General features: G+C 45.4%; 1 protein-coding gene across 2 annotated transcripts; it reads left to right on the top strand.

Moving 5' to 3' along the window:
* Positions 1 to 42,529: 42,529 nt before the first annotated feature.
* Positions 42,530 to 137,053, top strand: TNR (tenascin R). Of its 2 annotated transcripts, XM_055583648.1 has the most exons (21): positions 42,530 to 43,028; positions 45,496 to 45,972; positions 52,327 to 52,590; positions 56,370 to 56,485; positions 58,787 to 58,937; positions 64,514 to 64,783; positions 70,955 to 71,140; positions 87,443 to 87,532; positions 88,573 to 88,836; positions 89,688 to 89,957; positions 91,153 to 91,272; positions 92,415 to 92,561; positions 95,585 to 95,704; positions 99,620 to 99,763; positions 100,420 to 100,550; positions 101,428 to 101,560; positions 124,427 to 124,578; positions 126,019 to 126,115; positions 131,357 to 131,518; positions 135,809 to 135,972; positions 136,940 to 137,053. In XM_055583648.1, exons 1-21 carry the CDS (start codon positions 42,530 to 42,532, stop codon positions 137,051 to 137,053), a joined length of 4,071 nt encoding a protein of 1,356 aa, XP_055439623.1. The 2 variants fall into 2 exon arrangements, with proteins under 2 accessions (XP_055439623.1, XP_055439624.1); XM_055583649.1 differs by lacking the exon at positions 42,530 to 43,028 and having other exon boundaries at positions 45,892 to 45,972; positions 52,431 to 52,590.
* The last annotated feature ends 7,126 nt before the right edge of the window (positions 137,054 to 144,179 follow it).

The raw sequence follows: 144,179 nt of genomic DNA, 5'->3' as shown, positions 1-144,179 counted from the left end.
TCAAGTTCTCCAAAGCTTTATGCTAAGAATAAAATCCAAACTTCTTTTCTTTGTCCACTATTTCCTGTAGGTTCACCCCCTGTTCTCTCTTCTCCGAGCTCACCAGGCTCCAGTTGTAAGTCTTCTTTTTAAAAAAAAAACTTTTTGGCCATGCCATATGGCATGTGAGATCTTCCCCACCAGGGATCGAACCTGTGCCCTCTGCATTGGAAGCACGGAGTCCTAACCACTGGACTGCCAGGGAAGTCCTGTACCAGCCTTCTGTTCAGTTCATTTCTGAACCTCAGCAAGCCTGTCTTCATGTGGTCCTTTGCACATGCTTTTCCCCCTACATGGAACGTTTCCCCCAGACTCAAGAGAGGCCAGCTCCTTCTTTTCATTCAGGCCTTCCTCTTCCTCGGGCATGTGAGTTGCAGTAGCCCAGTGCCCATCCAGTCACCAGGCCCTGCTTCTAGCTTCTTTGCTCCCAAACAGTTGCACCCTGATATCACATAACATCCTGCCTTCTCCCCACTCTAGACTGTAGAGCAGGCTGTCTCACTCACTGCTGAACCCCAGAGCCCAGACAGGGCCTGGCACACAGAGAGTACTCTGTGTTTGTGGAATGAATATACCCAAAAGTCAGATCTGACAGTGCTGTGTGGAAGTATAGTGGGACAGAGGAATCACAGGACTCCGAACAGTGTTGACAGAAGGAGGACTCGGGGCACACAATGCTAGTTCCTGTTACATCCCGCCTCTGCTGTGAACTCTTCCTTCAGTGGCTGCTTTGGCTGCCTCCAAGTGGGAGCCCTGGTCAGACGAGCATATGGCATGGCAGGGCACACTTGGCACAGTAAACCCCGGGCACATGTCCACTCCGTGGAGGTGACAGGGGAAACCTGGCTGGGTCCGGCCAGTGCCATTCTTCATAGGTGTGCCCCTAAGTCACCGTACCACCTAATATAGACAAGGAGAGGCCCATTAGTCTGTGTCTCCTCAACGTTAGACTGCTAAGTCATTTTTCAGGCTTGGCTTGCTTTGTCTTCCATCACTAAGAGCTACAGTCCTGCCAAGCCAGGAACAGATAGCTCTACCTGCTGCTGAGATAGGTGGCTCTGTCAAAGGTGCAGAGGCTGCCAGCCACCATCCTGTGCTTGGTGGGTCCCACACAGCTGCTCTTAGGAGCTATCAGAGGCTCCCATCCTTGGGTGGTGGGGGCTACAGCCGGATGGCCTATCCTAGCAGTGCAGGGATAATGTCTGCCACTGGAGAGACGATGTAACCAAGACCTGCTGGAAGGATGTTGCATGGGAACTCAGACACAGGCTGGAAGCTTGGAGGCCTGGCTCCCAGATCCACCTATTTTACTAACCAGGTGGCATTGACAAGTCTTTGAACTAGCCCCTTTGGGCCCCAGTTCCACAAAGTGCAAAAGCAAATAATTGAGCCAGATGGTCTACAGGGCCGTGGACATTGTAAGCCAGGTGCAGCAAGAAGCTGCAGAGAGATGTGACGACATCTCTCTGGGACATCTCTCGATGGGAGGGGGTAACCAAACGCTGCTTGTATCCTCTTCACATTCTGCCTTGCCCCAGCTCGTAGTCTACTTCAGGACTCTAAGCCAAGGGTGAATTTATCTTTGAGGAAAAGAAGAGCAGGAAATGAAGAGCAGGAAAAGAAATTACTCCCCTGCCCCTGAAAATGATCAGCTAAAAATCAACAGAATGCCAGTTGATGAAAACAGCTTTCTCATTATTATGAGGATGCAACTGGCTGTGCTTTCAGATCTCCACACTGCAGATGGTTTCTTGGTACCCCTTGGATTTCCACAGGTCCCTTTGAGGGAGAACCCCTGGCCCTGACTACTCTGTACCATGCAATCTGCCTGGTCAGGGTCCACGTTTCTGTGAAGGGTAGGCTTCATTCATTCATTTATTCATTCATCAAACAAAAGTGTCTTGAGCACTTACTTTGTGCCAGGAACTCTAGATATAGAGATGCAGGATAAGGTCCTTGTTCTCCAGGAGCTCCCCATTCAGAGAGGCAAGTAAACAGCATGAACAGGCCACAGCAGTCAGATGTGATAAGTGCTATGGAGAAGAGAACCACAAGCTGCTATAGGAGCCCAGAGCGGAGAACTTAACCCAGAGTTGGGAGGAGTACTCTGCTATCAGGGAGGTCTCCCTGGAGGAGGGGACACCTGAGCTTATCTTGGAAGATTCTACCTAAATGTCTCTATTTTTGTCTTGCTAAAGGTTAAAAGCAGCTCAAAGTTTCAAGGGACTGTGGAGTGACAGCGGTACCAGGGGGCTTGGGAAGAGGAGTTGAGGGTCTGATGGAGGGACAGAGAGAGGGATGATGAAGACTCGCTTGGTCATAAATCTTTAATGACACCAAATGACAAGGTTGGGAGATAGGTTTTCTCCCAGACAAGGTGAAGGGTTCCATCAATGGAGTGTTTGAGATTATTCTAGGAGTTGCAGTAGATGGAATAGAGAGTAAGAGAGCTGGACTTGCCAATAGAGAGGTCTATGTGACAGGTCAGGAGTCAGATGGAGAGAAGGAAGGGGTACCAGGAGGGGGCAGGCCCAGGAGAAAATGGGGGCATGGGGGACCAGTGAGTCAGCATGGCAGGGCAAACCAGTGTTGCAGAAGCAAAGCACGAGTGTGCTGAAGGTAGGCAATGAGACCGCAGGTGAAGCCGACCTGTGTCGGGCAGAAACATGAAGGCTCTCTGGGCTATAAAAGAAGGAAGCCTTGAGGAGGGAGGCTTCCAAATCTCTGATGAAAAGTGGCAGAGTTTCCATGGGCCCCAGAACTCAAAGGCCCCTTTTCTATGTGTGCAGAAGAGAGAGAATCCCTCCAAATTCAGCCCAGGTCAGTGGAGACCCAGTTTCCTCTGAGACATTAGTAAGTCCTCAGCATTTGCTTAGAGCTCCATCTTTTTTGTCTATTCTTCACCTTAATCTTCACAAATGCCATGTCAGGGCAGATAGCATCCACGAGTATCTGATCTCCAGGGCCTTTCATTTAACAACTGGCCCAGCACAAAATGTAAACGTCTCCTAACTGGCCTGCACGACCACTCAATATTTTCAAGAATCTAGCACTTGCAGAGGAGCAAGGAAGCGGGAAATGGGGAGAAGCGATGGCCCGTAAGACATCCTGCAGGACCAGCCCACTCCCGAGGTACTGGGGATGCGCAAGCGCCCTGGACACTGCTGTGGCCATGTGTGTGTCCGTGTGTGTGCACCCATGCCTTTGTGTGTACGTGCCCATGTGTGTGCACTTCTGTATGTGTGCAGGTGCCTGTGCATGTGTGTGCAGGTGTGTGACTGAATGTGCTCCCATGTGTGAGAAGGCAGTAGCAGGGCTCCCTGGGGAACTGGTGGTTCCACCAGCCAGGTCTGTGGCAGTCTAGAGGTGCCATCCAGTCAGGCTGCCTGGGAGGCAGCAATTGCCACAGTGTTTCCTACTTCAAGTGGTCTCTACTCTTTCAGAAAAAAAAAAAAAACCCACCCAGGGTCCACCCTGGCCTCAGGGGCAGACAAGGTAGTGCAGTGGGCCATTGACACCAGAATGGGAAGCCAGCAAGACCCCCTCAAAGCCCCTTAGAGCAGGATGTGGGAGATAAAGGTAAAGCCTCCGTGCCAGGACTCAGGAGCCTGCCTGGGGTGGGGAAGCCAGGTGTGGCTCACTGGAGCTCCTATGTGGCTCCAAACCACCCCCATTCACACCTTGGGGAAGGCGATGCAGGCATCTGCTGTCTTTTCCCAATGGGAAGTAAGGAGCAGCTGATAGTATCAGCAATGATAATAATAGGTGACATTAATTGAGCCCTTCCTATGCCTTACTACCAGCCAGTGTGTTGAAGGTTCTCATGGATTAGCTTGATAACTCCTCATAACAACCTTAAGAGAGAGGTACATAATTGGTCCCACATTATGTGTGTTGAAATAAAATTTGGTGATGTTAACTCAGAAATTTTCCCTTGTTGAGCACCACATACCTCCCTCCCCACGTGAAGTCAAAGCCTTCATTGCCTCAGAAGCTATGCCTTGCCCACAAATATTGGGGATGAATACAAAAATCAAAAACAAAAAGCAACCAATGAATAGCAACAACAACAACGGGAAAAAAAAAAACACACACAGAGAAAGCACAGAAATTGATTGTGTCTCCAAATAAGCATTGTAAGAGTCACATCAGAGACCACGGTCTTGAAGTCCCAGGGGTTTTGATGGACAAAAGAACTGGGGCTTTTTGATTTGATGTTTCATAGAGAAGATATTTTCTACATTCCAGAACTTTGACTTTGATTATGAAGAGTCAGAGTAGGGAGGGACTGGATACTAAAAGTGTCCGCCAACAACAGGGACTGGGGAGAAGGCAGATGATGAATGGTTTAAGAACTACACCTTCTCCAGACCCAGTCAAAAAAAGAAAAAAAAAAAAGGAGCAAGAATAAAAATAAAAGGAGGGGGAGATATGGAAGAGGGAGGAGGGTGTAGAAGAGGACAATCTACAGAGAAGCAGGGGAAGACCAGAAAGGAGAGGAGCCAGGTTCACTGTTGGTACGGGTCTCCTAGAGAAGCCAGGACTCTCTCTTCCCCACCCTCTCAGCACCTCTCCGGACTCCCTCCATGCCACTACTACCTCCAGAAGATGCAAGAAACTTGAGCCAAGTGTTTCCTGGGTTTACATTGCAGGGAGCAGCAGAGGGAGGCTTTGAGTCTCTGGAACAGGAACACATGCACAGCACGCAGACACACAGCATATGTTGGGGGCACCCACACACCTTGAGTACCTGGGTGGGGGGTGGTCCTGCAGGATGTCTTAGGGGCTGTCATTTCTCTCCTTCCCCTGGCTCACTGTGATGGCCAGGTCTCTTGTTCTGGGCACCAAGACCCAGCTAGTGTTTTTTCTTTCTATACTTTTTTATTGGATAAATAATTCAAGATAATGTAACCTGAATAACCTTTTCATGGCAAAAAAGAAAATACAGATGAGCAAAAGGAAAAAGTTAAAATCCTGCCATCCAGAGATGGCCACTATTAATAACTGGTGTGTATGCACATGTCTATATATAGATCTATACAAATTAGGTATATTTTTATAGCAAAATAGTTTCCAGTTGGTGAAGGGATAGGCTACCCACTCTAATATTCTTGGGCTTCCCTGGGGTTCAGCTGGTAAAGAATCCACTTGGAATGTGGGAGACCTGGGTTCAATCCCTGGGTTGGGAAGATCCCCTGGAGAAGGGAATGGCTACCCACTCTAGTATTCTGGCCTGGAGAATTCCATGAACTATATAGTCCATGGGGTCACAAAGAGTCAGACATGACTGAGCAACTTTCACTTTCTTTTCACTTTACAATTAGACTGAGAAGGACTATAGCCATAAGTTACACTATGTCACAAGTAATTACAAAGCTAACATTAATTCAGGAATTTCTGTATAGTCCCAGAAAAATAAAGGAAAATTCATAGCCACCTTGTGGCTGGAAGAATGTGCCTTGGGGTAAAGAAGGGATGGAGCCCAGCTTCTGACCCAAGGATGTCATGTAGACCAGGCCAGACTGTGAGCTCTGGTTCTGATGCTGCGGTGGGGTGCCAATGTCAGGCCCAGGAGAGCCGAGATGTCATCCTCTCCCTGCTGCTTGCAGACCCAAGACTTTGTTCATTTCCAAGTATTGCAGTGCCTTCTTGCAAAATGCCCTGAGTTAGAAACCCTCCTCTCAGGATCAGAGAGCTCTGCATTGGGTAGCAGGAGGGGCAACTTGATCCCTAAGACAGTGAGAGCCACAACTCTTTAGACCCGCACAAGCTTGAGATCAACAACCCACTACAGTCTTAGAGACCCATGTGAAAAGATTTAGAAAGCCAGACACACAGGAACCATGTGTTCCCCATAATGGTTCAGATGAAATTATATTGTCCAGAACATTTTAAAAGCAGGCAGCTTATTTCAAACAGGGGCACACAGAGGCTACTGATGTACACTGTGAAAACTCAATAAAGGAGAACATCTAATGAAAACAGATAAAATGGAGCACTGCAATCACAGGTCATGCATGAATTATTAACCTTGGGGAGGTTTCAATCAGTCCTGAGAACTATGGATTGTGTCTCTGGTATACAATTTGGAAGATATTGGTTCTCCACTTCATAAGAGAGAGCTTGAAGCAAGAAATGTAGCTATTTCTTCTTTAAATATGTACTGTAATTACTGGTCCACAGTGACTAAATGTTATTATCCATCCGTTGGTTGTTCAGAGACCTGTAATGAGTAAACCTCAGCAGGTTCATGCCACCTTCTATAGCACAGAGGGTCATATCTGCCCCAGTAAAGTATTGAGAATTTGTTTTTGAAAGTGTTTACAGAGACCAAGAAATGAAAACAGCCTTAAATGGGTTTAAAACATCTGCTCAAAATCTTTTGATGAGTTCTCATTGAAATCAGAAGAGAACGTAGACTCTTTTGTTGGGTTTATAAGGCCTCCTGTGGTCTGGTTGAATTGGCTCCCCAACTCTGGGTCATGTCCATCACTTCCTGACTAACCACATCAGGTATCTTCTGCTTCAGGAATCTTTGAAGGTGCTAAGTTCTTTTCTAACTCAGGACCTTTGCACATGCTTCCCCTCCCTCTGAGTCATTTGTCTCCACCCCCACACTCTCTGCCCGACTTTCTCTCATTCTACACGTTCCAGTTTAAATATCACCTCCTTGGGATTGCTGGGTCATAAGACAAATCTATGTTTAAATGTATAAGAAACTGCAAAACTGTTTTTCAAGTTGATTGTACCATCCTCCCTTCCAACCAGCACTGTATCAGAGTTCTGCTGTTCCACTATCATTGTGATCACTGGTTACTGTTGGGTTTTAAATTTTCAGCCTTTGTAATAGGCTCTCTTGCAATATCATTTGTATTTTACTAATGATATTGAACACCTTTTTATATGATTATAAGCTATTTGCATATCTTCTTTTTTTAACTTTTTATTTTATACTGGCACATAGTTGATTAACAATGTTGTGTTGGTTTCAGATCTACAACAAAGCGATTCAGTTATTCATATACATGTGTCTATTCCTTTTCAAATTCTTTTCCCAGTTAGGTTGTTACATAATATTGAGCGGAGTTCCCTGTGCTGTACAGTAGGGGTGACGTGTCTGTTAGAATCTTTTGTCAATTAAAAAAATTAGGTTTTTTTGCTAAAAAAAAGGGGGGGAGGTGGAAATATGTCACCTTTTCAGCGAGGTGTTCCCTAAATGTCTTTTCTCAAGTAGCTTCTGCTTGCCCAACAATATTCATCTCAGCACCCTGTTGATGTCTTCCAGGTCACTGTTCATAATTTAGAATCATTTGGTTGTGGGTTTATGCACCAGGCCTCTGTCTCTCCCAGGGGACAGAGTGGCAGAGATTGTGTCTGTATTATTTACCACTGTAATCCTAGCAACAAGAATACTATCTTCCATGCACTTGATGACTGAATGAACGGATGGGTGGGTTAACCATGCTATTTGTTGCTGTCCATTATTTTTTGGATGTAATGTATAAAAGGGTGTATTTGAGTCAGGACCTATGACACAGTCACAGGGATGAGGGGCTGGGAAGCTCTGCCCACAGACCAACAGGGGAGGCACATGGGGGGACCAGCTGCACTTCCTGTTCCCCCACTGCACCTGTCTATGTGGGCCCCTCTTTTGGCATGCACCCAAATTCTCTTCTGCCCATTGTTAGCTCCTCTAAGCCCCCATTAAGTTCACTTCCTCCTTTAAAAAATCCTAGGTTCCTTGGCCGGAATATCAAGAGATTCCTTAAAAACCTTCTTCATGTTACAGGGCTCCTTCCCCTCCCTCTAACAACCACAGCCCTCTCAATTCACCATTTAACTGTCTTCTGTCTCTATCAGGCACCTTGGCTTTGTATGCTGGTTGTGATTCTCCTATCAGATTGTGAGTATTTCAAGTAGAGTCTGTGATTCTGGTGCCTCTCTGTACTGATTTAGTGGACACAGACCCCATCCCTACCCCTGCCAAGTTCATGGCCAGATGAATCCCAGTTGCTCTCCCATGGGCTTGTCATTTCATGACTCCTTCTGCCTCACGCTGCGATTCAGTTCTCTACTATCCAATGCAGATGCTTTGAAGAGGCCCTTCCCTCAAAACATCAAACCCCAAACAGAACATTTGTCAGGATGGTAAAATCTCCCAAAGGTTTTGGAAGCCACAAAGAAGGAAATCATATTTCAGTTCCTGGAGCAATCAATCTCAGAACCCATCTTCTTGCATTCCCTTCTGCTCGAGTCCTTCCCGACTACTCCAACCAGACTCTGTCCTCCCTTCTTTTAATTCCTATCTCTCGTTCCTCACCAGCCCCCACCCCACTTTCTTGGAGCCAAAACAACTCTCCTTGACTCTGGCAGAGAAATGTGGTGATTGTGCATGGAATCTGAATGTGTATGTATTAGGGGTGTCTCAGCCTCCACTCCAGGCTCAAGGAGGCAAAGCCTTTTTAAAATGTCTTCCCTCAGCTTATGATTTTGCCTCAACATCCTCCATTGTCTCTTTCAAAGTGCTGAGCACTTAGTCAGTGAGAGTAAACACTTGCTGAGCATTGACTGGAGGCCCTAGTTGACCTGGGAATCCTGGGGGTAAGGTATAAATATCATGGACCCTAGACAGTGATAGAACATTCTAAGCTAGCATTCATGACCTCGATGCCCCCAGTGTGTGGAGTAAGAGTTCCCTTCTCCAAAACTAGAAGGGCAGTGTCACCCAGAGACAGGAAACCCATAGTTCAGATTAAAATAAGATGGCAATAACGTGACACACAAATATCCAGTTGTAAATGTGGAAGGGACTTAATCAGGCAAAAGGGCAGAGCTTTTCTACGGCAGCATAATGTTAAGGCATTTTATTACTGTGGCAATTGGCAAAAAAGTCAAATGACTTTATGAGGCTTTTTCTAAATTACCTTTATTAATGCATGTAATATTTTTGAATGATTATGCTACAGAGTAAATGCTGCATTGAGCTACAAGTTGCCGGAAGGAATGTGTTGTAAATATACATGGGTGAATATGTTACTATCTTTACAACTCATTTCCCACTTCCTTCAGCCTTCTGAAACCAAAGGATCACTGAGTACTTGGAAAGGTATGGGTATTTTACAACAAAGTATACAGCGTAAATTTGTTGATCCTGGAATTAAACCAATTGTCAGAGTGTGAGAATGTATTTGGGAGGTTTTTTTTTTTTAGGACTTCTTTTTCCCAGATCCTCTGCATCTTTCTGTTATGTTGACATTTACTTTTGAAAGCTTCTTTGGGCTGATTTGAATAAATGTGGTTTGGGGCAGTTGAGAGGACTTTTCACATTTATTGTAGTTTAACGCTTGAAAACAGAAGAGCTAATGGCTGAGTTATGTCTGGAAGCAGGTGGGTGAAAGCTTTTGTGTCTTCTCTCAGTTCCTTCCGTATGTGTCTCTTTTGATAGGCGACGATACATTGAGTTATGGTCCGGGGATTCCAAATGCAATCTCTCTTCACTTCTGGAGTCATCTCTGAGACCACCCTCTCACTTTGAATGTGCTAATGATCCAGCCAATATAATTTCGGAGTTTGGGATTCAAAATCAATGTTTCAACCCAGCTCTCTCCCATCTGACAGCCTCTCATCAGGCGTGACCCCTGAGCTAGTCTATCTTCATTCACCTTCATCTTGTTTCTGCTTAAGTCTCCTGTCACTTCTGTGGTTCTCAGTCAAGCTGATGCGAGTCCTCCGGTCCTAATTTATGAGGCTAGCTGCTTGCTATTCACAGTGAATTCTGTGAACTGGTTGGAGAAGGGGTGGGGGGGAACAGGAGAAAAATAAGATGCAAAAAAAGGTAGGTCAGTAAGGCAAGCGAAAAGTTACCCCACGGCTTTACCTCATAGATTCCTCCAGAGCTCCCACTCTGGAGAGCAAAGACACGCTACCTCTCTGTCGGCTGAAGTCGCAGCATCCCCGAGGAGCCACCGTCAGCCAACAGATGTCAGGCTGTGCCCCTCTGTTCCCACCTTAGTTAGTTCTGGACTGGGAAGGTTTCCAAATGCAAAGCATGTCACATGTAGACATAACTTTTAAATTCTGTTCTTTTAGTCATTCACACTCCCTTTCCTCACTTATCTAACCCTCACCTTGGTTTTTCAATTCTTTTTAAAAGAGCTTCTTTATATTCTTCTTTGGCAGGATGATAGTGTGTTGGGAGTATCTGGACCAAGTCACTAAGAAGTAGCTGGCTGGCAATCATCAGCTAGGATGGGAGGCCAGGTCCTCCGCCAGCCAGGGTTAGGGCTGGTGGATGAGATGTAGTGATTTCCCTGTGTGTGTGTGTGTGTGTGTGTATGTGTGCATGCTCAGTCATGTCTGACTCTTTGCAACCCCATGGACTGTGGTTTGCCAGGCTCCTCTGTCCATGGAATTTTCCAGGCAAGAATACTGGAGTGGGTTCTCACTTCCTCCTCCAGGGCATCTTTCTGACCCAGGGATCAAATCTGCGTCTCTCGCATCTCCTGAATCAGCAGGTGGATTCTTTACCACTGCGTCACCTGGGAAGCCCTCTAGTGTAGCACAAAGGGCTACCTCAAAGCTCCTTTCTCCCACCATAGCTCCTCTACTAGCCTCCGACAGACTTGCCTTTCCATAATCTTTTGAAAGTCAGTGTATTTCTACAGCTGGCAGAATGTTGCTCATGTCCCTTACAAGGAAGAACAATGATCTAAGATGGGTTTATCTAATACATTGTAATTGATAATATCTGTTTAAATTGGTTTAAGTTTGTATTGTAACATAAATGTAACATATATATATGTTTATATATAGTAGATGAATATGCACACTAATTTTTTTATCACAAAGCATTTTTTTTCTCCCATAGTATTCTATCTTCTCATCTTGTACTAATACAGCAAGAGTTCTGAGCAAACAACACAAATCTAGAGTGATGTTTCATTTCCCAAACAAGCAGAAAATGCCAAGCCACTGGATGAGGTTAATTAATCCACCATGTGGTAATACCAACCATGTGCCAGGCAGCATGTTCATTGCTAGGGACCCAGAAGTGAATAAGACACATGTCCTTACCTTCATTCTCAGCTGATGATCTGGCTTCTCACTTTGAGAAATGGAAGCAATCAGAAGAGAAATTCTATCCACTCCTACTTTCCCATTTACCAACCCACTTGGCTTTTACTCTGCCTTCCCTTCAATGACTAGGCTCTTATTTAAGCTACCCCCCTCCATTTGAATAGTGGCTCAGACCGTAAAGCGTCTGCCTACAATGCGGAGACTGGGCTCAATCCCTGGGTCAGGAAGACCTCCTAGAGAAGGAAATGGCAATCCACTCCAGTATCCTTGCCTGGAAAATCCCATGGATGAACGAGCCTGGTAGGCTACAATCCATGTGGTCGCAAGAGTCGGACATGACTGAGAGACTTCACTTTCACTCTCCATTTGAATACTGGATCCCAACCTCTCTTGACTACTTAAGGACACCTACTCACTGAACATCCTCTCTATTCTGCATCACCTATTTTCCTCTGCTCTGAAGTCACTTATGACTTCCACATTCCCAAATCCAATGGTCAATTCTCAGTCCTCATCTTAGTGGACTGATTCACTACTTCTAATACAATTGAATCCTCTCTTCTCCTTGAAATACTGTCTTCTGTTGGTATTGATGAATCCACTCTCTCTTGATTCTCTTCATGCCTCAGTAGGTGCTCCATTCTCATTCATCTATTCTGGTTCCTCATATAAGTTAATTCTTGGAATCCTTCTGTCCTCCTCCTACACTCACTCCATCCATTTCCATGAAAGTTATTCACCAATAACTTTCAAAAATATATCTCTAGCTCAACATCTTCCTTGAATCATAGATCCTTATGTCCAACTTCCTCCTCAATATGACCTCTTGGAGTTCTAATAGTTACCATAAACTTTATTCATCCCCATTTGAAACCTCTGTGCTCAAAACCCTGGTCCTCCCTGGTCTTTCCCACCTTGTTAATTGCATTACCTTTCTTCTATTTGCTTAGACCAAATATCTTGGTGCTATCTTTCATTCTTTATTTCTCTCACCTACCATAGTCAATCCATCAGCAAACTTCATTATTTCCTCCTTCATAATGTCACATAAGTCACATCATGTCACACTTCTGCTCATAAACCTCCCATGGTTCCCCATCCTACTCAGAAAAATAACTGCAGTCCTAATCAAGGCTTCCAAGGCCCTGCATAATGGACACTGCCTTCAGCGCCTCTGACTTTACCTCATGTCACTCTTCCTCTCACTTGCCTTCGTACTATCCTCGGAAAATCTCAAATAGAATCCAACCTCAGGGCCTTTGCACTTGCTGGTCTCTCTGACTAGAGTGTTTCTCCTCTAGATATCTGCATGGCATGTTCTCCCACTTCCTCCAAGTCTTGGCTTAAATATTTCTCATTAGAGGTGTCCTTAGACCCCCAAGCATCACTTTGCTATCCATGTTTATTCTGTTTGAGCTTTATTTATAGCACTCATCTACTTGCTATATTCTATTTATATGCTTATTATCTCTCTTCTACCACTAAACTGTAAGTTCCTTGGTAGCTATTTTGTTCATTGCAATATCCCTATTACTTAAAATATACTAGATACTCAATAAATATATATTAGTGAACAGAATTAAAAGCTTGGTCCTTGACCTTGCTTCCCAGGTGGCACTAGTGGTAAAGAACCCACCTGCCAAAGCAGGAGACATAAGAGACATGAGTTCAGTCTCTGGATTGGGAAGATCCCCTGGAGGATGAAATGGCAACCCACTCCAGTATTCTTGACTGGAGAATACCATGGACAGAGGAACCTGACAAGCTATAGTCCATAGGGTCGCACAGAGTTGGGCACGACTGAAGTGACTTAGCACACATACACACACCGTGCCCTTAAGGAGCTCATAGTCCAGCAGAACAGACAGAGATATAAAAATTCACTCACAGGCAATGTAGAAAGACAATGACAGAAAACTCTGGAAGCAAAAAAGAGATACAATTACTACTCCAAATTGGGAAAGATTATAGAAAACTTCTTGGAAGAGGTGATAATCAGAATCTTAAAATTAAGGAGGAGTCAGCTAGGTGAGATGCATTGGTAGAGAGAGAGAGAGCAAGGAATAGGGAGAACTGTCAAGAGCTTTTAAGTAGAGGGTCAGTTGGAGCAAATTCAGAGAATTCAGAAAATGTGCTGCAAGCCAGTCTGATGTGTGACTCTTTGCAACCCCATGGACTGTAGCCTACCAGTCTCCTTTGTCCATTGGATCCCCAGGAAAGAATACTGAAGTGGGTAACCATTTCCTTCTCCGGGGTGCATGTCAGTACATGGTAGGAACCAGAATAGTAGAAACACATTCCTAAGCATAAACCAAGAAACCAGGATTGGTTAGAGATGAGGCTGAAGACCTAAAGAGAGTCATATCATGAAGCACTTCAAAGCCAAGTTAATAAGCTTGGGACGTAGATGACAGGGAGATATTTCAAGGTTATATGCAAAGGTATATGGTGCTATTCACTCAGGAACTCAATAAAATTCTTTGGAATTAATATAGGCAATGTGCCAACTGTTGGGCAAATGGTTCTGCGGCCACAGTTATGGTCCAGCAGGGAGGTCAGTGGGCAGCTATAGTGCAGGGAGGAGTGGAGTACAATCCAAGTTGGATTACCTCCCAGGCAGGATGGAGGATGGGTGGGAGGGAGACACACAGGAAGCAGTGAAAGATCAGCTGGAGGACTCATATTCCAATTTAGGCGTGAGATGATAAATTATCGAGCCCAGGGAAGGAACCGTGTTCCCAGAGACGGCCGACACCCATGTGTCGTGATCATAAAAGGTAGAGCTTATCCAGAGTCTTCACTCCTCTCCCAGGGCTTCATGTCACACCTGCTCTCTGGAAATGGATGTGTGCTACCCTCGTAGGCTGCCAGAACCTTCCTGGGAACCCAGCATGTAAATAAATCTTGAAAATTCAATCTGGTTGCATCCTGGGAGTTTCACATGCTGATTCTCTGGGACCACACACTGAGACACTTTGCAAGAAAATTTAACAGAAAACAGATGGCAAATGCCATGGGGCCTCACACAACAGAGAAGGCAAGGGAGTAAACCAGGAAACAAAGCACTAGGACCAGAGTTCCTAGAGCAGACAAGGAAGTGGTCACCTCCCCTCTGCCCCTTGGCTGGGAGGGATGGGAGAGGCACTGGCCTACTGCAGGAGCAACCCCAGCCCCTGTGACCCAGTGGATGGGCTGGTGCTTAGACTGATGGGTGAATTGTCCCACATCTCTTCCTTCTGTTCCTTCACTCTGAATATTCTTTGAGCTCATTACAACAGCTCAGAATGAACACTCTAAATTTAGATCCAAACTATTTCATGTTTCCAAGGGAACTGTAAATTACTTTGTGAATGTATATACAACACAGCCAGCAAAATCTGCTTGATGAAGCCCTCTCTTACATTCAGTGTCTTATGGCGCCTCATAAATTGTTGCCCTGTCCGGGATCTTGGACAGCTGACAGCCTCAGACAGATTGCCTTTGCTTCTCCATGAGACATTTCTCTAGGACACGCTGCCGTGGGTACAAGGGACTCAAGCCTTCAGTTGTTGCAGCTCCACACTCCACGCTCCTTGAAGTTCTACCCTGTGCCCATGAAGGCTTTGTTGGATGGAGTACTGAGCCAGGGATGCTCCATTCCCTGTGATGAGTCATCTAATGTGAGAATGACCAGACTGCTCCTCAAAGCCTCCTGTCCTACCTGATAGTGAAGACAGAGGGTCAATGACCCAGGAAGGGAAAATGGAGTATGGGAATCAGTTTTTTGTGAGGTTAGTGGATCATTTAGGATTGATTTCAGCTGTAGGACAGAGACTGGAAATAACAAGGGCTTAAACAACTTAAAAATGTATTTCTCTCTCACATGTAAAAAGTCCAGAGACATTCAGTCCAAGGCTGGTATAGTAGATGCACAGTGCCATCATGAACCCAGACTCCTTATATCTTTTCTCTACTCTTCTTATTGTGTAGATTCTATCCTCAAGTTCATTGCATGGTCCAAAATGATTTCAGGAGCTCCAGCCATTATGTCCATGCTCCAATCAATGGGAGGAGGAATGTGAAAGGGCAAGAAGGCTGCAGCTCTCAGTGGGTCAGCTTCCTGTGGGCAACTTTCCCAGAATCCCCCACATAACACACTGCTTACGTCTCACTACCCTACCTGCTTACCTGGCCACTCTAGCAGGAAAGACTGGGAAATGTAGTCTTTTGGTTGGATGCAATATGGCCCCATATAATACCATGTTTTTCACTAAAAGAGGGTAATGAAAACTGGGTGGAGTCCAGCAGTCTCGGTGGCAGTTAGGCTGTAATCACATGAGGAAGAGAGGACCCTGCTGCTGCTGCTAAGTCGCGTCAGTCGTGTCCGACTCTGTGCGACCCCAGAGACATCAGCCCACCAGGCTCCCCCATCCCTGGGATCCTCCAGGCAAGAATACTGGAGCGGGTTGCCATTTCCTTCTCCAATGCATGAAAGTGAAAAGTGAAAGTGAAGTCATTCAGTCATGTCCAACTCCCAGCGACCCCATGGACTGTAGCCTTCCAGGCTCCTCCGTCCATGGGGTTTGCCAGGCAAGAGTACTGGAGTGGGGTGCCATTGCCTTCTCTGGAAATGACCCTAGCTCTTTGTATAATACCATGGAACCTAAAATCCCATCAGGGAGTCAGCAGAGAGAACAAATCTTAGAAGAATGGAAGGACCCAGAGAAGAGGAAGGAAAAAATGATCAAGGAGAGAAGGAAAAGAAAGAAAGAATAAAAAAGGAAGGAAGGAAGGAGAGAGAGAAACAGGGAGGGAGAGAAGAAGAAAAAAGAAACCTGAAGATAAGAAAAAGGGAGAAGGAGGGAGGGTTAAAGGAAGGAGAGAAGGCAAATGTAACCCAGTTGTTTCACAGAGCCTCCATTTTCCACTTTTAGGAATGACTTTTACTACCAGGGAAGTTTGGCTTCCTATTTCACAATGCTACAGTCTTCTTCTATGCCCTCCTAGGAACAGGGCTCCCCACTTCTGCTTGTGACCACAGATGTTACAGCTCCTTCTCCGACAATGCCTAGAAAATGGGGGCAGACAGGTTCCTCTATTTCTGGGCTGCCCTTGAGTGTGAAGTTCAAGTGTTAATTACTCAGGCATGTCCAACCGTTTGCGACCCTATGGACTGTAGCCCACCAGGCTTCTCTGTCCATGGGATTCTCCACGCAAAAAATACTGGAGTGAGCAGCCATTCCCTCCTCCAGGGGATCTTCCAGACCCCAGGATGGAATCTTTGGGCACTGGCAGGCAGGTTCTTTACTACTAGTGCCACCTGGGAAGCCCCAGATAGTTGATAATACCTGTTAAATAAATATATGTTGCTGCTGCCAAGTCGCTTCAGTCATGTCCTACTCTGTGCGACCCCAGAGACATCAGCCCACCAGGCTCCCCCATCCCTGGGATTCTCCAGGCAAGAACACTGGAGTGGGTTGCCATTTCCTTCTCCAATGCATGAAAGTGAAAAGTGAAAGTGAAGTCATTCAGTCATGTCCGACTCTTAGCGACCCCATGGACTGCAGCCCACCAGGCTCCTCCATCCATGGGATTTTCCAGGCAAGAGTACTGGAGTGGGGTGCCATTGCCTTCTCCAAATAATTATATGAGAACATGTCTATTTTCTCAGCTCCATGTGCTGAGACACACACTTTAAATTTTTTTCCAAAGAACTAGTTAATATGAAAAACTTCCTTGGAAAGGGTTCAGGTTCCAATTTTTTCTCCCAACTGATTCATTCCTCCCTACACGTCCATTTGGTACAGCCCCCAAGTGAAAAGGCAGTTTTGAGGATGTCCGAGGCTGAATGTCATGCAGATGATTATGCAAAAATGCAGGCTGCTCCCCAGGCTCTGTGGGGAGCTGTGAAAGATTCCATTCCTGGAATAGGTACTCATATGAGGAAAGGCAGATGATGAGGTCAAATATTTCCCCCAGTTCATTCCTACAAATGAACCTGCAAAACAGGATGCCCACATTGGGCCCTAGAGAGACTCCAAAATACTTGGAAAAGCACCAAAGCAAAACTTTCCTTCTCTTCATTGAAAAAAAATGTTTTTTACTCCAAAGTATGAAAGAACTCATTATTGCAGTAAAAATTTTCCTTTAAATAATGAGATTTCACTGGGTCCTCTTCTCTGTTGCTTTTGTTGCTGTTTAGTCACTAAGTTGTGTCCAACCCATTGGGACCCCATAAACTGTAGCCTGCCAGGTTCCTCTGTCCATGGTATTTCATAGTAGATAAACAACTCTCATATAAGAGGCTTCCTTGGTGACTCAGATCGTAAAGAATTTGCCTGCAATGCGGGAGACCCAGGCTCAGTCCTGGGTTGGGAAGATTTCCTAGAGGAGGGCATGGCAACCCATTCCAGTATTCTTGCCTGGAGAATCCCCATGGACAGAGGAGCCTGGAGGGCTCACAGTCCGCGGGGTCGTAGAGTCAGACATGACTGAGTGACTAACACTTTCACTTTCATGACTACCATGACATTGGTTGTTCGTTAACTTCCTCAGCCTCTGTTCAGAGCCAACTTTAAACAAAGTTGGCTGAAAAGCTCGTGTCTCAGTAGAACTAGTTGTTTGACCCACATATCAAGGGTTTTAGCAATGTTTGTGTTGCTGAAGTGTTGAAGCACTGCTACTTTCCTCATCACCAAATGATGACTGACTCAGGGCTAGAAAGCAGGTTTTATCTCACATGCAGTTTCCACCCTTCTTGCAGAGTTGCATGAAGGGCTGAGTTGAGAAGGTTGGCAGGAGAGAGCTTCATGGTCATTAGCAATGTCTCCATGAGGGGAGATGGCAGAAGTAATGACATACATGGCACTTATTTGCTGAGCCTGTGTGCCAGGCTCTTGGATGACCAACCTGTGCCTTCATGAAGATGAAACTACAATGGAGAGGACCCCATTCCTCCAGTGACAACATCTCTCTCAACCAGCAATATCATACAGCAGTCTCATTCCACATTCTACAACATAGCTACATCCTACCAAGTTTCTCCAGTTCCAACCTGTGCTCTAAGTCCTTGAGACGCATTTTACGAAGAGTATCCCTGTATATTAATCCCAGAAGATGCTATTAAAAGAAGGGCTTTTGATCTGACATTTGGGAAATGCTGCATGCTAAATATAGCTAACATTTTCATTGAGGAGTTCTTGAGCATTCATCATGTCAGAAATTTTGCTCTAAGAGCTTTGCATGTATCAGTTAAGTTAATCCTCACAGTGACCTTCTCATGATGCCCATTCTACAGATGAGGAAAACTGAGGCAAGAGAGGTCACACAACAAGAGGAGCCAAATTTTCATCCGGCAATCCAAATCTAGAATACATTCTTTTAACCATTACATCATGCTGCCTCCAATTTCTATATCTATCTTTATAATGTGTATCTTTACACATGTACTGTAAATCTATACCTATCTTCATGACTCACAAATCACATTAGCATATTAAAGGCTCTTAAAATTTCTTCTGTAAAGAAATCTATTTAACTCTGTTTAATTAAGTGATTTCTAAAGTAATCTGACACAAGAAGCCCCCAACAGATACATTTCCCCTCTTTGCTTAGCCTGCCTGAGCCTTGGTTTGCTCATATATCAAATGGAGCTGATGATAATGATTTCAGTTTCCAGGGTGGCTGTGAAAATTAAATCAGATGGTGTAGTTGTGAGCGTTCATCTTAAAGGCTGATATCAACGTCAGCTGGAGATGCTGTCATCACCAACAATAATTAACTTCGTTGGATCTGAAGCCCAGTCCTCCAGCTTACACCAGATCCCTCGGCCAGGTCTCCACCCCAGTCATGCCTGGAGTAGGAGATGCTGGTCAATAGCAGACTTACAGGGAGAAAAAAGCCCCCAGTACAGAAAGAGTTCAAAGAAAGGCCATTAGGGACAAAGCAGGGAAAATCCCTAAGCAAATCACCCTCTGGCTCGGAGGAAAACAGCCCCCCACCAAAATCACTTAGATGTTTAGACCTTGGTTTACAGTTGATACACAGTAACTGTTCAATGACAGTTTGGTGAATTCAGCCAACTTCTACATCTTAAGGTTTACTTAGGAGGTAGAATAATGTTCCCCTTACCATTCTCCTTGAATGTTCCCCCAAAGCTACAGAAAAGATAGGCTTTCTAACAGCAAATCCAGATACCAACTCCAAGTCCATTTTGCTATAACATATCTCTTGGTGCTGGAGCAGAGGTGCCAAGAAAATGCAGCTTCAGAAAGATAAACGTATTGCCAGGATCTCACACACCTGTAGAAACACCAGGATAAGCACTTGATTCTTCCTCCCCGAAGTATCCTCTAAACTTGGCCAAAAGGGGAGTCACCGGCCCCATATGACTCCTTATTGAGCACTTGTTGAGATGTGCCTAGTCCAATCTGAGACGTGCTGTGAGTGTAAAATACCTATAGATTTCAAAAGCTTGGTATAAAAAAGGAAAATAGCTCATTCATCATTTTTAATACTGATTACATGTTGAAATCATAATATTTTAGCTATATAAACATATTATTAAAATTAAATTCACCTGTTTATCTTTGCCTTTTTAGTGTGGCTAACTAGAAAATTTTAAATTACATACAACACTTGCATTAGTGACTTGCCCTATACCATTATTGGATGGTGCTGCTCTAAAGCAATAATTTCAAAATTGTGGGTTGTGATGTACTAATAGAGCATGAAACCAGTTTAGTGGATTACAACCTATTCTTCTTTAATGAAGAAGGATAGAATATATATTCTATAATAGAGTAGATGGAAACATAGTCAAAATAGAAGTATTGTTTTGTGAAATTTGGTTTCAGTTCTATACATATATAGGATTTACATATGATGTATTAAGTTACAAGGTTAGAAATATTTTCTTTTACTGCCAATAGAGTAAAAAAGTGTTTCAACACCCCTTTTCTGAATTGCCCATGATGAGACAGTACTTCCTCGGGTCAGAATGTTCCAGTATAAAAACAAACGCTATACAATTTGTATCCAACCAGGGAGATTCAGAGATGAGTCAGGTCAGCGCTACGGCTTTTAAGTTTTGCACATGGAAACCTGGCAGCCTCTCTTGATGTTGTTGTAAAGCTAGAGAAGGGCACCTGCACTGTTCTTTAACCATCTCTGTGAGTCACGTAAGCATACAGAGCCCTGAGGAGAAAGCAGCCAAGTGCTGCCCGGCGACTCCAAGGGCTCCTGGGGTCCAGGCAGATGAAGGCAGGAGGCAAACAGGGCCCCAAGGAGCAGAAAGTAATGCCCACTCAAAGGCGAATTAGACCTCATGTTACTAATTTATCCAGCGAGGTCTGCTCTTTCCTTCAGCCCATCCCTGCATGACGGGGGAGGTTTCCTCTCCAGGCTAGTCAGGGAATCCAAAACACAAAGACCTCTTTCCTCCAGGTAATTAAATCAGAAAATGCAACCCCCTGCACTTTCCAGAGGCTGGGCCTCAGTCATCTCAGCCAGCTCCCTAGGCAGCACTTTCTGGGGGGTCAAAGACCAGCATCAGGTTGATTGAAGACCCCACAACAGCTCAGTGATGAGCTGTGGTTGGAACAACCTCACTGGTGGCCGACACTGAGGTCCACCCCGAGGCTGTCCTGACCTCACCCCAGTGCTGCAAAGCCACAGAACCCTTGTAAGCTGTAGCTCCTTGCATCATAACAGCTGCTTGACCCCAGCTCCGCTCCAAGAGTCAGAGGGGTCCTGTGTTCCCAGGCCCCAGTCCAAGGGGGTGCTGATGAAAAGCTTATCAGCAAATTCACAGGCAGTGGCTGTGGGCAATGTATAAGCAGAAAGGATGCAGACACATCCAGCTGCCACTATCTGCTCTTTATCCTGCCCAGTGATTGTCACCAAAGGCTATTCTCGCAGCCAATCAGGACCTTGCTTCCAGAACTGACATCACAGGTTTCAGTAAAGCACCTAAAGCTGTCTCTGAGCACACTTCCGTCTTGGCTAGCGGCTTCTGTCTTCCGCTCGAACTTGGCCACTGGCCCTTCCTAGCTCCCTCCAATGGTGGGAGTGGTGCAGGGTGGCATGTGGGAACCCAAGGACTTCATGACTTCATCCCCACCCATCGTGCCTGCTCTGTGCTCCCAGCGTGCCCACCCCTGCTGAAACTTTTCCAGGGCTTCAGGTCCACCTCCCGTGAGCTCTACTGTTCAGATTGGGCAGAAATCAGTGTCGGGAGTGGGCTGACCCTGATCTTTCTCAAGACTCTCAAAGAGACCTGGTTCATCACTCTAATCAGGACCAAAATACAATGTCCCTCACAACAGCCATGCATTCAGACACACACATGTTAATGAGAAGTGTGCAGAGGAAGCTAGTCACCCCATCAACACTTGCCCAGTCTCCCAGTAGACAGAGAAACGTGTTATGTGCCGGGGAGGAGGAAAAAACACAGTAGTTGCCCCCTGGATGAGATCTGCTCAGTCTTCCCCACTGCCTGGCCATGCCTGGCACCTGCCTTACCTGCATGACCCTGCAGCTTGGCAGCTGATATGGACCCTGGTCAGCCTTAGACCTACCTTCTTGGCCTGCCTGAACTGTCTCCAGGGGGTGCATCCCTAAAGATAGCAAGCCCAAGACATATATTGGCTTAAAGTGTCTATTCAAATAGTATGCAATTTCAATTATATAAATACATGCAGAGAAAAAAATTAGGGAAAAATATTCTAAAAATACTAGTGACTTTTACTGGGTGGAGTTATTAAAAATTCAACTTTATTATCTGTTCTGATTAGTTTATAATGAATATGCAATTTTCTTTTAATCAGAAAAAAAATTTTTTAATAGAGACTCGTTGCTTAGCTTTAGGCCATCAGTGTGGGTATTGTAACTCCCAAGGCTTATGGTGTCTAGCTGGCATATACCCCACTTTAGCCCTGTGACACCTAGAATTTGTAACCTAGTTCTGTTGATGCATCTCCTCTCCTTTAGTTTCTGATTCTAGTGGCTTTGATCCAACTCTGTGACTTCAGTTGACCCTGGCTGTGTCCTGGATACACCATCTTGTCTACCCCAGGCTTTTCCATCTCAAGATAGCCCCAACTTGGCCTCGGCCCCCAAAGTTGGCTTCCCAGGCCTTCTGTCTGGTTGCTGTAACCAGGTGAATAGCTTCTGACCTCTGGTGTCCCTCTGGTTTCTTTTTTTTTTTTTTTTTTTTTAATTTTATTTTATTTTTAAACTTAACATAACTGTATTAGATTTGCCAAATATTTTAAAGTCCAGTTTCAGGGATGAAATTTAGCCCAGGAATAGCCATGGAATCATCCAGGAATCCTTATAATTCCTAGGCAATTGAGTTCTCTTTTTACAGCCTAATTAAGCCCACTCTGGAGAGCAGACCGTTCCCTGGAGGTTGTTGATCATCTTCATGAAGTGATGGTCCTTCTCTATACTTGTGGGTCAAGAAGATGCACCATGCATGCTGCCAGGGGATTTATCACTCGCTGCCACCTGAGCGTCCTCAGCTCCACTCAATCCAACAATGACTAATTGAGCACCTGGGGAGGACCCACCATCCTGCTGGTGCCCCTTCTAAATGCTGGGGCTGAGGGACAACTGAGGACGAAACACAATTCCATGGCTGTAGGTCAATAATGAACCTCTGGTCCATGCAGAAATGGAGACCGTGTGCTTTTTTATTTGTTGTATGTTATTGATGCTAACAGCTTCCCACTGTTTACTTCAGAGTTGATACAATACCCCCTCCAACCCAGGACACAATTTTTTTTAAATTGAAGTATAGTTGAGTTACAATGTTGTATTAATTTCTGCTGTATAGCAAAGTGAGTCAGATATATTCTTTGGTGATTCACATACATTCTTTTTCATATTCTTTCCATTATGGTTTATCACAGGATATTGAATATAATTTCCTGTGCTATATAGTAGGACCTGGTTATTTATCCCTTATATATATAATAGTTTGCATCTGCTAATGCCAAACTCCCAATCCATCCCTCCCTTGCTTCTCTTCCCCCTTGGCAGCCACAGGTGTGTTCTCTATGTAGCACACAATTCTTACGTGTGTGCTAAGTCACTTCAGTTGTGTCCAACTCTTTGCAACCCTATGAACTGTAGCCCACCAGACTCCTCTGTCCATGGGGTTTTCCAGGCAAGAATCCTGGAGTGGGTTGCCATTCCCTTCTCCAGGGGATCTTCCTGACCCAGGGATTAAACCCACATCTCCTGTGGCTCCTGCATTGCAGGTGGATTCTTTACCGCTGAGCCACCAGGGAGGCCAGCACACAATTCTTAAACCTTTCTAAAAAGTTGAGAGCTCTACCTAGAAGATTCGTTTGGACATAGCAGTATTTCCACATAGACTTGATTCTTACTATAAATAATTCCCACTTAACAGATAATAACACTGAGACTGAGAGCAGTCACATGGCTTGCTTAAGCTCAGAAAGCCAGTAAATGAAAATGCAGGGAAGTCAGAAAGATGTTGTCTTCAAGGCAGCTTCCCCCCAACTTAGGCCATGACCCCTCTCTAAAAGCTCCCTAAGGTGGCCCTCTGGAGAGGACCATCTATGAACTGACTCACAGCCGACAACCTTCATCAAGCCCAATGGCAAAGAAGGCCACACAGCACTCCTTCACTTCTGAGAAGAATCAAGTAACTCCATGAGAAGCTGTTAGGGCCTGAGTAATCAGAGAAACCAGCCTTTCAGTGAAGACGGACAAGTGGCAGGTAAAGACAATTAGGGGGTGTGAATGGTCTGACAGGCACCAAGGTCAATAATAAGAAACAATGTGACAGGCAGCAGTAATCAAAATAAGTGTGAGGGGAAGCCCTACAATCCTGGAGCTATCAGTGAGAGAGCCTGGAAGGGGAGGGCAGCACATTTATTACCTGAACAATAAACGCTGATGGCCAGCAGCACAACGTGTCCTTGGCCCCCTCGGGGTCACCTCACACACTCCCAGTAGCAGTTCTTCTGGCTGACACTGCAGAGAGGAACATGTTAGAAACTTTGGCAGCAGGAAAAACCAGATTGTAGGGACACGCAGACATCTGAGTGGGTAAGGATGGCTGGAACCACATCACGTGTTTGTGTATATAGGTATTTAGAGAGAGAGAGAGAGAATCTACTAGACTCCAGGAATCACGCTATATGCTGGGACCAAAGAGAACTAGTTTATAGACCTGCCCTCCAACCCTCTGTTGGCTGGGGGCAAGGAGTGGAGGGGAGGGAGGGGAACAACTTTGCAGGTAACTATTGTGATAGGTATAACAATAAGTTCTGCTTGAGCTCAGAAAGGGAGATTAATTGTCACAAATTCCCTCTCATGCAAAGGCTTCCAGACCCACTGGATACATCCCTCGACAAAAGAAAAAAAAAAAATTTGAATCTTGGTGCCCTTTTTTAAATGCTTTGTGGTTGTCAACAAGTCACTTGAAACTCTCTCTGACTCAGTTTCCTCATCTGTAAAATGGGGACAATCATGGTAGTTTGTATGGTTGTTGTGAGGGTTAAGGGAGTTAATATGTAATGCCCTTGGATGAATACCTAGCATATGTCTGAAATATGTAGGTGCCAGTTAGAGAAAGCCATCCCTTTCTTTTCATAACAGTCCTGCCCATGCATCACAGTGCAGTTGAAGGCACACATCCTGGGTTGATGTTGTGCATTTATATGTGAAAGTGAGGGTAGTGAGGATTTTCCCTTCCTAACCAAAAGCAGCTGGTTTGGACAAACCCAGCCACCAATCCCACATCCTCAGTCTTCAAAGAAAAGTCCAGAAAGGCAATAAATATCCATCATTGATTTAAATACTGTGGACCCATCGTGCTGATCAAAAGTTTCGAAAAGTCCAGAAAGACAATACCTATCAATGATTTAAATACTGTGGACTCATCGTGTTGATCAAAAGTTTGGATCATTCTAGACACATTTATGAGTCTAGACTAATGAAAATATAATATTACAGAATGGTAGAAAGGCATGCCAATGCCTACTTCATCATTATCTTCACACAGGAATGAAGCATGGAAAATCCTCAGAGCTGGCTTAGGAAACAGTGCACCAATGCTGGGCTTCCCATTGAATCAGACTGGCGTTTAGCTCAGAAGGGGGATCTCTTTCACAATGATTTCCCTGCGGGAAGCCTGTGTGATAATACAAAGTAGGATCAAAGGGATAGATTTTTCCCATCACAAACTCCACAGAATGGATCCACTTTTGAGTTGTCACTAGGGAATCTAAGAGCCTCTCATGGTATAGTCCTCCAGCCCTCAAGTAGGAGAGTTGTTGAGTAAATCCAGAGAGAAACAGGTTTCCTCTGCCCCAACCATTATGGGCTCCTCCACTCACTCTCTTCTCACCCTTGGCTGCCAGGCCCTCCCCACCACCCCAGCCATGCAGCCAAAAATCAATGACAACCCACCTCCCACCCCAAGACCCCTACTCAAGGCAACTGCTCATTAAAGCACCTATAAATGGACAAAGAGTTGAAAAGGTATAAGGCTGGAACTACTTTTTAACTTAGAGAATATATTCTCTCTGAGGAATAAATAAACCCATGACTTTATTATTATTATTCTTAATCAGCCTGCCAAAGCAGGAGATGCAGGAGACATGGGTCCTATCCCTGGGTCGGAAAGATCCCCTGGAGGAGGGCATGGCAACCCACTCCAGTGTTCTTGCCTGGAAAATCCCCATGGACAGAGGAGCCTGGCAGGCCACGGTGTCGCAAAGAGTCGGACACGACTGAGTGACTGAGCATGCATGCACGCAACATCACTATACTTTTCCAGTTTCCCCATCAGGAAAACAAACCCAAGAAGATGGGAGTCAAATTTCTTTTCACACTGTAAAGTTGTCAGAGGTAAATTTGTCAAGTTTTCCTCAGAAAACGTAATTTCTTAATATCAGCCTTATGGCATGTTATTCATAGGAATAAGCATTAGTTTTCTCATCTGTAACATGGGACAGCATAGCCACCTTACATACTTATAAAATTCATAGAGCGATCAACTGAAAGCATCTTGAAAACTGTAATGAGCTCCACAGATGCCAGGTGTTCCATTCTGACTCATTTTAGTGCTTTTCAACAGAGGAAAGGTAGAAAGATCAGCGTGAGAAAAAAAATGTTGAAACCTTTTACAGGCAATGAATCTTATTCTCTGCTACAGTATGAAACCACACTGAACCATGTCCACTGTTAGGTTAGTTGATGGCTGTTGTTAAAATGAAAATGTCACTGTTATTTATGGTTTAAGGCCTACGTGTTTCCAAATAGGTTTCTAGAAGGTATTAATTTATTGCCAACACTGTATCTTGTATTACTTTGGCATTTGACTACTGAGGGAATGAGGCGCAGAGGACAGGTAAGTTTTAAGCAGGTTTGGAATCAGGATGAAATGCCTGGGGTAAATAGCCCTTCCCAGGAAGGCAGGACTCAGTGGGGACCTGGAGAGACGGGCACCAGATAACCACAGGTCACTCAGTGAGGACACTATACCCAGACCATCTGGGATTAGTAGAAGCTGAACTCTTAGCCTCCTTAAGTCCCCAAAGAGGTGAGTGAACTTGGCAAAGAGGTTACCAGGACCTGGAAAGAGAGTCAGTCCCACAGAGAAGGTCACCTTGAGAGACCCAATGCCCTTCAGCTGAGGGACATGGTCAGCGGGTGACTTCCTGAAATGGCAATCCACTCCTGTATTCTTGCCTGGAGAACCCCATGGACAGAGGAGCCTGGCGGGCTACAGTCCATAGGGTCACAAAGAATCAGACACGACTGAAGCGACCTAGGAAGCATGCACGCACGCCCTCCCAGGGAGGAGGTCAGGCCCACACTTCCTGCACCCTGGCTTTAGTGGCGGCTCCCTACTGGGGAGCCCCTTTAGCTGAATGGGAAGCTCTATAGGAAGAAAGATCAGATCCAGGAAGAGAACAGTGGAGAGATGGTCTGGAGTGGCAAACGAGAGAACACCAGAATTATGTGTGCAGAAGAGGAAGGCAGGCCCAGGCATGTGCACAGAGGCTGGGGGGGAAGGGGAGTTGCTCTGGGGAAGGAGAACTCCCATTAAAGAGAAAAGGACAACATGCACAAATTATTTCTGTCATCAACCCCAGCCCACCAGGGACATTCTGCATCTTCTTATGAGCTTTTTCTGTACCTTAAGTGGATCATACATGGACTTTGTTGCCGTTTTTTAGTCGATAAGTCCTGTCTGACTCTTTTGTGACCTTATGGATGGTAGCCTGCCAGGCTCCTCTGTCCATGGGATTTCCCCGGCAAGAATACTAGAGTGGGTTGCCATTTCCTTCTGCAGGGGATCTTCCAGACCCAGAGATTGAATCAGTGTCTCCTGCATTGGTAAGTGGATTCTTTACCACTGAGCCACCATGGAAGTCCATACACGGACTTTGGGAACCCACAAAACTGTGTTTTGCTTACCAAAGCCTGGCTACACTCAGAGCCAACTCCATGCCATCTGCATTCTTAAATTGTCAGAAAGGCAGCTGCTTGGAGCTAAATGCTCAATTCTTATCTTTATTCAAATTGAAAACATTTTAAAAGTCCAATATCTTGCAATGCATATCCTGGATTTAGCAGTTAATAAAACAATGTGTGAATTCCATTGGAGCCCCCTTTTAACTGTAATGAACAAAGATGATGCAGTCTAACTTAATGGAGAGCAAAATGCATTTTGTCAAGACAGAGAATGAGAGAAAAGGAATTTAAGAAATTATGTACCCTGAAAAACCACTCTGTAAAGTAATGAGCAAGGCTAATCCGGGCCTTACCAACTAAATAGCTGCAAAATAAGATAAATGACAAGCCAAAAAAAAAAATCTTTTTTGAGTTTTTCAGATTAGAATTCATCTCTGGAGCCAATTGCAATAGAAGAGGTGAAAGGATTTCTTTAATCATGTCATGCACTGCTTAAAAAACACTGAGGCTCAACCAACCCACAGAATACAGAGGAAATATCCTAAGATGCCAATCCAGGCTCTGTGACATCTTCTTAGTCCCCTCAACTCTGAACATGCACAAACACTCCCTGTACCACCACCCTAGGAACTATGCCCTCTTCTGTCCTTCCCCCTGGCTTATGCTTTCAAAATCTTTCTAATTCTTCAAGACCCAGCTAAAAGGATGCCTTTTCCATTGAGATTTCTCTAGAGTCTTTCAGTTGAAATGGTTCCTTCTGCTGGGCTCCCAGAAGTATTTCTTCATATCTCAGATATGGTGCTTGTCATGGTTTGCTATTTATTCTTGTTATATAAATACCTTCATCCTAGTTACACAGGGAATTACCTGAAGTTTCTCTAACTCACCCCCGACGTCTTGGATGAAACCTAGCCCAGTTTCTGGCATGCAATCAGTGTGCAACTGAATTTAATTAAGTAGGTTGCGCTCCATATACTAGTACCCTCAGAGTTTCCTCGAATTTCAGTTAGAAAATGTTATTTCATGCACTAAAAGAGAGAATTCACCTGTGTGTAGTCTTTGGGTCAGAATGGTGCTATTTCATGGTCGAAAATATATAATTTGTACGCTAAAAGTAAGTAACTCCTTCAGACCTCTAGAGCTAAACTTTAATAAGTTGCCACCTTCAACACACATGTCATCTGGATAAATGAATGGATATCTAATCTTTAAGCAATATTCAGTTCCTGATAGAAGGATCAGTTCCAGTGTAGTTATGTCATATAATTGGAAACAGCATGATTTGATATTTGAATCTGTCATTAGGTATTTTTTGAGGAGATGAATTATCTGGTCTTTTTGGATGTGGGTGAGTATAACTTCTCCAGGTAACTACTCCTAAGATCTGCTTGTTTCTAAGTGGTTTCAACGTCCAAGCAATCAAACAAACAACTCTTACATTTATAATTATAATTCTTACAGACAGCTCATGACACTTCACTTCAGTCGCTCAGTTGTGTCCACCTCTTTGCAACCCTATGGACTGCAGCACACCGGGGTCCCTGTCCATCACCAACTCTCAGAGCTTGCTCAAACTCATGTCCATCGAGTCAGTGATGCCATCCAACCATCTCATCTTCTGTCGTACCCTTCTCCTCCTGCCCTCAATCTTTTCCAGCATCAGGGTCTTTTCCAATGAGTCAGCTCTTCGCATCAGGTGGCAAGTATTGCAGTTTCAGCTTCAGCATCAGCCCTTCCAATGAATATTCAGGACTGATTTCCTTTAGGATTTACTGGTTAGATCTCCTTGAAGTGCAAGGGACTCTCAAGAGTCTTCTCCAATACCACATTCAAAAACATCAATTCGTTGGCACTCAGCTTTCTTTATAGTCCAACTCTCACATCCATACATGACTACTGGAAAAATCATAGCTTTGACTAGATGGACCTTTGCTGGCAAAGTAATGTCTCTGCTTTTGAATATGCCGTCTAGGTTGGTCATAGCTTTTCTTCCAAGGAGCAAGCATCTTTTAATTTCATGCCTGAAGTCACCATTTGCAGTGATTTTGGAGCCCCCAAAAATAAAGTCTGTCATTGTTTCCACTGTTTTGCTATCTATTTGCCATGAAGTGATAGGACTGGATGTCATGATCTTAGTTTTCTGAATGTTGAATTTTAAGCCAACTTTTTCACTCTCCTCTTTCACTTTCATTAAGATGTTCTTTAGTTCTTCTTCGTTTTCCGCCATAAGGATGGTGTCATCTGTGTATCTGAGGTTATTGATATTTCTCCCAGCATTTGTGACACTCAACAGCATCTAAACAAACAACCCAATCAACAAATGGGCAGAAGACCTAAACAGACATTTCTCCAAAGAAGACATACAAATGGCCAAGAGGCACACGGATATTCAACATGACTAATTATTGAAGAAATGCAAATCAAAACTACAGTGAGATATCACTTCACATCAGCCAGAATGGCTAGTGTCAAGAAATTCACAAACAATAAATGCCGGAGAAGGTGTGAAAGGAAGGGAACCCTCCTACACTGTTGGTGGGAATGTAAATTGGTACAGCTACTATGGAGAACAGTATGGAGGTTCCTTAAAAAACTAAATATAGAGTTACCATGTGATCCAGCAATTCCACTCCTGGGCATATATCCAGAGAAAAACATGATCTGAAAGGAAACAGGCACCCCAGTGTTCATTGCAGCACTGTTTACAATAGCCAAGACATGGAAGCTACTTAAATGTCCATCAACAGAGGAATGGATAAAGAAGATGTGGTACATATATACAATGGAATATTACTCAGCCATTAAAAAGGAAGAAATAATACCATTTGCAGCAACATGGTTGGACCTAGAGAGTGTCATATTGAGTGAAGTAAGTCAGACAGAGAAGAAAAATATTGCATGACATCCCTTATATGTGGAATCTAAAAAGAAATGATACAAATGAACTGAGAAAAGAGTAAAAGAGACTCACAGACTTAGAGGACGAACTTATGGTTGCGGGGGAGGAAGGTTGGGAAGAAGGGGTAGTGAGAGAGTTTTGGATGGACGTGCACACACTGCTATATTTAAAATGGATAACCAATAAGGATCCACAGTATAGCACATGGAACTCTGCTCAATGTTATATGGCAGCCTGGATGGGAGAGGAGTTCAGGGGAGAAAGGATACACGTATATGTGTGGCTGAATCCCCTCACTGTTCACCTGTGAAACTATCACAACGTTGTTAATTGGCTATACCCTAATACAAAATAAAACGTTTAATAGGGGAAAAAAAAAAGATGTTCTGAGCACACGTTCATAAATTAGCCTGGCCCTGAATTGACCACCTGAATATCCAGCCCTGCAAGCACTACTGAGACATGGGACATGTGCACTGCCTTATTCTCAGGCACACACAGAACATGGAGGGATTATTGTCATACATTTTCAAAATATAGTTTTAATTGATTTTAAACCTTCATGCAGACTGAAGATAGTCCCTTCAGAGGTAGAACTTCCTTGCATTTAGCCTTGAGACTTCAATCAACTCTGCTTGTGCTGTGCACTTTGCCCCCTTCCCCACTCACTCCCCACAACTCATCCACCTTTCCAACACCACCCTTCTATGCAGCCTGGGACACTACCTCTCCCACACTGTGAGGAGCATATATTAAACTGTAAGTGACCAATAGTACCAGTGACCAGCCTTGCCTTGTTCTTCAGTTTCACATGTATAAGCCTAGTCTTCTCAACTAGATTATAAACCCCATGAGGCCAGAGACTAATTTTTATATTCTAAACCAATTTCTCCATCTGTTTTAAGGGGTATTTTGGGCAAGAAAAAAAAAGCATCGGTTTGGGCTGCAGTCTGAGTGGTCATCTTTCTTAGACGAGACTTTGCTTTGCAGTTTTATTAAATGGAAAGAAGAGAAAGATGAAAAGCAGGATGATGACTGTTCAAGAAGAATAATTGATCAGCAAATGGTGACATGCTGTTCTCCCAGCTCGAGAAACACAGATGAAAAATAGATATTAATGATAGCAAAAGGTCAGGCTCTTGGAAGAATTTCCAAACCAAAATGGTGGAGATTAATTGGGAATTCATTATTTATATCCTACCTATTTCCAAAGGACAAAGGTGGCTGGCGGAGGGAGGCTGTGGCATCTGTGACTGAACTGAGAGTCTGGAAATGTGACTCAGCATTTAACTCGGCTCTAACTCACTGTGTGTAACTGGGCAAATCACTCCCATACTTTGAGCTGGTCTATAAAACTGGAATAATCCTATTGCTTGTTTTGAGGATTAAATGGGACACTATTTTACATATATAAATATATATATATACACACAAACACACACATACACACACATGCTCAGTTGTGTCTGATTCTTTGCTAGCCCATGGACTGTAGCCCACCAGGCTCCTCTGTCCATGGGATTTTCCAGGTAAGAATACTGGAGTGGGTTGCCATTTCCTTCTCCAGGGAATCTTCCCGACCCAGGGATCAAACCCTCGACCCCTGCATCTCCTGCATTGGCAGGTGGATTCTTTACCACTGAGCCACATGGGAAGCCATATATATATAGATGTGTGTGTGTGTGTATACACATGTACATGCATGCTAAGTCACTTCAGTCATGTCTGACTCCTTGTGATCCTATGGATTGTGGCCCATCAGGCTCCTCTGTCTGTGGAATTTTCCAGGCAAGAATACTGGAGTGGGTTGCCTTGCCCTTCTCCATATATGTGTGTGTGTGTGTGTGTGTGTGTGTGAATATATATATGTATGTATGTATGTAGTTGAATGTTCTACAGATACTTAGAATTCTCTGAGATCTATAAAAATTGAATAAATTTTCACCTAAATGGGATCTCTATTTACCAAAAATCATGGGAAAACCTGGAAGGCATACCATCAGCCTTGCTGCTGCTAAGTCGCTTCAGTCGTGTCCAACTCTGTGCAACCCCATAGACGGCAGCCCACCAGGCTCCCCCGTCCCTGGGATTCTCCAGGCAAGAACACTGGAGTGGGTTGCCATTTCCTTCTCCAACGCATGAAAGTGAAAAGTGAAAGTGAAGTCGCTCAGTCGTTTCCGACTCTTAGCGACCCCATGGTCTGCAGCCCACCAGTCTCCTCCACCCATGGGATTTTCCAGGCAAGAGTACTGGAGTGGGGTGCCATTGCCTTCTCCACCATCAGCGAGTGTGAGGCCATCCTGGTTTGAATCCCTGCTTTACAATGCAAGGGGCAAGGCTGGGCAAGTTTTACCACTGGGGGAGCCCCTGTTTCCTTTTGGGAGCAGCTGACCAGGGGCTCCCCCAGGGGTAAAACTTGCCCAGCCTTGCCCCTTGCATTGTAAAGCAGGGATTCAAACCAGGATGGCCTCACATTCGCTTCCGGTCGGTGGACTTTGTCACTGTCTTCCTGGATATTCAGGACCCCATTTTCCAGATGAAGCAGGAACCACTCTGAGAGGCCAGGTCACTTGGAATGATCACAGATGGTTAAAGACAGAGCTGAGGACAAGACCTGAAACCAGATTTCTCGATCCAGCAGTGCAGTTTCTCTATCCCCCAGGGACGCACACACACAAATGTGCTAGACTGACCACTTGTGCCAGAAAACGAATGTGGCTATATCACATTCTGAACCAAGGACCCATCCTGCAGACCCCTCAAGGGGGTCCATCAGGGAACGTGGTTCAGGAGCTGGGGTGGGGTGGCCAGTCCTGGTGGGAGACGACACCCAAGCCTGGCCTTGCATCTGTCCTTCCTGACAGCTCTGGGCCAGCCACAGAGTCCTGTCTGCGGGGAGTTTTCTGCCCTCAGGTTCTTTTCAGAAACCTGACAAGCCCAATAAAGGCCCGGTGCTGATGGAGATGAGCGGGGCCCCGGTCCTCCCAGCAGCCCTGACGTTTCCTCCACTGACACAATGGGGCCGGCTGTAATCACATTACACCCTCGTCTTTCATAATTACCCTCTTTCTCCAAGTGACAGAGCATCCCAAAGGCAGGCAGGGGAGTATTTTTAAACTAATTCTAACTAACTAAAAAAAAAAAAAAAAAAAAAAAGAGCACAAAAAAGACTGTCATTTTTTCACAGATATGGTTCTGGTTTATAAATCACTCCCAGGGACAGCATGGAGACTAACGTTGGAGGAAGCTAGAAAATCTAAACAGAGCACTGGCCGCCAATCCCCAGAAGATCACTTCTCCTTACCTGCCCAACAACCTACACACTCCTATTTTTTCTGAAGTTTCTCAACCTGAGTTTGCCCCTTTCACTTCCTCTGTGGTTCTAGGAGGAAATAAAAATGAAAAAACTCAAAGGCATAGCTTCCACATGAGTGACTTGTGGCTTTTTCTCTCCCTCGTCATCACTTCCTCCACCTTCCTCCCACCCTACATCCCACCTTCTTGAGACCAGTTTTCTTCTCCTCTGAGCCTGAGTAAAGGTGATGGCTCCTGGAATATTTTTCTGTAACAGTAGCAAAGATCTTCAATGTGAAGAAGTAAAGCCGGGAGAAGGCATTGGAGGTGGCCAAGGGAAAGAAAAGCTACTTAAGAAAAATTTTAGCTAGGGTAAGAGTTAGCCAAGCCCGGGTGACCCAAGCTCTCCCTACATGCCACCCAGAGAGGAGGGCATACCCCAGTAACATGGTATCCCCTGGGCCTAGAGGACCATCCAGGACCATGTCACCTCTTACACATGACCCAGAAACACCTCTGGTGCTCCATGATAATTATACTGATAAGGAGGCTGGAGTGGAGGAAATAAATCAATGACCTCACATGGATTTCTTGGGTGTGGAGCTATTAAATAGCTGCAATACTCGCTTGCACTCTCATTTGGAGAGTCCTTAGCTACCTGTCTTGCTCACAAGTGTTAGTGCCTCTTCGAACCCCAAATGTATTATCTTGTCCCTCAGGTTGACGTTTTCTCCCGCTACCTGTAGAACTCTCTCTGCTTCTCTCTCCAGCCTGGCACTCTGCTATTTCATCTTCCCCATTTTCTCTGCTTTCCCCCTCTTCCCCTTTCCCCCACTCCCACCACTTCATCCTCTGACTGACCGGTTTTGCTTGTATCCTGGAGTCTTACAGCTGTAATGGGATGATTCACCTGAGAGATAGGAAGAGAGTGAGGGAGCCCCTGAGGGGCTCTGCTGGTCACCTCCAGTCTCCTCAGCTGCTTGTGGTGACAGAGATTCTGCATCTAGCTTAGAGGTACAGCCACCACCTCACACCAAAGCCAGACCACAGGTCTCAGAGCAGGCAGAACCCCTCTAAATGAGACCAACACATGGAACGTGGCATTCTTGGATACACCACAGGATTAGACCAGGCCTTCCTCGTAGGAAGTTAGTTGCAAAAATCTGCCCAGCAGCATCGATAAGGAGTGCTATGGAAAGAGACCACGTGCAGAACGGTCAACATTTCTTGTGCTCCAGAGGAAACAGAGATGAAGGTAGAGAAGGAAGCCAGAAAGGGAAGCTTTCAGGGACACAAGAAAGGTAAGCCACTTTGAAATAATTATTAAGTGAAATGAGCTTAGCAAAACTTAGGGCACATTTATTAAGTAGGCATTATATAAGCATAAGATTCATTCCCCTCCCACCTCCAGCAAGCTTCAGAAGAAATGAGAAAAAGTGAAGCCTCCCATTCCATCCATCCCACCCCCTCTCTCTGCCTGCCCTCAGAAAGCATTCTCAGTCAAATGCAAATGGAGACACAAGAGGAAGCAGAGAGGTCCTCAGGGTAGTTAACAATAGCTTGTGACTGAGTGGGCTGGGGACCAGCCAGAGAGAGCTCAGAGAAGTGAGTAAAGCCAGAGGGGGCCAGGGCAAGCCCTGGGTTTCTGTAACTGACGGCTGGTGGGAACTGTCCTGGGAAAGGGTGAGTGTAAAAAATATCTCCCGACCCCTCTAGGATCAAGGTTTACTGGCTTAGCTAGCACTGAGACAGTATGGAGGCTGGGCCCTTTTAAATAAAGAGCCAGCAGACAAGCTTTCCCTCCAGGGGGAGAAGCTAAGGCAATTTCTGGGGGTAGTAGCCTGGACTGGGTGGAGAAAACATTAAGCGAAAAGTCATCGCTGTCAGTAAGTCCTAAATCTGATCCTGGGAGAAGAAAGTGTTGATTTGTAAGAGCTCTCAGTCTTTTCATGAGAGTGCTATGTGGCTGCTAATTAAAGCTGCCTGAAAGAAACAGCAGCTAAGAGTACAAATCGTGGTCAGCAAGATCCGGGTTCAGCCTTGGCTCCTGTGCTCATTAGCTGTGAAATCTTGGTCACATTCTTTGGCCTTTCCTGAAGCTCATTTTCCTCGTCTCCAATAATGGAACTTGAAAGAAGACCTACCACCATGCTGAAATCAACACAGAGCCCTGCTCTGCAACCCGTTTAGAGCAGGTCTGATGATGGATGCCCCCTTTGGATTGGTTGTTGCCTGAGCCATGGGCTCTGCGCTCAGTTGTGTCTGACTCTCTGCCACCCCTTGCACTGTAGCCTGCCAGGCTCCTCTGCCCATGGAATTTTCCAGGCAAGATTACTGGAGTGTGTTGCTATTTCCTACTCTAGGGGATCTTCCTGACCCAGGGATCAAACCCTCATCTTTTGCATCTCCTGAATTGGCAGGTGGATTCTTTACCACTAGCACCACCTGGGAAGCCTGAGCCATGCCAGTTGCTAAATAACTCCTAAATGTCATTCCTCTTAGCATATAGGGTTGTTGTAAGGAATGAATGACGTAATATAAGGAAAATGATTAAGTTGGTGCCTGGTAAATGCTCAGTTCATTACTAGTATGTATTATGGGTTGAAATATGTCCCACAAATAAGATAATGTTGCAGTTCTGATCCTGGTACCTCAGAATGTGACCTTAGCTGGAAATAGGGTCATTGGGGATATAATTAGTTAGGATGAGGTTATACTGGAGTGATGAGTCCCTAATCCAAGATGACTGATGTCCTTGAAAGAAGATGGCCCCATGACGACACAGAGATGCAGGCAGACAGCAAAGTGAGGATGGAGGCAGAGACTGGAGTCATGTATCTACTTGCTGAGGAATGCCAAGCACTGCCCGCCATCACCAGAAGCTAGGAGAGAGGCATGAAATAGACTTTCCCTCGGAGCCTCAGAGGGGACTAACCCTGATTACATCTTCATTCTGGCCTTCTAGTCTCCAGAACTGTGAGAGAACGAAGTTCTATGGCTTCAGGCTACCAAGTTTGTGGTGATTTGTTATGACAGCCCTAAGAAACTCATACAGTATTATCATGGGTAGACTCCTCAAAGGATGATAAGACCATGAGTTCATAAAACATCAGGAAACAGAAGTCTTTAACATTCATTTTAGTCCAATCTCTCATGTGATGGTTGAAAGCTCATCTTCAGCATTCTCACTGAACAGTCTTGGGGCTTGTATTAGAACACCTCAAGTGACCAGGGACTCACTCCCTCTCCTGACAACCCAATAGCTCCAAGTATTAGAAAAATTGTTCTTTACATGGAGCCCAAATCTGTTTCCTTGTAGATTCTCCCATCTGGGGGAAGTTTGGACCTCCCTTGGACCTTTTGCTTTGTAAAAGCCCAATGCTGAAGCATTTAACAGCCCTTTGAATATTTGCATTTCTTGAATAAGTCATATTTGTGCACTTATCAGTTTCGGCAAATGCAATTTCTTTTGTCTATAATGAATTTCTGTCTTCCCCACCTAAAGAGTCAGCTATTAAATTCCAGTTCCATATTATCATCTGATATACCAAGTTATGCTGTAAGGAAAAGTCATACCAAAATCTGTGCTTCAAAAACCAAAGGTTTATTTCTCTCTTATGCACTGAACATCCACTGCGCCCAGCCAGGACACCCTTTATCATAGTCATTCAGATTGAGAAAGCAGTCACCATCTTGAACATTGCCAGGCACCATCAATGCAAAGAAGAAAGCTCTAGAGGGTAGTGGTCAGTCGCTTAGTCATGTCCAACTCTTTGCCATGATCCCATGGACTATAGCTGACCAGGCTCCTCTGTTCATGTGATTTCCCAGGCAAGAATACTGGAGTGGGTTGTCATTTCCTTCTCCAGGGGATCTTCAGGACCCAGAGATTGAACCCAAGTCTCTTGTGTCTCCTACACTCACAGGTGGATTCTTCACCACAGAGCCACCTGGGAAGCCACCGGCCAGCAATTAATGACCCCCTGCCAAAGAAGTGATCCCCGTGAGATCCTCTCACAACCATTGGCCAGTACTAGTGACATGGCCTCACCTTACCAACAGGAGGCGGGAAAACACAGGCCTGGAAGGAGTAGTCCTACCATGTGTCTGGAAAGGCAGGCCAGAAGTACTTGGCAACTGTCGCTGCCTGTCACCCACCACCCTCTGCTCAGCTTCCCCCTGCGCCCCAGGCAGAGTTGCTGTGTCACCTCCAGCCTTCTCAGGGGCATTTTGTGTGTTTGTTGGTCATGATAATGATCACACTGCCTTGGCATTATATTTTCTTGTCTTTCCATCTCTTTCACGAGGCCAGTTGTTTCTCAAAGATAGGGACTAGGTCATCAGAACACCGATATGTGAATGCATTTGAGAACAACGACCATATATATCCCCACAGTAAGAGCCCAGGTCCTTGCGATGGTTCACAAGGCCTTCTCTGATCTGGCCCCGACTCCTTCTCTGACCCCACCCCCCAGTTGCTGGCTTATTCACTGGCCTCCAGGTTCACTGTCACTCAAACTCACCAGGCCAGCTCCTGCATCAGAGCCCTCATCCTTGATATTCCCTTTGCCTGGAACGCTCTTCCTCAGCCGTCTGCTAAGCTCATTACTCGCTTCCTTCAGGTCTCTGCTGAGCAGTCACCTCCTGGGACCAGCCTTCCCTGGCCAGGCGCTATAAGATATCCATGTGGCTCTACTGCCCTGGTGCCTCCTCTGCCTTCTTCTCTCTTCTTTTCCTCCACTGCAGTTACCACTTGCTGACATAGCACAGTGTCATGATGAATGTTACATCATCATGTATTAAAGTATCATATAATATGCACTGTATCATATATTACATATGATACACAATATAACTGTGGGTATTTATGTGTTGTTTGCCCTCCTCCTGCCACTCCTTCCCCCTACACACACACTTAAATATAACTTCTGTGAATAAAGAACAAGTGCAATAGTAGGTCCTCAATAAATATCTGTCAAAGGAATGAATGATAAAAGAACAATATCTCCGGAGCTATCACTTCCCTGGACAAGAATGCTAAACTCCTCCCTCTCCTATGACAGGAATTTGAGTACCTTCAGCAACCTCACCTCATGTGAAGAGTTGACTCATTGGAAAAGACTCTGATGCTGGGAGGGATTGGGGGCAGGAGGAGAAGGGGACGACAGAGGATGAGATGGCTGGATGGCATCACTGACTCGATGGACGTGAGTCTGGGTGAACTCCGGGAGTTGGTGATGGACAGGGAGGCCTGGCGTGCTGCAATTCATGGGGTCGCAAAGAGTCGGACACGACTGAGTGACTGAACTAAACTGAACTGAGCAACCTCACCACCCAGAAGTCATCAACAGTGAGTGCAGGACAGAACAAAACAGCCCCCTGTTCAGCCTAGTCTGGGCTTCCCAGGAGGCTAAGTGGTAAAGAATCTACCTGCCAAGCAGGAGATGCAAGTTTGATCCCTGGGTTGGGAAGATCCCCTGGGGAAGGAAATGGCAACCCACTCCAGTATTCTTACCTGGAAAATCCCATGAACAAAGGAGCCTGGCGGGCTATCGTCCATAGAGTGGCAAAAGAGTCAGACACAACTTAATGACTAAACAACAACAGCCTAGTTTATCTGTGCTTAGTCACTGGACTCTTTGCAACCCTTTGGACTGCAGCCTGCCAGGCTCCTCTGTCCTTGGGATTTTTCAGGCAAGAATACCAGAGTGGGTTGCCATTTTCCTCCTCCAGGGGATCTTCCCGACCCAGGGATAGAACCTGGTTCTTGTGTCTCCTGTGTCTCCTGCACTGCAAGCAAATTCTTTACCCACTTAGGCATCAAGAAAGTCCCATAGTCTGTATTGCAATTAATGAAGCCTGACTCTATAAATCAACTATACCTCAATAAGTAAGTAAATAAATATATACACAAATAAATAAATAAAGCCTGAGTCTAAATAAGGTTTTGGAAGTAACAAAAAATCACACTGTTGACTAATTCATAGTTGGTTTGGTTATTGACGAAAGTCTTGTGTTTTTCACAGTTAAAGCTATACTTTTCTCTCCACATATAATTTTGTAGTTGTTGCTTTAGACTTAGGTGTGGCACCTAACGTTTTTCCCTTTTAATTTTCCTGTCACTGATCTTCCTTTTCATTTCTTTCACTTACTTATTGAGTGTCTGCTCTGTGCAAAAAGCTATGTTAAGTGCTATGGGTGTTACATGATAATTACAATTCTTAGGGAAAAAAAGCTGTTCAGCTATATCAACATGGATCAGACAGTCCAACTCTAGTTCAGCAAATGAGGTAGCTAAGACTCTTAGCCTTAAGTGTAAATGTAAGTTAAATTACTTTTATCAGAAGCTTTCAATGATATAAGGGCAGATGCCACTCCAAGGATGCAATGCCTAGAGCATCTGAAAATGGGAAGCCTAGTAATGCCTCAGATAGAAGGGCTTGGAAAGAGCTTTGAGTCATGAGGGCAGTTTGGTTCAGACATGTCACTCCATTTATCCTTAAGGTTAACTCACCTCATCTGATGTAACCAGGGGATAGCCACCTCTCCCATCATTCCAGGAACCTCACACTTCTTTGAACCAGGGCATGATTAGGTTGAACTTTTTGCTGTCAAATGATGGAGGGGATTTCTCACATGTTCCAGTGATTTCAAGGGAGTCCTTGGATAGGGGAAGAACCGGGCAGTCTGGCTCTAGAGTCTGGAATGGTAATAGCTCCACTCTGCTCTGCTTCCTCTTCATATTGGAAATGAAGATTTTAGTCTAATACGTAACATAGAAAATGTAATATTGGAAATGGTTTTCATAATCGTCACTAATACAGATTACTCTTAATAAAATCAACCCTCAGAAATTGTCCAGTTGAACCGAAATTGAAGAGAATAGTGAATAACTTGAGGATAATGCAAAGATATCAAGTGACTTGGAGAATGATTCAGCCTTTTCTCACCGGGCATTTACTCACTAATTCACCTGTTTATCCATCCATCCATGTATCCACCCACTTATTCATTCAACAACCATGGCATTAAGCACTTTTGCTGTCTTACACACATATTAAATACTGTGGATAAAATGTGCGCTGCGTGCTCACTCAGTCATGTGACCCCATGGACTGCAGCCTGCCAGGCTCCTCTCTCCATGGGATTCTCCAGGCAAGAGTACTGGAGTGGATTACCATTTCCTTCTCCAGAAGATCTTCCTGACCCAGGGATCAAACCACGTCTCCTGTGTCTCCTGCATTGGCAGATGGATTGTTTATCCACTGAGTCACCTGGGAAGCCTATGGATAAGATGTGGTCTGACCTAAATTGACTTAGCAGTTTGGGTCCAGTGGGAGGAGGTAGGAGGTGGGGCTGGCAGGGGCAGAAGCAAAGGAAACTCATGGTCTAGTGTGGTAAATGCTCTCAGAGAGGGTTTCTAAGGAGTTGGGGATGAACTTAGCCGGTGCTGGGGATGCTCCTTAGCCTCCTAATGGAACAGGAATAAAAAGGTGAGAGCAGAATGCTTCGTGGAGGAAGAAACTGGCTCTAGTCCTAGCAAAACTTTCTAATCTCAATGTTCTCGGGAAGATCCCAGAACTAACACAATTTCCATCAGAGACTAGAGAAAACTGAACATTCTTTTCAGGAAAAGCACTGGAGCATAGCCATTAAGAACACAGGTTTTGGAGTCAGATCTGCATTCAAATCTTAAGCTTTCTAGGCAGAATTCACTCCATTACAAGATGGAGACAATCATAACATTCAATCATAAGGTTGTTTTGAGGGTCCAGTAAGATCCCACGTGAGGTGCACAGCGCAGTCTGTATGCAGTACACATTCAGTTGATGTTAGCTGTCATTCATTGCCTTCTTCCCAAACTCATATATATACTTTCACTCTGCTCCTTTGTCCTTAATCTTCTTAGCTCTAATATTACCTTTAGAACCGAAGTCTGTAAGCCTCTTTTCTCTGTTACACAGGGAGTACAAAAGAAATATAATTTCTGTAAAACTGATTTGCATTATAGTAAATTTATCATGCTTCCTGGTTCTTGGTGACTAGGTAACCAGCAGAGGAGCTAATTCATTATTTTAGCAATTCAAACAGGACCTCGGAAGAAAGGCACCCTGCGGTCACACAGCACTGGGACTGTACTAATGAGAAGATTAAAAGAAAGTTCAGCTTACACAGTTCCAGATAATCACAAATGTACCCAAGGATTATTAACAACCACAATTACCTGGAACAAGATTATCTGCCTGCTTGGTTATTCTAAAGTCAACTTGTATTTGAGTTTATAAGTTATTTTGAAGTGGCTGGCGGGGCCCCATCCTAATACACATCTGGGGAAACATGAGGGTATGCCTAAATCTTCATGGTACCCAGCATCCTAATTCTCACCCAGAAGTGAAATGAAGCTCTGAGTTCTCCTAACCACAGAGCCCCTGTCCCGAGTCCTTGCAGGTCCTCTTTGTTGGAACCACCCGCCCAATGAGGGGCCAGACTCATACGTTCTAGATAAACCTTTTGGAAAATCAAAATGCCTTACTGCAGAAGCAGTGTCCATTCTCAGGGATTTCTCTAGAAGACAAAAGGCCCTGGGCTTTCATGAGCCTGGTAGTCACTTCCCAAACACCCCCTTAAAAAGCTTCACTGCTACCCTTTAGTTTTGTGGGACCAGTCACTGCACCGTGCCCAACTGCAGGTCTCAGAGGCCATCTCGTTCATCCCCTGGTTTCTCTTGCATATTCCATGCTTTCTGCTGCAGGCTAGTCTTGAACCCGGAGCTCTACTGAGAGGATGGGGGCAGACAGGGAGACAGTGGTCTTGAAGAACGTGCTCATTGGCATCAACCTGATCCTTCTGGGCTCCTTGCTCAAGCCCTCGGAGTGTCAGCTGGAGGTCACCATGGAAAGGGTCCAGAGACCAGCGGTGGAAGAGGAAGGAGGCGCTGCCAGCTACAATGCATCAGGCAAGGAGCAGCCGGTGGTCTTCAACCACGTGTACAACATCAACGTGCCCCTGGATAGCCTCTGCTCCTCAGGGCTGGAGGCCTCGGCCGAGCATGAGGTGAACACCGAAGACGAGGTGCTGACGGAGTACACGGGCCAGACCTCAGACCACGAGAGCCAGGTCACCTTCACGCACAGGATCAACCTCCCCAAGAAGGCCTGCCCGTGTGCCAGCTCGGCCCAGGTGCTACAGGAGCTGCTGAGCCGAATTGAGATGCTGGAGAGGGAAGTGTCTGTGCTGCGGGACCAATGTACCAGCAACTGCTGCCCAGAGAGTGCGGCCACAGGTAGAGTTCTGAAGCTTACAGCCAGTCTCCACAGGGGAGGGAGGGCGCTGAGCAGACGGGGAGTGGGAATCTGGGTGATTACACCAGTGCCTGAGAAATCTGGCACCTCTTCACACAGAGGGGGAAAAAAAAAAGTGCCCTGGTCTGCAGCTGTCTGTTAATATGCCTCTAAGATCTCAGTGTGGTCCTTCCCCAGGGGATTCGGCATAGGGACTCTCTACAGCGCTTAGCCAGTGTGAAATACATTAACCTAATTTGGGGGGGATGAGTCAGGGAATGGTACATCGGTTCAGCACAGCAACTGCTGTGGCAAGCAGGGAATTTGATGTCTGTCTTCATTCATATTTGGTTTTCACAGGCTGTTGAATTGATATCTATCCATGTTAACCGGAGGGACTAGAGAATGCAGGCGCTCTGTTCACTCCATCTCAGCCTTTCTCCCGTCTGAGAAAATTACAGTCATTAAAACCTCAGAGGACCTGGCCCCATCTTCTCTGGCAAGCTGGAAGTTTCAGCCCCTGCCCCCTCCACCAAAACATGTGGCTGTGCATGTGTGTGCATGCACACCCACTCACAGAGCTTCTTACAAGCCTCTCCCCAATCCAATCCGGAACTTGGATATCTAGCCTCACCCACATCCTAACTACTAACACTTATGAATGACTCTTTTGACCTCTCTGGGAGAAGTCAGCTCATCTTCAGGGCCAGACTTCCTGACTTCATGTCCTATCTCTGCTATTTGCTAGCCTGTGACTTGAACAAGTTGCTTAACCCATGCGTTCCTTTCCCCCTCAACAGACTAGAACAACAAGGAGCTATTAAATATAAAAACCTCCACTCAGATGAAAGCCCGGCCTCTGGTAGGCACTTCATATTCAGTAGCTATTATCAGCAGATCCCCGTGAGCAGAAAGTGTGTTCCCTTTTGTGCCCAGCTTCTCTCACCCAAAACAGTACCTTCTACCCAGTCGATTCAGTCTGTAATGAGAAAAGGACTGTGTCTTACTATCTTGGGTTCAAGCTCTTACCTCTCTAGGGTCTAATATCTCAAGCCTTGCCCAAGGATGAAAGAGGTGTCAGGAATGGCATTTTAATAGGGAGAAATGGCCCCCATGTCCAGAGAGATGTCCAACACATTCATTCTGAGACACCAAGACTGGGGGTAGTCTTTGAGAAGAGAAATATTTCTTGGGTTTTCTCACCTCTTCCTCCTTATAACCAAAACTATAAACAATCTGAAACTGAGGACAAAGTCCAGGTGTTCAAACTCTCCTTCCTCAGTGAGTTTACCTTTTCAGTGGAGTTGGGGAATACAGGAAAGACACAGGTGTCCATGGACATGGGTCTTCAATGCCTGGGAAGCTGGTGGCTTCTGTAAGTGGGCTTTTTTTATTAACCAGCTTCCCACCAGGTTCCCTGGGAAGACGTGAAAAGATCTATAAGGAAGATCTATGTTAATCAATGTCAGTATAGTGTCCTTTCAGGCCATGGGGGGAGGGGGTGCATGAAGTGGCAAAATTAAACAAGGACATAACTTACTTGACTTCCTATCCCCAAGGCCAAGTGCCGAGAAGGATGCCAAGCAAGTACTGCTATGGTGTTCGTTTAATAAGTTTGTTTGATTCATGCTGGACAGATAAATTAACCACTCTAGTTATTGCATGATAAAGCCTAGGGCCAGAGATACGTGTAGAATCCTAAAAAGATTACAGCAAACAGTCACCAAATGAGACAAGTTCTGGGAAACCTTTGAAGTGACCCTGGAGCTGAGCTGTGAAGGATGAGCAGTTAGTTAGATGGTGGGAAGGAGAGAAATAGGATGCATCTGCAGCACATGTGATCTTGACCGCCTCACAGGCCTGATTCTCAGCCTCCATCCCCTCGGTCCCCTTCAGTCTCCAGTGCCAGCACCTGGGCGTGTTGGTCAGGGACTGCTTCCAGGCTCTGAGAACCTCCTTGACCTGCTCAGGGTAGAGAACGGACGAGCCTGAGGATCGACACACTCCAGGGACAGCCCTTCATCCCAGTTGAGGTGTGGCTTGCCCTGTGGCCAGAAGACCCTGCAGGCCTGAACCCAAGTCACCCTCCCTGGGACTTTGCCTGATAATATGCTTGGCTTGGGCTCCTCCCTCCCTGGTCTCCCCTTCTCCCCAACCAGTTTTTTCCTGGCAGCACCTCCCAATTAGCCACTAGGGAATCCAAGCCAAGACACACTGCAGGTGAGCTCCTAAAGGACAAGGGACCCAATCTCACTCGTCCTTACCCTCAACACTATGCCAGACACACACAACCCACATTAGGTAAAAAGATTCATGAAGCTGTTGACATGCCAAGCTAGCTTGAGCTTCTCCCTCAGCAACACAAATTTGGTCAGTGAGCAAGCCGAGGTCTTGGCCTGCCCCCCTCCCCATACCCCACTGCCAGGAGGTTCCACAGCTGCCCTTTGACCTTCTCCTTGGCCATTCCAGGACAACTGGACTATATCCCTCACTGCAGTGGCCATGGCAACTTTAGCCTGGAGTCCTGTGGCTGCATCTGCGATCAAGGCTGGTTTGGCAAGAACTGCTCAGAGCCCTACTGCCCCCTGGGCTGCTCCAGTCGGGGTGTGTGTGTGGACGGCCAGTGCGTCTGTGACAGCGAGTACAGCGGGGACGACTGCTCGGAGCTCCGGTGCCCAACCGACTGCAGCTCCCGAGGGCTGTGCGTGGACGGGGAGTGCGTCTGCGAAGAGGCCTACACGGGCGAGGACTGCAGCGAGCTGAGGTGCCCTGGGGACTGTTCGGGGAAGGGGATCTGTGCCAACGGTACCTGCCTGTGCCAGGAAGGCTACGTCGGTGAGGACTGCGGCCAGCGGCGGTGTCCAAATGCCTGCAGCGGCCGAGGACACTGCCAGGAGGGGCTGTGCCTCTGTGAAGAGGGCTTCCAGGGCCCTGACTGCTCAGCAGGTAGGGAGGGGGGCTCCGCGGGGCCTTTGGCAAGGGCGGTCCAGCCAGCTAGCCGGAGGCGGGAAGAGAGATAGGAGGGAAAATTAATTTAGGCCAAAGAATTGCCAAATGGGTCGTGCTCCTCTGCTTTCCGAGAGAGGTGATGTCTTGAGTCGATCACAATTGACAACATGGGTTTAAGGGGAGAAGAGTGGAAACCAGAAAAGGTCAAGTTTGGGATGAAAGCTGAATCTTACCCTGAGGTTGGAACAAAGTCAATGGTAATAATGGAGACAGCATTTCATTGTCCTTGAGATGGAAGAAAGCGAAGAGTCAAGGGACCCCTTAGGCAAGGGACCCCTCTCTAACTCAGCGGACTTCCCAGAGCTCCATCCACTCTGAAATATTCCCCTTGCCTGTTGCCATATTCTGAGGACACTGCTTTCACAATGCTAGTGCATGAGATGGGGCATAGTCTGCGATAATCAGACTCACTGGGCACTCTGGTTATTTTGGAAGCTTCCATATGGCAAAGTTATTAATTTATGAAATGATCCAGAATCCACATGGATGAAAGTATTTACAGGCAAGGAATTACATGTAAACAGGAATAAATTACTAAAGACCTCCATTAAGCAAGAACTCACAGTCTAACTAAAACACTATGATTCAGTTTGTTCCAAAGGACATATAACAAACTGGAATCAACCCCACATGTGTCTACATCATGAAAACTAACACAAGGGTGAAGTCCCGAAAGGAGGCCCCAAGTCCATCAGTGAGAACATACCAATATTTTATTGGAGATCATTTTCTTTTGCCTAAAATCAGATTATTTTTCATTATCTCACTGTGACTGCTCGTCATCTTCTAAATCAGTGACTGTTACTGATAAATTTGTATTTTAAACAATACAGATTGAGTGATTGATCTTCATCCTTCTCATTCATAGTACAATCTGTAAGTGTCGGCTCAGAGGGCTCATTGGGAAGATTTAAAATAAAAAATAACAAGAAACAAATATTATTAAATCTTCTGATGAGTTGATTCTAGGAATTTTTCTGATCAGATTTCTGACCTCAGTTTAAGGGGGAGATTCTGGGAGGCCAGGTCTTTTATTCTTGAGCATCAGCAGTGATTCCCACCTACGTACCAGAGCAGTCAGACAAGTCTTCTGCACCTGCAACTTGAATTTCTTTTGAAAGATGAATGCAACAAGGTAAAGGAAAAAAAACAATTCACTGCTTAGGAAAAAAATGTTTCTCCATTTTTCCCATAGTCAATGGTTTCATGCAGCCTCATACTTTTGTTTACTGAATATCTTTCTGAAAATATAGTCATTATACCAATTGTTCAGAAGGAAAATTCAAGCAGAAATTAAGCTGCATCATTTACAAACCCAAGGTCACTAGTAATTGCTGGAAAGGGGACGCTGAAGCATGATCCCAGCTCTCACTCACAGGACAAGGCTCTATGAGGCCCCACAGAGGACGCTAAGGGTTCTTCTGGGCCCTTCTTTATGTGTGGCTGCTGTATAGTTCACATTCTTCTTAATAAAATTGATCTGTGTTGGGCTGTACATACCTGTCATGTTCTTCCTGACCCTCCTTTTCCACCGGGATGGGTTCATTTGCAAATGGAACCTTAATCGGATCCAGAGTACAAACTGAGCTGGAGATGACCCTTCTGGTCACGTGGGGAAGACTCAGCAGCTGCTAGCGTAACTACAACTAGGCTGAACTCAATCCATGAGCCACATGTTACCTCCAACACATTACCTCTGTGCTGTTTGATTGAGGAAGACTTTTGGACAACCAGATAAATTACTTTATAGGTTCCCAAAGCATGTGAGGAGGGACAGTTGCATAATTTCCATCTGTTTCTATAGCAACCATGGAGCCACCACTCATTGCTGGAGGTGCTGCTCTCAATGCTTGTCTTTTAAACCAAATGCCATGGGTCTCTTCCAGAGAAGTATCTAGGTCATTATATAAAGTGCTACTTCGCCTGCTCTTGGTGAGAAGGCTCCAGGAGAGGGGCTGTTTACCCGCTGTTTGACATTTCTGACCAGATGCACACACGCCAGTATTACTATTCGTCTCACCAACAGCAGGAAGGAGAGGAGAGAGGAGAGTGGGGAAGGTGAAACCGAGGAGAACCACAACACACTTCCTGACTTTCCTTTCTCTCTAGCAAGGGCATGGAGAATGGAGGCCCATTGTGTGGACTTCATTCTGAGGTCCATTAGGCTGCTAGAGCTTGAATGCAATTGAATAGAGTTGACAAGACCACTCTACTTGACTCCCAGCCTTGATCTTTCTCACAGTGGGCCATGAGACCAGATCTCAACCTTTCTGCCTCTACTCTCTGGCCGGGTAAAGATAATAGAACAACAACAAAAAGAATATGAACACTTAAACCAGGCCTTAGAAAGAAGCTACTCAGGGCTTCTCATTTTACAAACTGAAAAAGCAGCAGCCCTGGGAGACAGGAAGATTTTTCCAGAGCCAGACAGCTAATTAATGGCAGAACAAGAATAAGAACTCTGGTCTCCTACCAACTTCTAGCACTCTTTAATCCTCCCTAGAATGCTAAGTAGAGTGGAATTGGAAAATAAAAATGGTAAAAGCCACATGCATAAAGAAATAGTCTTTTGATATGAAAGCTGAGCTCTGTCAGGTGATAAAAAAAATATTAAGTGTTGGAGACAGGATAGGGGTGCTTGTTCAACCATTTGTCCACATGTGCCCCCAGTGAAGGAGGTTAGTGTGGGAGGTGGCCAGTGAACTGGTCACAAGTCCCTGTGAAGAAGCAGGGTGAAAGAACCACCAGAGTTGGGGCTTGAAACAATCCAGAAAGCCATTCTTTGGACTTTGGTCAGACATGCAGAGATTCATCACCATCAGCCTCTGTGTTGCCCAGCACTGCAGCCAGTCCGAACTTGGGCACCTGACCTCATTCACTCCTCTGAGCAAGACACTTCATGGAACTAATTCCAACTGCTCTCACCGCATATATGCAAAATTGATGCCAGATCTAAAAAGTAAACAGCATGGCATCTTTGCAGATAAGCAACTCCAGTTCCTCAAGCTACAGTTAATTCTTTTTAACTGCCTGCTCATCCATAAGTTTCCAAGTTGGAGCCCCAAATAAAGCAAGACTAAAAATACTTTGTGTGGTTTTCCTGGTGGTCCAGTGGTTAAGAATCTGCCTGCCAATGCAGGGGATACAGGTGAGATCCCTGCTCTGGGAAGATTCCATATGCCATGGGGCAACTAAGCCAGTGTGCCACAACTACTGAAGCCCATGTGCCCAGAGCCCATGCTCTGCAACAAGGGAAGCCACCGCAATGAGAAGCCTGCCCACTGCAACAAAGAGAAGCCCCCGTCCACAGCAACTAGAGAAAGCCTTCATGCAGCAAAGAAGACCCAGCGCAGCCAAAAATAAATAAATAAAAGAATACTTTACATCAGCCCCACTAAATTCCTTGAATCAAGGCATACGGCTCTTTTATAGTTTGCTTTCTAGTTCAATATCATTTAATTTTATAAGAATTATTGACACCCAGTGTATACAGCATCTGCTAAATTATAGGGTGAGTGTTGATGCTGAGCCACTGCTCTCAAGAATGCTTCTTCCACCATGGACATTATTGCTTCTTTCTCATCAGACGTGAAGGTTGTTTTTCCCACCACCCAGGCTCAGGTCTCAAGATTAAAAATTTGCCAAGCTAAGTTGTCAAGATGAGAAAATCCTTCTGCAGTCTTTTTAACTTTAAAATCCTCAAATGTGCTGTTTGGATCATTCTCTATTGTCATGATTAGCTTTATTTTCTGGAGAAAGGAACAAAAAATGAATTCACCAACTTGTTCTGAATGCCTAAGAATTGTTGGTGACGAAATTTGGAATGGCCATTTCTGTCACCATGACAGGAGGAGTCCCACATTGGAAACTTGGAATTAATGTGTTGAATCACAAAAGGCAGGCACTAGAGAATCCTTCTTAAAAGAGGTTTCTGACCTCTAGGATAAGCACCAGTCTGGAATTTCCATCCTAAAAGACAGTCTGAATTGTTTGCTGATATAGTTTATTTTTGAGGCTCTGTACAAATGAAAGAAAGCATCTGACACAATCCATAACCCATCCTACAAATTGTAGGAGGAAGAACATCTAGGGTAGAAGAGTGTAGACCGAGTGTAGAAGACCTCCGCTTGATGATCAGTTCAGCTATGACTCAACTCCCTTACTTTTGACAAGTCCTTTTGCCCGGGTCTGTTTCTCCATTTGTAAAGTTGGAATAATTATATCTTCCCAATCTACCTCATAGAGCTGCTTTTAAATGATTTTTTTTTTAATTCTAGTTAGATGGTGCTTCATAGACTGAGATGCTATGCAAATGTAAGTTGTATTGCACACTTAGAGTTCCTAAAATCATTGCACCTGGGTTCAAATCCTAGCTTCTGTATTCACTGATTGTGTGACCCAGTTTTCTTCTCTGTAAAACAGGGGTAAAAATAATACTGATCCCATAGTGTTGGTGAGAGGATGAGATGAGAAAATCCACGTTAGAATGTTTAGCCTAGTGCTTGGTGCATAATAAATAATTAATATAATCATGCAAAATACTGTTGGTTCTATATATCAACTGTTCCTTCTTTGGTCCAAGAGTCATTCGGTATGCATTATACAGGCTAACCCAAAGATCTTAGTGGAATTCAAAGCTCAATCATGTCAGAGTTAGAAACAATACAAGCTTACAAGTTATTTGAAACTTTATTTAAATTTCATTTACATACATCTAGCTATATAAATTGTTAAAAATAACGTTAATTTTGTTTGTTTGTTTTGGTCAACATATGACTTCTTAAATCACAAGAAGTTCTGCTAACTAGACTGTTTCAAACCATGAATAGTTCCTGAAGCAAATGCCCAGTACTGCAAATATATGTTCCTAATGCCCATCATATGAGTCTTCATTTCTGCCTCTGATGAGGATTTGAGGTTGAGCAGCATAGAGAGAGCAGGCACTTCCCACTCACATGGCCCCGTGACTAGCAGTCCTCAGTCCTCTGCTTGTGTAAAGGGGAAAGAGTGAGAATTCTCAGAAAATTCAACACCAATGACAACACTTAAGCTAAACGAAGCCTCCACTACACATAAATTTATAAGTTAATTATGACTACTTAAATACTGGCCTGATCTTTGATTTCATCTACAGACAGGTCCAATTACAGGTACACTGGTATTAACTTCCTAATTGGTCTTAAAGTTTCATTATTTAATACCCCCACTACCACTGAATCTTCACTTCCCCAGGGAACCATACATGAAAGGCTATTGAATAGTCTTTGAGAAGTAGAACAGGAATGCTCCTTTGTCATCATCCCCTATGTCAAGGTTAATAAAAATTTGTGTAACACAAGTTACATTTCCAGAGTAATCTGATAACAATTATTTATTAAACTACCAAAAATATTAGCCAACATATGCTGTTAAATATCTAACAACTAGCTCTCTGAGGGAAAAAATAACAAGCTCCACTTTGTAGCATTTGCCAGCTCCCATGGTATAAATACTCCCTCCATAGCCAGTTTCAAAGTACCAGCGTGAAGTCACTAAACGTTGAGCTGGGAACAGCTGTGCACTAGAACACAATCAAATAGTACTGGGTTGGTGAAAAAATTCATTTGGGTTATCCACCCAGTTCACAGAAAACCCGAATGAAATTTTTGGCCAAATATTTCTTCTCCAGTGGCTCAGTGGTAAAGAACCCGCCTGTAATGCAGGAGACATGGGTTCGATCCCTGGGTTAGGAAGATCTCCTGGAGGAGGAAACAGCAACCTGTTCCAGTATTGTTGCCTAGAAGTCCCATGGGCAGAGGAGCCTGGTTGGTTACAGTCTATGGGATCGCAAAGAGTCGAACACGACTTAGCAACTGAGCACGCATGCACTATTTCTACCAAAGAGATACAACACAGGTGAATTGCCTTAAGGGCACAGATAATAGTAAAATGCAGTGAATTCGTTTGCCAGTGATGAGTCTGGAGTATTTATTACTTTTGTTCTTAAGGTAATTATCCAATTCTAAGTTTAGACAATTTCATGTTTCACAATGACTATTTAAAAATGTCTTGCAAAATTTGACAACTAACTTTTACAAGTCAGTAGGAGCAGGCTCCAGCCCACTGCTAACTCAGGGCCCTATAGAGATGAGAGAAAGACAAGAACCTGCCCGCCAAGGGACTTCCCGATCACTCCAAGTCAGCGGGCTGAGAGCACAGACAGGGCATGTGGGGCGAGAGTGAGGAAGTTGAGTCCAGCGTGGAGAAGGCAGACCTCTGAGCTCATGCTATCTGTGTATTGCCTCTTGGTAGTTGCCCCTCCAGAGGACTTGCGAGTGGCTGGTATCAGCGACAGGTCCATTGAGCTGGAATGGGACGGGCCGATGGCAGTGACGGAATATGTGATCTCTTACCAGCCGACGGCCCTGGGGGGCCTCCAGCTCCAGCAGCGGGTGCCTGGAGATTGGAGTGGCGTCACCATCTCAGAGCTGGAGCCAGGTCTCACCTACAACATCAGCGTCTACGCTGTCATTAGCAACATCCTCAGCCTTCCCATCACTGCCAAGGTGGCCACCCGTACGTACCATTTCCCCCTCCTGCTTCATTTTTCTTTTCTCCTACATGAGATCATGGGCATTCATGATGGTAGTGTCTTTTCTTAATTCTTCAGGGATGCCTGCAGTTATCATTGCTCTCAAGGGGAAGGGCTTCCGATGTGACCCACTTAGGAAAGGGCACATCATTAAAAAGACACTTCCAAAAGAGCAGAGTTTCCACATCCCAGACAGCCCCTATCTATTATAGAGCCAAAAGGACAAAAAGTACTGTAATTGTTGAGTTTTGACTTGTTATAAGCTTAAGTCTGATTAGAAGTCAAGGAAAGTATGAGACTTACACAGACTTTGAATCTAGTTAGAGATTCAAAACCAGCAGATATGAAATAGGACATATAATAAGCAAGTGCTAAATGGTATATCACAGATGGCGAGTGTATAGCACAGTGGGAAAAAAATCTTATTTAAAACCACAACTGAAAACACCCACTTCTCCTCAGAGAGAGGTGGTATTATGTCTTTGTAATCTTTTGTTTAGTAAAATACCCTGATGGTCCATTTCGATTATAAACATTGAATCTCTAAAGCATCATTTAGGAAGAGTCAATGGGCAAAAGAGAGACAGAGAGCATGCTAAACCCTTTTCTATGAGAAATGGAAGTTTCTCTTTTTTATTTATAACAGAGAAACTGCTATAGGTATGTATCTATATTTTGCATGCTTATTTAAGAACAGAAACGTTTTAAAAGATTGCATATCAACTATTAACATTAGTTACATCAAAGAGCAGAATAAGAAAGAGATGGGAAGGGGCTGTTATTTAGTTTTCTTTATATACTTCGGAATTCTTCAATTGTCTTTCCAACCCCACTTCTCCAGCTCTCAAATGCCAGCTGGGTGTTGTACAATTCAATTCAACTCAATATCTATCCACCTGGAGTTAGCATCAGATCCGACAAACTAAAAATCTCAGTCTCTCAGGGCTGCTTCCACGTCGGTTTTCAGCCACGAGTCAGAGGTTGTCTTGGGTCTTCTGAATAGCCAGCTTTACATTTAAGGGGTTCCCACAACCCCTCCTTAATTTTGGTAATTCCTTAGAACTCACAGAGCTCAAGAAAGCACTTTGCTCTCTATAACCAATTTCTTAGAAAGGATGCAAGTCAAGAACAGCCAAATGGAAAATATACATAGGGCAAAGTATGGTGTGTAGGGTTTCCATGTTCTCTCTGCACAGTAACTCTCAGTAACTCCATGTGTTCACAAACCCAGGAGCTCTCAGAACCCCATTGCTTAGGGCCTTTATGGAAGTTTCATTATGCAGGCATGATTGGTAAAACCCCTAGCCATTGGTGATTAACTCAAGTCAGCCCCTTTCCCCTCACTGGAGGTTGGGGGCAGAAGTTCCAAACCTCTCCCTAAATCACTCTTGGGTTTTTCTTCAAACCAGCTATCTAGGAGACCCGGGCTACCAGGTATCTCATAATCATACAAAAGATACTCTTTTCCCTCTGGGGATTCCTAGGGTTTTAGGAGCTGTTGTGTTAGGACAAAGACCAAATACTTTTTTTTATTACATCACACAGAGATTTTAGTAGTGGCAGGAGACCAGAACAAGATGTGACCATGAAATATCAGCCCCTGGGTTGGTAAATGAGACTGATCACCAAATATGGGATGAGTGATCCAAGCCCATTTGGTGTAGGTCTCAAATGACAAGATGGTATTTGGGTAACAAATGCCAAGAAAGTTCAGAATAAGAAGAGGTTGAAGTAGGAAGGTGGTGCTGATGGTTGGAGAAGGCAATGCAACCCATTCCAGTACTCTAGCCTGGAAAATCCCATGGACGGAGGAGCCTGGTAGGCTGCAGTCCATGGGGTCGCTAAGAGTCGGGCATGACTGAACGACTTCACTTTCACTTTTCACTTTCATGCGTTGGAAAAGGAAATGGCAACCCACTCCAGTGTTCTTGCCTGGAGAATCCCAGGGATAGGGGAGCCTGGTGGGCTGCCATCTCTGGGGTCGCACAGAGTCGGACACAACTGACGTGACTTAGCAGCAGCAGCAGCAGCTGATGGTTAAGAACCTGCCTGTCAATGCAGGAGACATAAGAGATGCGGGCTGGGTCCCTGGGTCAGGAAGATCCCCTGGAGGAGCTCATGGCAACCCACTCCAGTATTCTTGCCTGGGAAACCCCATGAGTGGAGAATCCTGGAGGGCTACAGTCCATAGGGTCGAAAAGAGTCAGACACGACTGAAGCGACTGAGCACACATGCACCAAGGAGAAAGAGTTGGCTTGGAAGGCTTCGTGGAGGCCAGGGTCTTGAGTTGTGCTGCAAGCATAGGGCAGGCAGAGGGGAAAGGATTTAAGAAGTCATTTTGTCCCCTTGCTTCTCAGGTGACAAAGATCCTGTTGGAATATTGGACTCCGCCCCTCTGAATGCTGAGTTTTTTTTAATATGCCTATAATTATCTCTGTTTATATCTGACCTTTTTTTTTTCTTCTTCTTCTTCTTCAATTCCTCTGGTGCCTGAGAACCAGTTTAAAATATCTGCAGTGATCGCGTAGAGAGGCAGGTCACCATCTGCTGCTTTCCCCACCTTGCTCTGGGATGAGTCACCACAGCGAGAGCCTGGCCCGACTCCCAGGCCTCTCTGCTCTGATCCACGTGCACCACGCGTGGCATTTATTCTGCCAATTCAGGGCATCCCCTCAGGCAAGCTCCCAGGTGACAAGGACAGAATCATGTAAACTCACCTGACGCACCTTCAAGTGGGTTCAGGAGCCGCCCTGCCTTTCACCAAGAAGCCTGAGGAAGCTTCCAAACAGGAAGGAGGAGAATCTGTCCGTCTTCCAATGGGAGGGTCCCAGGAGAGGCGCAGCTAAAAATGGGATCAGGCTCCCTGGAGAAGTGAGAAAAGTCGTGCCGTCGTATTTCAGGGCTGGTAATTGGAACTCCATTAGGACCAGTCTACTTCCACCTGTGTGCGCATGTGTGTGTTTGGGGGTGGGAGGGGTGGGAGGGTGTGAGGAGTGGAAAGCCAGGGAATCAGGAGAGGAACTAAAAACAAGATTGAGGTGAAGGTGAGTGAGGGAGAGGGGGAAGAGAGAAGCAAGCAACAGCTGGAGAAAGAAAAGCATGAACTCGTGGAGCGAAAGCAGAAACTCCAGTATCTGTTACTGTCCCTTATTTACACCCTTGCTTGGCTTGGCTGCACATTTTGCTATACAAAATGGAAATTTCAGGCCATCCTAGAGGTGGCAATTTGAGCTAAACAAGATATTCTTAGTGTACAACATGTGATGGAGAAAAGCGTTCCAGTCTCTGTTCTGAAGCTGGCTTGCTCCACGCCTTTCACTAATTCTCTCTGTGCCCCCTTCTCCCAGGTGTGAGAAGGAACAGTGACATTAACCTTCACACCGCCTCTCAGAAAACCTTAAAGCCTCCAAAGACGGCGTTTGGTTTTTCTGAAAAAGGCATTATGTTAAATGCCAAGACTCAACACCTTAGTAAGGAAAGGGAAGTGTGACTTTTGGATTTTAACATCAACCTATTATGGAATAGAAAGCATAAAAAGTACTTATTAGGTGTTCGTTAGGGTTACTCCTCTATTCGCTCACACTGAGCGCCGACACCACAGTGCCTGGGCCCACCCCTTGCCTGGAACCCAGCGTGTCTGTAATGAGGTTGGGATAGCCCATCACATGCCACGGCATCCATGGCATGGAGGGAGCCCAGGTACTGCTCTCTGCCCCTGCCAGGGCTAGCCATGACACCGTCACCCACATTGCTGTGTTCCAGATCTCTCCACGCCTCAAGGGCTCCGATTCAAGACGATCACAGAGACCACCGTGGAGGTGCAGTGGGAGCCCTTCTCATTCTCCTTCGATGGGTGGGAGATCAGCTTCATTCCAAAGGTAACCCCCACCTGTCAGATGGCCAAACAGCCTGATGTGGCATACCCACACCCTCGACTTAGGATTGGGGCAGCAAAAAAGCCACCCCCTACACACACACACAATCTCTGTCTCTCTCTCCATGCCATTAAGGACACAAAGGGGCACTTGGCGGGCTACAGAACATTTCTTTCACAAAGGCGTGGTAATGACTGATTAACAAGAATGGCCCCAAGCCTGGTACCCAGGCCTTGGATGACAGGAGAATGAGGGAGCAGCCACAGCCCAGCTCTCTGCTCAAAAAGCTTTAGGTTTTTAGCAAGCTGCAACTTCAGTGAGTCTGAAAACCTAGATTTTCACAAAGTTGAGGCTTCTCTTTAGGACACAAGAAAAGCTAAAGCCAATCGGTCTCATAGTCAACCCACAACTTCATTCTGTGCAGGCAGAGGCCCCAGAAGTCGGCCTACATGGTTTCAGGCTCTGAAAGTCAGAGATGTAACACAAAAACACCATGCATAACCTAGGCATTGAGAAAAATGTTCCTTAAACATTTTGAGCTGAAAAGGGTCTTAAGATTTCTTTCCATTCATCAAAGTGGTATTTTATTTTATTAACCTGAAAATTAACTTTTCTAAGTTGCCAGAGGTGCCTGACTAGTTCTAATTTTCTAGGAGTTATTAATGTGACTGATGTTTTCCCTAACTATATCACTCATGAGGGCATATATATATATATATACATACATATACATAAAATGTTTAATCACATTCCTTTCCTTTGTCTTCATCTTTCAATATTAAAGAGCATTTTTTCAAATCATTCATCAGACTTAATGACAGATGACACATTTTTGGCTAATAAGACTACGATTTTACCATTCCTTTTACTTCAAAATTCTTAGAGGCATGGATTGTTGAAACTACAAAAGACTTTCAGATTCACAGAGAATGACCCTTCATTTTACATCTAGTTTGTTTAGTTTATAGAGAATAAGACTCAGTGAACTTAAACGATATCAGACAGCTGGTTGGTGGCAGGCTTAAAACAAGAACCTGATCTCTACTTCTTATTCCAGGGCTCTGTCCCCTGAACTGGACAGGATACCTCCTTCTCTTGTGGGGATATAGTCATGACATGCCAAGCTAACTACATTTAAGCAGATATTCTATATATGTAGTTTCTTATATGTTTTATCTGCATTAAAATGGTCAAAGAAGTATGGTGGGCGATTGGATTCATAACAGAGCAGAGAGAATCATGCCGCTCTGCTGCTCAGGCAAGACAAAACAATGCCAGGATTGCCTGTTTTACATCCAATATGTAAATTCCAAATGAGAGTGGGGCTAGCCGGGGCTTACCTAGGTCAAATATACAGCCACATACAATAACTGTATGCTCTGTAGGTTGAGGCTAGTGGGAGGCACTTGTCACATTGATTTATAAGAGTATGGATATAAAATACATATAGGGCACTCCAGGTGACATGAACAGAGACCAAAGATTATAAGAAAAGGACTGTGCCACAAAAAATAGCCCTCTTGTCACCTCCACTTCCAGAGACACAAAGAGAAAACGTATAAGAACAGGCCAACAGACAGACAGGTGGGCAGAGAGATGCTAAACCCTGGACTCAACGTCATGTTGATCTTTTTCGCTTCCTCTTTCACCAGTGTGTCTCTTTCTTCTCTCCTTTGTATTATTCTTTGTTCTCCCCTTTTCCTCTTCTTTGTACTCCATGGTTGTGTCACTGGTTCCTAACTCATCTGGGTAAAAGGGAAACAAGACAATGACAGATGTGCAGCTGGTGTAACACTATGAGAAACTCCAGACACAGCAAAATAATAGCTCCAGCTCATTAAAAAACTCAGAACATCTCAGTTTGAAATATGTTGTCATGTACATAAAGATGTTTACACACATACACACACAACTAGACTCTTCTAAATAGCCAAAGGCATGCTCACCATGATAAATGCCAAAAAAAAAAAAAAAATCTGATAGGTGGTAAGTATCAAACATTTCATTTTTGGCAAAAATGTCTACATCACCTCATGACTAATTTTTATTGGCAAACTCAGGAGAAGCAGGGGAAGCCAAAGAAATGTTCTTGAAAATTGGTTCTCCCTTTGCCAAATCCTCATAGAGTGGTGGCATTCTTCTTGAGCCTGCTGGGAGCCATTCCTGGCCCCAGACACTCAGCTGTCAGCCTAGAGGGCAGAGAAGCATTTCTCATCTTTAACTCACAATCAGGGTCCCATCCTTTCCCCTCCTATTGATTTCCTCTTCTGGTTTCTCTACTTCTCCCTTCCTTCCACCCACCAGAACAATGAAGGAGGGGTGATTGCCCAGCTCCCCAGTGACGTCACATCCTTCAACCAGACGGGACTAAAGCCTGGGGAGGAATACATTGTCAATGTGGTGGCTTTGAAAGAGCAAGCCCGGAGCCCCCCTACCTCGGCCAGCGTCTCTACTGGTGAGTGCCTCCAGCCTTTCTCCCTCTGACAACCCAAGGTTCACTCAGGAAGAACTGCAGACTCAATCAAGAGAGACAAAGGGATGCTAGGACTTCTCCCACAGCTGAAATTAATTTTGGTGCCTGGAGATGGAGCTTACTCCATTAGATGCTTAGGTGAACATCTTCCTTATTCTTGCAAACCCAGAAACCCAGGAGAGTATTCTGAGAAATTCTTTGTTCAGATCTCCAGTGTGTCTGTATTCTGATCTTACTCATTAAGAGACTTCATTTGTCAGCCCCTAATATCTTGAGCTTTGGAACCAGCAAGAGCTAATACACTCTTGCTTATTGTGAGGCATGCAGAAAGTCCTAAGATGCTTCCCAAACCTCGATCCATTTGACAATGATGAACGATAATACCTTCTTCAAAGAAATGACATGAGGATTAAATCAGATAAAGCACACAAAGTGATTAGCACTGAGTTGATGACAGTGTGTATACATACACTCAGAGAACACCTTTCGAAGTGACAGAGCAGGAGGAAACACATCATTCCAAACCAGTAAGTGTGGGTTGGGTCACTGTTCAAGGTGACAACTTAAGTAGATTATTATTTCATCTCCACAGTTCCTCTCATGCAAGATCATTATATTTCTACGTTTGAGTCATTAACTGTATCACATTTTGCTTTATTGTTTCCTTAGCTAAAAAAGGATATTCAACCTCAAAGCTGTAAATTAACAAATATAATGCTTGTGTGCACCCTCAACCAAGGATTTCTCAAAAGTTATAAATAGCTTCTGGTATCACTTTTGGTTCTCATTTTATTGATGGAGGAGCTGAGACTCAAAGGTTAAGCAACACTCCCTGTAACAGAGACTGAGTTAGGCGAATATTGGGAGAGCTTTATTTTTTTTATAAACAGAAACTGACACCTAAGAAAACCAGTCATGAGTCCAGGGCGAAGGCCAGGTTGGCCAGAAAAGGGAACCACAACACTATATAATGAGCCCATGTTTATGGATTAGTGATTCATACTTTGTTAACTGGATCCAAACTAAACAGCCTCAGGTGCTGAGGTTTGTGCTCAGTCAAGAAAACATTGGTTTAAAACTATTGTGGCACCAGATTATGCTTCATTAGAGCCCCAGGGTTCCGTGACAGCTCCTCAAGGCAAGGAGGAAGTGGAGATCCCAGCCCCTTATTACTCCCACTCCCATGTCCCTCCCACCTTCCCACCAAGGCAGTTAGTTCCACTTTCATCTCTTTTATATTTTGTACAATCATTTAAGATTTTCTTCTTTTAAAAAAAGAACATGACCCCCCTCCTCCCCAAAAGGCTTTAAAACCACTGTACTAATCCAAATATGTTTTAGAAGAAACTATAGCCATAAAACTAAACGTGCTCTGTAGGACTCTTTCCAGTGGCCAGAGTTTTCCCCCAGTTTTGCTTCACAAGGTTATGCTGGACCCTGAAGAGTTGGTTAGGTAATTATTCATTCTCCTCTTCTGATTTGGAATGTTTCAGGTCCCTAAATCATTTCTGAGATTTGATACCAAGAAAGGATTAGCAGAAAACAAAAAGCTAGAAGAAGATGGTACATAAGAGCGCAGAGAAGAACATTACAGACGTAGGATGCTTTTCTTCCAAAACACTGACACACTTAGAAAAGACAGACTCTGCTTTAGGCTTCTACTTACACCACATTTTGACAAAATTGGCAGTCTTTTTTTTTTAATTTGGAATTTTCTTAAGATTAAAATGAAAAGCTCCTGATCTTGTCATCTGTGGTAAAGCCAGGCCAATTTTTTTTTTTTTCAATTAGGAAAAAAATGTCCTAGTTCATATTTTGAGATTGTGTACAGAATCACAAAGAAATGGAAAGAAAAATATTTATTCCAGTTTACCTTTTGAGGAGGATGTGTGTTTGTTTAAAAATTAGGGCCTAAATTGAAAGCAAACTGATACCTCCTTGACCGGAATCGGACACGGCTACCCAGTGGCCAACTGAAGGGCCAAATCCAAGGGTGGCTGCAGAAAAGATGATTGGCTCCCAGCCCCATCTGCTGTTTTTAAGAAACCATTGTTTAATTAATTCCTTCTGCTAAGGTCTGATCCACACCAACCCTCTCCTGCAAAGCTCTGAGTCCTTGTCGGGCACGCAAGCTGGCTTCTTCTAGTTGGGCCATTTTGGGAATTCAAATTACAAGACCTCCTGCAGCCAGAGGCCTTGGCGCTTCACAATGACACTCTAATACGAGCAAGCATTATGACTAGGATTGGGGGATTTAAAGAGCTGATGGAAAAAGCCTGACGTGGTCATTAGAGTTTTTGTGACATTTTTTTTTTTCCCAAGAAGCTCCAGTTCATTGAAATGCTTCCTTTTCTTTCTTATGACTGTTGAGAATCATCTCTTTATTTCATTTACTCAGCACCCATGTACTGAGTGTCTACTATGTTTCAAGTATTATGCTTATTCAGCTGCTCGGAGAACATCTCCCCCATCTCATTATTAAATTAAATGAAATAAAAAAGCCCAAATTATCTAAAACCATGAAATACAGCATGAAAGAAAGAAAACATCTGGATGTATTCTGTTAGATTTCATTATTACTCCAAATATGAAAACCAGAACATTTTAACTCCAAACCAGGTGGCACCAAAACCAAATGATCTGGTGATTTTTATTTTGGCTGGTGCCAGACCCCAAATCCCAAGCTGTTTAATAGAGAACAGGACTAGGCTAGACTCACAAAAAGGGTGGGGTACCCAGGGAAAGGCCCAACTCAGAAAGACTGAGAGGCTCAAAGTCAGGCTGAGACAGTCCTGAGGGGGACACCATCCTGGAGACAATCGAGACTGTGATCCGGTGCGGATTGTTTAAAAAAAACACAATCTTAGTCAAGACACTCTGGTAATAAGGAAGAAAAATGGTCATAAAGTAGCTGAAGCAAAAAAAGAGAATTTACTGGAAGGACACAGAGTATCTCATGGAACCCCAGGGCCTGAAATGCATCTGAGTCTCACAGAAGACTTGAACCAGGAAATGGAAGGTCAAGAATCAAGTTATTCTCTGTATCTTTCTAGAAGTGCCACACGGCCACTCATTTCTGCTTCTCTCTCTTCATTTGCTCCTAAAATTCTGCACCCAGTTCTAGTGTGTGTGTGTTTGGGGGAGGGATCTCCCACACCAAGCAATTCTCTGTTTCCCAGCTACGTATCCTACCATTCAACTCAGTTCTGACACCATCTACCATCTGAGAGCATCAGGCTCCACAGGTTGAAGGCTCCTTTAAGACCATCCTCCACTTCAGAGGCCAAAACAAACCCAGGTGTTGTCACCTGTCCTTCTGACTGACCGGCTACAGATTACAGGTTCTACGACTCCCTCTCTGGGTTTCATCAATTTGCTAGAGCAGCTCACTGAACTCGGGAAACCCATGTTCTCACCAAATTACTGGTTTATCACAAAGGATATTTAAGGACACAAATCAACAGCCATATGAAGAGATACACAGGAGAGGTCCTGAACAAAGGAGCCTCTGCCCCCATGGAACTGGGGTCCTGTCATAGCGGCACATGGAAGCATTCTGGTTCCCTAAACTGGGAACTCTCCGAACCCAATCCTTTTGGGGTTTTATGGAAGTTTCATTACTTGAGCACGAGAGATGGACTGATCAGATGTCAGGAGTGAGACTGAAAGTTCGAACCCTCTAATCACCTAGTTGGGTCCCTTGACAACAGGCTTCCAAACTCGATTCATTAACATAACAAGAGACAGACAACTTTTTTACAGAGAGGAAAAGCAAATCGGTGTTTTGTTTTTTTTTTTAAATGGGGAAAGCTTGATCATGTTTCTTTCTTTTTTTTTTTTAATTGGAGGATAATTGCTTTATAATGTAGTGCCGGTTTCTGCCATACAAAAATGGGAATCAGTCCTAACTATGTATATATCCCTCTTGCACTTCCCTCCTAGCTCCTCTAAGTCATCACAGAGCACCAGCCTGGGCTCCCTGTGTGATACAGCAGCTTCCCAGTGGCTATCTGTTTTACACATGGTAGTGTATATATGTCAATGCTAGCCTCTCAATTTGTCCCACCCTCTCATCCCCCACTTTGTCCACAAGTCCATTCAACAAGAGACAACTTTACCACTTTGATCACTTAGAAAATATCAAGAGTTTTAGGAGCTCTGTGCCAAGAAGGGAAGACCAAATAGGTATTTACTATAAATCACATTTTCCCCTTTGCCCTCTTCCCTCCCCCTTCCTCTCTGTCTCTCCCTCCCTCCTTTTCCCCTTTATCTCTCTCTCTCTTTCCCTCTCTCTCCCTCTCTGCTCCATCCAGATCAGATGTTTTCTATTTATGTGTGAGGATGGTAGAGAATGCCCACACTAGTCCTGGCTCACCAACTAACCAGAGAGCCAGAGCCTGTGGTTCCAGTTCCTAATCCTTGAAGAACATTAATATTAACATTAATCAGCCCCAGCTAGAAGGGTGTCATCCGTAATAAATAAAAACATGGAAGCCGAGTCAGCTCTTTCTAGAAGATAATGAGTAATTAAAAGAGGGCATGTTAGCCATGTAGACATGCCATGAGGAATTGAGAACATCATTTTCTACTCTACTCACTAAGGCCTTTCTAGTTCCCTTCTACATTCTCTCACCTTGCCCCACCTCCACCATCATTTAATTCAATATGATCAGGACCCTAAGTGGCTATCAGAACCATGGATGGTGGGCCCCCTAGGAAATCAACCAGTTTTTTCCAGATAAGGCCATCGCACAGTGGTTTCCCCTGGCTGCTCGTGGCTGCTCGGTGCCGGGGCCAGGACTCGTGAGGGACATGTGCTGAATATCTGGAAGCCCGGAAGGACTGGGTGTGATGCAATGCCCTCTGGCTCAGGAATATGCAAGAATCAGTGGGGAAAAAATAGCCCACAAGAGGCTGTTCCAAGATTGATATCTTTTTTGTTGTTTTTTTTTTTTTCAACAGAACAGCAAGTTTCCCCAGAAGGCATATTTCATGTACACATATACAAATGTCTGTTGGGTTTTTGAGCATCTTAGCAACTGGTTGACTGAGCTGTTGGTATGGCTGAGCAGGGACATCTTTTGGATATTCATGATGCCCTCACTGGCAACCAAGTTGGAAGTCTCAGATGTTTAGACAGGATGCTAATTCATAGATCTTTCCTTGGGGCTCAGAGAAGGTGAAGGCTGGACAGCTGGGCACACACAAGAAGCACGGTTCTCTGTCCTTTGTCTCATAAGCTCCTGACAGAGCAGGGCTGGCCCTCTCAAGCCATTAACTGCCCGTTCTCCACCCAAACTGGGAAGTGCCAGCCCTGAAAAAAATCACAGCCTCGGGGGACCTGAGATCCAGTGTCCATTCACCCATTGCCAAACCATGTGTCCTCAGGAAAGAGAGTCCATCTCACTGTCTCATTATCCCCATCTGTAAAATGGGATAACAATACCCATCCTCTAACAGACCAGGCTAATGTAAGGAGGAAAGGAAAGGAAAGTGCTTACTAAAGTCCAAGGCTCACTTCTCAAACTTTATTTTTCTATCGGCTCTTCTTCATTTAGTCATTGATGGGCCCACGCATATCCTAGTTCGAGATGTCTCCGACACCGTGGCCTTCGTGGAGTGGACCCCACCTCGAGCCAAAGTCGATTTCATTCTCTTGAAGTACGGCCTGGTGGGTGGGGAAGGTGGGAAGACCACCTTCCGGCTGCAGCCTCCCCTGAGCCAGTACTCGGTACAGGCCCTGCGGCCAGGCTCCCTGTACGAGGTGTGGGTCAGCGCGGTCCGCGGAACCAACGAGAGCGAGGCCACTGCCACCCAGTTCACAACAGGTGAGGCTGCGAGCGGGGGGCAGGCCTGGGGAGGGGAGAGGTCGCGGCGCCAGCGGGTATCGTCGGGGCAGGGGCCATCCAGGGCGAGAGATGGTGTGTGCGCCTGCATCCACAAATATCACATGCAATGCCAGAGGGAAGCAAAAGGTTTCCGGGGGACCCGGTGAGGTTGCATCACAGGATGGAGGAGCGCCGGCCACCTGTGGAGGGGAGAGCTGGGTTCCTATCTTGCTTCTGCTGCCAGCCAGGTCTGTGACCTGACACAACTCTTCCCCTCGGGTCTCACATCTCTCCTTTATAAAATGAAACGTTTGTCCTGAAGTCACTGACACATCCCCATTGCTAACCCAAAGGGCAATTTTGTGAGAGTTCAGTGACCCTTCCTGGCGACACTTGATTGCTATTTGCTGGAAACAGTGGTAACGATTCCATAGAGCCACAGTGACCACACCAGCGCCATGGCGCACCTTGGAGTTGGGCAAAGCCCATCCGTGTCGAAGCAGGCCTTCTGCCTGAGAATGTTCTGCTCATTCTTGTGAGCACTTGCAAGAAGGCAAACATAGACCTGGCTCCCACAGAGGGCAGGCTGAATGAAGCCCATGTCAATGCCTCCTCCCCACCTGGGATGACCGGCCACCCGCTTCCCAAGGCTGTCAGGACTTTTAAAGAGCCTTGGGAAAAGCCAGACCTCATGACCTGCTCCCTGGCTCTCTTAGAGCCCATCCGGCCAGCCAACTAGTGGACAAGTAGGTCAGTCATAGCAGATGCAGGCTCGCCAGTGCTCTTCCTGGGTCAGCGGGGGCTGAGATCCAAGAGTGAGTCTCCATTTAATCCAGACTCTGTGTCTCAGCCTATCTACCCTCTGGAGGTCACAGGTCAAGGAATGTCTCTGCCAGCTCCCAAGGTGGCACAGAGATCAAAGGGAACTGCAGGCATCTGTAAGATCTAAGAACCAGCATCTTCCATCAGAATGAAGTAGGAGAATCACTAATCAAAGCATCCCACATTAAGTGGTGGCCTACGAGCCTGTTACAGGATGGGGCAAGTCAGCCAAGGGGCTTCAGGGAGGCTCCATGACCCTCTGCTTGTGTTTAAAATCAGCTGATAAATACAGCAAAGAGTAAGACAGATGGAGGCCAAAATATCCCCTAGATTAGAACAAGTAGTTTAGTGTTAGAGTCGAATGGGCTTGCCAACTGATGGCCCCTGTGAGTCTGGGCAAGACCCCCATGTCGTAGAAGTTGGGGGCTACTGAGGTTAGGGCTTATAGCACAGAGGAACAAGCAGAGGCTGATCCCCATGGGCAGAGGGCTCCCTTGAGATGGGAACCAGAACGGTCGTGCCCAGTCTCACTACAAAACTCACCATTGAGGCGAGTCCACCTTCCCCATGGAAGAAAAAGGCTGAGAATCTTGTAACAGCTTTCCCTCCACCCCAAAGGAAACATTGGGTTAGGGAGAAGATTTCCCTATTGAAGAGACCAAGTGTGAACGCTGAGGAAACGGAGAAGACAGTTGATTCTGAAAGAGACCCTCTCAGGCTTTCTCTCCTGCCCCTGTGCTGGACTCCACCCCAGCCAGGGGTCCCTGGTCTGATTTTCTACTGAACACATGTTGGGTTCCCCGGTGACTGTGTATCTTTAGAACAAAGGAACTACATTCTGCCCATTTCTCTTGCCTTCTTTTTCCTCACTCAGTCAAAGCTGCCAGGAGTCTCACACAAGGTCCCTTCCTGGTGAATTCAAGGTCAGTCCTACCCACCCCCAACCTTAGCACCCACAGCAAGGCCTGCTCAGGTGGTGGGACCTCCTGAGAGCCACAAGGCCTGCATTCTTTTTCAATTTCAAGATAGTTTTGTGTGAAAAGTGGTTTCTTTGTGGCTGTGCTCAGATAAGCAGTTTGAAGAGGCTGAAAAGGAGACGAGAGCTTTCAGGCGGAAGCACGAAAAGGGAATTCTTGATGTTTAGGTTGACGAGATGGAAGCAGGACTGGCTGGTGGCCCAGGAAAATTTCAATCAAGACAATTGCATTCTGCCTCCTAGAAGCCCCCACTCCCCACCATGAGTTTCCGTTCTTGGCGTGATTCTCTGTTTCTGGTTGCTTGGTGCATGGGCAGCTGTTAGGGGCCTGCTTTCTGCACGCAGCAGCAGCCTGTACCTGCAACCTGCCCTGCTCTGCTCGAGGGGGTGGGGGGTGAGGGGGCCATGGGGGCGGGGAGCTGTGGACAGACTTGCTCACCAGCTCTCAAGGCCCGGAGTTGACAGGTGCTGTGCTGAATGATGAGAAGGTGCCTGGACCCTCACAGCAGGGCCCTCAGTCATTTTAGAACTCCGCTTAAATTCAAATTAGCCAAAGTGCTTTTCCAGGTGATGGCTTCGACACTAGGAGCGCGCTAATTGCACAGGCAATTAAAACAGAGATTTGCTTCCCGAGTGGTGAGCAGGGTATCTGCCTGGGTCTTATTGCCGCTCGGAAAAAGGAGGGCATTGATGGAAGCCCACCAAAGCCAGTGGTTAGAGAGAAAGGGTCCAGGAAGACCTAGAGGCCAGTCTCATGAACTTCCCCACTCTCTGTAGTAACTCTGGTTGCAGTTGCCCTTGTAGGGGAATTCCTAGGACTCTCCTGGTGAATTTTTTTTTTTTTGATGTGAACCATTTTAAAATTTTTATTGAATTCCCAGATGGCTCAGCAGATAAAGGATCTGCCTGCAACACAAGAGACACAGATTTGATCCCTGGGTCGGGAAGATCCTCTGGAGAAGGAAATAGCAACCCACTCCAGTATTCTTGCCTGGGAAACCCCGTGGACAGAGGAGGCTGGCAGGCTACAGCCCAAAGGGTCTCAAAGAGTCAGACATGACTAAGTGAGAAGGCGCATTACAATATTGCTTCTGTTTTATGTTTTGGTGTTTTGGCCACAAGACATGTACTTAGCTTCCAGATCAGGGATTGAACCCTGTATTGGAAGGGGAAGTCTTAACCCCTGGACCACCAGGGAAGCTCCTCTTCTGGCGGATTCTCCCTCACAGCCCTCAGAAGGGAGCCAACACCTTGATCTCAGACTTCCAGTTTGTGAGACAATATGTTTCTGTTGTGTAAGCCCAACCAGTCTGTGGCCCTTGGCTGCAGCAGTCCTGGAAACTCATTCAAAGGCCCCACAACAGTTGGAGCTCCCACCTGCTGGGCAGGGAGTATGCTCTGGGATTCCCCAGGAAATGCCTCCGCAAGTTCAACCCTGATGGTGCTTGTCAGTCAGCCAGGACCAGCTGCCCTCAGTCAAAGCTGTTGTTCTTCCTGCACCCCCTCGCCCTGAGCATCCTCACAGTCCCCAGCCAGAATATCTAACAAGACTTTCTCGATGGTTTTGAAGGAGCAGACAAGACAGAGAATGGACAGTATTTGTTTCACCTGTGTTTAAAGAACACCTAGAGATGCCAAGCACTGTCCTAGGCAGTAAGGCTGCAGATTAAACAAGATAGACAAGATCCCAGTTCATGTGAGTTGTATTCCAGTGAGGGGAACTGGACAAGGAAAAAAGAAAGGAACATATGACTATATGGGACCGTCTCAATTACGAGGACCATGCTAAAAAATGAAATTAATGATACAGAGGGAGTAGTCAGAAAGGTCTCTCTGAGGGGCTGAGGTTTGAATCAAGACCTAAGTGACCTCATGGGGGCTTCCCAGGTGGCTCGGTGGTAAAGAATCTGCCTGACAGACTCGGCTTCAATCCCCTGGAGGAAGAAATGGCAACCCACTCCGGTATTCTTGCCTGGGAAATCCCATAGACAGAGGAGTCTGGTGGGTTACAGTCCATGGGGTTGCCAAAGAGTCAGACACGACTTAGTGACTAAACACCAACAGCAAAGTGACCTCAGCCATGTGAGGGTCTGGGAAGAGCATTCTCGGCAAAAGAAGCAGTCAGTGCAGAGCCCAGAAGTGAGAATAAGCTTGAATGAGTCAGGAGTAGGAAAAAGGCAGTGCAGCTGGAGCACAATGAATAAGGGAAGAATGCTCCCAGGTGCCACCTGAGAAGCAGGCAGGGCCAGACCATGCCGAGCCCTGTGGGCCACCTTGAAGTTCAGTTCAGTCACTCAGTCGTGTCCAGCTTTTTGCAACCCCGTGGACTGCAGCATGCCAGGCTTCCCTGTCCATCACCAGCTAATGATGGGCTACCATTAGGAGCTTGTAATAGGAAGCAATGGAAAATTTTCAGGCAAAGTGCTTGATCTAATTTATGTTTCAAGTTGAGAGTCCACAGTCCCAGCCCCTCCCCAGGGCCTCCATTGGGCATCTGATTTTGCCTTGCCCCTGGCTTGCTGGTGTGTTGCAGAGACCAGCCCAGCTCCCACTTGCCAGGGGGCCCTTCAGCTGGCCCTCCTGGAGGTCAGACTCCAAGACCTAGGGGGAGCAAATCATTTCACTCCAGCCTGGTCCTAAGACACCCACCTTATCCAGTTCTCATTCCCAGGATTGATCTCTTTGGGGATCACTGACATTGGAAATGTCCAGTCCCTTCAGAAGAAACACTGCTGCCTGTCCACAGGGCATAGACCCTAAAGCCCCAAAATGCAGAAAAGAAAACCATAGTTTACCATTTCCAAAAAAACTACAGTCTACTATTTCCAAGGTCTTTAGTTGTGAAGAGCAGTAGGTAAATAGGAGACTCAACCTGGACCCTAAGTGATTTTTTTTTTTTGCTCCAGTTCTATTCAGAACACACCCCCAAGCCCCACCCAGTTGTTTGCCAGCCTCTCTTCCCCCACACCCCTTCCCATTGCCAGAAAGATTGAGGGATGTGAGATTTAGGGACCTGCAGTCCAGAGCATTCCTCCCACATGCCCCTCTACTCAAGCTTCTCTCACCATACAATTGCTGGAGAAATTACACACACAGCTCGTGCAGAATGCACGGTTTCCCGCATGCTAAACCCACACTGAGTAAGGAAACATTTCTCAGAAAAATAAGCTGCAGAGGCATAAATCTGCTAAGAGATTCACCCAATTTACATCCCTAAACAGAACACTTCTCACTCTGCAGCAGCTGCGCTCAGACTGATTCACAACATCCCATCTTCCGAAAGAACAATCGGTGGAGACTTGCCTGGCATTTACAAAGTAAAACAGTCCACTTGAGGTTTTCCCAGAACAAATGGCTGGTCCACTCCAAAGTTAAATTCAAGTCTCAAAGTCAAGACCTATTTAGAACTTTTTAAGTGGCAGTTTGTCAAGACAGCACCTTTTTACCCTGTAAGTTGTTTTATGTTGTTTCTGCCCAAATAAGCCTGCCAGAATGACCAGTCCTGGGAGAGAGAACCAGCCCCCCACAGTTGAGGGAGAGACCCCAGTGCCAGAGGTCTTTTCATTACTGTGGAGTTCTTGGGACTCCAGGGAGCAGGCATGGGGGTGCCAGGTTGTTAGAACTCAGGGAGAATTGTGGAAACACCAGTAAGTCAACCCAGGGTTTAGACACCTAATTTTGTACCAGTCCCCAAACTGTATACTTCCACATGCATTGTCTCATCTTTACAACTAGAAAAGCAGTATTGTTAGCCCATCTTACAGATGTGACCATCAAGGCCCAGCCAGATGAAGACTTGCCTATGGTCCCATTACATTTAGAATTAGAAGTGGGGATCAAACTGAGACCTGACTCCAGAGCTGACTGAATTCTACTATATCACATCCCCTCTCTCTGTACAAACCTTTCAGCATGTCTATGCAAGTAAATCCAAGGGAAGACATCTTATACTTCAAAATCTTGCAACCAATCCTCTGTTTTGCTGCTTGGTGATCAAATTTGAAATTACACTCTTTCATCTCAATTGAGTGCCATCTCTGATTGCCTCCTTCCGGGAATTCCCTTAGTCTTAGGCTTAAGATACTAACTAGTTCATTTTTCAATTTCTAGAACGCCACTAGAACTCCTGAATGGGAATGGGGAATGTGTAAAGTGTTTTGATGTCTAACTACCAAATAAAACTCTCCAGCCTGCCCATGGAATCTGTCATGGCCAACCTGGCAGACCAAAAGCTAAGGGGCAACCCCTGGGGTTCACTCAAACAAAAGGCAGAGGGTGAGATATGGGCTCTCACTGCAGAGCCTATTCAAGTTCAAGATGCATGGCAAGTGCACATTATCCTGTGTGATGGTGGTGATGTCTTTTTTTTTAAGAGATTGATGCCCCCAAGAACCTGCGGGTTGGTTCCCGCACAGCAACCAGCATTGAGCTTGAGTGGGACAACAGCGAAGCAGAGGTTCAGGAGTACAAGGTTGAGTACAGCAGCTTGGCGGGCGAGCAGTACCATGAGCTGCTGGTCCCCAAAAGCATCGGACCAACCAGCAGAGCCACACTCACCGGTGAGTAAGCCTTGGCTCCTGGGGGCACAGCAGTTCCTGAGCTCCTCCCAGCCCTCTCCCCAGCCCTGCAAGCCCACATCCAACCATTGCCAAATCCCTCTGATATAATCCACCAAGTACCTATGGCATGTATCTACTGTTCTCCATCACACTGCCATCCCCTGGTCTAAGCTACTATCACTTCTTGTCTCCACCACTGCAATAACCCCCCATTCTCTCCTGGCCCCTCCACTGTCCTCTTCACTCCATCGGTGATCTTTTCAAAGTACATTTCTAACTATGCCATCCTAATGTGCATCCATTTCAAGGACTCCATTGCTTTTGTGATAAACTCCAAACCCTCCCATGGCCTTGGTTTCCCTACCATCTTCTCCAGTCTCCTCCATCTCCCATATCTCCTGGTGCTCCCAGTGTTCCAGGCCCACAGGCCTACTTTTTTAGTTCCTCAAACACCCTCCTGCCCCAGGGCTTGGCACATGCCATTCCCTCTGCTTATCAGGCTCTCTCCCCGCACAACTCGCTTCACCTCATGATGGCAGCTTCCCTTCCAGTTCTCAGTTCACCTGCCACTTCTCTGGAACCCTGGCTGGTTCCCAGGTGAGGTCAGGTCATCCTGCCTGGCAGTGTCATCTTGCTGATGACCCCTCACCTCACAGCACTTCTCAAGTTATCCTTGTGTGCTTGTGGGTATGATTATCGGGTTGTTAATCTCCAGCTTAGACTGCAGCTCTGTGGAAGGGGGCTCATGTCTGGTTGTGATCACCATGATTCCCCAGCATGTAGCATAACATCTAGCACTTCCTAGGTCCTGGATAAGTGGTGAATGAATGGATAAATGCATGCATGAATGAATGAGAGCAACTGCACACAGGCTACAAGAAGCCAGTGATAAGCTGATAAATTAAGAGCCTGGTCATGCCTTCTGCACCCTGTAAAGAGTGTGAGTGAGGAGTTGTTGAAAGGTCTTAAATGGGTGATGCAATGCAGATCTGTACAGCTACAGTGGAGATCAGACAGGAGGCGGGCAAGGTCAGAGGCAGACAGTGGTCAGGAGGCTGTTTGGAGTCAGAGGGAGAGATAATGGTGGAGTGAACTAACACGATGCCCCAGGTCACTGCGATGCTTGGCTGGGGAGCATTCCATGTCCCCATGTGGATGTGGAGCCCAACTAGCGCTCTTCCTGGGCCTTAGACACATCCATCCAGGAAAACCTACCTGCTAGGCTTTGCTGAAAGGTAGATGGCTGGAAATGGGGGTACAGTTTTTAGATGGAGACTGTGCAAAACAGCCATGGACCAGAGGCTGGTGGTGTGCTGACAGAGACTTTGTTTATCCTGTGTCTTGGCTTCTCGCAAAAGCATTTGTCATCTCAGTAGACCAGGGATCCACAGCAAAGAGTGCGTAGAGTAAACAAGGGCAGGATAATCAAAGCTGTTTTCCTCCTGAACTGAAATCCCAGACCGCCTTGCCAAATGAGGTTAGTTAAAGTAAATATAATAAATGTTTTTTCCAGACAGACGCACTCCTGAAAACACAGAAAAGAGATGGAAAGATATGCTGACCAAGCAGGTTAATGGGGGTGAATTAAACATAGCAGGAACAGACCAGCTGGCATAGGGCCTTTCCAGAGAGCTGGAGACATTCACAAAAATTAAGCTAAACAAAAAAACCTGCAATGATACAAGAGGGAACTGGTTCTAGGCACAGCGTATCCCTGCCCAGAGCCGCAGGCTGCTTTGGCAATTAGCAGCTTTACAAAGATGATGGCTTGATGTTCGGATGGAGGATACGCTATAAAATCACGGGATATAGAGAAGAATTCACTCACCTCCTAGTTATTATTTCCCATTAGTGGAAAAAAAGAAGATTCTACATTGATTGGTCATCTCTTATCCCAGGGACCTTCACATAGTTTTAGCTTATTTCATCTTCACAACAACAAGACTCACGAGCGACATGAGAATGAAAATATTGCCTGCCGTATCAGTCAACTAAGGTGCCACAGCCATCAGCCATCACATTACAGCCACCCCAGTCATCATCCCCATTTTACAGATAAGGAAACTGAGGCTCAGAGAGTTTGGAAACTTGCCCGTGTCCCCAAAACTACCAAGGGAGCCATGAAAGGCAGTTGTGAAGCCTAGTCACAAGCACCCATCCATTTTCACAGCTGCTCTTACTAAAGAAGCAACAGCAAAGGAAGGGTCAAAATTTAAATGTTGCAGACTTCCAAGGAAAGGGAAGATTATTATTGAGGAGTGAACTCAGAGATGTTGTTTTTTTTTATTTGAGTTGGGCTTATGAAATAAAACTATAAATATATATTACATATAATTATCCCAGGGAGCTCACTGCTGGGAAGATTTATAAAGGCAAATAGCCTTATGTGATTTAAAAAGGGATTATAGCATGTAAGGAAATCAAGTATGTCTGTACTTGCTGAGATGCCGATTACAAGGATCACTGGCGCTCTTACTGTGGTGTCTAGGGAAAGAGAAGGAAGGACCCTGCTGGAGGCAAGGCAAAAAAAGGGAGAAGTTTGATCCCAGCTCTTAATAGTTGTGTTTTCTCCCTCACTGTCCTACCTGGATGCTAAAAAGGAGAGTTTTTCAGCTCCCAAGACTTGTTTTGGGATTTTTTTGTTGTTGTTCTTGTTCAATTTGTTTGTTTTGGGTTCCCAGCAAGTTATTTGCTTGTATATACAAAACAGGACTCTGGGCACAGTGGGAAGGACAATTCCAGGCTCATCTGAAGCAATTCCTCCCTGGCCAGAAAGCGCAGGAAGGACTAGAAACTTCAGCTCTGCCTATCCCCACCCTCCCTATCCCTTAGTCAAAAACAACTGCAACCATAACAGAAGGTACCATCTCTCCTGCCCCATTTTATTTGAATGCTCAGTCCCGTGGGACACGTTAAGAGCCGAGACTCTAAACTCTGTGTGTGTGTTAGTTGCACAGTCATATCCAACTCTTCGCAACCCCATGGACTGCAGCCCACCAGGCTCCTCTGTCCATGGGATTCTCCAGCCAAGAATATTGGAGTGGGTAGCCATTCCCTTCTCCAGTGGGCCTTCCCAACCCAGGGATTGAACCCAGGTCTCCTACATTGCAGGCAAATTCTTTCCCATCTAAGCCACCAGGGAAGTCCTAAGACTCTATATCTAGGCTCAACTATATCCTGTGTGGTTTGGAGCCATTGACGTGACCTTTCTAAGCTTCTGTTTCATCATATGTAAAAGGGGACTGTTGCCACCTGCCTCATAGCATTTGATGGGGCTTTAGTGAGATCATGAACTTAATGAATTTAAGGCCATTCTTCTAACATAGCAAAGTACTCAATACTCAGATGATGACAATGATGATGATGAATAAGGACGCAGAGGAGGAGGTCTATGAGCTAAGAGATGGCTTGGAATGACACCCTGTATAAGTACAGCACAGAGCAGATTCCCAGCTTCTCAAAGTGGGGTGTGTGGGGGGACCTGTGGCAACGGGCAGAGCCCTCTCCACCTAGATCTATAGAATCAGAGTCTGCATTTTAAAAGCTCCTTGGGGATCTGTGTGCACATTAATGGGCAAGAGGAACCAAGTTTGAGCATGGCTTCTTTTTTTTTTTTTTAGATTAACAAATTTTCATCACTGCCTTTTTATGTTTTATTAATTTTTATTGGAGTATAGTTGCTTTACAATGTTGTGTTACTTTCTACTGTACAGCAAAGTGAACCAGCTTTTTGTAAAGGAATGGATAAAGAATATGTGGTGCATATAACAATGGACTATTACTCAGCCATAAAAAGGAATACCTAGAGCATGGCTTTTGAAATCGCCCACTTAGGCTTGAGACCAACTTCACTGATATGTGTCTTTGGCAAATTGCTTCAATTTCTGTGTTTCTGCTTCCTGGCCCGAAGGACATCAGGTCTACCTCACAGGTTGTTTTGAGGATTCAATGAAATCATATTTATTTATGTATCTGAGCACTGGCACATAACAAACATTCAGTAGCCATTTAACCTTTTATCATTTTTAATCCCTACAAAGCTCAGCCGGGGTCCCTTGCAACCTGGCCTCTCCCAGGCACAAGTTCACATGCCCTTTATTCTCAGAGTTAGGTGGCTCCAGGTCCCTCAAGTTCTATGGCACCTGTACTGGATATTCTTTGCAGAAGCCCTGGTCTCTGCAGCCACCTCTTACCCCTTTACTGTGGAACACAGGCCCTTCCTGACCCCAGGGCTCAAAGTCACACAGAGAGCTCACAGCACCTCCCCACCCCACCTCCCCCATCATATAACCGCCTCCCCGCACCCCCACTTTGCAATGCAGAGGCCAGGCTGGGGCACAGAATACCAAACATTTCTTCTCCATTGGTCTCTCTAGGCGATGCCCAGGAGTATGGATTTGTTTCTCAACAACAGACTCCATGACTACAATGATTTTTCTCTCTGCTCTGGTAGCTTCTATGTCTTTAACGATGTCTTTTTTTGTAGGCTCAGCCTCTCAGCCTGGGGGGCTTCCCAGGTGGCACAAGTGATAAAGAACTCGCCTGCTAATGCGGGAGACATAAGAAATGGGGGCTCGATCCCTGGGTTGGGAAGACCCCCTGGAGGAGGGCATAGCAACCCACTCTAGTATTCTTGCCTAGAGAATCCCATGGACAGAGGAGCCTGGCAGGCTACAGTCCATGGGGTCGCAAAGAGTCAAACACACCTGAGGCTACTTAGCACTCAGGCACTCAGCCTGGACCATGTCTGCTTGGCCTGTGTTCCATACCTGGAGTCCCAATGGGGTCCCCGAGTATTATATAGGCTCACCACTCACTGACTTCCCTCTAGGTTAGAACTGGCAGCAGGTACCAGGGACTGGCACCACCACTGTTTTCTGAAAAGCAGTGACAAACCATAAACCATACAGAAAACTCCTAGTGGAGGGAGAGTGGGAGGAAGTGAGGAAGTGGGGGTGGGGAAGGAAGGAGGTCCTCATTGTTTGAATGGACTTTGTTTAAAAAAACAAAACAACAACAATAAAACCCTGCCTGAGATCGATGCAATTATATGCAAACACTGCTCTGGCCTGTGTCTGAGGGGACTCTATACCCTGCGCTCTGAAGAGCCTGTGGCTGCAGTGTTCTGTGGACAGGAGAAGGGGTGTCTTCAGCCATGAAGAGTCTTGCCTGGTCCCCCTCAGGAACAGGAGCCCACATATGAGGACCCCTGTGGTCAGGAGAAGGGCGAAAGGAGCTGGCCCGTAGGGCCAAGTGAGCCCTAGGCTGTCACCCAGCTCCGGGGACCTGGCTGTCACCTCGTCTCCATGGGGCAGCCCCTGAACACCTCTTGATGGCACCTCCTCACCAGCTGCCTCTGCATGGCAACCACCTGGATCTCCAGTCCACAAGCTGCTAATCAGAAAAATCATCCACAGGGTTAGGAAATCCAGGGGCTTAGAGATTCCTACAGACCTCATGGTGTAACACCGGACCGCAAGAAAACAAAGACCTGCAGCCAGCCACACACGACATCCACACACACTCACACATACACAAACACACCAGTACAAGGCTGATGTCTACAAGCATGCCCCAGTCAGCCCTACGAGTTGCCGCCCTCCAGGCTTCTGGTGGCTGGGGAAAGAAAAGCGAGGCCTCGACCAGAGCCCGCTTTGTTTCCTTGGGGCCCCAATGGAGGTCTCGTGGTGAGAAGGGCTCCTAGAGGTGCTTGTCCATAGGAGGACTTTCCACGGAGAAACCCGAGACCCCCTTAAAGGAGTCCAGCTGGCAAATCGGAGCCGATGGAGGCACTTGATGTTCACTTCATCCTGTCTGCACTCCGTGACATGCCAGGGCACAAGCCCCAGACCCAGTGCCAGACCTTCAACACCCTGCAGGCTCTTCTGGGGAGGAGGAGCCGGGCAATGGGCCTGGGGCCGGGGCCAGATGGTGCTCAACCTGCTTTGGGCGAAGTCACAGTGACCCCAAGTGGTCACTTTGGTAAGGCACCCTCTGAGCATGGCACCACCTCCCAGGGGCTGCAGAGACCCAAACAGAAGAAAGGACAGAAAGAGCGGAGGCTTCCACGCGGTCTTCACAGCTGGCGCCTACGGGCCTCTGCTCCCTATTTGCACTAAGGGGCTGATACGAGGGGACCAGGAGTCAAGCCAGGTGGGAATTTTTCTGTTTCTGCTTTGACTTCTTCAGCAGGGAATGCTTGTTTACAATAAAGACCCACAGGTGGGATGTTCCTGTAGGACAGAGGGTGATGACCCATGTTCCTCATTAATCCCACTGGCAACAAAAATGCTGTATATGAGAACAGACCTTGGTGATGATTTTCTGTTTCAAACATAAGTTTGTAGGACCAGTCCCTTCCTTAAAGTCAGCATGGAGTCTTCTCTTGATGCTTGAACATCATCCACACCCTCAATTCAGGGAGTTGTCCTCCAAAGCCTTTCTCATTCAGGGAACCCTGGAGAAGCATCTACCATTCCCCTCAACAAGATCAGAAGGGGGAAGCCTGAGAGGTTAGACCCAGAACAGCAAAAAGTAGATTGTTGCCTACCTGGCATGATTTCAGGGGTTCCCAGAAGATCCTCTGTCTCCAAATATCCCCCCATCCATGAAACCATCTATGAAATCCCCTGCTGGAGATTTCCCTGTGAGAAGCCCTATATTGGGTCCCTGGTTTTCATGAATTCTTTTACCAGATACACATTTGCCTGTGTTATTCCCTCAGCCTGCAATGCCCTTTCCCCGACCAAATATCACCTGATCATTCAAACTCAGCTCAGATATTCTCTCATAGAAGTCTTCCCAGCATCACTGTCGCACCTCCCATGCTGCTTCTATGCATTATACATTTTTTCACTATACTACATACTGAATTAAAATATTAAAAAAAAATCAAGTCGCTTGACCCAAAGACCTAAGAGTATAGTGAGGAGACTAGCAAGAAAACTAACAATAACAACATAATAGCATGGTTGTTAGGAAAACTAAGAGAGTAACTGCAAACTCCCTGGGGACAGGGTCCCTGGTTTGCCCCTCCCTTTAAAGGCAGATGTCTTTCTTTTCCTTTAAAGTTTTTGATTTTTAACATTTATTTACTTTTTACTGTACTGAGTCTTTGTTGCTGTGTGCAGGCTTTCTCTCATTGCAGTGAGCGGGGCTACTCTCTAGCGGCAGCACGCAGGCTTCCCACTGTGGTGGCTTCTCTTGGTGCGCAGTACTGGCTGTAGGTGCGTGGGCTTCACTACTTGAGGTACACGGGCTGGGTTGTGCTATTTCAGTAGTTGTGGTACCCAGGGCATGTTGGATCTTCTTGGGTCAGGGATCAAACCCACATCCCCTGTATTGGCAGGCGGATTCCTAACCACTGGACCACCAGGGAAGTCCAAAGGCAGACATCTTTTAATGCACTCAGTTCAGTTCAGTCCCTCAGTCATGTCAGACTCTTTGCGACCTCATGGAATGCAGCACACCAGGCTACCCTGTCCATCACCAACTCCCAGAGCTTACTCAGACTCATGTCTGTCCATAGAGTCGGTGATGCCATCCAACCATCTCATCCTTTGTCGTCCCCTTCTCCTCCTGCCTTCAATCTTTCCCAGCATCCGGGTCTTTTCAAATGAGTCAGTTCTTCGCATCAGGTGGCCAAAGTATTGCAGTTTCAACTTCAGCATCAGTCCTTGCAATGAATATTCAGGACTGATTTCCTTTAGGATGGACTGGTTGGATCTCCTTGCAGTGCAAAGGCTCTCAAGAGTGTTCTCCAACACCACAGTTCAGAAGCATCAATTCTTAGGCACTCAGCTTTCTTTATAGTCCAACTCTCACATCCATACATGACTATTGGAAAAACCATAGCTTTGACTAGACAGACCTTTGTTGGCAAAGTAATGTTTCTGCTTTTTAATATGCTGTCTAGGTTGGTGATAGCTTTTCCTCCAAGAAGCAAGCATCTTTTAATTTCATGGTTGCAGTCACCATCTGCAGTGACTTTGGAGCCCAAAAAAATAGTCTCTCACTGTTTCCATTGTTTCCCCATCTATTTGCCATGAAGTGATGGGACCAGATGCCATGATCTTAGTTTTCTGAATGTTGAGCTTTAAGCCAACTTTTTCACTCTCCTCTTTCACTTTCATCAAGAGGCTCTTTAGTTCTTCTTCACTTTCTGCCATAAGGGTGGTGTCATCTGCATATCTGAGGTTATTGATATTTCTCCCGGCAATCTTGATTCCAGCTTGTGCTTCATCCAGCCCAGCATTTCTCATGATGTACTCTGCATATAAATTAAATAAGCAGAGTGACGATATACAGCCTTGACATACTCCTTTCCCAATTTGGAACCAGTCTGTTGCACCATGTCCAGTTCTAACTGTTGCTCCTTGACCTACATACAGATTTCTCAGGAGGCAGGTCAGGTGGTCTAGTATTCCCATCTCTTTAAGAATTTTCCATAGTTTGTTGTGACCCACATAGTCAAAGGCTTTGGCATAGTCACTAAAGCAGAAATAGATGTTTTTCTGGTATTCTCTTGCTTTTTTGATGATCTAACTGATGTTGGCAATTTGATCTCTGGTTCCTCTGCCTTTTCTAAATCCAATTTAAACATCTGGAAGTTCACAGTTCACATACTGTTGAAGCCTGGCTTGGAGAATTTTGAGCATTACTTTGCTAGCGTGTGAGATGAGTGCAATTGTGCGGTAGTTTGAGCATTCTTTGGCATTGCCTTTCTTTGAGATTGGAATGAAAATTGACATTTTCCTGTGGCCACTGCTGAGTTTTCCAAATTTGCTGGCATATTGAGTGCGGCACTTTCATAGCATCATCTTTTAGGATTTGAAATAGCTCAACTGGAATTCCATCACCTCCATTAGCTTTGTTCATAGTGATGCTTCAGCAAACTAAATCCCCAACCCCAGTTTGGTAGGCTTGAACTTCACAGATATTCTGGAGATGAATCCAGGGATTTAGAGATGGAAAGGTCCCATATTTCTGAATGCCCATGTGAACTTAACCAAGCCTGCAGACCCCAGGTGTCTTATTCATGCTTTTGCTGGCAAGACACAGCAATCTCAGTTTCTTGGGCCTCCTTCTCCCACTACTTTGCTGCCAGCAGCAGGAAGCATGAAGAACAGGCCTCCTAGACAGAGGGAAGTGAGTCATCCTGCCTTTATCACCCACCCACGGTCCTTGCAGTGCAGGTGAGAATCTGCTCATTGAGCTAGTTGGGCTCATTGAGCTCACAATTAGAGCTAGTTGCTCTCTGGCTCTAATTAACCTCTTCCTGTTCACCATGTCCCATCCTGCCCACTGGAGAATTCCATATCTCCGCCCCTCAACCTTTCCTAATCTTGGCTAGCTTTCAAGATTCAATTCAAGTCCCTTCTCTAGAAAAGTCTTCTCTGGCTACTCCAGCCCAGCCCATGCTGATTTCATCCCCACTCTGAAATTGTTTTCTTAGTTAGCTTCCCATGGAGTGGTACCAAATCACTTTCAAATTCCAATTCGCCTACTCCATTTTCCTATCCCAGCCTGTAAGACTCTTAGGGACCATGCAGTGATGTATCAGAAAGAACAATAAACCTGGATTCCAAACCCTGTTTCATTGCGTATTAGCATTGTGACCTTGGTTTGAGAAATGGACTTCTCCAGTCCTCTGTTTACCCATAAGTAATGCCCTCCCGGCAGAGTGGAAAACAAGATATTGTGTATGAATCTCTAAGAAACTAGTCATTCAATAATGGACCTCTTGGCTACCAGGCACTCAAAGTTCTCTTTTGATTTTTATCCCTCCTTTATTCCCTCTCTTTATTTTTTATTATTCTTATAGATTACCCAGTGCCTGCAGCTCAGTACTTGGTATATTCTTGTTATTCAGTCACTAAGTCATATCCGACTCTTTGAGACCCCATGGATTGCAGTGCACCAGGCTTCTCTGTCCTTTACTATCTCCTGGAGTTTGCTTAAACTCATTGAGTTAAACTCTGTTGAGTCCATGATGCCATCCAACCATTTCATCCTCTATCCTCCCCTTCTTCTCTCCTTCAATCTTTCCCAGCATCAGGGTCTTTTCCAATGAGTCAGCTCTTTGCATCAGGTGACCAAAGTATTGGAGCTTCAGGTTCAGCATCAGTCCTTCCAGTGATATATTCAAGGTATATATGGGTGCTCAATAAGTAATGAATATCCTTTTCAGTACAGATTTCTTTGTATCTCTTTAAGGACAAGGGTGATTCCATTCAGCTCACCCTTGTATCAAGTACACAACCCTGTGCCCAGCACAAAGGAGACCATCAGTCATGTTTGCTGAGTGCATGAACTGTGTGCTTTGAGTGTTCAAAGAAGAATGGATATGCAGGGAAAGAGTTGAGGGAAGTGTCATCCCCTGAGTTGAACCAATGAAGTTCTATAAGAGATGGAGAGTGGTGGTTTCCCATGGGATGAATTTTCTGAGCTAGTGTTAAAAAGAGAGCAGAGCCATTCATATGCTACTACTTGCAGGAGTTGGACAGAAAGATAAAGGGAGCATTGATAGAGAGCAATGGGGTCTTTAAAAAGTGAGAAATCCCTAGGAGTCTTCCAAGTGCTGATATATAAGTGTACCCGCTATGCCTTGGGTATGCATTTCCTTTTCCAGCAGAAAGTGTATTTTACCTGCTGGCAAAGAGCAACAATTCACTTGTAGCACAGGAAGAAAGCTGCTGAAAATCAAAGAAAAGCAGCAGGCAGGAACCTATAAGCGAGTCCCACTTCCCCATCCCCTAGACAGAAAGCTTGGAAAAAGAGCACTTTAAATTCTACTCTACACTTTTCTGGGAGAAGATGATTCCATTGTAAATTATTGAACATTTCATTTAAGCTTCATAAATAAGAAACTCAGATGAAAACGGTACATGTTGGCTCCGTTTGGCAACATATAATTTCTGTCTTCCTTCCTCAATCTGTCACCCTTCATCTACGTTGGAAAATTTCTACTTCATTATAGGCAATTGAAGGTCTCAATCAGTTGTCTGAGAGTAGTTTATGTCCCAAAGGTAATCTAATTTCTCCAGCCAAGTATGTACCTGGGACTTGCGAACATACTGGTGGAGATAAATATGTGCTTTGAACAGATCTGGGGGCGTTGCAATAGCCCAACTCAATCCAGTGACGGGTAGCAGCCCAGCCAGGGGCCAGCTCCTTGCTGACACCTGGACTCCCTAAATCCCTGGTTTCATCAGAGTCAGTGGGCTAAGCTTCAGCAAACTGAGAACAGGTGTGCCGAGGACCAACCTGTATCTGTCTGGGGCACACCAAAAAATGACTCAAAATTCTGGAGTAGTTCTCTGAGCCAGGTAATAATGCTATGGGCTACTCTTACGATACACCAGGTACTGTACTTTCTCTACATTGGCTCATTTAATCCCCAGGACCCTCTGAGATAGTCACTATTACTCTTACCATTCTACAGAGAATAAAGCTCAAAGATATGAAGGAATCAGAGTTACACACGTATGTTTGGTCGGTGCAAAAGTATTGAGGTTTTGCATTGCTGGACTTTGCCATTCAATATTGGAATACATTCTTAAATAAATGTGGTTATGTTATACATCATTTTAATGCATATTTCTCACTTTAGGTTTTTTGCTAATGACATTACTTGCTGTGTATTTTATATGTATTTTAGACTATGGAAGTGATATTAGACAAAAATCAAATTTGAGTGATTTTCTCATTTGAGTTCAAAACGGGTTGTAAAGCAGCAGAGATAACTTCCAAATCAACAACCCATTTGGCTCAGGAACTGCTAATGAATGTACAGTGCAGTGGTGGTTCAAGAAGTTTTGCAAAAAAGATGAGAGCCTTGAAGATGAGGAGCATAGTGGCTGGCCATCAGAAGTTGACAACAATTGAGAGCAATCATCAAAGCTGACCCTCTTACAACTATGTGAGAAGTTGCTGGAGAACTCAACATCGACCATTTTATGGTTGTTCAGCATTTGAAACAAATTGAAAAGGTGAAAAAGTTCAATAAGTGGATGCCTTGTGAGCTGACCAAAAGTTAAAAAAAAAAAAAAGATGTCATTTGGAAGTGTCATCTTCTCTTATTCTGTGCAACAAGGAACCATTACTTGATCGGATTGTGATGTGTGATGAAAAGTGGATTTTATATGACAACTGACAATGACCAGCTCAGTGGTTGGACTAAGCAGTTCTAAAGCACTTCCCAGAGCAAAACTTGAAAGCACCAATGAAAGGTCATGGCCACTGTTGGGTAGTCTACTGCCCGTCTGATCCACTACAGTGGGATTCAATTCTGAATCCCAGGGAAACCATTACATCTGAGAAGTATGCTCAGCAAATCAATGAGATGCACCAAAAACTGCAACGCCTGCAGCTGGCACTGGTCAACAGAAAGTGCCCAGTTCTTCTCCACAACAATGCCCAACCACAGGCCACACAACCGACGCTTCAAAAGTTGAACGAATTGGGCTATAAAGTTTTGCCTCATCCACCATATTCATGTCATCACTCACCAACCATCTACCACTTCTTCAAGCATCTGGACAACTTTTTTCAGGGAAAACACTTCCACAACCACCAGGAGACAGAAAATGCCTTCCAAGAGTTTGTTAAATCCTGAAGCATGGATTTTTACACTATAGGAATAAGCAAGCTTATTTCTCATTGGCAAAATTGTGTTAATTGTAATGGCTCCTATTTTGATTAATCAAGATGTGTTTGAAATGAGTTACAATGATTTAAAATTCACAGTCCAAAACCACCACAATTACATTTGAACCAACCTAATAGAAAGTGGCAGAACCTAAATATTAATGTCCAGCAGACCTCAAAATTCACCTCCACCAGTGTTGACACTTTATTTTTTTTAATATTTGTTTTTTATGTTTGACTGAGCCAGGTCTTAGTTGTAGCATGCTGGATCTCTGCTGCTTCACGTGGGATCTTCTGTTGGCGGTGTGCAGGCTTCTGTCTAGCTGTGGTGTGCAGGCTCTGGAGTGCGTGGGCTCAGTAGCTGTGACTCGCAGGCTTAGTTCCCCATTGGCATGTGGAATCTTAGTTCCCCAACCAGGGATCGAACTCACATCTCCTACACTGGAAGGCAATTCTTAACCCATGGACCACTAAGGAAGTCCCAATGTTGACACTTTAGAGAAAGAAAGAACTAAAGGTAAGGAACTGACTGGAGCCGGTTTGAGAAGAGGAAGAAAGGGGCTGATTCTAACTCTGACCTGAGAGCCTGGTCAGTAAGGCCTGGTGGGTTCTGCCTTACCCGGGCATGGAGGGGCTCACTGCACAGGCTGTACTAAAACGATGCTGAGGAGGGAGTGCAGAACCCTCTGGCTCCCACGCATCATTCACCTTCCTGAAACCAAGCCCTTGTTAAGGAAGGGTTGCTCGATGCATTTCCTGTCAAAATCGTCCCTCTTCCTTCAAGGCTCCTGGGAGGTCACAACTGCTCTGGGGAGGGGAGGAACTGAAGGGAAGAGTAAGGCATTCTGTCCTAAAAGCCCTGACCCCTGAGGCCAGAAGCCAAGGGTCATCTCCAGCTGGTCACAGACTTACTCTTTGCCTTGTGTGTGTGCTTAGTCGCTCAGTCATGTCCGACTCTTTTGTGACCCTTTGGACTGTAGCCCGCCAGGCTCCTCTGACCATGGGGATTCTCCAGGCAAGAAGACTGGAGTGGGTTGCCATGGCCTCCTCCAGAGGATCTTCCCAACCCAGGGACTGAACCCAGGTCTCCCACATTGCAGACAGATTCTTTACCACCTGAGCCACCAGGGAAGTCTGAAATGTTTGTGTCCCCACCACAATTCGTTTATTGTAATCCTCATTCCAGTGTGATGGTATTAGAAGAAGGAGTCTTTGAGAGATGACTAGATCATGAGGGTAGAGTCCTCATGAATGGGACTAGTGATCTCGTAAAAGAGACCTCAGAGAGTTTTCTTGCTTTTTTGCTGTATGAGAACACAGTGAGAAGATGGTCTATGAACCAGGAAGCAGGAGCTCACCAGACATCAAATCTGCTGGTGCCTTGATCTTGAACTTCTTAGCTTCCATAACTGTGAGAAACACATGTTTATTGTTTGAATCACCAGCCCATTGCAGCCTAAGCAGACGAAGACACCATGGGCCAACAGAGGTGGAGACTGGAGTGATGCAGCTGGAAGCCAAGGCATACCACCAAGCATTCCCAGCAGCTACTGGAAGTTAGGAAGAGCCAAGAATACTCCCTGTTTAAAGCCTTTGGAAGGAGCATGGGTCTACCCATACCTTGATTTTGGCCCTCTAGACACCAGAACTGGAAGAGAATACATTTCTGTTGTTTTAAGCCACCAAGTTTGTGATCCTTTGTCATGGCAGCCATCCAGGTGGATTCTTTACTGAGTGAGCCACCAGGGAAGCCCAAAATGTTTGTGTCCCCCCAAAATTCATCTATTGTAATCCTCATTCCAGCATGATATTAGGAGATGGAGCCTTTGGGAGATGATTAGGTCATGAGGGAAACTAATGCAGACGGGGGAAGGACTCCCCATTTCACATTCCTCATAAGGTTGTGGTAATAGTCAAAACACAGTCAGATCACCAGAGCACTGAGGAACCTAAATGGGAAGGAAATCCAAAAAAGATGGAATGTATGTATATGTATACATATAGCTGATTTACTTTGCTGTACACAGAAACTAACACAACACTGTAAAGCAACTGTATTCCTATAAAAAAATTTTTTTCCAAAAAACAGTTAGTTTGAAAAGAACAAGTGTTATTATATAAATGCAGAACAGCATGATCATCAATCTTGGTTCTAGTTGAGCCTTCACAAAGAGATACCCAAAAGGATTCAGACTGACAACAAGGGACCCACAGATAATGATTTGATCTTGTTGTATTTTTTTTACAATTTCAATCTTAATAAATGAGGGTGAGTTTGATGCTAGTTTGGTGCTAGAATAAAGGCCCCCAAAGATGTCCGCATTGTAATCCCTGGAATGTGTGACTATGTCATTTTACACTCACAAAAGGAAGTTATAGATGTAATTAGGTTAAGGATCTTAGGATGGGAAGACTATCCCGTGCTAATCAAGACCAGTGTAATCTCAAGGATCCTTTTTAAAAGGATTCAGAGAGATCAGAGTAGAAGATGGAATCATGGAAGAAGAGCTCAGAGAAAAAAACAGATTTGAAAAAATGTTATACCTCTGACTTTCAAGATGGATTATGAGACCACAAGCCAAGGGATGCCGGCAACCTGTAGAAGCTAGAAATGGTAAAGAAATAAATTCTTTCCTAGAGTCTCCAGAAAGAATACTGCCCTGCCAAACTCCTGAACTGTAAAATAATAGATGTATTGTTTTGAACCACTAGACTGTGGTAATTTGCTGCTACATAAATAGGAAATTAATATATCCGTCAAACTGGTTGAACTGAAAATGAATGTGGGTAAGAGGATAAGGAGACACCCCAGATAATTCTAGATATTCTGGGAGATCCCCAGTGATCCTTTGTATTGAACCCTAAAGAATTTCCCTCGATAGTTGGGAAGTTTTTTCCATTTTCTCCAGCTCCCTAAGGTCCCCCAGAAGTCATCCTCACATTGAAGTGCCCTTGGTAGCTACTACAGGGCACTACATCCCCTTACGTTAAAGACCCTACAGCCTTGAGCTCAGTGAGACAGTGCATCTACCGTTGCTCCCCAGAAAGGATGCAGACATATGGCATCCATATGGCCTCAGTCCCTGTCTATAATGGGTGCAGCTTGTTCTTCATCCACAACGTTCAACAAATGCTTTACAAGCTTATGTCCATACGGTCCTCAATTACACACTCCCCCAATTCAGTGTAAGCAAGAAATCTCCTCACCAGTTGTAGCCAACCTGAGACTCTAAGTGCCTCAAGAAGACTTCCACAGCAGAGCACAGTTCTGAAGGTCACTGACCAGGACAGCCCCACTGCCCTCCCAAGGAGACCGGCAGCAAAAAGGAAGCTCTGCACTGACCAGTTCATCCTCTTGACTTGGTGTGGATTTCCTATGTGGTGAAATTAGGATTTCCTAATAGGTAAAATGAGGAAATGGTAACCCACTCCAGTATCCTTGCCTGGAAAATTGCATGGACAGAGGATCCTGGCAAGCTAAGTCCATGGGGTCACAAGGAGTCAGACATGACTGTGCAAATGGATAAAATTAGGAGGGAATTAAACACAAGATCTGAACAGGATCTTAAGGTCATTTGCTCCACCCCATCCCAATTCAGCCCTCCCCATCCCTGACATACGTGGGATAACATTTGTTTCTGCATCTACCAACAGATCTGGTGCCTGGCACTGAGTATGGGATTGGAATATCCGCCATCATGAACTCACAGCAAAGCGTACCAGCCACCATGAATGCCAGGACTGGTGAGTAGGAAGATTGGTGTGGAAAGAGACCAGGACACTCTGACCTGAGGGCCATTGAGGACTGGTCAGATGGCAATTCCCCCTAATGAACAGGTCCCTGGGTGAGGATTATTGGCCTAGGAACACTGTCTACCTGTAGCTCTTTGATTCCCTGTGCCTACCCTCTGACATCTGACATGCAGGATGGAGTCCCACCCTCTCCTCACACTTGGCACCCAATGGTCTGAAGGGCTGCCCACGGCTGTGCAGAGCAGAGGTGTAAAACCCCCTAAAAGCCAGTGTTGTAGCAAGTCATATTTCCTTCTAAATCATCTCAGAGCAGGCAGAATGTGATACTTCTCACCCCATAGGACAGAACCTTCAGAAAGGCCACAGGCTGAAGGTCTAGACTTGGAAACAATCCATTTGAGCTTGGAGAAAGGAGAAGTCCACTGAGATTCTTGCTATTCTGGATCCAACAATTTTGGTTTCAAATCCCAGGCAAATTCCAAAGTCACTTTAGTAACTGGTAGCAGCCTGGGCTGGGCTGGTCTGAACCAATCCCTGTCCCAAGGTTGTCGAGCATAGACAACCTCTCTAGAGAATCTCAAGACATGGGTCCCCAGGAGTCCTCAGATCTTATTGCCTACACACCTGTGGCCAGGTCATTCGGAATGGCACCAGGAACAGAGGTAGTTATGGTTGTCAGGAGCAGCATATCTGTACTTGCTTGTGGCACCTGTTTTGCCCTGGTTGGCTTACTGAGAAAGGCTTGGAGAAAATGGAGAGCTTAAAAATCAGCAGCCAGCTTTGTCCCACAGGTGAGTGTCTTGAGTTACTTATGCCTTCCTGCAGATTATTCATCTATATGCCAAACCCCTGGACATCTTTCAAAGGGAAGGTGCTTAACAAAGTGTGAGATTAGTGTCAGCAATGACAAGCCAATCTTCATGGTCAGCAGACCCGCTGATAGCTTAGAAATCCACCGGGGGCCTAATTCCAATAAATACTGGCCCTCGTGTGGAACTTACGTAAAATAGGCTGGTTATTTTGATCCACAGAACTCGACAGTCCTCGAGACCTCATGGTGACAGCCTCCTCGGAAACCTCCATCTCCCTCATCTGGACCAAGGCCAGTGGCCCCATTGACCACTACCGAATTACTTTTACCCCATCCTCTGGGATCGCCTCTGAAGTCACTGTGCCCAAGGACAGGACCTCGTATACATTGACAGATCTAGAGCCCGGGGCAGAGTACATCATTTCAATCACAGCTGAGAGGGGCCGGCAGCAGAGCCTGGAGTCCACTGTGGATGCCTTCACAGGTACCCGGGTAGCAGAAATCTCAGCTGGGTTCAGGGATCAGTGGATCTTAGGATGAGAAGATCATCTAGACAACCCACTCTTCCAACACCCCATTGCCTCTAGAGAAAAGAAGAATTCTAGAGAAAGGTAGAGAAAGAAGAGACAGAGACGAAATTAATAAATACCTCAAGAAAGAATGTGTATGTGTGTGCTTAGTCACTCAGTTGTGTCTGACTCTTTACAAATCCATGAATTGTAGCCCAACAGGCTCCTCTGTTCATGAAATTTTACAGGCAAGAATACTGGAGTTGGTTGCCATTTCCTACCCTAGGGGATCTTTCCAACCCAAGGACTGAACCTGTATCTCCTGTGTGTCTCCTGCATTGGCAGGCAGACTCTTTACCATTGAGTCATCTGGGAAGCCTAAGAGAGAATGGCTGGAGGCGAAGGGGAGAGATGAACAAGGCTACCTGCATGCCTGAAATTATGTCTGGTTTCCTATAGGCTGGTCAGAGTAGTTAATTCTGTTCATTTTCTGCCTGCACTAAGTCAGTGGGCATTCAGAGGATCCATGGGATCATGTTCAATTCCTTCCAGGATAGAAGTTTTAAATCCTCCATCAGTATTATGAATAATTCACAGAGGTGATGCTGTTTTTATGCTGCTGAGGGCATTCATTTTTCAGTATCTGGCTTGGAGAAAGGAGAGTGGATGAGATAGCAGAGTGAGGATGTCGACGCTCTGGTTAACAGTGCAGGTGTAAGTCCTTACTAGCAGGGAAAGCAGACCTCTTTGGTCAGATATCTCCTCTACCCCAGTGGTCCCACCACTTTATGTGGATTTCAGAACCATTCATTTCCTCTGTTTTCAGGCTTCCGCCCCATCTCGCATTTGCACTTTTCTCACGTGACCTCCTCCAGCGTGAACATCACCTGGAGTGACCCATCCCCTCCAGCAGACAGACTCATTCTCAACTACAGCCCGCGGGATGAAGAGGAAGAAATGATGGAGGTCTCCCTGGATGCCACCAAGAGGCATGCTGTCCTGATGGGCCTGCAGCCAGCTACTGAGTACATTGTGAATCTGGTGGCAGTCCATGGCACAGTGACCTCTGAGCCCATCGTGGGCTCCATCACCACAGGTGGGGCTGGAGGACTTGGCAGCAGGTGATAATGGGGATTCCCACGGTAACCTTTATGAAATTTACAAAGAGAAACACCCAAGGAGTAGGGGACCACCTTGTTTATCCAGAGAGGGTCTATGAGTTGTTCTTAAACAGTCACCTCTTCCAGGGCTGCACAAAATGTATAAGATAGGAAGCTTCCACTTAGAAGATAGGATGGACCTGATGTCTTAAGGAGGCCAGGGCTTTAATGCATTGATCCAGAGGTCCTCCTTCTATCAACTTAGAAGAAAACTCTGGAGAGAGCTAGTCTCCAAGAGGAGACCCTTCTACAGTGAGGAGACATCTGTTCCTCTTCTGGAGAGCCATCTCTTGACTGCCCAGTCAGTTCAATTTGTGAATGATGTTTCCCCAGAATCGTATGAGACTGGCATGCAACCATATAGGGACCTGGTACTCTGAGAATGGGGCTGATCTGCATGTTGTCTGAAAAAACACAGCTACTCTGAGATGCACTGAATCACTTGCAACTCATCCTTCTTACATACAGTCACAAATATGAGTGTGATGTGGGTGAGGACGTCTGTTTGGGTGATTTCTTATATACTTTCAAGAATTGAACAAGTGGATTAAACACTCAGCTGGTTTTGGCCCTGTAACCTGCCAGTAGTGGAAAAAAAAAAAAAATAGAGCATACAGTATAAATTAAAAAAACAGTTTAGGAAAGTGGATTTGTTCTGAACTTGTACTCTGAAATCCCTGTACAGTCAATAGCAATTTTTCCAAATTGACCAAAGGTGGTTGATACAAAAAAAGAGAGAGGTGGGGGAGAGAGAGAGAGTTGGGTTTGTTCAAAAGAAGCTGCCCCAAAGAAAATGACCATTACTCCTAGTTCAAAACAAAACAACAAACTTGAAGGATATTTTCCCGTTGGCCTTCAGATAGTTAAGAGTCGCTACAGAGGCATAGACCTTGACAGCTTGATTTCATGTTGTTAAAATACTCTCTAGGTGCATGGCTCTGGCCATATCTATGAGGTTTCAAGTGAGACTTCAGCCTGATCATGGTTTTAAGGTTTCCTTAGTATAAAGTGTAAGGTCTTGATTGCCTCTGGGACACCAATAGCTCTTGGTCCACATAAAACCAAAAATAGGAAATTGTTTCTCATATTATGCTTTCTGTCTTTTCCCCACGACCACCTGGATCCTTGTAGGAATTGATCCTCCCAAAGACATCACAATTAGCAATGTGACCAAGGACTCAGTTATGGTCTCCTGGAGCCCTCCTGTTGCATCTTTTGATTACTACCGAGTATCCTATCGGCCAACACAAGGTAATAAAGTTACTTGATTTCTCAAAGATGAATAGAATTTGGAACTGGATGAAAACTATTATGGCAGAACTAGCATATCCCAGGGGATATCACCCCCCGGCCTGTAATTTCCTCCTCTCTGTAGCACTCTGCATCAGAATGAGAGTGGGTAATGAGGAGTAGCCAAGGAACCCAGAACATACCAGCTCCTCCCACAAAAGGCTTGATTATATTCACACAGGAAGCAGGCCCTTTACAGGTAGAGTGAGCCATGGTAATCAGTCACCGCTATCCAGACAGCATAGTGAGAAACAAAGAACTCTAAAAGAATCTGCCAAGAGCTGGGGTCACATGCACTTTTATGAGAGAATTAAAGTGAAAGTGAAGTAGCTCAGTCGTGTCTTACTCTTTGCGACCCCTGTGGACTGTAGCCTACCAGGCTCCTCCGTCCATGGGATTCTCCAGGCAAGGATACTGGAGTGGGTTGCCATTTCCTTCTCCAGGGATCTTCCCGACCCAGGGATCAAACCCACGTCTCCCGCATTGCAGGCAGACACTTTACCATCTTAGCCACCAGGGAAGTTGCAAAGAGTTGGACACAACTGAGAGAATTAAAGTCCAAGACTAAAAGCCCTGGGGGATGCCTGAAGACACCACAGAGTCATATGGAGGGAACTACAGAGATAGTGGTCAGGTTACTGCTGCACCATCCAAGTTATGAGTCAGAAGAAACAGGGCCAGACCTCACTTGCATCCTGCCAGCTCTTGCTGCTGCATGTGGAATTATTAAGGAAGTAGAGGATACACTTACTTCCAGTGAGCTGGGGGCATGATTTTCCAGACTGCCAGATCTCTGGGCTGCATGGGCCAGTCTGCAGCCATGCTTTCTATACTACTTGAAGACCAGCTTGTTAGAAAACCACCTAATAAATAGTTTCCGCCCCCTCTTTGTTCTTGGGATCCTATACAATATGGGGGTGGGATCAGCATGCAAGGTATCTTCAAAGTCCAACATTCCCAGCCCCCTCTCTCCCAACTGGGTGCTGACCCTTGTGCTCATCTGTCGGTGCTGAATGACAAAGTGCCCCTGGGAGATCCTGTATCATGAGCTGCATTGATGTGAGATCCATAGAACTTGACCTGTGGCTTCTGCTCTTCCTTAGTGGGACGACTGGACAGCTCAGTGGTGCCCAACACGGTGACAGAATTCACCATCACCAAGCTGTACCCAGCTACGGAATATGAAATTAGCCTCAACAGTGTGCGGGGCAGGGAGGAGAGTGAGCGGATCTGCACTCTTGTGCACACAGGTGGGCACGCCTCCCCGTGGGGGGACAAGGTGGGACCCCAGCTGAGGACCTGGACCAACAGAAATTATCCTGGCTAACTCAGAGGACACTGGTTCTGGGTTGGGGATGGGAGGTTGCCCTCCAGGTTGTTCCTTGGACTCACAATTTGAAGCAATTTGCAAAGTTCCTCCCTTGGAGCTCCTCTGTAACACTAGGAGTTTAGAGAGTCACCCTCTAAGAGTCTTACTGGTTTAGGTCAGACATTTTCATGGCATTTCCAATATGAAAAGTAACCCTCCAAAGACTCATGACGGAAGTGAATTCCAGAACAGACACGTGATTCATCCCATCTAATTTTTTAAAAGACTCTGACAGGGAAACTTTACCTTAGAGAAAAAACAAAAGGGGTCTGTTATTCCAGTAATGACCCTTAGAATCATGAAACCCCTCATTCTACATGACCAGAACCACCAAGTAACTGCATTTGCTTTTGCTTTATCATCCAGGGAGGAGGAAGGAGGTGCTTTTCTCTGGAAAAAATGATGAGCTTGAGAACAGGGCTCTGACAGCCCCTACCCTGCTCTTCTTTTCTGACTCCTCAGCCAGCTCATAATGCAGAACTAGGACAGGTTTTCCACAGAAAACATGAGAGGGAACAGTGAAAGCTTTCGGTTCCAACCCCAGACGCAACTATCAGTGACAATATAGTTCCTGTATATTGAAGCATATATTCAGGAGTGCACTGACCCAGCACATAAGAAGACATCCAGCTTGCCTCATTAAGAGAACACCTGGATTTTCTGAGGCTGTTTACTTCCCTCAGGGAATGAACGGTACTTCATGAATGACAGCAACTTGGAATTCCTCACTGCTCTTGTAGATACACTCACCAGCCCAGAAGGAGCATCTCTAAGGCCATGGCCAAAGAAATATTCCTTCAGAAACTCAAAAAATTATTCACCTGAAAACATCACAGGATGTTCCTATCTTCCCTACTGTCCTTCCATGCCTGTGACTACATATAGCACGGCCATGTTTTTGGTTCAATCTTACCCTTCCTATCAAGATGTCTATGACCATTAAAGTATCAATACATGTTGACCTGAAGGGATGCCCAGTGAGTATAAAGAAGCCCTCCTCATCCATTCCTCTAAGTCTTAGAAATTCACATTAAAGAAATTAGGGTTTTTCTCAGTGAGGACAATAAAATGAACTTCACGAGCCTCCAAACCCAAAAGTATAAGAGAACAACTTAGGTCAAAAACTCACTCCTTGGGTTCTTGGTCATAAGCTGCTGCTGCTAAGTCGCTTCAGTCGTGTCCAACTCTGTGCGACCCCTTTTAGACGGCAGCCCACCAGGCTCCCCCGTCCCTGGGATTCTCCAGGCAGGAGTGGTTTGCCATTTCCTTCTCCAATGCATGAAAGTGAAAAGTGAAAGTGAAGTCACTCAGTTTTGTCCGACTCCTTGCGACCCCATGGACTGCAGCCTACCAGGCTCCTTCGTCCATGGGATTCTCCAGGCAAGAGTACTGGAGTGGGGTGCCATTTCCTTCTCCATTGGTCATAAGCAAGTATCTCTAAAGCATATATTCAATAATGCACCGACCCAGCTTCCCTCCTTCAAGTTCAGGCAGAGCTATTTCGGCAACTCCCAACAAATAGATTACTCACAGAAATGTTTTATTTTGTTCTTTTGCTGTTGCTGTTGCTTTAGTGTGAGGTCTATGATTTTATAACTTTTGACAATGATTAGTCCTCAAGGTCTCCTGGTAGGTCTCAAAGAGGTCAAGCTAAATGTAGTCTCTTAAGGTTTTTCTTCTTTGTTTCTTTTTGGAAGGTTGCATTTGAAGACCTTGTTCAAGGCATAGATTATGGACACAATTCAGATGTTAAAATTGTAAATGGTTGTTTCTTTGAAATAAAGGACATAGACAAGCAATAAGAGCCTTCAGTTAGAGAAGAGAGAGAGATCAATAGTATATCTGGGTCCCCAAAATTAAATTACATGACACATAGGTTGAGCTGATACCTAAACTACTGTAATAACCTGCATTTCTAAGATAAATCCCAACTTTATGAAAGAGAGATACAGTAAGGAAATGAGGCAGGGAACAGGAGCAGTAAAGAATCCACCTGCAATTTAAGAGATGAGGGTTCGATCCCTGGGTCGGAAAGGTCCACTCCAGTATTCTTGCCTGGAGAATCCCATGGACAGAGGAGTCTGGTGGGCTACAGTCCATAGTGTCGCAAAGAGTCAGACATGACTGAAGCAACTAAATCACATGTGCGAGAGAGAATAAGAATATGGTGCTATGATGAACAAACTCTGTTCCTCAACAGGCACTCCTGGCTTTAAGCCTGGACCAAGTCCCTTGACTCTCTATGCCAAAAAAGAGCCCAGGACTCAGTACAGAGTCAGCCTTGTGAGTAGCAAAGCAAGTATTCAATGAGCAGATATGACTTTAAAGGCAACCTGAGTCCCATTTCTCATTCCACAAGTATTTACTGAGCAACGTCTAAGTTCTAGGTGCTGGGGTTACTCCCTGACTTCAGGGAACTCCCACCACACTTCCTGCAGTTCATCAACAGAGACTGTTTCACATGGCATGCCCCTTCTATCAACATTTATGCAAGTAAAAAGAGCCTGGGAAGCATATTAGCTCATCAGCTACAAAAATATAACAGTTTTGATATGTTCTTAGTTTCTCTATCTAGGTTTAAATGTCTAAAGCACAAGAGTCATACCTTGGACTCCCTGTTAACACCCGACTGCTCTGCACAGAAGAAGTTAATGAATCAATTTTAAAAAAGATCTGAGAGTAATTAAGGGAGTGCTGGGTGCTTGAGAGGAAGGAGAAATGGGAGAAGGGGAAGGGGCTGATGGAATCAAAAGGGGAGAAAGAAAAGAGGTCTTCACTCACTTCATTATTTTTGTCACACAGCAGCAGACAAGCATTCTAGGTGAAACCACAGGAGACAGTTCTCTCCTCCTCCATCCTGCAGTCCCTCTTACCTCTCCCTGGTATTTTCCCATGTTGTTTCAGCCATGGACAATCCTGCGGACCTGACTGCTACCAACATCACCCCAACCGAAGCCCTGCTGCAGTGGAAGGCGCCCATGAGCGGAGTAGAGAACTACGTCATTGTTCTCACCCACTTTGCAGGTGGGTGTCTGTGGATCACTGCATTAGGCAGGTGGGAACGGTGGGGATTGGGGCTGAAGACCAGTATGAAAATTTTTTAAAAATCTTTTTAATCTGAAAGAAAATTAGAAATTTCCCTGCTTTAATTTCACCATAAAGCCCTCAAGATAGCCCCCAAACTCTGTGAACTCTATCAACTATGGGAGTTGAGAAAGTTAAATCTAAGAAGGGCATGTAACCAATACAGAAACAGAAGTAGCACTTGAAAGACAAAACTCAGAACTTGCCCCAGAATGCTATAGGCAAGAAAGTTGACTTTTCTAGATATTTTACGAAGTGAGGAAAACACTGAAGGACCATCCATGATAACAGGTGACAGAGGATTCAGAACTAGTAAATTCTTCTGTCGCTTTGATCTTCTCTACCCATATCCAACCCCAAAGGTTGCGCCAACATGAGGTCTTGAATTTTAAGGTCTTCTTTGCCATATTTACTCACCTTAATGCTATTTGAAGTTGAATAGAGAAGCCCAAAGCAGAATGCTATTGAGTAGTTCAAGTGTCTAGGCCTAGGAAATTATTTATCTGCCTAAATTATACATGTGCTCACAGAACATTGTGGGTTATAGGCAGGAATCCAGAGAACAAAGATACCAGAAGACAGAAGGCAGGCAGATGTCTTGATTTTCAAAAATGACAGATTAAGTCAATTCTGTAAGCTGCAAAGTAAACTGATTGTCAAAGCTTGGGAAAGAAATCAAAACAGACTATTAAATAAGTTGGAAAGGAATTAATGATTACTACATACCAGCACAGGTTCGTAAAGTATGAGTTTTGCCCAAACCACTTTTTGCCCCCCTTTTTTTCACTGGCAAATCTGCTAGCGCATCAGTATCTCAGCAAGGCATTAGAAGGCCCACCTCCCATTTAGGTGGAAAACTGCATGGTGGATCACATTTGGAGTTACATAGCTGACTGAATGACTGACCCTCCCCAGAGAATGAACATCATTACTGTGGATACATCCTAACCCTGCTGTGTGCATGCGCAAGCCACGTCAACCCTACCACCCCTCCCTACACATTATGACCCTGCATTTCTAAATTCTCACCTGCCTTCTCAAGCCAACATGCATTTGCACATGTTCTTTCCTGTACCAGGAAACTCTTTCCCCACTTATCTACCTACTAAACTCATCCTTTAAGTCTCAGTTCCAACACAATCTCCTAGATCAAAGCTCTCATTATTCCCTTAAGGCAGTCAGATGCACCTGCTCACGGATATGAAGCACAGAGTTCCACCATAGCAATTTCCATTCATTCAACAGCTACTTTTGCTTTTCCTCCAAAGTGCCATGCACTCTCCGAGACTACAATGATTCAAAGCAAAACACGAGTTCTTATCTTCGAAGAATTCACTTCTAGTAAAGATGCAGACAAGTAAAGAGTTACAACCCAATGTGGGCAGTGTCATGATGTGGGCAAATACAAAACACCAGTCTGCCACACTTGATGGGCCACTATGATTTGGAGTGAGGGTGTGGAGGGGAAGAAAGAAGGAAGATCTTAGATCTGAGAAAAAGAGAAAAAGAATAGGAGAAAGACGTGAATTCCAAGAAAAAGAGCAGCCTGTGGTGCATTTAGAGAGAAAGCTTGGAGAGTCTCAGGAACTGCCATAGATGTGGCTGGAGCACTAACTGTTGGCACCATGTTGTAAAGGAGGGTATTAAAAAGATAGAGCCGTTATATGAGCTCTTTCAAAGGGCTAGTTTAGATTTTAACTTGTTTGCATGCTTTTCTATGTCATTAGACCACAAAAAATTCAAACTTTAGCCCTGCCATTGTTTGGAGAAGTGCCCAATAAACTCTATTAAATGCTGAATGACTCAGAAGTATTCTCAAGACACAATAAGAGGCTTGGCCTTGATCTAATGAACAGTTTTATCAACAGCTTGAATGAATATAGAAAAGATATGAATACGAAATTTATGTTTCAAACAAAACTGTGATCATTAGAATCCAAATTCAGATATATTTTAGTAAACTGAAATGGTAGCCCCACACTCAGTCAACAAGGAAAAATGCAGTAGAAATGAATGCAAATCCCTTCCCATGGGTGCAAAAAATCAACTACACAAGGTAAGGTTGGGAGGGGGTTATAAACATGATCTTTGATGATTTTTAATCTCAGCCTATGATAACAATATCCTCAGATCAGATCAATTGCTCAGTCGTGTCTGACTCTTTGCGACCCCATGAATCGCAGCACGCCAGGCCTCCCTGTCCATCACCAACTCCCAGAGGTCACTCAGACTCACATCCATCGAGTCAGTGATGCCATCCAGCCATCTCATCCTCTGGCGTCCCCTTCTCCTCCTGCCCCCAATCCCTCCCAGCATCAGAGTCTTTTCCAATGAGTCAATTCTTCGCATGAGGTGGCCAAAGTACTGGAGTTTCAGCTTTAGCATCATTCCTTCCAAAGAAATCCCAGGGCTGATCTCCTTCAGAATGGACTGGTTGGATCTCCTTGCAGTCCAGGGGACTCTCAAGAGTCTTCTCCAACACCACAGTTCAAAGGCATCAATTCTTCAGGGCTCAGCCTTCTTCACAGTCCAACTCTCACATCCATACATGACCACAGGAAAAACCATAGCCTTGACTAGACGAACCTTTGTTGGCAAAGTAATGTCTCTGCTTTTGAATATGCTATCTAGGTTGGTCATAACTTCCCTTCCAAGGAGTAAGCATCTTTTAATTTCATGGCTGCAGTCACCATCTGTAGTGATTTTGGAGCCCAGAAAAATAAAGCCTGACACCGTTTCCACTGTTTCCCCATCTATTTCCCATGAAGTGGTGGGACCGGATGCCATGGTCTTCGTTTTCTGAATGTTGAGCTTTAAGCCAACTTTTTCACTCTCCACTTTCACTTTCATCAAGAGGCTTTTGAGTTCCTCTTCACTTTCTGCCATAAGGGTGGTGTCATCTGCATATCTGAGGTTATTGATATTTCTCCCAGCAATCTTGATTCCAGTTTGTGTTTCTTCCAGTCCAGCGTTTCTCATGATGTACTCTGCATATAAGTTAAGTAAACAGGGTAACAATATACAGCCTTGACGAACTCCTTTTCCTATTTGGAACCAGTCTGTTGTTCCATGTCCAGTTCTAGCTGTTGCTTCCTGACCTGCATACAAATTTCTCAAGAGGCAGATCAGGTGGTCTGGTATTCCCATGTCTTTCAGAATTTTCCACCCTAGGACCAGGATTAATATACATACTTGGCACAAATAAAAGCAGAGTCTTAACCTGTTTCTTTCGTTGTCAGCTCATCTCAATTATCATTCTGGATCCTCTTCTGAGTTTTGCATTTCAGCAGGGACACTGATAAACCGTTCCTTGTTTAGAGAAAGGTGGCCAGGAATGTGACAGTTTTAGAATCATCTCATAAGATCCTCTGGAGAAGGCAATGGCAACGCACTCCAGTATTCTTGCCTGGAAAATCCCACGGACGGAGGAGCCTGGCAGGCTACAGTCCATGGAGTCGCAAAGAGTTAGACATGACTAAGAGACTTCACTTTCATACATGTAATGGGGCTTGGGCTGAATGCTCTTAGTCTAGAGGAGAGAAAACCTGATTAGGAAGAGTGAAGGGCAGGAAGGGGTCATGAAACAACAGATTTGGTTTATTCTAACTCCAGAGACCCAAGTAGATGTTATATGAAAGACTATTTGGCCTCCAAATAATCTCTCAATTATGATGAAAAATAAGATGAGAGGGGAGCTTTGTATGGAATATAATGCCAAGTTAAATAACCTCTAGAGGACTTTTTCCAAAATACTCTAACAGTGCATTTTTTTTTAAGGAGTATCGTTGGACTGGATAAGTCTTTCCTAAGTTGAATAGTCTTGTTCAATCCTTATCCATATCCATCTGACTTTAGTTGCTGGAGAGACCATCCTGGTTGATGGAGACAGTGAGGAATTCCAGCTTGTTGACCTGCTTCCTAGGACCCACTACACGGTCACCATATATGCCACCAGCGGGCCTCTCACCAGTGGTACCGTCAGTACCAACTTCTCTACCCGTGAGTACTCGAGTGGTCAACTCCATGTCAATATCCCAGGAGGCCTTTATGGATCCTGAAAATGATCAGTTTCCAAGGGCTAGACTAGATTAGAGTCTATAGGCTTTGGACAATGCAGTTACGAGGTGTTACTTTAGTTAACTGCAGCCCAAACGCCAGTGAAAGTGGGCTGCAACTCTCTTCCTGAGTCTGGCTGAGATCAGTAGAACCAGGTCAAGAGAGGCCGGTATTGGGAATGCATCTGGCCCATTAAAGTCTGATGGATACTAAAGGGCTTAATATCTGGGAGAGAATTGCCAGGTGCAGTCATGGCCAGGAGAACAGTAGACAAAAGTATACTTGTGGGAATGATGTAAATTCAAGAGTGAACTCACAGACGTGCAAGATTAACAAGGTCATGATTTAAGACTGGACGATGCCACATCCAGGCTCAGAGGACCAGGTGAGGGAAGAGGGAATAGCGTCAGGAATGATCGTGACTTTGAATGATTACCTTCTGCCCAGGAGTGTCCTTTATGCTCCTGTCCAACCAAGAACTGGGGTCACCATGTGAGCAGCCCAGAGATCCCATAGGTGGACAAATTGGTCCACATGCCTGGCATCAAAGACAGAGGAGCTGGAGGGGTGCCCACTCCTCACATTTTCTTTCTTTGCAGTCCTGGATGCCCCTGCAAATCTGACAGCTAGCGAAGTCACCAGACAAAGTGCCCTGATCTCCTGGCAGCCTCCCAGAGCAGAGATTGAAAACTACGTCTTGACCTACAAATCCACTGATGGAAGCCGCAAGGTGAGATTTTTCTGGAAGCAACCCACAGGGAGTAAGCTAGGTTTGCCATCACGGATACATAGCAGGCTGTTGAGGAAAGAGCACTCATCTGCAAGCCAGACATTTGTGTTAGTCTTGCCTCTACTCTTACTCTCTGTGCAAGTTGAGGCAAAACACTCAACCTCTCTGAGCCTCAGTTTCTGCTCTAGGTAATAGGGGCATCTACCCTGCAGCTTCACTCAGTTGTGGTTGATGCTGCCAATACCAGCTTCCAAGCCAATTAATAAGTACATGGTATTGGAATGAATTTTCGGTAACAGGGCCATGCAAACATGAGCTGGATACCAAAGTCGACAGTCTCATGTTCCTCTCGATAAGCACAATAAAGGCTCCATCTATACAGCCCACAGTAAAGAGATCACAAATTTCTGTTTTAGGTGGTCAGTTGAAACAGGCCACCTATAGCACTGGTTGTCAAATGTTTGTTAACAGTGGAATCCTTTTTTTTTTTTTTTGCAAAGTGAAATCTTATACAGAAACCAAATATACAGAATAGGTTTCAGTAGAGCTAGTCTGTGGGTGTGGAAGAGGGAGGCCTAGGTTCCTCTTTCGTCACACCTCCAGGAGACCCCATGTGATCTGAAAACCACAGAGTTCAATAACCCACGGCTAAGCTTGTCCAATGTGCATCCATGGGAGGGGAGCTGGCCTCAGTCCCACATAGGACATATTCTCTCTGCTTATTGGAATATCTTCTCTTTACGTGATGTGGGACAAGAGAATAAAAATGGTCACTGTAATACTGACCACGGGTTCTGGACTTCCCCTTCCCTGCTCCCCTCCATGGTGAGCCCTCTGCTCACCAACCTCCACCTCCCTCCCCCGGTTCATCCTGCAGGAGCTGATTGTGGATGCGGAGGACACATGGATCCGACTGGAGGGCCTGTCGGAGAGCACAGACTACACGGTGCTCCTGCAGGCGGCCCAGGACACGGAGCGGAGCAGCATCACCTCCACTGCCTTCGCCACAGGTGAGAGAGGCACCTCCACCCTGCCGTCTCTTCCTTCCCTGCAGGGCATTTGGCTCCTCAGCAGCCTCTGCTGAGACTTGGCCAGGAAGGAGCCCATCAGAGAAACTCAATTGCCTCTTCTTGCAAAGGAAAAAAATTATTTTCCCCTACTCCCACCTTCCCCCACTGCCATGGCCCTGCCAGGAACCTCTCACTACCAAGGCAACCATAGGAACCAACAACACAAATTCCTGGTCCTCCTGCACCAACTAAGTGCACCAAGTAAGAGAGCAGGCTCCTGTGCAGATTTTCTGCAAGTGTTTTTCCAGCACAGTTTGTCCTTCCCTCCTTCCTGCCTCTGCTGCCTGTAAAAGTCACACAAATAAAGCCCCAGTATGAAGTCTACAGTTCTCCATCCACAAAGCACTTCTGCATTTCTATGGTCTCAACCCATTCTTTTACAACAATTGGTGAGAAGGGTGTTATTATCCCCATTCACCTCAGATGATGAAACTTAGGTGCCTGGAAATCAAATGACTTACATGGTAGTAAGTTCTGGGTCAGAACTTGAATCAAGGTCTTCCACTTCTAAATCCAGCATTCCTTCTGCCTTCCTTCCTCTAAGTATTGGGTTGGTCATAAAGTTTCTTCAGGTTTTTCCATCTCATTGTACAGAAAAACCCAAATGAACTTTTTGGCTAACCCAATATCAGAAGAAGATACTGGAAATACCCTTAAAGGGTGAAAAGTGAAGTGAAATTGTTACTCAGTCATGTCTGACTCTTTGCGACCCCATGGACTGCAGTCTACACACTTCTCTGTCCATGGAATTCTCCAGGCAGGAAGACTGGAGTGGGTTGCCATTCCCTTCTCCAGGGGGTCTTGCTGATCCAGGGATAGAACCTGAGTCTCCTGCATCGCAGGCAGAATCGTTACTGTCTGAGTCACCAGGGAACCCCACCTTAAGGGGTAAGGTTGGTCTAATGTGTACAACAGGAAATAAACTAACACCTGATATTTGAGGGCTGTTTGACAGGCACTGCTACAACAGTATTATGTATTCTAACTTAATCCCCATGGCAGTCTATGAGGTATGTTCTAGTATCCTTATTTACAGATATGGAAACGGGGCCAAAAAGAGATGAGATAACTCACCCAAGATCCCATAGCTCTCAGGTAGGACAGCTGGGATTGACCCCAGGTGTGCTAGCTCTGCGGTCTGTGTTGTTAACAACCCTTCCCGCCACTTTCCATGGTGCCTCTCTGCAGTCTGTTACGCAGTGCTGCCCTGTCCAGACTGTATCCTCTCCCCACCCCATATTTAGAGGAGGCTGGCTGTACACCATGTGGGGCAAGTGTACTGTTAGTTGCTCAGTCGTGTCCAGCTCTTTGCAAACCCATGGATGGTAGCCCACCAGGCTCCTCTGTCCATGGGATTCTCCAGGCAGGAATACAGGAGTGGGTTGCCATTTCCTTCTCCAGGGGAATCTTGCTGACCCAGGGATCAAAACCATAGCTCTTGCAGCTCCTGCATTGGAAGACTGATTCTTTATCATCTGAGCCAGCAGGGGCAAGTGAAGCCATGTTCATTATCTGTAGACACACTTCTGTTGTCATCTCAGAGCACCAGGGTGACTGGATTCCTGTCCACCCCCAGAGCCCATCCTCCCATCACTGGAGAGAGGTGACAGAAAGTCACCCATCTACCCAGGTGCCTCCCCCACTGCTGCTGCTGCTGCTAAGTCGCTTCAGTCGTGTCTGACTCTGTGCGACCCTATAGACGGCAGCCCACCAGGCTCCCCCGTCTCTGGGATTCTCCAGGCAAGAACACTGGAGTGGGTTGCCATTTCCTTCTCCAATGCATGAAAGTGAAAAGTGAAAGTGAAGCCGCTCAGTCGTGTCCGACCCTCAGCGACCCCATGGACTGCAGCCTACCAGGCTCCTCCCATGGGATTTTCCAGGCACATGTACTGGAGTGGGGTGCCATTGCCTTCTCCGCCTCCCCCACTGCTGCTGCTGCTGCTGCTGCTAAGTCGCTTCAGTCGTGTCCGACTCTGTGCAACCCCATAGACAAAGCAGGGCACTGGCTCAAATACACCCAAATGTCACTAGTGATTCCGTAGGGTAGTGAAATTATGACTGAGTCTCCCTTTTCCTTCCTTTTTATACTTTTCAATATCTTTAAAGTGTTGACAATGAGCATGATAATCAGAAAAATGATTTTTAATTAAAACATAAAAATAAACTTTTGGTCACTCAATGAAGACATGTATCCAAGACGGGTCTTTGACAAGCAGAATTTGGAGGACACTTGATCTCTTTTATGGGGCTGAAGTCAAGTAAGCTCAAGCTCCATGACTTTCTAGAGGTGTCTTACCTCAGAACCAAAGCGTCACCATCTTTCTCAAGCCCTTCCCTGCACATTCACAGGTTAATTAAAGGGTCCTCCAGGGTTTCCCTTCTCAAGCTACCACCCAAGACCCAGGGATTGGAGCTTTTCACTGAATTAAAATTTTCCTTCTCCTAAAAAGGACACAGATGACAGAAACATAAACAAAGCCCCTGATCTGCATATTTATTAGGTCTAAACTACTCATTTCATTCCCCAAATGCATGGGTTTCACTACTTGCTCAGTGTGGTACGAGCTTTCAATTCCCATCCTAGTAACACAGCAGCTAGTGGTGGTGGGCAGGATGACAATATGCCTGGGGCTTCTGCAGTATCTTGCAGCTGTGCCTTGCTCCATATCCACCTGGATTGTAACAGCATGCCAGATTCCGAGCCCTCCGCTGGCCTCTGTTAGATGAAGTCATCCTCAAAGGGTGTGCAATAGTTTGAGTCTAGAATCCCAAATCCAGCTGGGGGCCCAGTAAGGTCCAGTAAACAGAGGGTTGACAATTTGTGGAAATCTGGGATGGAGCCCAAGGTAGTGGCTTTGTTCCGTGGACAGCACAGGGGGACCATCAAGATGTATTTAGGTGTTTGTTCTTTTTATGAGACTTCAGTTGACACTGAGCCCCCGCAGCATGACCAGTAACCCCTCTGAAAAGGAGAGCACTGAAGAGCCCACTTGCCTGTAACATCAGTGTAATTAATACCCAAGTTGTTCCATGCAGTTTGGGGAACCAGAGACGGACTTACCACTATAACTACAGTGCTAAGGGCAAAGAGGGTCTATGCCTAGAAGTTTTCACAGAGTTTCCCTGGAAAGCTCAAATTTAAATCTCAATCACTGATGCATCCCAAACCCACTGAAATGACCAGTGGCATAGTGACAACCCAGGGACAGAAGCAATGCACAAGACATCACCTCGCACAAAGCTGGGCACATCGCAGACATAATAAATGGTGGTTGAGAGGAACAGTTAAACCCCAGGTGCAGAGCCCAGGAAGAGGGATTTCTGATGAAAAAGCTGTAGGAGGAGAAGATTTTCAGTACCCCTTACAGGGACAGCCCATGCAAAGAGGGACTGCATACAGAGTACGATGCACGTGTCTGTCTGATTGCAGGCTCTTTCTGCCACCTCACATGCAGATTTCCTCAAATGAATTACACAGAGCTTACAGAGTCATTTGCATGTCAATACTTTTTTTAAGATTCAAAGCAACTGACACAGTAAATTTTATTGTTTACATAACAACAGGCTCTGAACAAAATGCAGACACAGTGACCATAAAGTTTTGATAATATTTTTAATTAATTTTTATTGCAGTGCAATTGATTTACAATGTTGTGTTAGTTTCGGCTGTACAGCAAAGCAAATCATTTATACATATACATATATCTACTCTTAGATTCTTTTCCCGTAGAGGTCATTACAGAATATTGAGTACAGTTCCCTGTGCTATTATTGTTAGTTCTTATTAGTTATCAAATGGCAACCCACTCCAGTATTCTAACCCACTCCACTGTTCTTGCCTGGGAAACCCCATGGACAGAGGAGCCTGGTGGGCTACAGTCCATAGGATTACAAAGAGTCAGACACAACTGAGTGACTAACACACGTAGTGTGTATATGTCAATCCCAATCTCCAAATTCATCCCTCCCCTTCTCTCCCCCTTGTTAACCATAAGTTCATTTTCTATATCTGTGACTCTATTTCTGTTTTGTAAATATGTTCATTGGTACCATTTTTTTGGATTCCACATATAAGCGATATCATATGATATTTGTCTTTGTCTGACTTACTTCACTCAACATGACAATCTCTAGCCCATCCATGTCACTGCAAATGGCATTATTTTGTTCTTTTTTATGGCTTAATAATATTCCATTTGAGGTAGATATATGTCTCCCACACCTTCTTTCTCCATTCCTCCATTGATGGACATTTAGGGTGCTTCCATGCCTGGCTATTGTAAACAGTGCTGCAATAGACATTGGGGTACATGAAATGGGACCTAATTAAACTTAAAGGTTTTTGCACAGAAAAAGAAACCATAAATAAAATGAAAAGACAACCCACAGAATGGGAGAAAATATTTGCAAATGAAGCAACCAAAAAGGGATTAATCTCCAAAATATACAAACAGCTCATGCAGCTTATTATAATAAAAAAAAAATCCAATCAAGAAATGGGCAGAAGATCTAAATAGACATTTCTCCAAAGAAGATATACACATGGCCAAAAAGCACATAAAAAGATGCTCAACATCACTACTTATCAGAGAAATGCAAATCAAATCAAAACTATAATGAGGTACCACCTCACATGGTCAGAATGGCAATCATCAAAAAATACAAGCAATAAATGCTGAAGAGGGTGTCAGGGAAAAGGAACCTTTCCTCCTGGAGAAAACTATAATTTGAAAATATGCATGTCAGTATTAATGAGTCCTCATTGCCTGTGCCATGCCCTCCCCCTTCTCCTAAATCCCTCACCAAAAAAGCAAATTTTCTTAGAGATGAAGAGAATACAAGTGTATGACCTTCCTGAGTGTAGGGGTGCAGATGTTATCAAGAAGAGAAGGACTGGAGTTTGCTTGACAGGTGACATGAGCTAGACTCCTTGAGGAAGAGTCTGGGGGAGAAAAAGAGGCCTCCAAAGATCCCCTGGAGAAGGGAACAGCTAACAACTCCAGTATTCTGGCCTGGAGAATTCCATGGACTGTATAGTCCATGGGGTCACAAAGAGTCAGACATGACTAAGTGACTTTCACTTTCACTGGGAACCTGGGCATCCAGGTGTTTCTCATCCCAGAAGTTCCCTGTCTGCCCTGGATATCTCCTGACATCCCTTCAGAGTGGGCTTCCTTAGGGAAAAGTGGTTGGAGCAGCAGTGCCTCGGGCCTGATTCTGCAATTCTCTGAGTTCCCCACCCTCTGCTGACACTCAGCACATTCTAACCCATCCTTTCCCTGCCCCTCCCTCAGGACCAGAGCATACTCCCCTCACACCGTTGAAGCCACATGCAGCACCCTGCAAGCTCCATCTGCTGCTGCTGCTGCTAAGTCGCTTCAGTCGTGTCCGACTCTGTGCGACCCCAGAGACAGCAGCCCACCAGGCTCCCCCGTCCCTGGGATTCTCCAAGCAAGAACACTGGAGTGGGTTACCATTTCCTTCTCCGATGCATGAAAATGAAAAAGTGAAAGTGAAGTCGCTCAGTCGTGTCCGACTCTTAGTGACCCCATGGACTGCAGCCTACCAGGCTTGTCCACCCATGGGATTTTCCATCTGCAGCATCCTTTAAAAAGAGAGAGAGAAAGAGAGAGTAGAGAAGGAAACAAAAACAAAGAGCAGAGTTATCTTCACTTAAAAGATTGAAGGGCTGCCCTCCTGAACCCCATGAATCACTCCTGCTGAGCAAGAGATCTGAGGAACACCAGGGATGATGGACTTAGAAGCTAATTTCATTCTAGTAACCGACACCCTTTCTGACTTCACTAACAGTACCTGAACTTCCACTTAGCAGTATCCTATTCTTAGACTGATCTCAGCTGATTGTTCTAAGTGTTTTTTATGTCGTGTCTTTGGAGAAGGCGATGGCACCCCACTCCAGTACTCTTGCCTAGAGAATCCCATGGATGGAGGAGCCTGGTGGACTGCAGTCCATGGGGTCGCTACGAGTCGGACACGACTGAGTGACTTTATTTTCACTTTTCACTTTCATGCATTGGAGAAGGAAATGGCAACCCACTCCAGTGTTCTTGCCTGGAGAATCCCAGGGATGGGGGAGCCTGGTGGGCTGCTGTCTCTGGGGTCGCACAGAGCTGGACACAACTTAAGCGACTTAGCAGCAGCAGCAGCACGTCGTGTCTTAAGGAACAAAAGAGTCTAAGGCTGGACCCCAAAGTGGCCTCCATCCACTGACAAACCTTCATCTTATCCTGGGTGGGCCAAGCAAAGAGAACTCATTACATGCAGATGCCAATTTAATGGTTTAGGAAAAAGTTGAGATGTTAAAAAAATAATACAAGAGAGGAAAAAAGAAAAGAACTGGCTCCCACAAAACCTCAAAAAATTCCTTTGATCAAGATGTCTCTTCTCATTGCATTCCTGCCATATAATATAAGCCCATTTCATTGTTTCCATCATGTTAATAGCTTCCTGTCCTCTTGTCTCTGGTGTTTGCACAAGACTCTGGGGGGAATTAAATACAAGTAGTATGGAAGAGAAAAAAAAATATGGATACATTATTTATAATTTACTGTCGCCTGAAATTTCATCCAAGGTCTACTTGTCTTTTAGAGACATGAATATAAATGAGGAAACAAATATTCCCCACAGAGCAACAGGGACTTGGTGAAATGATCTTCTGAGAAGCAGATTTCATTGTCTATTTTAATACTATAAGAAGCAAACAAGGTGCTCACTAAAGCTTGTCCTCGGAGACAGTGAACACTATAAAATAGGTTGTCTTGACCTTGAGGTTAAGCAAAGACAATCATTTTTGGAGGCATCCAGAGATGGGTAATGAGAAGTTTTCTTTATTGCCTTCGCTCCATCCCTGCTCTCCCAGCAGCCAGATTGAGCTGTTCTCTGGGGCTTTTCAAGAAAACTCCTAGAGTGTGATCTAACATGAGCTTCATTTTCTGAAAATTAATGAAGGTGGGCAAACCCTGGGTTCTGGGACAACAGACCGTGGGTCATGCAAGTCCACATCATTATCAGTGGGCAAGGAGAGCATGGCCACTATTCATTGCAGTCTATTCCTATCTATGCCATATTTCCCCACACCTAAGTAGGGCACTGAAGGGGCTTCTCTCCTCTCCACTACTTAGAAACAGCTCGAATTCTTGCTGCTGAAACGAGCAGACCCCTAAAAGGAGAGGCCCACCTTCTCCTTTCTTTGGGACCTGGATTTGAGGAAGGTGGTAGGGCTCTAAACATCCCATCTGAACAAACCATTCCCATGCCTGCCTACCATGGGTAGACGGATGGGTGTCAGATGAGAGGTCTGAATTAATCATACCACTCAGTTTATCACATATGATCAGTGTCAGTCTCCAACAAGGTCCCTCTCTGTTTATTCATTTATTTCTGTTTACCTCCCATCTTTTCTTCCACCTTCCATAGGCAGCCATTTTGATGTGCTAAATTTGTAAACTTTTGTTGTGTTTTTTAAAATGTATTTTTGAAAAGTTGCCTTAAGTATATTTTAAATGTATGTAAATGTTATTAGATTGCATAACTCATTCCCTGTTCTATTTTTTGCTCAGCACCATTTTTAAGATCCATCTATGTTGTTATAATGGCTTCCCTGGTGGCTCAGACATCTGGTAAAGACTCTGCTTGCAATGCAGGAGACCCTGGTTCAATCCCTGGGTCGGGAAGATCCCCTGGAGAAGGAAATGGCAACCCACTCCAGTAGTCTTGCCTGGAGAATTCTATGGACAGAGGAGCCTGCCGGGCTACAGTCCATGGGGTCACAGAGAGTTGGACGTGACCAACCCTGGTCTTGCACACACTGTTATACATGTATAAAGTCATTTGCTTCCAACCATTGTAAAATATTGCACGGTGTGCACACATCACATTTTATGTCTTCATTTTCCTAAAGATGAACATCACTTTGTCTCCAGTCTCCCTCCACCATAAATGATACTATAGAAAATACCTCATCAGTTCAGTTCAGTTCAGTCGCTCAGTCATGTCCGACTCTTTGTGACCCCATGAACGGCAGCACGCCAGGCCTCCTTGTCCATCACCAACTCCTGGAGTTTACCCAAACTCACGTCTGTTGAGTCGGTGATGCCATCCAACCATCTCATCCTCTGTCGTCCCCTTCTCCTCCTGCCCTCGATCTTTCCCAGCATCAGGGTCTTTTCCAATGAGTCAGCTCTTCGCATGAGGTGGCCAAAGTATTACAGTTTCAGCTTCAACATCAGTCCTTCCAATGAACACCCAGGACTGATCTCCTTTAGGATGGACTGGTTAGGTCTCCTTGCAGTCCAAAGGATTCTCAAGAGTCTCCTCCAACACCACAGTTCAAAAACATTAATTCTTCGGTGCTCAGCTTTCTTTATAGTCCAACTCTTACATCCATACATGACTACTGGAAAAACCATAGCCTTGACTAGACAGACCTTTGTTGACAAAGTAATGTCTCTGCTTTTTAATATGCTGTCTAGGTTGGTCATAACTTTCCTTCCAAGGAGCAAAGGTCTAATTTCATGGCTCAGTAACCATTTGCAGTGATTTTGGAGCCCAAAAATATAAAGTCAGCCACTGTTTCCACTGTTTCCCCATCAAATTGCCATGAAGTGATGGGACCAGATGCCATGATCTTAGTTTTCTTTTTTTGTTGTTGTTTTGGTTTTTTTTAATTTTTTAATATAAATTTATTTATTTTAATTGGAGGTTAGTTACTTTACAATATTGTATTGGTTTTGCCATACATCAACATGAATCCACCACAGGTGTACATGTGTTCCCCATCCCAAACCCCCCTCCCACCTCCCTCCCCGTACCATCCCTCTGGGTCATCCCAGTGCACCAGCCCAAAGCATCCAGTATCCTGCATCGAACCTGGACTGGCGATTCGTTTCATATATGATATTATACATGTTTCAATGCCATTCTCCCTAATCATCCCACCCTCTCCCTCTCCCACAGAGTCCAAAAGACTGTTCTATACATCGGTGTCTCTTTTGCTGTCTCGCTTACAGGGTTATCGTTACCATCTTTGTAAATTCTTAGTTTTCTGAATGTTGAGATTTAAGCCAACTTTTTCACTCTCCTCTTTCACTTTCATCAAGAGGTTCTTTAGTTCTTCTTCACTTTCTGCCATAAGGGTGGTGTCATCTGCATATCTGAGGTTATTGAGATTTCTCCCTGCAATCTTGATTCCAGCTTGTGCTTCTTCCAGCCCGGTGTTTCTCATGATGTACTCTGCATATAAGTTAAATAAGCAGGGTGACAATATACAGCCTTGATGTACTCCTTTTCCTATTTGGAACCAGTCAGTTATTCCATGTTCAGTTCTAAATGTTGCTTCCTGACCTGCATACGTTTCTCAAGAGGCAGGTCAGGTGGTTTGGGATTCCCATCTCTTTCAGAATTTTCCACAGTTTATTATGATCCACGCAGTCAAAGGCTTTGGCATAGTCAATAAAGCAGAAATAGATGTTTCACATGTCCACATATAAATCACTGAGGCAATACCTTTGGGATATATGTATCCAGAAGAGAATTGTTGGGTCTTAGGGTATGTGTTTATATGGTTTAACTAAGTACTGCTCTCCTGAATGGTTGTACTGGTCTACATAGCCTCCAACAGTGCACAAAGGATCCTACTTCCTAATGATATACATCATTCCTAATTACTTGACATGATCCAGCTTTGTAGTTCTTGACAGTCTAATAGGAGTGATTGATATCTCACTGTTCTAGTTGAATTTCATTAAATAATGTTTGTTTTTTTTAACATCTATTCAAATGCTTGTTAGACTTTGGAGTTTCCTTTTTTTGTAAATTACCTGTTCATATAGTTTGTCCATCTTTCCATTGGGTTCCTGTGCTAGTTAAGTATTAGCTATAATTATCTGAACTTTGGAAGTCTTTCTTTAAAAAATCTAACCCTGCCTGTAGAACACAAATATATTTTTCTACATGTTCTTCTATTAACTTTCTGGATGTATTGTTATCAGATCAGATCAGATCGGATCAGTCACTCAGTTGTGTCCAACTCTTTGCGACCCCATGAATCGCAGCACCCAGGCCTCCCTGTCCATCACCAACTCCCGGAGTTCACTCAGACTCACGTCCAGCGAGTCAGTGATGCCATCCAGCCATCTCATCCTCTGGCATCCCCTTCTCCTCCTGCCCCCAATCCCTCCCAGCATCAGAGTCTTTTCCAATGAGTCAACTCTTCGCATGAGGTGGCCAAAGTACTGGAGTTTCAGCTTTAGCATCATTCCTTCCAAAGAAATCCCAGGGCTGATCTCCTTCAGAATGGACTGGTTGGATCTCCTTGCAGTCCAAGGGACTCTCAAGAGTCTTCTCCAACACCACAGTTCAAAAGCATCAATTCTTCAGCGATCAGCCTTCTTCACAGTCCAACTCTCACATCCATACATGACCACAGGAAAAACCATAGCCTTGACTAGACGAACCTTTGTTGGCAAAGTAATGTCTCTGCTTTTGAATATGCTCTCTAGGTTGGTCATAACTTTCCTTCCAAGGAGTAAGCGTCTTTTAATTTCATGGCTGCAGTCACCATCTGCAGTGATTTTGGAGCCCAGAAAAATAAAGTCTGACACTGTTTCCACTGTTTCCCCATCTATTTCCCATGAAGTGATGGGACCGGATGCCATGATCTTCGTTTTCTGAATGTTGAACTTTAAGACAACTTTTGCACTCTCCACTTTCACTTTCATCAAGAGGCTTTTTAGTTCCTCTTCACTTTCTGCCATAAGGGTGGTGTCATCTGCATATCTGAGGTTATTGAGATTTCTCCCAGCAATCTTGATTCCAGCTTGTGTTTCTTCCAGTCCAGTGTTTCTCATGATGTACTCTGCATATAAGTTAAATAAACAGGATGACAATATACAGCCTTGACGTACTCCTTTTCCTATTTGGAACCAGTCTATTGTTCCATGTCCACTTCTAACTGTTGCTTCCTGACCTGGATACAAATTTCTCAAGAGGCAGGTCTGGTGGTCTGGTATTCCCATCTCATTCAGGATTTCCCACAGTTTATTGTGATCCACACAGTCAAAGGCTTTGGCATAGTCAATAAAGCAGAAATAGATGTTTTTCTGGAACTTCTTGCTTTTTCCATGATCCAGCGGATGTTGGCAATTTGATCTCTGGTTCCTCTGCCTTTTCTAAAACCAGCTTGAACATCAGGAAGTTCACGGTTCACATATTGCTGAAGCCTGGCTTGGAGAGTTTTGAGCACTACTTTACTAGCATGTGAGATGAGTGCAATTGTGCAGTAGTTTGCGCGTTCTTTGGCATTGCCTTTCTTTGGGATTGGAATGAACACTGACCTTTTCCAGTCCTGTGGCCACTGCTGAGTTTTCCAAATTTGCTGGCATATTCAGTGCAGCACTTTCACAGCATCATCTTTCAGGATTTGGAATAGCTCAACTGGAATTCTATCACCTCCACTAGCTTTGTTCATAGTGATGCTTTCTAAGGCCCACTTGACTTCACATTCCAGGATGTCTGGCTCTAGGTCAGTGATCACACCATCATGATTATCTGGGTCGCGAAGATCTTTTTTGTACAGTTCTTCTGTGTATTCTTGCCATCTCTTCTTAATATCTTCTGCTTCTGTTAGGTCCATACCATTTCTGTCCTTTATCGAGCCCATCTTTGCATGAAATGTTCCTTTGGTATCTCTGATTTTCTTGAAGAGATCCCTAGTCTTTCCCATTCTGTTGTTTTCCTCTATTTCTTTGCATTGATCGCTGAAGAAGGCTTTCTTATCTCTTCTTGCTATTCTTTGGAACTCTGCATTCAGATGCTTATATCGTTCCTTTTCTCCTTTGCTTTTCGCTTCTCTTCTTTTCACAGCTATTTGTAAGGCCTCCCCAGACAGCCATTTTGCTTTTTTGCATTTCTTTTCCATGGGGATGGTCTTGATCCCTGTGTCCTGTACTATGTCACAAACCTCATTCCATAGTTCATCAGGCATTCTATCTATCAGATCTAGGCCCTTAAATCTATTTCTCACTTCCACTGTATAATCATAAGGGATTTGATTTAGGTCATACCTGAATGGTCTAGTGGTTTTCCCTACTTTCTTCAATTTAAGTCTGAATTTGGTGATAAGGGGTTCATGACTGAGCCACAGTCAGCTCCTGGTCTTGTTTTTGCTGACTGTATAGAGCTTCTCCATCTTTGGCTGCAAAGAATATAATCAATCTGATTTCGGTGTTGACCATCTGGTGATGTCCATGTATAGAGTCTTCTCTTGTTTTGTTGGAAGAAGGTGTTTGTTATGACCAGTGCATTTTCTTGGCAAAACTCTATTAGTCTTTGCCCTGCTTCATTCCGTGTTCCAAGGCCAAATTTGCCTGTTACTCCAGGTGTTTCTTGACTTCCTACTTTTGCATTCCAGTCCCCTATAATGAAAAGGACATCTTTTTTGGGTGTTAGTTCTAAAAGGTCTTGTAGGTCTTCATAGAACCATTCAACTTCAGCTTAGTCTTAATTTTATTTACGGTATAAGGTAGGGATTGGTTTCCCAGGTGGCTCAGTGGTAAAGAATCTACCTGCCAATGCAGAAGATGCAGGTTCAATTCCTGTGTTGGGAAGATTTCCTGGAGAAGGAAATGGCAACCCACTCCTCTAGCCCGGGAAATCCTATGGACAGAGGAGCCTGTGGGGCTACAGTCCATATGGTTGCAAAAAAAGTCGACACAACTGAGCAACTAAACAATAACAACAAATTAGGTAGGCACACAGTGAGCCAATTTCCCCAGCATCTTTTACTGAATAATCCATCTTTTACTGAGTAACCAATTGATTCATGGTGTTATATTGTATATTAAGTCCCATATATACATGGATTTGAATCTGAACTCCCTATTCTATTCCATGCTCTATTGATCTGTTCTTTTGCAAACACTACATCTTGTTTTTTTAACCACCCCTGCCACCATATTTAATGTTTTTGACATCATATTTTACATCTTTCTGCTTTGTGTATTCCTTTTCTACTTATTGTGGATATAGGTGATTTTGCTGCTGTTGGCTTTTAAACTCCCTACCAGCTTTATAATCGGTTGATCTATTATCTTTACTGCACATTTGCCTTTGCCAATGAGAGTGTTCCTTTTGTAATTTTCATGTTTCTAATAATAGTCTTTTCTCTTCTGCTTGAAGAAGTCGCTTTACCATTTCCTCTAATGCCAGTTTAGTGGTGCTGAACTCTTTTAGCTTTTCTTGTCTGTAAAATTCTTTATCTCTTCTTCAAATTGGAAAGGTAGGCTTGCTGGGTAGAGTATGGTTGTAGGTTCTTTCCTTTTATCACTTTGAATATATCATGCTATTTCCTCTGGCCTGCAAAGCTTCTGCTGAAAAGTCAGTGAAAAGTCTTATGGGAGTCCCCTTGTATGAAACTAGTTGCTTTTTTCTTGCTGCTTTTAAGGTTCTTTTTTAATTAATTTATTTATTTAATTTTGGCCGTGCTGGGTCTTTGTTGCTGTGTGCAAGCTTTCTCTAGTTGCAGGGGGCAGGGGCTACTTTATGTTACACTGTGAGGGGCTTCTCATAGCAGTGACTTCTCTTGTTATGGAGCTTGGGTTCTAGGCACTCAGACTTCAGCATGGGCTTAGTTGCCCCTCAGTTCAGTTCAGTCACTCAGTCGTGTCCGAATCTTTGTGACCCCATGGACTGCAGCACACCAGGCCTCCCTGTCCACCACCAACTCCCAGAGCTTGCTCAAACTCAGGTCCATCAAGTCAGTGATGCCATCCAACCATCTCATCCTCTGTCACACCCTTTTCCTCCTGCCTTCAATCTTTCCCAGCATCAGGGTCTTTTCAAATGAGTCAGTTCTTTGCATCAGGTGGGCAAAGTACTGGAGCTTCAGCTTCAGCATCAGTCCTTCCAATGAATATTCAGGACTGATATCCTTTAGGATGGACTGGTTTGATCTCCTTGCTATTCAAGGGACTCTCAAGAGTCTTCTCCATCTATTATACAGAGCGAAGTAAGTCAGAAAGGAAAATACCAATACAGTATATTAACACATATATATGGAATTTAGAAAGATGGTAACGATGACCCCATATGCGAGACAGCAAAAGAGACACAGATATAAAGAACAGACTTTTGAACTCTGTGGGAGAAGGCAAGAGTGGGATGATTTGAGAGAATAGCATTGAAATATGTATATTGTCATATATGAAATAGATCGCCAGTCCAGGTTCGATGCATGAGACAAGGTGCTCAGGGCTGGTGCACTGGGATGACCCTGAGGGATGGGATGGGGAGGGAGGTGGAAGGGAGTGTCAGGATGGGGAACACGTGTACACCCATGGCTGATTCATGTGAATGTATGGCAAAAACCACTACAATACTGTAAAGTAATTAGCCTCCAATTAAAATAAATTTAAAAAAAGAAGAAAGTCTTCTCCAACACCACGGTGCAAAAGCATCCATTCTTCAGCACTCAGCTTTCTTTATCTTCCTGGACCAGGGATTGAACCCATGTCCCCTGCAATGGCAGGTGGATTCTTAATCACTGGACCACCAAGGAAGTCCTTTAAGACTCTTTACCTTTAATTTTTGCCATTTTAATCATAAAGCATCTTGACATGGACCTCTGGATGCCTCTTGTTTGGGACTCTGCTTCCTGGACTTGGAAGTCTGTTTCCTTTCCCAGGTTATGGAAAGTTTCAGCTATTATTTCTTCAAATGAGTTCTTTGCCCTCTTTTCTCTCTCTTCTCCTTCTGGGACCCCAATAATGGGAAGCTAGTACACTTGATGTTGTTCAAGAGGTCTCTTAAACTATCCTCAAGTTTCAAGTCTTTTTTTTTTTTTTCTGTTCAGTTTGGGTAATTTCCAGTCTGTCTTCCAGTTCTCTGATCTATTCCTCTGTATCATCTAATCCACTGTTGACTTCTCTTAATGTAGTTTTTTTTAACATAAGTTATTGTTTCCTTTAGCTCTGTTTGGTTCTTCTTTGTATTTTCCAACTCTTTGTTAAACTCCTCTCTGTGTTCATTCATTCTTCTCCTGAGTTCATCAAGCATCCTTATGACTGTTACCTTGAACTCTATTGGATAGATTGTTTATCTCCACTTTGTTTAGTTCTTTTGAAGTTTTGTCTTATTCCTTCATTGGAACATATTCCTATGTCTTCTCATTCTGTCTCATGCTCTGTTTTTATTTCTGTGTATTAAGTAGGTCAGTTATGTTTCCTGATCTCAGATGAGTAGCCTTATGTAGGAACATCCTATGGAGCCCAGCAGCACACTTGTCTCTGGTCACAGAGTTATATACTCTAGGAGTGTTCCCTGTGTGGGCTCTGTGGGTCCTTCTATTGTAAGGGGACTGACTCTTGTGGGTATGCTGGCAGGTGGCGCTGGCCCCTGGCCTGGTTGGCTGCCAGGCTCTGAGCCAAGTGGCAGCTGCTAGCCCATGGTGGACAGTGCCAGATTCTGACAAGGCTAGCTGTGTGGTCCAGGGGTCTGAGGCTGATGCTGGATGAGTGGGTAAATGCTTTGTGCTAATAGGATAGAGAAAGGATTTCAAAATAGCACTTGCCAGTACCAGTGTCCTTGTGGTAGGACAGACTCCTGAAAATCACTCTCACCAGCATCTATGTCCCCAGGGGGCATCCCAGTTACCTTCTGCCTCTTTGAGGGGCTCTCCAAGATAAGCAAGTGGGTCTGACCCAGGCTTCTTTCAAATTATCTCCTCTGCACTGGAACTCACTTGCCACTATTTCCCACATCCCAGACTCTGGCCTCAACAAGGGTGGTCAGGAAAGACCTCTCTTTGACCTGAGCCATTTGAGCCAGGACTTGAATGATGAGAATGAATCACACAGAAGAGCATTCCAAGCCTAGAGAAGAGTAATTACTACACCTCGAGGGAGGAATAAGTTTGGCATATTCAACAGATTAAAAGAAAGCCAATGGAAAGAGGGAGAGGTACAAGGCAGAGGCAGAGCATGCAGGAATTTATAGGATGTGTTAAGGATTTTAGATTTTATTCTAATTGCAAGAAGCCATTACAATCAGAGCCACTGATTGGAGAAGCTTTTGGAAGGTCTCAGCAAGTGAGAGAAAGGATGAGATAGTATCACTTTTACAGTATAAAAATATTACCCTGGTTAAAATATAGAGAATAGATGCAAGTGGGGCCAGGATGGCAGGAAGAGACTAGGTAGGAGGCCTTTCCTTGCGATATTAAATCAAAAGCCACAGAGAAGGACCAGGCTGGAAGCTGCCTGTCTATGATCAATTAATCTGCCATAGAATTGGATCTCCTCATATTAGTAAATCTAAGGAATAGTAAATTATGTCAGAACATTTCTTTGCTGTTAGGGTGCCTTTAGTTGATCTTCAAAGGGAAGATTTAGAAGCCTGTTATGTTAGCCCTTGGTAGGTAGAAGACAAGTGGTCTTCAGAGCTTAAAGACCTTCCTCAGAAACTCTGCTTAAGATAAAGCCATCCAAGCTGTTGACCGCACAGTTAATTCTATGCTCCCATTGGCTCCTTGAAGGCTATTGTTACCTCTCTACCTTGATTCCTACTGCCACCTGCCGATGAGGTCTCACCTCCACTCTCACCCCCATCTAATTCATTCTCCACACTACAGGGAAATTGCTATTTTAAAAACTTGAGCTTAAAGTCCATTAATGGGCTCTTCATCTTATTTCCTTCAGGAGGAAGTCCAACTCCTTAAATGTCATGATCCAGTCCTTCTTATTTCCCCAAGTCTTTCTTTCACATACTCAATCCAGCTCTTTTTCTTGTTTCCTGGCTGAAACCTGCAGTTTCCCAGATAGATCACATTTTGCACAGACCTAGAATATTCCTCTTCCATCAATTTGTGACTAATTTCTACTTTGGTTCCTAAAATAAGAAGCACTTTCTGATAAGCACTTGCTAACCCCTGTCCCATACTCCAGCACTCACCCTACCCTCACCAGCCACAAAATTCACTACATGTGCACTTCATGTTTTGATAGCTCCTTGTTCAGTTCAGCTCAGTCATTCAGTCATGTTCAACTCTTCGTGACCCCCGTGGACTGCAGAATGCCAGACGTCCCTGTCCATCATCAACTCCCAGAGCCTACTCAAACTCTTGTCCATTGAGTCGGTGATACCATCCAACCATCTCATCCTCTGTCATACCCTTCTCCTCCTGCCTTCAATCTTTCCCAGCATCAGAGTCTTTTCAAATGAGTCAGTTCTTTGCATCAGGTGGCCAAAGTACTGGAGCTTCAGCTTCAGCTTCAGCATCAGTCCTTCCAATGAATATTCAGGACTGATATCCTTTAGGATAGATTGGTTTGATCTCCTTGCAGTGCAAGGGACTCTCAAGAGTCTTCTCCAACACCACAGTTCAAAAGCATCAATTCTTCGGTGCTCAGCCTTCTTTATGGTCCAGCTCTCACACCCATGCATGACCACTGGAAAAGCCATAGCCTTGACTAGATGGACCTCTGTCAGCAAAGTAATGGCTTTGCTTTTTAATACACTGTCTAGATTGGTCATCGCTTTTCTTCCAAGGAGCAAGCATTTTTTAATTTCATGGCCACACTCATCATCTGCAGTGATTTTGGAGCCCAAGAAAATAAAGTCAGCCACTGTTTCCACTGTTTCCCCATCTATTTGCCATGAAGTGATGGGACCGTATGCCATGATCTTAGTTTTCTGGATGTTGATTTTTAAGCCAGCTTTTTCACTCTCCTCTTTCATTTTCATCACTTTCCTCTTCGCTTTCTGCCATAAGGGTGGTGTCATCTGTATATCTGAGGTTGTTATTTCTCCTGGAATCTTGATTCCAGCTTGTGCTTTATCCAATCCAGCATTTTGCATGATGTACTCTGCATATAGGTTAAATAAACAAGGTGACAATTTACAGCCTTAACATACTCCTGTTTATCTCTTCTCCAGAGTACTCAGAACTTGGGGTTATATTTGTTTTTTTTCTCCTACCAGAGTGTGAGCAACCTGAAAAATAAGACTGTGTCTTTTGCTTCCCTATATTTCAATCTCTTATCCCAATATTTAGAACCCAATAGACACTTCCTATGTGGTTGCTGAATTAATACACAAAAGAATAAACACATAAATCAATTGGAAGATACTGTGAAGGAGGCCAAGATGGTAGGTTTGACAGCCCATGTGGGCTAAACAGATAACTTTTCCCTGTCCACAGCCTCAGACTGGTTCCCCAAACTTTGCTACCCACAAACCCACTTCTGAGAAAAAAGTGTAAGGGTGGGTGGCCAGAGGTGGTCTCACCTGTGCTAATATGAAACGGCACCTTTTGTCTGCAGTTGCAGAGACTTTCTGAGGTTGTTCTCAGAGGTAAATACTGATAATCATAGTTCAGTTCTGATGCTAAGGCCATTAGATTGGGCAGACACTCTCCAAAGCCATTAACTCTGACCATTTTAAAGACCACTTCAATAACACAAAGCAAGTAAGGGACAGAGCAGGGACAGGATCTCTCCCCTCACTCCCAGCCAACTGGGGGCGCTCTGTTTGCACTGTTTATCACAGAGCTCACTTCCCTCTACTCAGCATTCAGCCTCCAGATGCCCAACAGAAACCAATTTCTGAGCCATTCTTCCAGTGAATGCCCTGATCCTGTTGATCTCCCAATTACATCTAGAAACACTTAGCTGTAAGACATTTCACTGTACCGATCGCTTGGCATTGTTTTCCTCTCAACTTGGTAATCACAACAGCCTGTGCTTTAAAAAAAAAAAAAAAAGAAAGAAAAAAAAAAAAGCCTCTTTGTCAGGCCAGGCCCTAGTAATTGTATCGAAGGGGAAGAGAAGGAAAGCCTTCCAGTTTTGGTCTTCATCCTAAAATTTCTGCCTTGGAAAAACTACTGGGATGATCTACATTAGGATTAAAGGTGAGGTTTTGGTATTTTAGATGTATAACATCCAGAGAGCTAAGGGTGCCCCCAAAAATGCCCTGATAATCTCTTAAAAACATATGAAGCCACAGTGTACACGCAATGAACAAAGCACATTGGGAACCAGTGTATTATATATTATTAACTAAACCAGGGCCCAATAACCCCACAGGAGAATTTAATGGTAAAAACTGGGACACAAGGCTTAAACTCAAGGATAATTAGAGTCTCTTATCCCTCTCGCTCAATCTACACATCTTGGGACCAGCCTACTCAAGACATGCCCACTGGGAAAGAGAGAGAGAAGGAAAGGGAAAATGGGAAAGAAAAGAAGGAAAGAGGGGAGGTGTTTATCCACTCTGCCATGTGGATCTCAGCAGAGAAAGCAGATCATTGCACCCCTTAGAGCACAGTCTAGCTAACCAATTCCACCTCTGGACTCTTTAAGAAGAGGAAAACATGCTAGAGGAACTGTGGAGTTCAAATCCAGCTGGTCTTCAGGCTCATCTGAAGAGCTTTAGTTTAATACTGATTCCTGATACCCAGCCCCCTCCCCCGACCCCTGCCCCAGCATTCTGATTAAGCAGATCTGCTGCAAAACCCAGGGAACTCAATTTTAATAGTCTCTGGTTTGGGAACAATTAATGAGTCTGCTTCCTCTCAACAGCTGAAAAGGAATAATAATTTGATCATGGACTGGTGGTGGGAGGTAAAACTTTGACAGTCTTGAAAGCTGGAGTAGGGTGAAGAGGAGTGGTTTTATAGTAAATGTCTCCTTCAAGTTCCCAAGATGTGAATATTGCTGCCCCAGATAGTCTGTACAAGCAAAATGCTTTTGATTCTTTCCATTAATGCTACAGACTAAATCATAGTAAGTGGGATCTCTAAGCCACCGGGTGGACTTGCCATTTGTCAAAGGTAAGGCAAATGCATCCAGCAACTATGCATCAGCCCTGCACACGTTTGGTGAGCACCTCCACTAACCAGTCCAGTGTGGGGGCCCAGAAGGAGGAGACCATGCCCCTTCCTCTCCCAGGGTGCAGTCTGGAACCTTCATCCCATCCAAACTTACACACTCCTTGAAAGTAAAAGTGAAAGTCACTCAGTCATGTCTGATTCTTTGCGATTCCATGGACTATACAAGCCCATGGAATTTTCCAGGCCAGAATACTGGAGTGGGTAGCCTTTCCTTTCTCCAGGGGATCTTCCCAACTCAGGGATCAAACCCAGGCCTCCCACATTACAGGTGGATTCTTTACCAGCTGAGCCACAAGGGAAGCCCAAGAATATTGGAGTGGGTAGCCTATCCCTTCTCCAGGGGATCTTCCTGACCCAGGACACTCCTTAGGTCCACTTTTTCTTAATTTGATTTTATCCCTGTTTTCTGACTTTATAAAAATGCATCCCTTTTTTATATGACAGCCTTTAGATATGTAAAAGCTTCTCTCCTCCAGAACAAGTTATCTCATTGTCCTATATTTGGTTTTGGTAGTTCTACCTTTAAAACAACTAATATCTTTGAGCCTTTTGAAAGGATCTAAACAGAAATATTAAATAATCAACATTATCAATGTGAAGGAGCCTATATATGATCATTTATTTGTCTGTTCTAAAGTTTGGCCTGGTGTTATATGTGTATTGGGAAGAAACGTGGGGTTCTGGCCCCTTTAAGGAACTGAGGCAGATTCAGGGGATAGGGTTATTAGTGCATAAGGCAGAAGTGAGCTGAAGACAAGCATGTTTTATGTTGATCTAAAATGAGAAACTCAAGCAGTGAGAAAATAAAGGAAAAAGGAAGGCAGACAAGCCAGTTGCTCTAAAGACCAGCTAGAGAATATCCTGGAAGCCAAGAAATAATCACTGTGCTCCCAAGGTGGCAAGGGGGCCGGGGGGGAGGTGCTCACTCACGCTTGTCCCCGAAATGTAACTGGACCCTCTAGGAACAGGTGGGATCAGGTACTCTAAGGAGCTCTTGGACAGGCTGGAGATGCAAGTTGAGAGCTTTTCTATAGCTATCAAGGAAATACATTTTGGAGGGTTAAGATATTTAATGTGAACAAAGAACATTGAGCTAACTTTAATCTTTGGGGCCTTATATGCTTATAAGATAAATATTTGTTGTGGTTTAGTTTCTAAGTCGCATACGACTCTTGAGACCCCATGGACTGTAGCCCACCAGGTTCTTCTGTCCGTGGGATTTCCCAGACAAGGATACTGGAGTGGGTTGCCATTCCCTTTCTCCAGGGGATCTTCCCTGCCAGGGATTGAACCTGGGTCTCCTGCTTGGCAGGCAGATTCTTTACCACTGTGCCACCTGGGAGACCCATATGATGTTCATTAATCGTTTGCTATCTGAATAGATGTAGATCCAGTTAACTGTATCATAGGTTATAGTCCCCATTTCAGTAGTGTAAGGAGCACTTGACCTGGAGTCTGAAAACCTAAGTTCAAGTGAACAGAGGAAGTCACGTGATCTTTCTGAGCTAGTTTCCTTCTCCGTAAAATAAGTCTTCAATCTATAACAATGTCTTCCTCTCACGTTTCTTGCAAGAATTACATGGAAATAAATGCACACTTGGTAAAGTACTAGTTCTATAGGACTATTTTGTATTCCCTGGCGGAACATGCCTGAAGCAGGTGGTGGCTTGTTCCACACTACCTTAAATGGGAGGGAACCTAATCTGTGGTGTGGCGGCACGCTGGACAGTCCTTACGCAGGAGGAGTTAACACATCTCCAATAGGGGTCTTGCATAAAGCCTACCAAACCACCAGAAGCTCTTACTAGCACAGATGCGTCGTTGAGGTGGCTATGTTACCTCCCTTGTGTGGCATTGTGCCGCTGCCTGCTCCGGCCCACTGGGTGACTCTCCAAGTGACCCTCTGTTATACCTGCAGTGCATGGGTTCTGCCACTAGGGGCTGCTATAGGTTGCCATCAGGTCCCTACCCCACCTCTTCATGATTCTGCTACAGTTCGCAGGATGCAGAACCACAGCAGCGCACCACCCTTTCCATTGAACCCAGAGATCATATATTTACAGGGCACCCAAGGCACTTTTCCTCCCTTGGAAAGCTCTGCCTTTAACTCGCTCCCATCAGCTCCTGCAGTCCAGTAAAGCTCCTCCCTTGGGACCTCTGCTTTCTGGCTTGCCTGTTGAGCATTAAAATCTGCCCTGAAGCCAAGCTCTTCAAGACACATGATTTAAGCTTCTCTTTCAGCTAATTAGATATTGTTCTACAAATTGGGCTGTTCTCTCTGAAAGATGAGCAGCAATTTATTTCCTCTGCCCTCTCCTTAAACTTAAACTGAACTGTAAAACATGGCCATTTGATTGTTTAGTCCAATCAGGAAATTATTTTACATGAGAAATAGATACCCATCTTCTTGCTAATACTAAGCCTGTTTGGGGCATTCCTTACGGGTTGCTGTGAAAATGGTGGACGGCTGTGCTTAAATCCCTCTCATTCTTTTGAGATGTGGGCTCTGCGGTGATTTACTGTGGCCCGTGTATCTGTAATCATCGCCTAAGTAACCCATCACTCTCTGTATTAACATACTTTCACCCTTGCTAGAGGAATATTTTTATTATCCTCATCTTTCTGATGAGAAGACGGATGCCAGGAAGTCAGGCTATTTGCCTAAGCTAAACAAGAGGAGGAATGGGGGAGTCACACAGTGAACCCAGCTCTTTGGTCTTCAGATCCCATAAAGCTGTATACTGTCTGATAAACCCAACATCAGTTGAAGATTCACTGAGGATTCCTTATCGCTCTTGATGAAGCACTGTCAGATTCTCTAAAATGTTTTATAGTCCAAGGGGCTCTCATGCATAGTGGGAGGTCCCTACCCCACTATGGAAACTGCCTCTTTTCCTGTGCAGGGGGCCGGGTCTTCCCTCATCCTCAAGACTGTGCCCAGCATTTGATGAACGGAGACACTCTGAGCGGGGTTTACACCATCTTCCTCAACGGAGAGCTAAGCCGGAAGTTACAGGTGTACTGCGACATGACCACCGATGGGGGTGGTTGGATTGTAAGTACCTATGGCTGTTCTCCAGGCACGCCAGCGACCTTGGTGCCTCCATCCACCTGGCTCGGCACCCATCCATCCACACTTCACCATCCTTTGGCCATTTATTCATCCACTCTCCCTGCCCCTCCTCCCCCACCCCACAGGTCCACTCTGTAACTCTGCATCGTCCTCAGGGCCCTTGTTCAGCAGACCTATCACAGGTTTGAACAGGCAGAGGAAGGAATAAGAATATGAGGCTGTAGTGGTCCAGCCAAGAAAGGGGGACCCAGGAAAACGGCTCCTTCTGGGGAGATAGTTCATGCAGGAGGGTGCCAGGAAAAGAGAGAAGTAGCTCAGAGAGGCCCAGGGGTCTTCCCTGCTGAAAACTGCATCTATGATAAGGAGTAGAGGAGGTGAGTCCCTCGAAGGAGGAGGGAAGTCTCTATGGGGAGGTGATCAGTGTCTTTCTGTTGGAGAATCACATATGGCGGAGCAGTTAAGGGGCAGAAAGTGGATCGCCACCTCTATGTACAAAGGCCACCCCTGTCTCCATCCTCTCCTGGCCTTTCTGGTTCTTCCCCAATAGTCTTCAGGGAGCAGAAGTGGTAGGGAAAAGAGAGACTCCATTTCCTATCACACTCCTCCCATGTCCAATAGGGCAGTACAGAGAGAAGAGAATGGGCAGCCTGGCGAATGGCCTCACACATCACTGCAGGCCACTATGCAGGTGGGGGAGTTCTGGCAGCCTGGCCCAAAAGCAGCCCAGCATTAGCTGAGTCAGTTACAGATGGAACCCCTACCCCTTCACACCCATTCCTCCTGAGGATCCCGCCTCCAGCACCAACACACTATGCTGGATTTTTCACAGTGCCAAATGGATAGTTGTTGAATGGAGTCAATGGTGGCTGGGCTCAAAACAGTCACTCTTGGGAGATGTCTTCTTTTATGTTTCTGACATATTTGTGCCTTCTTATTAAAGCATAATCGGAAGTTGAGGTCGAGGCTGATGTATTGGAGGTTAAATGAAATTAGCACTTAAACAGTTCAGAAAGTGAATGATACACACTTGCTTTGCCTGAAACAGGATGATGACATTACTGGCTGATCTGAAATGGGTCCCATTCTTTTGGTGAAAAATGCTTTCTGCTGCATGCCACGGTGTGAAAAGATGAATTTGAGAGCCTAGCCTATTTCCCTTGACTATCGGGGGTTTGATATGTATCCTGAATCCTTTCTACATTGCAGGGGTGCAAATTAGTGTCAACATCACACCCCAGCCTATTCATCAAGGGCCCCTGTGCTTCAGAGAAGGGCTCCAAGCGTCTCCTGCCATGACCGCTGTGCATATACCGAGCTCTCTACTGCAGTGGTCCTTACCTGAGTGTCTCTGTCACTGCAGATATAAAACTCTGTTACAGTAGTTTTACTCATTTTTTTTCATTTGTCCCTCTCTCTTCACAGGTATTCCAGAGGCGGCAGAATGGCCAAACTGATTTTTTCCGGAAATGGACTGAGTACCGTGTTGGCTTTGGGAACCTGGAGGATGAGTTTTGGCTGGGTAACGCCTCCTTTTTTGTTTCTCTTGGAATGCTACTCTGGCTTTTTGTCCGTCTCTCTGCGTTCTGTGTCCATCTGGGATTATCAGAAACCCTGGGTCTGCTGAGAAGTTGACAGCTCGTGAATTGCTTTCAGTACCTCTTGCTCTGTTTGGCTCCACTATTGATCTGTTTTTATCTTGTGGTGGTGTTTTCCTCTTTGCTCTGTCTCTTCCCATCCTCATTAATAGTCTCTTATGCTGATGGGTCTTGACGTGAGGCAACTTTTACAAAGGGAGTGAGCTGCCTGGTGGGGGAAGGGGGCAGGGGGAGCAATAGGCTGGCGGGTCATCTCTCAGAAGCCAGGCATCAGCCAACCAGCCTGCAGGCCAGGAGGAAAATGAGACAGTCGCTCAGACCTTGTTCCTTGGAGGAATATTATTACCTGACTTGGGATGGAAAAGGAAAAAATGAAAATGACATTAGAGGTGACTGGCAATTTCCTAGAGGTCTGACGCAAGCGGGAGGTGTAGACTGAGAACCGAACTGGTGTGACAAGGTAAACACAACCCGACCCAGGCAGATGGCAGAGGAGCCAGTTCCAGAAAGCAGTACATTTATTATTCCCTGCATCTCCCTGTTAGATTTTCACAGTGATCATGAAGGGAGGCCAAGGAAAGGCAATAATTGTCTTCTGTATCTGTGGTCTCCTCTCTATCTCCCACTCAGCCTCATCATCCTTCTCTTGGACGTTCCTATCAGAACCCCATAACTGGCCTTCCTGCCTTCTGGATCAACCCTTGTCTACACGGCCACTAGAACTATCTCCCTCATGCCAAAATCTGAGCAATGGCTAGCCCCATTTGTAGAACTTTTAAATGAGTCCCCGTCACCAGCACCTTAGCTATGGTACAAGGCCCTCCTCTTGGGCCTGCTCCCCACCACCAAGAGCCCCATTCCCCTTCCCTGCACCCTCCAACCGACACCAAACTCCAAATATTTTCTTATTGAAGTATAGTTGATTGGCAGTGTTTCAAGTATACAGCAAAATGATGCAGTTATACATACACACATAAATACATATATCCTTTTTCAGATTCTTTTCCATTATCAGTTATTATAAGATATTGAATATAGTTCCCTGTGCTATATACAGTAAGTCCTATTGTTTATCTATTGGGTTGGTCAAAACGTTTGTTCGGATTTTTGTGGAAGATAGTATGGAAAAACCCAAACAAACTTTTTAGCCAATACAATATTTGTATGTAGTAATGTATATCTGTTAACTCCCAATTCCCAATTCATCCATCCCTTTCCCCAGACTCCAAAGCCTTAGAATCACTGTTTTCTTTGCAAGGGACCTCTGCCTATCAACTCTCCCCACCCCCATACACCTTGCTGTGCTTTGCTGCATATTCAAAGCCTCAGCTCACCTCCTCTTCCCCAGTAGGACCTGTCCTATCCATTTGTCTCTAATTTTGCCTGCAGGAGCAGTCTCTCTCTTTTGTGGCCCAAATCAGGGTCTGTTTTCCTTTCTGTTTCTCCTGACTATACTATGTAAACTTCTTTCAGGCCTGGGACCTAACCATATTCATTTTCAACCTCATTACCTGTCACAGTGGCTGAGGATAGTAGGTACCTAAAGTGTAGATACCAATCAATCACTCAATTGATAAGAATTTACTGAGTGCCTACTAGATGCCCAGATCTGTATTTGCTGATGAATGTAATAAAAATAGAAGGTAAAAAAGGAAAGAGAAGTGAATAGGAAAGTATCCTTGCCTTCTAAGAGTTTGCAGTCAGCTTGGGAGGTACGTGTAAAGCACAGAAATCGATGTGCCCACAGCGGACAGTGCTCATGCTTCCCCAGCCTCAGCCACTGGACGCCACAGTCACTTCTGGGAAACATCTGAACTGTCGCACGCTTGAATTTTCTATATATCACTTTTTAAAAAAATTATTTCTTTGGCTGTGCTGGGTCCCAGGTGTGGCACGTGGGATCCTCAGTTGTAGCATGTGGGATCCAGTTTCCTGACGAGGGACTGAACCCTAGCCCCTTGCATTGGAAGCTTGGGGTCTGAACCACTGGACCACCAGGAAAGTCCCTATGTATCACTTTTAATAAATGAAATCTATTCTTTTGTGAAAGAAACATCACAGCATTGCCAAAAACAGAAAGCGAGTCATCATGTGCCATAAATAAAAGGGAATCTTAAAAATAAATGCAATGCAAACAGCAAAAATATGAAATGCCAGTTGTTGCTGGTGCTGGTGGTGTTAAAAATGGAGATTAGAAAGTGTTGAGTGTTAAACCACAAAGTTTTTGTTGTTGCTGCTGTTCAGCCGCTAAGTCATGTTTGACTCTTCGAAACTTCATGAACTGCAGCACGCCAGGCTCCCCTGTCCTTCACTATCTCCTGGAGTCTGCTCAAGTTCATGTCCATTGAGTTGATGATGCCATCCAACCATCCCATCCTCTGTCATCCCCTTCTCCTCCTGCCTTCAATCTTTCCCAGCATCAAGGTCTTTTCCAATGAGTCAGCTCTTCACATCAGGTGGCCAAAGTATTGGAGCTTCAGCTTCAATATCAGTCCTTCCAGTGAATACGCACAGAGTACTAGATCCAGACTGAGAGGAACAGTTAGAATCAGGATTAAGGCTTCCCCTCCATCTACGGAGAAAGAGACAGAATTTGGAAATACCTTTCTCCCTACACGTTTAAAGTTATTTAGTCCTTACTCCAAAAATGGCTTCCTGGGTGGTTCAGTGGTAAAGAATCCACCTGCCAATGCAGGAGGTTCAGGAGACACGGATTCGATCCCTAGATCAGGCAAATCCCCTAGAGGAGGAAATGGCAACCCACCCCAGTATTCTTGCCAGGAATATCCCATGAACAGAGGAACCTGGTGGGCTATAGTCCATGGGGTCACAAAGAGTCAGACATGACTAAGCACATTCCCCAATTACTTCTCGTATCATCAAAGATGCCCTCTCACACTCAGAAACACTGTACTCATCTATGAGCTAGGCCACAGATATTCAGAGAAGGAAGAGTCAGCTTCCTGCAGAAGGCATTGAGAGATGAGTAAAAAGGATGAAGGAGGGAGGGGGATAAGAAAAGAGGGAAGGCAGGGATCCCGTTGACATGAGCACATGGGAAAATGAAAAACCATCCAACTAGAGCAAAGATGCAGCTCAGGGAAAGAAGAAAATGAGGTAAGGTGGGTTGAACAAAGACATGTTACAGTCCCTCAAGTGAGGAAGGGAAGCTTTGACTTAATGCCATACATAATAGGGAGCCAGGGAGGGCTCTTAAGTAGAAGCACAGCCTGGTAGCGGTACTCAGGTGAGGGGTAATACTCTGACCACGGTTTACGTTGTCAGCTGGGTTCCCTAGAAGCAAAGTCTGACACTGGGATTCTTGTTCAAGCCATTTATCGGGCGAGTACTCTCAGAAGTGGGTGGGGAAACAGGATAGAGCAGGGAGGAGTTTAACAGTGTGATCTTGGTGGGAGATTAGCATTGGTCTGATCCCCAGGGAAGCTCTGGAGCATGAACTGCGCCTCAGAGTTGGTCCCCAGTGGGGCAAGGGGGCTGGGATCTGGGACTACCCACCCCCTACATCAGGCATTGATGGGGCTCTGCCCCAAGGCATGGGGGAGGGAGAGGGTAACTTCCAGAGTGAAGCAACTCCTGTTTGGGTAATAAACCTGTGAGTTGTTAGCAGCTGAGGTTATGTCCACTGACCAGTTAAAGGGCATCTGGGTAGGGTACCACCAGGATCCACCACATCACAAGCCAAGTGTAGGGTACCAGTAACCCAGCAAACAGCAAACAGTTATATAACATATAATATATAATTAACATAAGGCTTTAACTGTCAAACAGGACAGGGAAACAGAAAGATCCAGGTGACCCTCCATCAGCCATATCACCTCTCTGGACTTCAGCCACGTTTTCAACAAAACAAAGAAACTAGCCTAAGTAATCTCTAAATTCCCACCTATCTGCAATATTTTCAATTCTAAATCATGGTGTACTCTGATAGATATCAAATGTCACAGCAAAGCAGGAGGACCCCAGTTCAGCAAGCAGGTAGAAATCAGGAGGACTCCAAGATCACCAGCAATGTGGGGGTGGGGGCGGTTCAAAGTCTGGGCAGGGAGGTCAGAATCAGAAAGATCCAGAGCACAGCCAGCCAGAGCAAAGAGACAAGAAAATATGAGAAAATATCACCAAGAAGAATCTGGGCTCTGCCTAACTCTGGACTTCTGGGGTTTGCACCTATTAGATCAAAGGCTAGGAAACTTAGAGGCCAAGGAGAGAGTGGTGGGAGGGCCAAGGGGGTGGGCCTGGGGGTGGGGGTGTGTGACTGACCAGGTAGATGAGTGCAGAGGTGGCAATGCAAAGATAAAACAGGTAGATCCGAGAGACAGGAGCTGGCATCAGGAGATAGGGGACAATATTCTCTGACCCAGTTATGGGAGCCTCAGGAGGGCTGAGGCAGAGAACAGGAAAGGCAGTGTAATTAAAGGTGGATGGAACCCCCTCCCAGGCTATTGGGTAGGATGTCCAGATCCTCTGGACCCTGAGGGTCCACTCTGAGTTCCCCTGATCAATGCTCCTACCTCCTGCTTCCTATCACTTACACCAAAGGAGTCACACCATGATGCAGCTCATCATTTTCAACCCACACTGTGGTTTGGAGTGGGAGGTGGAAGGGAGGCAGGGGGCAGGCCTAGGCCAGGAATCCTATGGCTCAGAGCTTGTCAGTTACTGGGTCAGTACTTGATGGCAGGACCCCTGAGCTGACCTGCAGTGGGAACTCACCAGCAGAACTGGGTGGCTTTTTTGTAGGAGGAAATTTGGCGTCTGGTAAGGCCTGATTGGGCTTCCCTGGTGGCTCAGTGGTAAGGAATCTGCCTGCCAGTGCAGGAGAGATGCAGGTTCAATCTTGGGGTCGGGAAGATCCCCTGGAGTAAGAAATGGCAACCCATTCCGGTATTCTTGCCTGGGAGATCCCATGGACAGAGGAACCTGGTGGGCTACAGCCCATGGGGTCACAGAGTCAGACATGACCTAGCAACTCAACAACAACAACAAGGGTCTGTTTGATAACCAGCTGGGAAGGTCTAAAAGCTAAAGCAATCCCAGTATTCCTCCTCTTTCCCAGAACATCTGTTTTGAGGCCATAGTCGCCTTCTGCCACCCATGTCTGAAGCCACTGAGGCCAGGCTCACTGCTTTCTTGGCTCTTCTTCACAGGGCTGGACAACATACACAGGATCACGTCCCAGGGCCGCTACGAGCTGCGCGTGGACATGCGTGATGGGCAGGAGACCGCCTTTGCCTCCTACGACAGGTTCTCTGTTGAGGACAACAGAAGCCTGTACAAACTCCGCCTAGGAGGTTACAACGGCACCGCAGGTACCCTGGCCCCCAAGAAGCCCCCGATGATAGTGGACGTGCAGTAGGGCCCACACTCCAGGCCGAGCTGCACTGGGGAGTAACAGCAGCACCCACAGAGCTGGTGAAGTCCTTGCTGGCTGAGGAGGAGGGTGGAGGGCTGGAAGTGCTGGCTCTGGTCCAGGCTGCCCCCAACCTGGGTTGAAACAATCCCCTGCAGGAGGGCATGACAATGCACTCCAGTATTCATGCCTGGAGAATCCCATGGACAGAGGAACCTGGCGGGTTACAGTCCATAAGGTTGCTAAGAGTCAGACACGACTGAAGGGACTTGGCACGCACGCAAGCTCCTCACCACTCAGGTGACCTGCAATCAATTTCTCAAGGACTTCAGTTTCCTCATCTGGAAAATCTTAATAACGATGCCTGCCCTAGTTCGCAGAGGAGACAGAAAAAATAATGTGATAAATAGAGTGAAAGTGCTTTTTGAAGTTAAAAAAAAATACCATGCGAGGGTGAAGGATTATTTTTCTTGTCTAGATTAGTCAATATGGGCTCTCATCCAGTGAAAGCATAATCATCTATTGTCTGGATAGAAATCTCCCCTGCAATGACAGCTAGGAAAATCATCTTTGAACTAATGAAAATAAGACAGATGCCCCCATTCTGAGCTGGCCCTCCTCTATCAGCAGTCTTCATCACACCTCCATCAGGGAACAAACAACAGCTCTACATGTCCCCCACAGGCCACATGTCTTTTCAGTCCTCCACAAGAACCCACACAGTCACGTTTTCTGTAGATTTTATGACACTTCCACTAAGTACAACAAGCATCTCTATAAGCTCTGTTGCGTTAAGAGTTTTATCAGGACATCGTATCCCAGTCTGATTCTTAGGCTCTGCCAATGTATTTCCTAGGTTCCCTTCCAGTACATATCCTAAAACCTGTTTTGCCAAATATTCCACTATTTGGTATATGGAGTTATTGGTCCTTTCATTAACTCCAATTATATGGCTAAATGCTAGGGTATAAATTTAGCAACATGTTCAAGGCTCTTGGAGTTAAGACCATCAAAGTGTTGCCTCTCCAGTGACTGCATCTGCTCAGCCGTTTCTCTGCTCAGCCAGGTGTCTTTCCTCCAAAGAGAAGACAAGCTTTCCCTTGTTGTTCACATGAGAGATCATGCCCCATGGCAATCAGACCTGCCCGAAGTGCCCCAATAAAAGATCCAATTTACCCACACTTTGGATGTAAAATAGTCATTTGAAATGGAGTGTATTACACAAAATGTCAGACCAAACCATTTCAGAAATAACCTGATACCAACCACTCCCTAAGATTAGAATCCTGCCTGCAGAAATCCGTCCTTATTTCTCCCACAGAAAGACAAGCAAGCCCTCCCACTTCCTCACCTGGCCAAGCCCCCTCCCTCCTCCTCAGTGGCCCCAGGCTGTGCTCTTACCTGTTGAACTTGGGCCCAACCTCCGCAGTCTCTGTGTAGCTCTGTCTCACTGCTGGACCCCGTGAAGGTCGCAGCTGTTGGACTGAGCTCTACTCTCACGATTCAGAGGCAAGTCCCACCAACAGTTTGGCCAATCATCAAAAATCAATTGCAGTCTGACCTCGTAGGTCAAATATTCAGTTCATCTTCTTCAAACGATGCGAAGCTAGGCTTATGTAGGCCCCTTCTCTGGACAACTTCACACAATGGTGGTTCTTTCCAGACTGGAAGGTCTCCAGGGAGGAGGAGCCATCCTCTCTCTGGCATTTACTATTGCCCAAGTCCCCTGGCCTTTATCTTGCATGTTGCTCATCTTTATTGGCCCCACTAGAACAGTGGCCTCTGTGGCCTTCAATGCCAAGTTCGGTCCCTTCTCCCATCTCCATTGTTCTCGAGCCTACAAAAATCCAAGTCTCTAACCAGGACTCTTAATTGAATTGGAGCTGAACATTACAAGTCAAATTATGGCAAAAAGGTTGTTGAGCAACCTCTAAAAGTTCATCATGTGAATTGTGAGGACTCATAAGGAGCATAAGGCCTGACCTCTGCAAGAACTAAACTTTTATCTGAAGAAGAAACAGTTTGGAAGCAACTCACCACAAAAAGAAGGGTACTCACTTCCAGTTTAACGTGCATTTGGAGAAGGGGGGTCTTAGAGGTTGAAGAAGGCTTCATGAAAGCAGCAGCATTTGGCTGGGATCCCACGGGGAAAGGAAACATTCCAGGGAAAGAAAATCCTAGGGGAGAAGTCACAGAAGGAGCAGTTAGTGTGGAGTGAGGGCAAGTGCAGAGGACCTGGCTGCCCAGGACAAGGTGTGAGTTCAGAAAGAATAGAAAGGAAACAAGTGGAGTAGGGTGGAGTCAGACCCTGAAGGGCCTTAAAGCCAAGGGGACAGAGGAGTTCTGTCTTAATATGGTGGGCAGTGGGGAGCCATGGTGGGTCCTGAGTGACATACTGGACGTGGAGTTTTAGGAAGATCCAAGTGTCAGCCTTAAATAGGATAAAGTAAACCTGAGTAAAGAACAGAGACCAGCTGGAGCTGCTGCATTAATCTTGGTAGGAGATCACAAGGGCCTTGGCTGATCTTAGGAGTTAAGAGAAAAGCATAAATCCAAACAGCAGTTTGAGAGAGAAAAACCAAGACTTAGATAATAGATGGACTGAACGTATGAGGTGGATTTATGAACTAGGAATGGGAAGGGGGCCAGATCTGGGGAGGAGACAAAGACCAACATCAGGATCATATCTGAGACAGTAGCAGGCAACATCCAAAGTGGAAGCAGGAGGGAATAGTTCGCAGGGAGGGCAGCTTCTAGGTTAGAGAGATAAGCAGAAGATGAGAATATAGAAACGTGGGTAGAGACAAAATAGGGGACTGATGGTAAAGAAAGAGTCTCTAGAAAGTAGGATTAAGCCAGGATTTTTTAAGACACAGGAATTGAGTATGAGTTAGGGTGAGAAGAGATGAAAATGCTAAAATATCAATATATACCTATCTCTATCTGTATCTATATGAAAAAAGGAAAAAAAGTAAGAACTCTTTTCTGCCTTCTCCAGGACCTGGAAGAGATGACAAAGAATGAGTTGTAGGTCGGTGGGATTAGCTCTGGGTGGAGATAAAGCCTGGTTTGTTTAGAGAGGGAGATAAAAACGATGGGATAGAAATAATAACATATGGACTTAGGGACCAAGCTGGCCTGAATGGACCAGGCTTCCCTATAAAAGAAGGACCATCCTCCTAAGAATTAAATTGTGACCAGAAGCACTTGGAGGCATTGAGTGGCCACTGTGAGTGTGGACTCAGGAAGCCACAGGATCAGAGCCATGAGTTCCCCCAGCTTAAAGTGACCTCGGAAACATCTTAGACGACACTCATTCAATAGCATGAGCCCCTTCACAACATCTCTAACCACAAGTTCTGCCAGAGGCCAGAGGTTTGGCCAACAGTTATAAATTAATTACGGTTTAATACCTTACTTAAATACTCAGTTCATATGTGTGGCCTGCACAACATGCCAAGAAGAAAACCCCCAGCTTCTAAAAATAAAGATATCCCCATATTTCCAAGTAGTCTATCCCAATTATCAACAGCTCTAACTTCACAGTCTCTACCTACTGATCTTCATTCTTCTCCAAAGAGTGTTTGTTTGTTGGAGTTCTGTTTGTTTACTAAATAACCCATCAAATATTTGGAGTCAGTGATCTAGAACCTTGTCTCCTGTTACAAGTCTGCTTTTCCCCAAGATACAGTCCTGGTTTTCCCAATCACTTCTCCTCTAATATGATTAGGATTTTCTTATCATCTTGCTTCCTATGGAGAGAAACTCTAGTTAGGTAATGTCCTTCTTCACATGTGGACCCAAGTTCTGAACGAGCAGATATTGACGTGACCAAGGCCTGATGAGCCATGGGGAAAGCCAGGCTGCACAGTGGTGACCCAGATTACCCAGGGCAGATGACTCATCACTGTCTCCTCTGAGACACAAGGAGTCATCCATGCCTGTGTCCCAGTGCTGGCCTGGAGGAAACAGGCAGGGGTGGCGAGGTGGAGCTGAGTGAACGCAGTTCTGAGCAGAAGGTCAGGGGAATGAGCAACTGAGCTGGAGAGAGCAGCACAGATGTAGTGGACCCCAGGAGTACGTGGAGAAAGAGCTCAGTATAGCCAGGCCAAAGCTGAATAGACACAGAGAGGTAAGTGGAAGGTCTCTGAAGCAGAAGCCAGGTTTTTTGGGCCTGGGTCAAACGTCCAGAACGTTGAGACAAAAGAATGACAAATTGGACAGCTTCAAGCATGTGTTTTTTTCCCAGGGGACTCTCTCAGCTACCATCAGGGCCGCCCATTCTCCACGGAGGACAGAGACAATGACATAGCAGTTACCAACTGTGCCATGTCCTACAAGGGCGCTTGGTGGTATAAGAACTGCCACCGGACCAACCTCAATGGGAAATACGGCGAGTCCAGGCACAGTCAGGTGGGTGAAACTCTGCCGCTGCATAGATGAGCCACAGCTGTGCAGCCCACGTGCCTTAGCTTCATGTTCTAAGTGCACAGGTGGGCCTTGCATTTCCTTCTTAAAAAGATACACTCAGAGTGTTGAGAACGGATTATTATAAAGAGGAAAATAATGCAGACACTGAGATAAGAACAGGACAGAGTCAAAGCCAGAGGGAGAAAAGGGGAACACACCTGGACCCGGAAGCTAGAACTCACCCAGAGAAACCTTGATGACCAGTCAAGTCCCATTTCATTTCCTCCTCTAGGATATCCCGTGAAGAGCTTATCAAGTTCAGGGACAGCTTCATCCAAAGAAGGTTTGGCTTGGCTTCATCCAAAGAAGTATCCTAGGAACGGAGAGAGCAGAAATAGCAGTGTAAAAGAGACCATGTCTCCCCATTGGAGACTACACATCCATCAGCTGGGCCGGGCGATAGGGTGACCAACTGGGACCTCTCTGGTTTTAGCACAGGGAAGGCCAGCAGCCAGGGCACCCCTTAGTCCTGGGCAAACCAAGATGGTTGGTCACCTGATAGATGGAAACCACTTAACACTCCCATCAGGAGTGAGCAGTCAAACACAGTTACGCTCTTCAAAATGCTTCTATACTGTTGGGAATCTGAAATTCAGATTTACTGGTGCATGCAAATCCTGAAAGCCCAAACCAGAAAGCCAGTGATAAGGAAAGACCTGCTACACATTCCTATTATAGGCCCAGACCACAAGCATGCCTAAAGAGAAAAGCTAGGAAAAAAAAAAAAAATCTCTGTTTTTTTGGCCCCTTTTGTGGAGGGAGGGAACTTAGCCACAAAGCTTCAAGTTAATGGAAAAGGGCTAAATGTCCATCTTGGATTCCCCGCTCTCAGCACCCTCTCTCTTTTCAGGCTGGGAGTTCGCTTGAGTAGGGAAAGGTGATCTGACATGCTCATCTTTCTCCTTCCCAGGGGATCAACTGGTACCACTGGAAAGGCCACGAGTTCTCCATCCCCTTCGTGGAGATGAAGATGCGCCCATACAGCCACCGTCTCGTGGCGGGGAGAAAACGGCGGTCCTTGTAGTTCTAAGCAGTGGGCAGCTGCGAGCCAACTGACCTTTTCTGTCATTTGTTTGTACTTTATAATATGAAACAAGGGGTGGGGGACATAGTAATGTGCTTTGCAACATGTTAAGAGTGTTTGAAGGAAGCGGGATGTAGCAGGAATCAGTTGAGAATCAGCAGCTCATGGTTTTTGCTGCCCCCGTGCCTGCCCTTCAGTCTCCATGCTCCCTCCTACCCAGCCATCCCTAACCATCCCCTTTTTTTCCACCAAGGAGGAACAGTGAGACATTTTCTTAAAAGACCAACTCAAAACCAGATCGTGGAGTCAGATCGGTGACAGGCATGTGCCTTCTTTCCTGCCCTCCTTCTGAGATACCCTTAACTTCCAGGAACCGAGCTCTGGTCACTGCCTTCGGTGGCCGGGTTCTCACACCAGCCCCGAGAAGAGAGAGAGAAGCTCCAGCAAGAGAGCTTTGCCAACAAGTCCCCTTAAAAGGAAACGTATTAACCTCATCCTGTCCCAGCAACCCAAGTCCTTTGTAATGGGCCAAAGATTCTCATCAAACATTCTTAGTCTTACCAGCCAAGTGTCCTCTGTCACCTATTTTCCAGCCACCCCATCCTTTGCCCACTTCCATCCTACCTTAAGATCCCCTGTGGCCTCACAAGCCCAGCCACTGTTTTGGATTCTAGTTCCCAAGGTGTTGCTTGCACCTGGCCTGGGCTGCACAGCAGCCGTGTGCCTGAGGGTCATAAGTCCCTGCCCCCTCCCTCAGGTCAACTTTCTTTGAAGCTGGGAAGGGGAGAGAGCTATGGTTCATAGCACTTTGGGATCAGACACTGATGGAAAGACAGAAGAAGCAGATCTGGGCTCCCCTCGGAACCTGCCATTGAGATCACAGGTGCCCTGGGGAACATAGATCCCACCTAGCTCCATTTTCTCTATTTCTGGTCCTATTTGTCATGGATTCTTTTTCCCTGAATTGCAAACTAAAGCCTCAATTCTGAGGCTCTCATTTCAGCCAGGCTCTCCTTAGGACAAGTGGCTTAATAAGAGTCAGGAGAAGTTACATGACCAGCCAGCCATTCCCCTGACTGATAATCTCTGGGAAGAGGTGGAATTTCAGGGTTTGGGTTTCAGTTTTCTCCTCTTTCTTTTGGTCCAGTGAGAAACAGGAATGACCTCCTTAATGAGGTGAGCTCACGAGAAGCCTTTCTCCATCTTCTTTTATTATTCTGCCTTTGAGAGGAAAAATGAAAAGTGCCAGAGGAAATTACATCTAGAAATCCAAAGGTGAATAAGGGAGAAGTATGGGCCTACCTCCCATTTTATGAGATGTGCTCTCTTCGCTAGCATGATTTGATTTTTACACCCAAGAGAGCTGGAGGCTCTAAAGCCATGACCCTTCAACTTCTCCAGCCAAATGTCAGCTACAAGCATTCCGTGTCTGCCAAAATTCATGCCCGTCTCCCCAGCCACTTGTTTCCTCCTCTCTCTTTTTCCTTAAGGCCTCAAGTTTGGGGTTTTTTTCTTTGTAATATCCACCTTAGTCAAACTGAGGCATCCTGGGCCTTTCCTAGCCAATCACTGGACGAGCCTGAGAGCTGGCAGTTTTCTAATGGAAACATGCCCAATGTAACTGAGCTCTATTAAGCAGGGAAGGACAGTCCCTCAGGCTGGCAACCACGTTTCTGATGTAACGAGGATGGAGTCAGCTGCCTCTTGCCCTCTCCCTTTAGTAGATCTTCAAGGTCTTGCTCACTGCCCACTGCCATGGTGTGGGTGTGACTGTCAGACCAGTGGCGGAAATGGAGGTGACATTCCCATTTCTCAGTTCCCCATGGGCTTCAAAAAACTAGGGGGAAGGAAGAAGAAACAGAAACAAGCCTTTCAAGAAACCCGTTAATTAAGATTTAGCTAGAGAGTTGGAGCCCAGTGAACAGCAGGAAGCTTGTTGGATGAGGAACCTGGGGTCTCAGGGGTGGGCCCAGCTCTGCCGCGTTTTGGCACTATGACTTCGGAAAGGTTGTTTCACCTCTTGGGGCTTCAGTTTCCTTATCTGGTTGGATGAAACTAGAATGGCTTCTAACTTCCCTTTCGGTTCTGACGGTCAGTAATGCTAGTCTCTGATCTGAACATGGAAATTGGCATTGGTGAGCAAGCAGAACTAAGTAATGAAAATTCACTAGAAGCTCTGCTTTATGAAAGAGAGAGAAAAAGAAAAGCTGATTCCGAAGTCATCAATAAACATATACACATGTACATACACACACACACACACACACATGAAAACATTGCAGAGAAGACTGTGCCAAGGAAGTGGCTGGACTCATTTTATCCATAAAAGCAGAACTGGGGTCCTGGGTGGTACGAACACAGCCCACCTCATCGAGGGAACTGAGACGGGAAAAAATGATGGGCCCTCATGTTGTCAATTCAGGTGAAAGCCAAGAAACATCAGTGGGAACCAAAATCTGTCTTCTACTGGAACCATTTTACCCTGTGGAACATTTTTATAAATAGTATCGGCAGCATCGCCTAGATTCCTGTTAAAGAATTTCAAAGCAAAGAAAGGAACTTCAAAGACTAGCTCACCTAACTTCCTACAAAAAGGATTTATAGATTCCTTTTATTAGGCAGAGTGATTTTCTCACAAGTTTTCACCATTTTTAAGAGACACCATACCTCAATATCTCCCCAAGGCCCATGGTCAACTGGACTCAAAGCATCATAACATGACTCATGGATTCCTGCTTATCCTGTTCCTCCAAGCACCTGTGCTCTTCCCAAAGATGGATTCAGGAAACAATAGTCGCAAAGAGCTCACCCTCACACACCACAGTTTCATTCAAGGGACTCAGAAGGAATAGAGGTGGACTCTGCTCAGAAGCAGTTTAATGGCAGACACATCAGGATATGTGCTTATAAAAAAAAGAAAAGAAAACACCCTACCGATGACCTCAATAGGCTCACCACCTAGACCTGAGACCCGAACACTTTCTTCTTCTTGCATCTCCCCATCAGATAACTTCGAACGCAGTAAACACTTTCTCCAGGTTTATTTCTGGAAGGTGAAGGGGCAGAGGTAGGGAAGAGATGACAAATTTGTGGAAAACTCCTGCTGGCCTTTAGACTTCCTTGTGGCTCCGCTGGTAAAGAATCCACCTGCAATGCAGGAGACCTGGGTTTGATCCCTGGGTTGGGAAGATCCCCTGGAGAAGGAAAAGGCTCCCCACTCCAGTATTCTGGCCTGGAGAATTCCATGGACTGTATAGTAAGTACTGCTGCTGCTGTACTTCACTTCAGTCGTGTCCAACTCTACAAACTCATAGACGGCAGCCCACCAGGCTCCCCTATCCCTGGGATTCTCCAGGCAAGAACACTGGAGTTGGTTGCCATTTCCTTCTCCAATGCGTGAAAGTGAAGTCACTCAGTCGTGTCTGACTCTTAGCTGCCCTATGGACTGCAGCCCACCAGGCTCCTCCGTCCATGGGATTTTCCAGGCAAGAGTACTGGAGTGGGGTGCCATTGCCTTCTCCAATGTATGAAAGAGAAAAGTGAAAGTGAAGTCTCTCAGTCGTGTCCGACTCTTAGCTACCCCATGGACTGCAGCCCACCAGGCTCCTCCACCCATGGGATTTTCCAGGCAATGTACATGGGGTCGCAAAAAGTCAGAAACCAGTGAGCAACTTTCACTTTCAACTGGAGGAGGGAAACTTGCTAAGCATGACCACAAGGTGGCGTTGACACCTCCCAGTGTTCTGATGATGGGGTTGAGGACACAGTGCCTCCAGGTTTTCAGAACTCATACCAGACCAAGACCCAGGAAAACTAGCTGACTGATCTGTAAAAGAAACAACAAAAATGGTAGCAAGAAAATGCAAAGCAAAATTCCAGAAATAGTTTAATCCACCCCACCCTTCATCTACCAGATCCCCACTCCACTACTCATGGAGTATATAAGACACCCAGCACCTATGCCCTCCTACCTGGGAAGCCAGCAGCTCTCTGCACAGTGAAGCTGTTATTTCAAAGACAAATGTGAAGAACCAAGGTTGCCAATGAGTTCAGTGCCAAACCAAGCAGTCTTTAATCACATTTATACTTTCAAAATCCAGTCCCAGAACCGAGCCATAGATTAAGGGACAACAGGTCATTATGGAATCTTCTCAAAGAGCCCTTTTAAAAGCACCATTTGAGAGCGGGTTTATGACTTCCTCTTTGTCCTCTCTTCTGGAGGATAAATGGGATCTGTGAGAACAGTGGGTACAACAAGCTGAGGGGGTTGAAATAGACTAGCTAGTGGCTTGGATTTGCAAATACTCCTGGGGCATGCAAACAATTTTCTTTTTCTTTTTTTACCATCCACTCAGAACTTCAGGGAAGGTGGAACCACTTACTCAGGATATGTGCTTTTCTATGATTTGCTTTCTTATCACCAGACTCCTATTCAATCTAACCCCTTACTTCCATTTCTTTCCCTCCAAGGGGGACACTAGGGCATCCCAGGTGGCTCAGTGGTAAGGAATCTGCCTGCCAGTGCAGGAGACGTGGGTTTGATCCCAGGGTTGGGAAGATCCACTGGAGGAGGAAATGGCAACCCACTCCAGTATTCTTGCCTGGGAAATTCCATGGACAGAGGAGCCTAGTGGGCTTCTGGGAAGAGCCAATTCATTGGAAAAAACCCTGATGCTGGGAAAGATTGAGGGCAGGAGGAGATGGGGGCGACAGAGGATGAGCTGGTTGGATGGCATCATTGACTCAATGGACATGAGTCTGAGCAAACTCTGGGAGATAGTGAAGGAAGGGGAAGCCTGGCTTGCTGTAGTCCATGGGGTTGCAAAGAGTCGGACATGGCTGAGTGACTGAACAGCAACAAAAGGGGGAACTATATTTGCATCTCACTGTCCATTCTTAAAACATTGATAAGGAACCTCAGAAAGATTCACACTTCAGTTTCAATAATCCCAAGAGGGTGGGGTAATCTGCTTTCACTTGTCTCAAACTTGCCACAGCTGCAAGAAGAGCCTTGGGACCCCAGAGGCCTGTAGAGAATCTGGGAAGTTTAGGAGTCTTGCTTCTTGCACAAATCTCCAGATACTGAGAGCTGCTGATTCAGCCTCCCTGGGTGGTGTGTTTTCCTCCCAGTAACAGTGACAGAGAGGTTCTTTGCTCTAAGGACGAGTCATGGGGCCAGCTGCCGCACTGCCTCTAGCCTTCCTCTGGTTCTAGTTCCTCTAGTTCTTCCTCAGGGTCCCTTGGCCAAGACCCTGAAGATCTGTAACTAAATGCCTCCCTAATCCTTTGTTGCTTCTACCACCAACCCCACACAGATGGGACAAAGTTTTCCTCAGCAATTCTGGAGCATTCTGTCACTACCAGGCCAAATGAGCACCCACAGGCTAAAGGAAAACTCTTAAAAACAAATAAGGAAAAAACTCCAGGAAAATGGGTGTGTTGGTATAGGTCCAATATGAAAGAATGGCTCGAGTTCGTCCTAACTGTATCCAGGCTGGATTTACTGGTCTACTCTGGACTCATCAAGCTTTGAGAAACAACTGGGAAGGAAAAATTAAATGCAAAACACAAAAATAACAAAAAAGAAGCTGATGGGTCATTGGAGACTAAAAGCAAGCTTTTTACAGATGGCCCCACAGTAAAAATAGCAAATAAACAAACAAACAAAACAAACAAACAAAACCAGGCATGAGGAGGCCTGGAAAAGGGACCAGCGTTAGTCCTTTGAGTTCTGGCCCCACCAGAGCTCCCGTGAGTTCACCCCTTCTCACGAGGAGGAGCAAAGGCACCAGAGGTCTTCACACCACAGAAATGAGAAGCAAAGCGGCTTTCTTTGCTTGCTCCACCTGTCTGCCTGGACCTCGCTTTTTCTTCACAGCAGCCACAAACCCGATTTGCCATCTCCAGCATTTCTGATTAATTTTTCAAGGTCACCCCTTGCCTGAAGCATGACTTCATTGCACCTGCAGCCCTTCATTGTCCAAATGTCCTTGGCAAACCTCCCCGTCTTTGGACAGAGCTGCACTTCCTCCCCACCGGAAATTCTCGCTCCTTCCCCAAGCTTAATAAGGCTACAGCAGAGCATCCAAAGATCACAGCTCCTGTTCCTCAGAAAAACCCCTGTCTGCTGTTTATTTCCTAAAACAGCTCCTCATTGTCGGCAGTGAGGCTGGGCTGGTGCTAAATTTCCAATTTATTTAACCCTTCTGGTCTCACAGGTCCCACTCTCCCAGGTACTCGCATTGGCTCGTTGGCACCAGGGTTCATGGGAGGCAGTGCAGACATCCCAGGAGGCCTGGAACACTGAAGCCTTGAGAGAGGGTTTGGGTCCAGATGCATAGCCAGGAGGCGAATGCATGGATGATCACATTGTTTTCTTCCCATCACTGGTTTGGCAGCCCCCAGGAAGACCCTGTGTTGTTCAGTAATGTGCTCAACACAGCTTCCAAACAGCAACTGTTGGGAACCTTCAGAGCTGGAAGGGCCTCTGAAGCTCATCTAAGCCATCCCTCTCGTTTCATTCTCCAGGAAACTGAGGCCCAGAGAGGTTAGGCAACTTGCCCAAGTTCACACAGCTAATTAGTAACAGAGGTGAGATTAGATCTGGCATAGGCTCTTAAACTTTTCTCTCCCCAAATGAAGACTAAGAGAAATGGTATTTGTTATATATCTTTTATTTTCCAGATACTGTGTTAGAAGCTTGACATCTATTACTTTGCTAAATCCTCACCACATCTTGACCCAAGTTTAATCATCTTACAGATGAGTGAATGGAAGAACAGGAAGATTAAGTAACACACCCAAAGTCACACAGCTGCCAAGTAGAACCATAACGGGAAGCTCTCTAATTCTGAAGTCCATGCTTTTGCAGCTTCATGAGGCTGCTGCCCTTTATATTTATTTAGCCACGTGGCCACCATCTTGGCTTTGCTAATGTCCTCACAAAGGGGCCACTTCCTCTCTCCTCTCTGTTTTTTAAGAAAAGGGAATTCTTGCATCATTTTTGCCACATACTCCAGGGGACCTTCAACCTCACCATCAGAAGTTAAGAAACATCCCGGCAACTTTTTCCTTTTTTCCTTTTTTTTTAAAATTTGGGAAATGAAAGAGAGGGTCACAGTGGGTT

The sequence above is a fragment of the Bubalus kerabau genome, chromosome 5, assembly GCF_029407905.1.
Source record: "Bubalus kerabau isolate K-KA32 ecotype Philippines breed swamp buffalo chromosome 5, PCC_UOA_SB_1v2, whole genome shotgun sequence".
NCBI lineage: Eukaryota > Metazoa > Chordata > Mammalia > Artiodactyla > Bovidae > Bubalus > Bubalus kerabau.
The sequence above is the reverse complement of the archived record's forward strand: the minus strand, read 5'-3'. Positions and strand labels throughout refer to the sequence as shown.

What these genes read in the sequence shown, in the direction of transcription:
- TNR (XM_055583648.1), top strand. Translation starts at nt 42,530, where the DNA reads ATGGGGGCAGACAGGGAGACAGTGGTCTTGAAGAACGTGCTCATTGGC. An exon ending in AGATCAGCTTCATTCCAAAG is followed by an intron (nt 56,486 to 58,786) that starts GTAACCCCCACC and finishes TCCACCCACCAG; the next exon opens with AACAATGAAGGAGGGGTGAT. An exon ending in AGGTTACAACGGCACCGCAG is followed by an intron (nt 131,519 to 135,808) that starts GTACCCTGGCCC and finishes TTTTTTTCCCAG; the next exon opens with GGGACTCTCTCAGCTACCAT.